This window comes from Salmo trutta, chromosome 10 (genome assembly GCF_901001165.1).
Source record: "Salmo trutta chromosome 10, fSalTru1.1, whole genome shotgun sequence".
NCBI lineage: Eukaryota > Metazoa > Chordata > Actinopteri > Salmoniformes > Salmonidae > Salmo > Salmo trutta.
Window position 1 is genome coordinate 17,364,979 of NC_042966.1, and position 144,179 is coordinate 17,509,157.

Sequence of the window (144,179 nt, forward strand, 5' to 3'; positions counted from 1 at the left end):
CTATAAATGTTTGATCTCAGATGGATAAAGTTCCACTGCAGAGATCTAAACAATGTTTATCTGTAGGTCAATCTAAATGGTTCTACCCTGCAGGGGTAGCGCAGTGCGGGGATGTATCAGGGTGATATAGCATACCTGGCCTCTCAGGTGATCCTCAGGCATGGCTGGGGGTCCAGAAGTGTTTCTGCTTGTCCTCAAGTGCTGGTGTCACCTACACACACACACACACATTGACCCACCAATAACGACAACAAACGCACACACACTGACCAACCACCACACACACACACACAACTTAACCCCAAACAAAGACAACATACACACAGTATTTGAATAATTTAAATGTCTTTGGCAGTCCGTTCAGATATACAGCTATTCATATGGGCAGCTGGTGAATGAGGGAGAGGAAATGTGAGAGCAGGTGTGTGGAGACACTGACAATAGGTGGTGACAGACAAGGGACAGAGAGATGGAGAGAAGGAAAGAGCAGTGCCTTCTTAGAGAGATTTCATCAGTGCTCTGGAATTAAAGGGCTATGCTCTCCTTCCATTTTTCCCTCTTCTCCATTTCACCTTAAATTCATCATATTTTCAGTTGAATAGCATTATATAACTTAAACAAAAACATATGCAAGCAATTTATTTATTATAATTATGGGCAAGGTATGTATCAATGTGAAGGCACTGTATTGGCTACAATGTGTACAATAAACTGAACAGAGCATTCTGGCATAGATCATCATAGTCCCTATTGGCTAAGGTGCTTTCTGGCACATTTGAACAGACAAATTAAATGCATTTCTCCCTTTTTCCACCAACATAGATTGTTTCGAGCTGCCTGGTGTTTGAGGGCGGTCCTATAGGAGAGGTAAAGTTCCAGCAAAGCGATGGTGACCGAGGCAATAAGTGAACAACGCACTGCTCCATAATGGTGATTAAGACTCTTGGCTATGCTTGTTTGACAACTGATCCCTAATTGATCCACTTGACCTGCCAGCACCAAACTCACAAGGCTCAGGATATAACCCAAGTGCATAGCCATCAGATGTACTTTATTTTGACTGTTGAGGTGGAGTGGGGAACAGTCAGAGCGAGGCTTGAAGCAGCAATCCTGTAGTTCAATCAAGCAGTGAATGAAAAACTTAAAAGAAAGACAGACACGTGAACTCTTGTGAAAAACATGTATTCATTTTCCAGCAGGACATTATGTAGTGTGAAAGTTATCAATCAAAAAAGTAGGGTTCTCAAACTCCATCATTCACTACAAAAATATATTCTAGAGACCACAGAAATGCTAAAATACCCAGCATTTCAAGAAACAGTACCAAAATATTTTGTTGTAAGATCCGACTATAGCAGCCAACCCCCATTAAAAACACACCTAACCGTTAACAGGCAGAGAATCATATAGTACATATATATTAAACATTTGACTACAATATCTTAAAATTACATTCCTAAATAACATTACTCATTGCTGTGTTCAAAAAAAGGGTTTACATTATAACATTTTAAAAACCAAGCCACCATAGAAAGTTGTAGCGTCATGTGCGACACAGGACAAATACCTACGTCAGGTTATAACTGGTTATTACACATTAATGCGCGGACGGTAGGAGAGGTAAGGAGGGAGGTCAGTTGGCAACAAAAGCTTGGGGAGACATTTTACGGCACAGTGGTCTTATACTGCTAGACTGGTAGTCAGATGTGTTTGAGTTGGCTAAAGCAGAAAAGCTGGCTAAAGCAACAATAGTTCTGGCTACCAGGCTGGTGTTCTACCACCTTGTGTGGTTCAAAATTAACAGTACTGATTCCACAGATACTCCATGTTGCACTCGCACTCCAAACAATGCCTTGTCAGCATAGGCAACAAACTATATCAAACAGATTAAAAAAAATTCTTGGCTCCCTTGTACAGTTTAGCCCATCCATCTAGATTTTACGTCTCCAATAATTACACGGAATCAAAATAAAAGGTTACAAAACCACAGGTAAAATTACATTACAAATAAAAGAATCATAGGAATAAAAAAAAAAACAAGTCCATCCCCCCTCCTCCCTATATCTTCCCCCTCCTCCATATGTGTCTCTCTCTAGGAGACTAAGGCAAGCGAGGATGTGCAGAGGCAGGGCTGTTACTGGACGAATCAGAGTTTCACAGGTCAGCTTGAGTTCAAGGGTGAAAGGCTGAATGCCGTGACCAGGGTCGGGATGAGGAGGGAACGTGAGGAGGGGGTGGGTGAGCGAGTAGGGTGTGTTTAATGCAAATATGGCTTGTGTGTGTGTGTGTGTGTGTGTGTGTGTGTGTGTGAACTGTAAGTGGCTTTGGATAAGCGCGTCAGCGGAATGACCATACGATCATTACTAATGTGTGGCAGGTGTAGAGGTTCAAAGAATAGCAGGGGTATTACAGTACAGTTGTTGGTCCCTAGGCACATGTGGTGGTCCCTCCATCTCTCTATAGCGGTGGCCCTCAAATGACACCCTGTTCCTCATACACTACACCAACCCCCCCTTTATGGGCTCTAGTTAAAAGCAGTGCACTACTTGGGGAATAGAGTGCCATGTGTGACAAAGCCAGTGAGTCAGTCTTCGGGGTTAGGGGCCAGGGTTCAGCCTCTCATGCTAGGGGTCAGGGGTTAGAGGTCAGGGGTGAGTCTCCGGGGGCTAGGGGCCCAAGTGTTCAGTAGTGGTAGTAATAGTGTTGGTGTAGATTGCGAAGCAGGAGTCGCTAGGCAGGAGTCAGGAGTCTCTAGGCAGACTCCACGATGTCTCAGGCACAGGGATGACTGGCTCAGTCTGAAGAACAGGGAAAGAAAGACAAAACAAGAGATGAGCAAACCAACAATGAGCAACCTGAATTCCATCACCATAATGATTAATGCTAATGATACTGATCATAAACTCACCTCAATTGCTCAGCACCTTCCCTCCAGCGAGAGCACTTGTCCCATTCTCCAGGAACGTCCTGTAGCAAACACACAAATGAGTCCCTACATAACACACTGAAAAACAGAGCTTGTAGTTGCATTTCAGAGGTGAATACTCACGTCTGATCTACTTCTAGAGATTTCTGGATCTCCTGAAGCACAGCTGTAAGAAAACACACGTCAGACCACAGATACACAATGATGATTGACATGAGTTGCAATGAGTTGGGATGGTCATCATGAAACGTGCAATGGGATGGTTGTGGTTCGCTATGTAGCAGGCTATGTAACCGACTGCAGGTCGGGTTTACACGTCCGGATGCCAACAGGACAGTCAAAGCAGACATATCGATGTGGCTCAGTAGGTAAGAGCACGGCGCTAGCAACGTCAAGGTTGTGGGTTCAATCCCCGCAGGGATCACTCACACAAATGTTGGGAGTTGGTTAAGGTTAAGTTCTGTTAAGGTTGTCTGGTGGTTCCTGTGGTACTCACTCTCGTCATTCAGCAAAGCATGCTCCATCACACGTCTAGCAGAGCTCTCTGCAAACGAACAGCATCGCAGCACGCAGTCAGCACATCAGGGCACAGAAGCACACGCATGACAACACAGTGAGTGTAGATCGTGTGTTCGCAGACCGATCAGCACAAGCAAAAAAAGGTTGACAGCCTAACAGAGCATTTCATACTGCGCGCTTGCTGAAGAACTCTGTTAGGCATAGACGCATGCATGTTTTAGTATTATTTGCATAGCTATAGGTAGAACTATATTAGCTCTTTAAAGCGGTACAAACAGCATGTGATCTTACCCACGCCATCCCTCGTGGAATTTCTGGAATGACAGACACAGCTGTTCAGTAAAACATGAAAAGGTAATTGTGCCAAAAAGCAGTACTTCCAAAGCCGATGGTGAATACAGCTATACACTGTGTGTGTACCTGCGCTCCACAGAGGCCCCGTCCGGCGGCGCCCGTGGCAGAGTGGTGCTGGGTGTCTGGGAGGACACCTCCACTAGAGACCGGGGCTCCACCACACAGCGAGCAGACAGAGAGAAACGCTCAAACTCTGACGGAGAGATCAGGTAGAAACCTGAGGGAGAAAGAGCGCAAGTAAGAAAAACGGATGGCATGAGAGGAATAAAGAACTGAATACATGAAATGCCAAATGCTTGTGAGATGTAAACTGTGTGTGTGTGTGTGTGTGTGTGTGTGTGTCTCTCGTCCTACCCTGTCCATGCTTGGTGAAGACGCAGGATGCGATGCCGCTGACGTCCTCCCTACGTATACAGGGGTACTGGACCTGCAATTTCACCCCCGGCAACGACACCACGTGGAGGTCTCCCTGATTGGTCAGGACGGTGAGGCCGCTCTCGCCGTAGTCGTCCGTGCGGGTGCTGCCGAACCAGGCCACGCCCACCCGGCGCACGCGTGAGCCGTCAATGGCCGTCAGCTTCAACTTCATTTTGGCGCTCACCTTCGGCAGGGTGAACACCTGGAGAAAGAGAAATGATAGTCTTGGAGGATAAACACATTGTGTTTCTTTATCAACACTTGGGGGGGGGGGGGAGAGGAATGTCCCCTCATCAGATGAGTGTGGGTAAGATGCGTGTGCTGTAGTGTGTGTCTTCTCACCTTGAACTGTTCCTCTGATATGACCAGCAGGCTGTGTGAACCCTGCATGTCAGGTGAGCGGGCCAGGTCGTGTGCCACCTCCAGGGGCTCAGGCAGAGGGGAACCATGGCCATCCAACACCAAGATGCCCACTACTGGAGCACGGTGCATCAACTGGATCTCCTTAGCTGGAGAGAGTGGGAGAATGGATTTGTGATTTATTGTCTGTTGTTAAAACAGAGTTTTGGAAGTGTGGACAAAGGAGGCAAGAGAGCGATGTGTAAGAACATGCGTGTTCTCACCAGGGTGTGCTGTGACAGGGTCCTCTCCTCTGCGTTCCACAGGCGGTAGGCGGAGCTGGTAGGCGAATACTGATCCCCCATTGGTCCCTGCCCACAGAGAGGGTGTGTTGTGGGAGCCTGTATGAGGAGGGGAATGAGCAGTATGAAAGGTCATAAAATGTTTCATTGCCCATTGTCTGTGTGTGTGTTGTGACAGCTCCGAATTTAAGTCTGAACCGCCTCAGTGAGTCTCCTCCCAACGCTGCGCATCCCCTTTAACTGCCAATTAAATAGCCAGCATCAGCTGCGGAAAAACAGCGATGCGAGAGAGGAAGGTTTCAAACCCTCAGCTCTGAAGCTTATTCATTCAGTGCTTTCAGAAAGTATTCACACCCATTCACTTTTTCAACATGTGTTACAAAGTGGGATTAAAATGGATGTAATTATAATTTTGTCAACACTCCACAAAAAACATTGTCATAATGGAATAATGTTTTACTAATGTTGGCTTTTATGAAAAATAAAAGCTCTCTTAATTAGATAAGTATCCAACCCTGAGTCAATACATGTTAGTCACCTTCGGCAGCAATTACAGCGGTGAGTCTTTCTAGGTAAGTCTCTAAGAGCATTCCACACCTGGATTGTGCAACATTTGCCCATTATTCTTTTCAAAATTCTTCAAGCTCTGTCAAATTGGTTGTTGATCATTGCTAGACAATTTCCAGGTCTTGCCATAGATTTTCTAACAGTCAAAGCTAACTTGGCTACTCAGGAACATTCACTGTCTTCTTTGTAAGCAACTCCAGTGTAGATTTTGCCTTGTGTTTTAGGTTAATGTCCTGCAGAAAGGTGAATTCATCTCCCAGTGTCTAGTGGAAAGCAGACAACCAGGTATTACTCTAGGATTTTGCATGTGCTTAGCTCCATTCAGTTTATTTTTGATCATGAAAAACTCCTCAGTCCTAAACGATTACAAGAATACCCATAACATGAAGTAGCCACAACTATGCTTTAAAATATGGAGAGTGGTATGCAGCAATAGGGATGAATATTTGTATAAGTTTCAATACAGGAAATACAGTGGAAAGTGGTCACTCTGCCAGGGTTCTCCCAAAATAAGATTGGCGTTGCACCACAACGTTGGCTTGGCTGCGCCCCTTTGTAAAGATTTCACAGTAAATTAAACTGATACTTAGTAATGAATAACTTTGATGGCCTATGACATTCTTGTGAATTGCGAAACAGGCTGATCATAAATTGAGCGTTTGAGCATTGAGCATTTTTCATTTTAGTCATTTAGCAGACTCTCTTATACAGAGCGAATTTGCTGAAGGATTTTTCATCTAGCCAGCTTGGGGATTTGAGCCAGCGACCTTTCGGTTACTGGCCCAATGCTCTTAACCACTAGGCTACCTGCCGCCCCATCACGACACAGAGCGCACCCAGAGTAGGCTATAGCGTTCATACAAACTTTGTAACGGCAGTCTAACAAAAGTAAAAATGACCAAAGTTGCCTAGCTTGTTAGATAACCTCCAAGGAATGACTATCTCCTACTTGGCTAAATCAAGTTGATGATTATACATATATCAGATCAACTCATGAATAATGGGGAGAAGAGAGAAAATTGCTTGAATATCAAAGTAACAGTTTACTAAAAAGAAATATCCATATCTACTCGTATACCGTTTGTTGATCACACATTCTCTACAGAAGCTCTCACATGGGCAGCAATACGAGACAGCGCAGAGAAGCGGGGGAAAGTTCTAGCATTATTTTGACATGCATAGGTGAGATGTGCTTTGATAATGCAACCTATGAAATACAGAATAAAGTTAGGTATTTTCATGCGAAACAGGAGTCAGGATTTTAGGTTTCAGTGGGATTGGGACTTTAGGAAAATAGCCTATGCTCGTGAGTCGATAACTAACAATTGATTTAGGCTACAGTATCGAATGCTAAATGTTTCTGATCCGTGATAGATGAGAAAATGAATTACCTACCACTACTACTTGTCTGCCGGAGATCAATTACCGTTAATTCCGGACTATAAGCCGCAACTTTTTTCCCAGGCTTTGAACCTCGCGGCTTAAACAATGACGCGGCTAATATGGATTTTTCCCGCTTTCAATTTTTTTCTCTCCAAAAAAACACATTCTGTGACGTGCTCCGTTTTTTGGCGGCATGAAGCTTTCATTAGACCAATGAAATTGCCGAACGGGTTAAGGTCAAACAACTTTTTTGTTTACCGTTTAGATTAAAAATGCATATGATGCAGCTTTCAAGTTGAAGGCGATTGATCTGGCTGTTGGAAAAGGAAAGAGCTGCTGCACGGGAGCTTGGTCTTAATGAGTCGATGATAAGACGTTGGAAACAGCAGCGTGAGGAATTGACTCAGTGCAAAAAGACAACTAAAGCTTACTGCTAATTTTTTATTTTTTGTTACAAGCCGTGTTTCGTTAAAGCCTATTTATTTTTGTTACAAGCCGTGTTTCATTAAAGCCTGTGTAAAGTTAATTTGTTCAATATACCGGTAGGCACCTGCGGCTTATAGACATGTGCGGCTTATTTATGTTAAAAAAAAAAAATCATTTAAATTCAGTGGGTGCGGCTTATATTCAGGTTCGCTTAATAGTCCGGAAATTACGGTAACTAAATACACTAAATGACCAAAAGTATGTGGACACCAGCTCCAATATTTTCACCACTCAGTTTATTATAACTAAGGTGAGTTTTCCTCCCTTTCTCCTCACTCCGCTGCCACCCGCCTACACCACGTTGTTCTCAACACCAGTTTCAGTCAATAAAATCTGCCCCCCCCAGAGTCCGGAAGTGTCTAGGCTTTCAATTTATGGCAACTTTGTGTTTAGTTAATACACTAGGCTAAAGGCTTCCATGGGACAACCTGTTTGGATAATGTACAATTCGATTTTTTGCCTCGGCTGCGCATGTTGTGTATTTTATGGAATTGCATTAGTCTGACGTTGGGGGAAGATGATCATTTCCTGGGTTACCAGTGTTAAGCCTTACTCAGTAATTTTTTGTATTGGTTTCGCCCCAAACATAACACTTTGTATTAAGGACAAACATGTAAATGCTTTGCCACATTTTTTACAGTATTACTTCAGTGCCTTGTTGCAAACAGGATGAATGAGGTTAGTATTGTAGAGTAACTACAATGTTGTTGAGCCATCCTCTGTTTTCTTCTATCACAGCCATTCAACTCTGTTTTAAAGTCACCTTTGGCCTCATGGTAAAATTCCTGAGCGGTTTCCTTCCTCTATCGTAACTGAGTTAGGAAGGACGCCTGTATCTTTGTAGTGACTGGGTGTTTTGATACAACATCCAAAGGGTAATTAAAAACTACAACATCCAAAGGGATATTCAATGTCTGCTTTTGATTATTTTTACTCATATACCAAATAGGTGCCCTTCTTTGCAAGGCATTGGAAACCCTCCCTGGTCTATGTGGTTGAATCTGTGTTTGAAATTCACTGCTCGAATGAGGGACCTTACAGATAGATAGTACAGAGATGAGATAGTGATTCAAAAATCATGTTAACCACTGAGTGCATGCAAGGGGTTGAATACTTGACTCAAGACATTCCAGCTTTTAATTTTTTATTAATTTGTAAACATTTCTAAAAACATAATTCCACTGACATTACGGGGTAGTGTGTGTAAATTCACACTAAGACAATATGTAAAAATACAAGGGGTGTAAATACTTAAGGCACTGTACCTTTGTTTTGAACTCAAAAGTGCACTACAGCCGTGTCTGAACAAAAGCTAAAACGCCACCAACATTCCTAAACGGATTGGAATGACAGGAAAATCTCAGTTGATCTGTTGTTCTCCACTTGAGTTCTACTGTTGGATCGGATTGATTCAGACTCAACTGTCAACTTAACATACAGTATTTCACTTATTTTCATTGTGATCTACCACGTATTTGTTTGGTTACTAAGAGTTGTTGGGGAATAATATATTGTGAATCCTAATCATTTGTATTGTTGTGGGGACAAGTGTTTATGGGTTTTCTGAATGGGACAGGTTTTACACACCGCTTGTTGATGAACATTGAGAGACTGAGATCAAATAGGTTCACTTGAAATATTTTTAAGCCAGAGATACAGAACGTTTCCTGAGGAACCTAAGTTATAATTATTTTGTGACTGATAGTTTGTGATAATACAAAAACGCAAAATGACCTATTGTTTTGGAGTTATTTCTTTCAATGTAATGGGTTTATGAAAAGTTTATATTCCACGACTGACTTTTTCATGAGTCCTTTGTATTGGTCTATACTTGACAAGCGATGAGACCAAATCACAAACAGAAAGGAGAAATCAAAAATTTCTCTGCTGGCACGATCTACCTGGCACCCCCTAACTAAAACCAGTGCTGTAAATTAAGTAAAAATACTTTTGAGGTACTACTTAAGTAGTTTTGGGGGAGGGGGGGTCTGTGTACTTTACTAATTAAATGACAACTTTTACTCCACTACATTCCAAAAGAAAATACATTTTTACTCCATAGATTATCCCTGACACCCAAAAGTAATCATTACATTTTGAATGCTTAGCAGGACAAGAAAACAGTCCAATTCAAGCACTTACCAGGTGAACATCCCTGGCCATCTACTACCTCTGATCTGGCGTTTGTAAATGATGTCTGAGTGTTTGAATGTCCCTGGCTATCCGTAAAATAAAAACAAGAAAATGATGCCGTCTGGTTTGCTTAATAAGGTATTTAAACTTATTTTGATACTTAGGTATATTTTAGCAATTACATTTACTTTGGATACTTAAGTAGATTTAACACCAAAAAAAGTCTCAGACTTCTCAAGTAGCATTTTACTGGGTGACTTTCAGGTGAAAGTGGGTACCACTGACTAAAACTAACCTCAAGAGTCAAGTCAAAACCGTTAGTGTGACTTACTGTCTGAAAGGAAGGTGTCAGCGAAGTATAGCGTGCGCACGAGGCCGGTGAAGGAGTCGTCAGGGGATCGAGGCTCTATCTTTCTCTGGACGGGCGCCAACTCCATCTCAGCTAGCTCTGCCTCTAGACGAGCATTGGCCTGCTGCAACTAGAGACAGAAGCCTGTTTTAGATACACTGGGTTGGAGATGAATGCAGAAGCAAACCGCACAAAAAAATGTTTATCTTTAGGAACTTTCTATTAAGATTTATGCAGTCAATATTGGGACCCAAGAAGACATTTTTGTAGTCGTTTACCTTAGCTGCGTTGTTGACGTGGTGTTTGCGTAGCGACACTCGGCTGCGCCTGATCCTTCTGAAGGACTGGCGGAGAGACTTCTTAATGCTCTTCACTCTAGACAGAGGACCTTCCATAGCCAGCTGGTCACTGGGGTTCAGAGTACACCTACAGGAGAGTGACAGGAAAGGGTTAACACACACGTCTATATACCATCTCCATTACCTTCCGTTATTTTGAAGTCATACAGGCAGAAACATGCAAACACTCAACACGCGCCCCCCCCACGCACTTACCTGACGAGAACGTTGTTTTTCTGCTGGTAGTCGTAGAGTCCGAAGCCGTGGCTGGTCCCGAATGTTACTAGTTTCCACTCAGAGTGCAGGGTGAGGGCAGTGACCACGGCCGGAGGCTGACACTGGACCAGGGCAAAGGGCTGGAAACCTGGGGGGAACGTCACCGGCTCCTCCCTCACCTCCAGACGCGTGTGGCCCTGACATGGAGAGACGGTTACAGAAAAGTATTGATCACCCTTTTCTTTACACTAACCGAAATCCAATTAAATCAAAATTGCACTGCAGTTTTTAAACACACTCCTAATGTAATTTTCTTGTTTGTCATTTGTTGTCGTTTACCTTCCAGCGGAAGCCCTCCTGTCCCTGTAGCAGGTCTGCTACGGTGGCCTCCACAGTCTGTTCTGCTGCCTCATCATTCAGCTCTAACACCAGGATCTATGGAGGGGAGAGGTGAGAGACGGACAGACCGTAACATCACATGTATTGTTTTGGACCAACAGGCAGTGTTATCGAACACTTATATGAACCACTCAGACATTCACATCTCTTAGTGTGTGTGCCAGCCAACTAAATCAGACCACCCTCTAATAATTAATGACAGATGATAATATAAAGAGGGGAAAAAGAGTTCCCGGTGATGATCCGGGGCTCTATAAAGAATGAGATCACTTTAAAATGTCCACACATTCTGATTAAAGAGGTGGCTTATTTATCATACTACATTATATAATGACTAGAGAGCTATGCAGCCATGACTGGGTCTGGAAAATGTGTCGTTCACTGAATGCGTGACCGTCCGTGACCCAAATACCCTCAGGAAAAGAACGTGCCAAAGAACGTAAAATTAAGACAAAAACAGACTGGATTTATACCAGTAATGTCCAAAAATGTCTGACACGGCAGTTAGGCTAACTGGCCACCAGAGGGAGTAGTGGTTGGTTTTCCATTGGTAAACTCACCTGTCCAGCAGTGCCAGCTACAGTCAGGTAGCCGCTGTATTTACACAGGTGGATCTTCTGAATGCCGAGACGAGGGTCGTCACTGTACGGGTCAAAACAACCCACCTGGAGGGGAGAAGAGGATGGGGACACGTTTCATACACTGTCTCAGTGTGTGAATCGGCTTTCTATTCTGTCTCACTAGACACATTCTCCCTCACAAAACACACCTACACCTTGTCTACAGGGACTCCACTATACCTTTGTGCTCCCTGTATGTGATTATACACACAGCCGAATGGTGGAAACTCTTTACATGTTACTTATATACACACACACACACACACACACACACACACACACCTTTCTGAAAGGTGGCCACTCTCCCTCTGTGCCCTGGTTCAGGTTGTCATTGGGGTCTGAGTCAGTGAGGAACACCCCTGCCGTGCTCAGCTTGTACATGGGGTACAGACACACCCCCGACGCATCCCAGAAACGCACCGTACCGTCCTCGTGCCTGTGAGAGATTACATTTGTGAGGATCAACAAATCAGGGGAACAAAAACATGACTAACTCTTTGAAACCCTGTTCACAGTCTCCAAACAGCAACATTAAATGTATATCATAACATGCACTGAAATGAGGTCTCTGAAAAGAAATGAACGAGCTGTGAATGTCTACCGACCCTGTGAGCAGTAAGTCTCTCTGAGGGGGGTCTGGAGCCAGGTTCTGTCCTCCTGTCATAGGCCACGGCTGGATGGAGGGAGAGAGAATGGGGGGGTGCAACAATTTTTTTAAAATAGGATGAAAGCAAGAGAAAGAATTGAGGTCAATTCAATTTGTGCTCCATCAACTCTAGTTTCCAGATTGTATTTTCACATGCACAAGTACAATGGAATGCCTTTCTTGCAAGCACTTTCCCAACAATGCAGTAACCAATATCAGTAGTAATATAAAGTAGAAAATGTGTATATATATATATATATATATATAAAAAACAAAAATAGAAAGAACACGAAGTAAGCTAGCTATATACAGGGTCAGTGCCAATACCATATTTACAATGTGCAGGGATACAGTACCAGTCAAAAGTTTCCATAATAGTGAAGACATCAAAACTATGAAATAACACATGGAATCATGTAATAACCAGCTTCATGAGGTAATCACCTGGTATACATTTAAATTAACAGGTGTGCCTTGTTAAAAGTTAATTTGGGATTTTTTTTCCTTCTTAAAAACTCTACGGGATCGGTGTGTGTGTGTGTGTCTCCTTCCAATGGCACGGTTGAGCTAACGTAGGCTAATGCGATTAGCATGAAGTTGTATGCAACAAAAAAAACTCCCAGGACAGACATATCTGATATGGGCAGAAAGCTTAAATTCTTGTTAATCTAACTGCAGTGTCCAATTTACAGTAGCTATTACAGTGAAATAATACCATGCTATTGTTTGAGGAGAGTGCACAGTTTTGAACATGAAACGTTATTAATAAACAAATAGGGCACATTTGGGCAGTCTTGATACATTTTGAACAGATATGCAATGGTTCATTGAATGAGTCTAGAACTTCAAAAATACACTGCTGCCATTCTAGTGGCCAAAATCTAAAAATTGCGCCTGGCCTGGAATATAAACTCAGCAAAAAATGAAACGTCCTCACTGTTAACTGCGTTTCTCCCCAGCAAACTTAACATGTGTAAATATTTGTATGAACATAAGATTCAACAACTGACAAACTGAACAAGTTCCACAGACATGTGACAGAAATGGACTAATGTGTCCCTGAACAAAGGGGGGTCAAAATCAAAAGTAACAGTCAGAATGCAGCTGGTGGCCACACCAGATAAAGTACAGCAGCGCATATCCTCTTGACAGCACCAGATTTGCCAGTTCTTGCTGTGAGATGTTACCACTCTTCCACCAAGTAACCTGCAAGTTCCCGGACATTTCTGGGGGGGAATGGCCCTAGCCCTCACCCTCCGATTCCAACAGGTCCCAGACGTGCTCAATGGGATTGAGATCTGGGCTCGTCGCTGGCCATGGCAGAACACTGACATTACTGTCTTGCAGGAAATCATGCACAGAACGAGCAGTATGGCTGGTGGCATTGTCATGCTGGAGGGTCATGTCAGGATGAGCATGCAGGAAGGATACCACATGAGGGAGGAGGATGTCTTCCCTGTAATGCACAGCATTGACATTCCCTGCAATGACAACAAGCGCAGTCCGATGATGCTGTGACACACCGCCCCAGACCATGACGGACCCTCCACCTCCAAAATCGATCCCGCTCCAGAGTACAGGCCTCGGTGTAACGCGCATTCCTTCGACGATAAACGTGAATCCGACCATCACCCCTGGTGAGACAAAACCGCAACTTGTCAGAGAAGAGCACTTTTTGCCAGTCCTGCCTGGTCCAGCTACGGTGGGTTTGTGCCCATAGGCGACATTGTTGTCGGTGATGTCATGCCTTACAACAGGCCTACAAGCCCTCAGTCCAGCCTCTCTCAGCCTATTGCGGACAGTCTGAGCACTGATGGAGGGATTGTGCGTTCCTGGTGTAACTCAGGCAGTTGTTGCCATCCTGTACCTGTCCCGCAGGTGTGATGTTCGGATGTACTGATCCTGTGCAGGTGTTGTTACACGTGGTCTGCCACTGCGAGGACGATCAGCTGTCCGTCCTGTCTCCCTGTAGCGCCGTCTTAGGCGTCTCACAGTACAGACATTGCAATTTATTGCCCTGGCCACATCTGCAGTCCTCATGCCTCCTTGCAGCATGCCTAAGGCACGTTCACGCAGATGAGCAGGGACCCTGGGCATCTTTCTTTTTGTGTTTTTCAGGGTCAGTAGAAAGGCCTCTTCAGTGTCCTAAGTTTTCAGAACTGACCGTCTGTAAGCTGCTTGTGTCTTAACGACCGTTCCACAGGTGCATGTTCATTAATTGTTTATGGTTCATTGAACAAGCATGGGAAACAGTATTTAAACCCTTTACAATGAAGATATGTGAAGTTATTTGGATTTTTATGAATTCTTTCAAAGATAGGGTCCTGAAAAAGGGACGCTTCTTTTTTTGCTGAGTTTACATTATAGCCTCTTGTATTTCAAAGATATGGGTACCAATTTATAAAAAAAATTACATTTCTAAAATCAGGTTTTTCTTTGTATTATCTTTTACCAGATCTAATGTGTTATATTCTCCTACATTCATTTCACATTTCCAAACTTCCTAGTGTTTCCTTTCAAATGGTATCAAAAATACACATATCCTTGCTTCAGGTCCTGAGCATCAAGCAGTTAGATTTGGGTGTCATTTTAGGAGAAAATTGAAAAAAAAAAAAAAAAAAAAGCGTTCGATCCTTAAGAGGTAAATGCGTTTGAGCCAATTAGTTGTGTTGTGACAAGTAGGGGTGGTATACAGAAGATAGCCCTATTGAGTTGCCTAGTTAAATAAAGTAAAAAATATATAATACAATTTGGTAAAAGACGAAGTCCAGATTATGGCAACAGCTCAAATAAGATAAACAGTCCTTCATTACTTTAAGAGGAAGGTCAATCAATCCAGAAAATGTCAAGAACTTTCAAAGTTTCTTCAAGTGCAGTTGCAAAAACCCATCAAGCACTATAATGTAACTGGTAATCATGAGGAGTGCCACAGGAAAGGAAGACCCACAGTTACCTCTGCTGCAGAGGATAAGTTCATTAAAGTTACCAGCCTCAGAAACTCGAGCCCAAATAAGTGCTTCATGGTACAAGTAACAGACAAATCAACATCAATTTTTCAGAGGAGACTGCGTGAATCAGGCCATCGTGGTCAAACTGCTGCAAATAAACCACTACTAAAAGGATACCATTAAGAAGAAGAGACTTGCTTGGGACAAGAAACATGAGCAATGGACATCAGACCGGTGGAAATCTGTCTTTTGGTCTGATGAGTCCAAATGTGAGATTTTTGGTTCCAACCGCCATGTCTTTGTTCAGGTGCAGAGTAGGTGAATGGATGATCTTCACATGGGTGGTTCCCACCGTGAAGTGGCTGGTGTGATGATGCTTTGCTGGTTACACGGTCTGTGATTTATTTAGAATTCAAGGCCACAAACCAGCATTATGCAGCGATACATCATCCCATCTTGTTTGGGCTTTTTAAATTTTTTATTTTACCTTTATTTAACTAGGCAAGTCAGTTAAGAACAAATTCTTATTTTCAATGTCAGCCTAGGAAGAGTGGGTTAACTGCCTTGTTCAGGGGCAGAACGACAGATTGTACCTTGTCAGCTCAGGGATTCGAACATGCAACCTTTTGGTTACTAGCTCAACGCTCTAACCACTAGGCTACCCTGCCGCCCTTAGTGGGACTATCATTTGTTTTTAGGCTGTGTAAGGGCTATTTGACCAAGAAGGAGAGTGATGGAATGCTGCATCAGATGACCTGGCCTCCACAATCACCAGACCTCAACCCAATTGAGATGGTTTGGGATGAGTTGGACCGCAGAGTGAAGGAAAAGAAGCCAACAAGTGCTCAGCATATGTGGGAACTCCTTCAAGACCACTGGAAAAGCCTTCCAGGTGGAGCTGGTTGCGAGAATGCCAAGAGTGAGCAAAGTTGTCATCACAGCGAAGGGTGGCTTCTTTGAAGAATCCAAAATACTTTTTTGGTTCTACATGATTCGATATGTGTTATTTCATAGTGTTGATGTCTTCACTATTATTCTACAATGTAGAAAACAGTAGAACCACACAGCAAAAAAACACAGCAAAATGAGTAGGTGTGTCTAAACTTTTGAATGGTACTGTATGTATAGGGGTTAGGTGACTAGGCATCAGGATATACAATATAATTAACAGTAGTGGCAGCGTATGATGATTGTATGTAAGTGTGTGTGAGCAAATTAAGTGTGTGCGCGCGCGCATATATATATATATATATATATATATATATATATATATATATATATATATATATATATATATATATATATATATATATATATATATATATATATATATATATATATAGTCAGGGCAAAAACTCTTATAAAATAGAAGGGTCAATGCAGATCGTCAGTGCAGCCATTTTGTTAGTCATTTAGCCGTCTTATGGCTTGGGGCCTGTTTGTGACAGACTTGTTGCTCTGGTACTGCTTGCTGTGCAGAAACAGACAGAACAGTATGGATTGAGTGGCTGAAGTCTTGAACAATTTTCCGGTCCTTCCCTTCACGCCACTTGAGAGGTATTGGACGGCAGGGAACTTGGTCCCAGTGATGTACTGGTCTGTCCATACCACCCTGAGGGCAGTGTAGTTGTCATACCAAGCAGTGATGCAGCCAGTCAAGATGCTCTCAATGGTGCCCTGTACAACGTTTTGAGGGATGATGCACCTTCTTCACGACTGTGAGCAGACCATTTAAGTTCTTAGTGATTTGGACACCAGAGGAACTTGTTGTCCTGGCACTGGCATTATTATTTGTCCCCAAAAGTTTTTGGTGGGGGATTGTCATTGTAGGACTGTAAAAACACCAGAAAATCAGCTTCAAGTGACTTCAATTTAAGAAATCTGTTCCCAAATATTCCCATGCATAATAGAGAGACGTGATCGTATACAAATGTAAGAAAGGGTTAAAATGATTATGATTTGGGGAAACATCTCTGTTTGGGCTTCTTGTGGTCAATTTGCAGTCTACAAATAATTTGTGATCACGTTCTGGGCCCCACCCGAACAAACGCTCAAGAAGAAATTGGCCTGCGGCTGAATATAGTTTATGATCCCAGCTGTAGGCTGTCTCGTCGCCACCGGTGATCAGGCATACCACCGCTGTGTCGTCAGCAAACTTAATTGTATTGGCGTCTCGCGTGGCCACAGTCGTGGTGAACAGGGATTACAGAAGGGGAATAAGCGCACACACCCCTGATTGGCCCACGTGTTGAGGGTCAGCGTTGCAGAGGTGATGTTGCCTACCCTCACCACCTGGGGGCGGCCCATCAGGAAGTCCAGGATACAGTTGCAGAGGAAGGTGTTCAGTCCCAGGGTCCTAAGCTTGGTGACGAGCTTCGAGGGAACAATGGTGTTGAACGCTGAGCTGTAGTCAATGAACAGCATTCTACATAGGTATTCCTTGGTGAGGGCAGTGTGGAGTGAAATTTTGATTGTGTGTGGTACAGGAACTTGCTTGGGCAGTGTGTGTGTGTGTCACCTACCTTCTTAGAGTAGTGTGTGTTCTGCAACGCTCCGGCAGACAGGACCCTCTCCCACAGCTTCAGGGGTATAGCAGAGACATGGTGGGAGCAGGTGATGGCAGAGCAGTGGAGAGGGACCAGGTACGGAGTCTGGATGACTGGCCACCCTTCAGTCTGAAGATCTATCACTACCAACTCCTCCTCTACTAAGACCACCAATGCACTGGGGTCGCCTGGACAGAGAGAGAAGGGTTAGCCTGTGTGTATGTGTTTCTGAACCTGTGTGTGCGCGCGTGTATCCCCCTGCCTTTCTACCTGTATGGTCTGGTCCGTCTCTGATGACAAAGAAGTCGATGATTCTGGAGGTGAAGTCCAGAGCCACGTGTGTTTTACTGTGGATCACACTGATACAGTGTCTGTCTCCGTAGCTGGCCCGGGGCATGCCACCACTGAGGAACAGGAACGGAGGCCTGGATATAGACATACAGGAAAAGGAGAACCAGGTTAAAAAACATTTACAGATGGATTCATGTGTAAGAATGAAGGATGTGAAATATGAATTGACAGAGCAGGCAGAGTGAGGGAGAAGAAAAAGAGACTCACTCACCCCTGTTCTGTCGGCAGCTGGATGATTTTAGAGATGGCCTTACAGGGGAAGTGGCCTGCAGAGGAGAGAGACAAATCAATTTATCAAAACATCAATTAACCTAGTCACCATTCAATCAATAACATTATCCCCGTTGCTGTGTTTTATCAGCTTCCACAGAGAGGAACGTGGTGTTGACTTTTTGGGGGTCCTCACCGTACGGTACTTCGGACTTCTCCTGCTCGCTCTGTGGGTCATCCCCAGCCACCTTCCAGCGGCAGTAGCTGCCGTCGCTATGGGAACTGAGAACATGGCCACCGTCCTCCATCCACCACACGCTCTCCAGTTGCTACGAACGCACAACCAAACAGGGAGTCAAGATCAGAGCTCTCGACGTCCAGACACCAACACACAGACACACACATTGTATACCTGTGTAGCGGGGATGTGTTTGACGGCTGATTGGCTGTCCAGGTCCCAGATGACCATGAGGCCTCGTCCGTAGCCAATCAGAACCTGGAGTGGGTTGACGGGATTCTCCTGTAAGGACTCGACATGCTCCAGGCTCCTACGACCTCCGTACTCCTCTGGTACACTACGGAATGAGGGAGTTCCGTTTTAACACAATTATCGATCAAATACGTTTGTGTCGGTGTGTGTGGGAAGCATTTAAACATGAATCAATAGTTGTTTCCGTCTGTTTAGGATATCAATATTTCCAATTTAATGACTCAATGAAAAGGAAGTGTCTGTTAGTACCCGTTGGTGACTTTCTCCAGGCTGATGTTCCTCTCCTCTAGTTCTCTGAAGCCTGGTACCTTCACTACGAACACGTGTCCTCCCTCTGTTCCTAGCAACAGCAGGTCCCCAGAAGAGTGGGCTAGCACCGCTGTTACACGAGTTACACTGGGGGGAGCACTGATAGAGGGAACGAGAAAGAGGGAAAGAGAGAAAGATGGGATGAAGTTAAACAGGTTGAATGTGGCAGACAGAAAAATCCTATTTAAGGTGCATATGTGTTCGCCACTGAATGTGTGCATGTCACCATAGAAATAGAATCTCATTCTAGTTCTGTGCATGTCTTACAGTGGGTCCTCTTACCAGGGCAATCCAATGAGTGCAAGTGTGTGAGGAAAAGAAAAAAGGAAGTTTGAGAAGGGGTAGGAAAGAAGTTGTGGGGTGGTGGTGGTGTGTAGTGTGTCTCACCCCGGGGGTCCAGTGAGTGTGAAGCGTCCTATCTCCAGCAGCTCAGAGACACCATGGTGAGCTCTGAGGGTCCACATGTGGAGACTGTTGTCATCCAACAGAGTCACCAGCTCCACCTGTTCAATACAGAGCAACTAGAGACGTTAAAGGACATTAAGACATTATGACTGTCAGGACGTTTTGGGGCTGTTAGCCACAGCTTTACTACTAACATTTCCAGCAATAATTAGATCCACATATTGGATTCTAGGGCTAGGCGGTATACTGTATTTTGCGGTATTGATGCACGGACCAGTTTGGGTTTTTAATGTTACTTTCTATAACATTATTTGAATGTTCGGTTTGTTAAATGTGACACGCAGTGTGTAAGGTCCATTTTATAGTTTAAGTCGCTACTTGAGTCATCTCTCTCCACGTTGCTTTCCACACAGAACTAGGCCCGTCCCGTCACTCAAGGAGCACATTTGTGGTTTCTCGACTACGAGCCACTTGCGTTCAGTCTGCATGGTTAATACAGCACGAGCAACAATGTTGATGACAACAATGCTGTGTTCATTTTGCTTCTTAATATAAATCCACTAACATTCCAGAATTACACCATTAGCTTGTGTTTCTTACATCTGCAAAAGGCTAGTTTGTCTTAGCAAGGGGGCCTAAATCCTGTTAGCCGCTAATTCTAATAGTTAGTTAGCAAATAAATGTACTTTGTCGGAGTAAACGTAGCTAGTTATAGTGCTGTTTGTCTACATAATCTGGTTCAAGTATTCATGACATTACCCCAAGGAAGGCACAGTGATGCCGAAACGGTGGTAAATAACCAATAAATTACTGGGACTTTATATATGGAGTGTGCAACTTTATTTTGACAGTTTATTCGCCATTAGTCAGCACCTCCACACAAACTATTTTTCTGGGTGTGTGCCAGCTCATGTTTTTTAATTATACAAAATCATAAAATAGTAATTATTTGAAAATATGTAATATACTCTAACATTTTGGCCATATCGCCCAGCCCGATTGGATTTAAGAAGATCATTTCAGTAGCAGGTGTGAATGGAGCATGTGATAAGGTGCTGCCAACGTGTGTGTTGAGCAGCCACTCACCTGGTGTGGCAGGAAGTGCACCTGGGTGACGGCAGCGTTTTCATCGTGTAGACCCATGAACTCTACACCTGGGCCACCGTAACTGACCACAGGTTAAAGAACACACAGTGTACACACATGTGCAGCAAACACAGACACACACAAAGCATGATGTGTAGACACAGGCACCCCCCCCCCCAACGCATTCATAGACAGGTTCTTATTTTTCTACTGTACAGAAACGGTCCACATGCATCTATAGAAAGAAGACATTTTCTGTTGTCTTTCTTTGTGTCTTATCTGGCTGCCCTGCCCTTGGCTAATAATACTTTCATTCATAGAATTTATTGTGTTATCAAAAGAACAATTTCCCCTATTGTGTGAATTAATTATAATGACAGGGAGACAAGGGTTATCACAGTGACTGGGAGTGAATGGTGGGAGTGTACTGACTGGTTCCACACTGTCAATGAATACGATTGTGTAAGATGAATCAAACACACACTACGACAGGCACAGTTGCTGTGTGTCTGTCTGGTAGTCAGAGTTGAGCAACAACCTGGGAATATAAAAATGACTCCACATGTACCCACACACTAACCACAGACAGCTAAAGCAGAGGGGAAACTGAGACAAACTGGTTCAAACGTGTGAACACTTAAATCCTGCACTCCTACACAACCAGACAGACCTCTCCTGTGTCTATTGAAGAGGATACAGTTTGATGGCTCCGGAGCGTGTGCCGATGGCCAGGAGCTGTAGACTGGGGCTGAAGCCCAGAGCACTGGGCTGGTGAGGAAAACCATGCTCCACTGTCTGGGTGGGTGAGAGAGCGAGAGAATTATAGACACTGGCAAGACAAATTCCCTGATAATTGTCTGGAATTGGGATCATAGCCTTCCTGTCGAGACTAGAGATCAAAGCCTTGTCGGATCAGACTGACTGTCACTGGTCTTACCTTGTTGAACCCGTAGAGCTCCTGTTTGATCCGCTCTCTCTGGGACTCCTGGCCGTGTCTCCTAAACCTCTTCATCCTCTCAGGAGCACACAGGCCCAACTGCTACACCTCTACAGAGAGAGACAGTGGGAGAGAGGAGATTCATGAAGTAAGGGGGGGGAAGTGCAATAGCCTAATAGGACGACAAGCATTCATTCACAAGTCTCCACTCTCTTCCTCTCTGTCACTCGACTATCTGAAGAACGTGGGCGTGGAGATGGTGAAGAGATGGAGAAAACTTCCTGGAGCAAAACAAAAAGGAGGAAAAGAGAGTGAAGAGACTGACAGCTGGAGCAGGTAACTAAACCAGCGCTCCAGGAAAAACTCAGCTCAGATGGTGTGTGTTGGCAACTGACAGAGACAGGCAGATGAGAGAAAGGAATTCCATGGGAGGAGCATGGCATACTCTTTCTTGTCTGTGGTCAACACACACACACACTGCCTGAGGGGGCAGGGCTCGTCTCAGACAAGAGCTAGGGGTCGGAGGTCACTGGAGGCTCAACTAAAGAGACCATTGTTCTACTACTACACACTGATGGAAACACCTGTCACACCTGCCATTTCCAAATAGGCCCTTCAGAGAGAAAGAGGAAAAGTGAGAGAAAGAACTAGTGTCTGCTTTTCATTCTTTCCTTTATCAATAACGTTTGCGCGACGTTTAGGGCATAACAAACCATGACCCCATCACAACCTTTTAAAAACAACACTCCTCTCTTTTCCAGACAATTTAAAACCCCTGGACTCCGACTTTCATTTCACTAAGAGGAAGGAAAAGTACTGGACAGCTTTCTCTTAATCTCTACACATACCAACACATTCCCTAAGCCCATCCCGTGAAGGAGAGGTTAAAGCCACAGGTTGGTTAGACCATAAATGTCAGTGGTCTAACATGCTGACCAGACCACTCACGCGCGTTAGTTTTTGTCCACCCACACCAGACGCGATCAGGACACGCAGGTTGAAATATCAAAACTAACTCTGAAACAACTATATTAATTTGGGGATATGTCGAAAAGCTTTAAACATTTATGCCAATTTAGCTAGCTAGCTTCCTGTTGCTAGCTAATTTGTCCTGGGATATAAACATTGGGTTGTTCTTTTACCTTAAATGCAAAAGGTCCTCTACTACGACAATTATTCCACAGATAAAAGGGTAAACTGAGTTAGTTTCTAGCTCTCTTCCTCCAGGCTTCTTCTTCAGACTTGATATGGTGGATGGCAACCAACTTTAAGGTGCATTACCACCACCAACTGGAGTGTGGACCGCAGTTCATCTTTGGGTATATGCTCCTAAAAACCAATGAGATGGGAGGAGGGACTTGCAGTGTATCAAGCGTCACAAATAGAACAATGTTCTATTTTAGAGCCTGACTACACAACCACGCGCGAGCAGTGTGGGTACATAATTGAGTAACATGCATGTGTAAATTTATTTTGCGACGCAGGCGTTGAGGTCAGCATATAAGCCTCAGTCTACTCTGTCTGAACTCAACCTCAAAGCTGTGTCTCCCTAGGTGATGACAAATTAAATGTTCCCCTCAAAAGACCAACATAAAACCCTACACAAAAACAGGCCAGTGTTTCAGGCCTTGATTTTAAAGTAAACATACAAAAATGTAAACAATGATTTCATAAAAACTACAAATTATAATATTGCAAGACGGGGTAAGCTATGAGACCGTATTTTCTGTCTTGGCCGACTCAGTCTTCGAGACAAGGTAATAATAACAAAAGTATGTCTCACTCTGATATCAGCGGCAAGATGCCGTTAGTCATTAGGCGTGTGAGGGATTATGGGATAGTGGAGGACTGACTCACACCCTCACCAAGTAAACTTCCTTGTTTGGATCCTGCAGACTAAGGGAGTGGGATGAAGTTGCATGCTTAAAGATTTGGGGAGGGTAGGCTTACCCTAGATCTGTGCTAAATAAATGTATATTTATGTATATTTTTTTTAATAGAAGAGAGTTCCATGTTAAATGTGTGTCGTGCCCATTGGTCTAGTACCCATTCTGTTCCTCTGAGTCCGCCAATGTAGACCCAAGGGGCCAGCAGAGCAGAAAGAAGCAGCTCAGTGCTCTAAGCCTGCTAACAAAGGCTGGGTGGGAGGTCCTCTTTAGGGCTTCACACACATAATGGCTTCCTAGGCAAGGACAAGAATCTGCTCTGCTGATGAAAACTGAGGGTAGCTGTAGGAGGAACACACAACGCATATGCAGGCACACCGCAGTATGGAAAAGCATGACCTTGGCTTCATCATATGAGGACTACCAGGCGGTCTTATGGCAGTGCTCAATGTCAACACAGACCCAAGGAAGCCATAGCCGACATCATTACTGAAACAGACAACATGGTGATTAATTGTAGGATTTCAACCAGTGTGACAGTTAGGCAAGGCCTAACCAGTGATTATGCATCCCATACGCTCCCATTAGAACCTCACCATCAGAACAGAGTTGTGTTTAGAACTGTCAACTCAAACAGCAAGTTCCGCCTCTTCCTGTTGCGGCTCTCTTTTCTTCAGAGTACAAAAGGCTTGGAAAATGGAGCAAACTGAAAATGAGTGACTTATTCAAGTCTACAGTACAGTTACTGGTTTGGAGCCGGGAATCATGTGCAGTATGTCACATGACATATTCTAACAGACATAGCCTACATTTCCATTCATAACACCCTGTGGACAGTATTCTGGCAATAAGGCTTAGGGGAAGTCCCCAAAGGGAAGGGATTTGTTCATTACTTGGAAAAACAATGCTATGCTGAAGTCAGTGACACAGAAACTAAGTGGTAAACATCCACAGTGTCAGTGAGTGGACAGTATAGCCATTCTATTACACTAACTGAGCGAAATCCGACATGGATTTTCCCAGGAATTCCATTTGGACAGAGCAGGGCAATGACCTTGTGTTGAGAAATAGGTACACAGACAGACACCCACCTCACACAGCAATTATCCTAACCAGCAAGGGCCGTTAACAGTGTTTACACACTTGGTCAAGGATTTACAAGACAATGAAGTTTTGACATCGGTGTAAATGTATTACCTGGCCTCGCTCTTAAAACAACACTGATGTCATTCTTGATGACAAAGATCAAACTGAATGAGAGCAGCATTGTTTTAAGTGGGGCCTAGCCTATATGCGGGCTTCTACAAATTCATATTAAATTCTTTGGAAATGCTTGGCTACGGCAGAATCACACTCCCAGTTCGTTAACACTACTCACCTGTGACATCAAACTCCCAGCATTAAACCAACTCAAAGCATCAGAGATGAGAGGGATGTACAGAGGGAAGAAAACACACACAAACATGCCTGGACAGGGCATCAGATGTAAACTAGACTTAGTACTAGAGCTACTGTGCTTAAAGTAACCATCAGTGAAAATCTCACTTTTAAAAGTTCATATTCTGTTAGGCTAACTCGTCCTCAAATAAAGTTGTTGACTCATTCTATACTAATTTGTGGACAAACCATAAATTGTAGGGCTGGGAATTGCCAGAGAGCTCACAATACAATATTATCATGATACTTAGGCTAGCTGCCGATATGATTTGTATTGCGATTCTCACGATTCTATATGTATTGCGATTCGATACTGTGATTGTATTACGATTCGATGTTAAACATATTGCTCACCATATATCTGCTGCAGAGGGACAAGAGAGAGCCATGAGAAAACAAGTTTTGATCAATCATGGAAATAAAAGTGCTGAAAACAATGGCTCCATATTTAAAAAGAACAAGCTATGAAGAAAAAATATATATACTGGAGTTTTGGTGCAGGTACAGCCACCTAGCACAAAAATATTGCGATATTGTCGATATACCGTAAAAAAAAGAAATCAACCCCCCCCAAAAAAAATAATCAAATAAACTGGAGAGAAAACACTTCAAAAACCCAACCTCAAAACCGACCGTTAAAAAAAAAGAAAGAAATCCTCATCGAGGATGACCAATCAGCAGTCTACTCGCATTCATATTTTTATATGACCGGTATACATGTACACCATTCTGTTGTTGGGGTATGCTCACACAATTCCAACACAGAAAAGCTGCTTTAACAGATTTAATTTAAAAAAAATTTTGGAAGGAAAACATTTCACTCATATTGTAAATAATTATAGGTCATATTTCAGAGAAATCTGGAAACTCTGGACATTAAGCCCCGTCTTTAAACAACATAGCTGGCATTGTAATTCAAACCGAATGGCCAGGAAAAATGCCTGGCATCTGAAATATTCTACTTATGTTCTTATGCAATCACCAGCTATGTCAGAGCTTGTAGGGCAAAAAAAACGACTAATAAGTCACTCCCATGAAACCGGCCGATAAGCAAAAACAAGTAGTTAATTAACCGAGAAGAGGGAGTTCATGTTTGGTGTTAAAAGTGTGGCTATAAAACTAAAAAGCCTAATTCACTCACACAAACAATAAGAAAACCTGTCTGACGAGTGCAGGAGACAATACAGCCAAGGAGAATTAGCTGTGTTGGCAAACGTGGTGTGATCATGAAAACATTGAGACGAGACTACACCTCTCTCCCGTCCTCCTCCCACTCTCTTCCCTCACTCATGGCACACAGAGGCTCAGCTACCTCCTCTCCTGAACTCTATCACTATGGAAGAGTGGGACATTGAGTTTCACTGACCCAAAATAATTTAGTCACGCTTCTCAGTGAATTTGCAAACAGACTCTTAACCTTTGTCCTAAGACGCAAGAAGAGCATAGGACTGAAAGTTTAGAAGTCCTTCATACTGAGTCAGCCTGCATGACAATGCAGCACACAAATTAAATTTAGGCCTCAACGTCTAAAAAGGAGAATAAGAGAGAAAAGGGAAGGGCGGCTGTGTAGGCTGTCACGCTGGTACAGGCTGAGCCATACCCACTCATTGCAGGGTTAGGCCTATTCTTAGTGATGACTCCTCTCACTCAGCATCAACGGATGGGACCTGACTCCTCAAATACTTTTAGAAATGGATCTCATCACTGATCTGCCAGTAAGGTTGAATTTGTGAAACCAATAACATCATAACCTTCATTTCACGTCTACAATCAGTGATAAGGATAATTGATTACAGGGATTCAAGGAAGAATATATTCATGGGACTCAGAGCAGAGATGTTTTTCTTGTCACTGTCTGGACAGAAATAAAATATTGTCGGGGGTCTGGTGGACAGGATGTCATTCCCCTCCCTCCTGTAATCACACAGACAGGACAACAGTTTACACTGGCCTCACTGCTATTTAGTTACAACGCTACTGGTTGCATTATTGCTCATTGCCTACTGTGTGGAGTAGAGTGCACTTTCTGTTATTATCATCCCCTTGAGGATTTTTTTGTATTGTGGTATCATGTATCAAGCAGCTCCTAAGGCTGTGCAACCGTTAGGACAAAAGCTATACAATGTGCACCGACTTGAATAGAAAAATAAAGGTCTATGCAACAACACATTGTCACATTCTTTCCTAGTCGTTCACTATTGACTGTTCTTGGGATACATTTTGATGCATTACTAGGAAATGCCAGGGGCCTCAAGGTCCGATATTGTCACAACGCTTAGGTGACGATAAGATATGTATTGCGATTCAATACTGTAATTCTATTGCGATTTGATGTGCCAAACATACTGCTCACTATATCTCTGCTGCAGAGAGACAGAGAGCCTGAGAAAATAAGTTTGGATCAGTCCGGGAAATAAAAATGCTTAAAACATGCAGCCTCACCATTTAAAAAGAAGATAGAGAAGACGCTTTAGGATGCCAAATACTGGAGTTTTAGTGCAGGTACAGCTGACTACCGCTACCTAGAGTAGCAAAAATATATATTTTTCTACAATACCAGACAAAAGTTGACACGTTGTAGTATAATAGTGAAAACATCAAAACTATGAAATAACACATGGAATCATGTAGTAACCAAAAAAGTGTAACAAATCTAAATATATTTTATATTTGAGATTCTTCAAAATAGCCACCCTTTGCCTTGATGACAGCTTTGCACTCTTGGCATTCTCTCAACCAGCTTCATGAGGTAGTCACCTGCAATACAATTAACAGGTGTGCCTTCTTGAAAGTTAATTTGTGGAATTTCTTTCCTTCTTAATGCATTTGAGCCAATCAGTTGTGACAAGGTAGGGGTGGGATAGAGAATATAGCCCTATTTGGTAAAATACCAAGTTCATATTATGGCAAGAGCAGCTCAAATAAGCAAAGAGACAACAGTCCAATACTTTAAGACATGAAGGTCAGTCAATGTGGAAAATTTAAAGAACAATGAAAGTTTCTTCAAGCGCAGTTGGAAAAACCATCAAGCGCTATGATGAAACTGGCTCTCATGAGGAGCGCCACAGGAAAGGAAAACCCAGAGTTACCGCTGCTGCAGAGTATAAGTTCATTAGAGCCTCAGAAATCAGCCTCAGAAATTGCAGCCCAAATAAATGCTTCACAGAGTTCAAGTAACAGACATCTCAACATCAACTGTTCAGAGGAGACAGCATGAATCAGGCCTGCATGGTCGAATTGCTGCAAAGAAACCACAGCTAAAGGACACCAATAATAAGAAGACTTTCTTGGGACAAAAACACAAGCAATGGAAACCATCCTTTGGTCTGATGAGTCCAAATTTGAGATTGTTGGTTTCAACCGCTGTGTCTTTTTGAGACGCAGAGTAGGTGAAGGGATGATCTCCCATGTGGTTCCCACTATGAAGCACGGAGGTGGTGGTGTGATTGTGCTTCGCAGGTGACACTGATTTATTTAGAATTCAAGGCACACTTATTCAACAGGACAATGACCCAACACACCTCCAGACTGTGTAAGGGCTATGTGACCAAGGAGTGATGGAGTGCTGCATCAGATGACCTGGCCTCCACAATCACCCGACCTCAACCCAATTGAGATGGTTTGGGATGAGTTGGACCGCAGAGTGAAGGAAAAGCAGCCAACAAGTGCTCAGCATATGCAGGAACTCCTTCAAGACTGCTGAAAAAGCATTCCAGGTGAAGCTGGTTGACAGAATGCCAAGTGTGTGCAAAGCTGTCAAAGGCAAAGGGTGGCTACTTTGAAGAATCAAAAAAAATCATTTAGATTTGTTTATTACTTTTTTGGTTACTACATGATTCCATGTGTAATTTCATAGTTTGTCTTCACTATTATTCTACAATGTAGAAAACAGTAAAAATAAACACTTGAATGAGTAGGTGTGTCCAAACTTTTGACTAGTACTGTACGCATGTACACACAGGAGTCAAATCTTAATATATTATTGTCCAAAAAATAATGTCACGCAACTGTATTGACCCCCCTATTACTTAGCTACTTAAAACATGACCTAGAGGCCTTGGTAAAACAAGCGAGAGAAGTTAATGTTACTGTTGAAGATTAAGTTAAGCGTTAGTGTAACTGATGTGAAATGGCTAGCTAGTTAGCGGGGTGCGCGCTAATAGCGTTTCAATCGGTGACGTCACTCGCTCTGAGACCTTGAAGTAGTTGTTCCCCTTGCTCTGCAAGGGCCGTGGATTTTGTGGAGCGATGAGTAACGATGCTACGAGGGTGGCTGTCGTCGATGTGTGCAGAGGGTCCCTGGTTCGAGCCCAGGTAGGGGCAAGGAGAGGGACGGAAGCTAAACTGTTACATTAGCTACTCTACTTCCTCTCCTGTCTCATTAGCTAACCAGTCTATTTCTCCTGCGAGGTAAACTGTTCAACATTGGTAGAGTAAAACAGGAATTAGGCCTAGATAGGAGACTGTACAGTGTGTAGGTTAACGAGCCACTGGCATGACACGTTCAGTGAGGAATTGCATCTAGCCAACTCGAGGCATGGGTTGAAAGACTTACAAGCAAAACATGGCCCTCAAGAGGGCCTTTTGTTGCCCTTGGAGGTGAGACTAGACTTTAGGTTGTTTAGAGAATGAATCATGTGGTCACTGGTCAGTCAGTGTCTTGTAAAAATGCTGTATCCTTCCCTCCATAACGTTATACTCTTCCATCATTCTGCACTTGGCTAAGCAGTAAGCACCCTTAGCATGGCCTACTCTAATGAAAACAACTTAGCCAGAGCGATTTGATCTCAATACTTCTTTAGCTTTCCTTATCAAGACTGATCTACAGATAACTGCCAAAATAAAGGAAACACCAACAATGTCTTAAGGTGTTGGGTCACCACAAGCCTCCAGAACAGCTCCAATGCACCTAGGCATAGATTAATTATTGTGTCTGGAACTCTATTGGAGGGATGTGACACCATTGTTCACCAAATTATGGAATTTCTCATTGTTTTGTTGATGGTGGTGGAAAACACTGTCTCAGGCACCGCTCCGGAATCTTCCATAAGAGTTCAATCGGGTTGAGATCTGGCGACTGAGACACACACAGCCTAATCCCCCTATGCTCCTTTTAGTCATGGCAACCAAAATAATGGGAATTTTTATACATGACCCTAAGCATTATGGGACTTTATTTGTTTAACTCATGAATGACACCTGCTTGGCAGCACCTGCTTTTAATATACTTTGTATCACTTGTGGTTTTTATTTCGGCAGTTACCTGTACATTTTGGGACAGGTGCTTGTTTTGCTTAGAAACTGGGGAGTAGTTTCAGGTGGAATTTATCATGTCCCAATGGCAGAGGTCTGCTGGGAACAAAGGGGTGTTGTTTGGCTAGCACAGCTGCAGGTGGGAATGAAGAACTGGGCAGTGTCAGTGGAATGTCTGTCCTTCAGTAGTAGCCTGTCTGTCCCAGTCTTTTTTCCTGGATAGAAACCAACACTGTCCAAAGGTACAGTAAGCCTCACTCTTGACTGAGTAAATACTTGACACTTGTAAAGCCATATAAAAAGGTAGCAATGCGTGCAAATTCATTACTGCACATTTGCATAGAACTGCAAACAGATGACAAACAGCTGGCAGAAATGAATACAATCTTAAGTATCCTCCGTGTTGCAGAAGCCAAGAATGACGTGAACGTCATGTATAACCCAAAACAGTCTTGTTGACATTTGTAATGAAGACAATATTCTCTTATTTTGGTCGGGAATTTTCCTGAAACCAGTCAAACCGGTTTAACAGATTACTTCTTACCACAAACCCATACGCCCCCTCCCCAAACATAATTACTCATTGATGAAACCCTACCTCTACCGTTGACTCAAACTACCTGCGAGGCGAGGAAGACACCTTTCTCCCACCTACTCTTTCCCGTTGCCAAAGTTTTACCTTTCCATCATTATGCAACAGTTAGCTAGCTCAGCTGATTAAAAAACGTGGTGAATGATTCGTGATGTTGATGGCCCTGAACGGTGAATATTTTTAGCTAATAGACAGACATGGCGACTGCTAGCGAGTTTGTTACAGTAACGTTAGCGTTCTGAGTTAGCTAACGTTAGGTAGCTAGCTAACGTTCGCTATTTCATAAACTTGTGCAGCAAGCAAGTTAACAGGTACTTGTATGTCAGTCCGGTGTATCCAAAAGTTAATGATTATTTAAGCTATGTCTAAAGGGTATAGACCCTTTCATCCCTGGTCGAATGGAAATGTATTTGAATGGCTTGGCAGCGGTTCACCAACAACACTGGCAAGCTAACTAGCTAACGTTAGTCAAGTTAACACACAGTAACTAATCTCTCGAGGTTGACGTGCTAACTAGCGAGTGTTACCCAGTTAAATTAAACTTCAGCAGTAAGGTCAAGTAATAGCATTTTAGCTGGTTAACTAACGACATGCTACAACACCTGTAGACGCGACACTCCTCTCTCGCTCGGGCCCTTCGAAACTCACCTGACTCCCAACGGCCGTTGCCCAGCTGTGTCCAATATCAACACGCTTTCGCCCGCTAATTCACAGAGCTTGGTCGGCGTCCAGTTTGCCACGTTTCAACTTCCCAAACCAATTTCAAATCAGAATCCAACGCGCGTCGTCTGCTTGTATTGAAGTATGTAAATGCAGGTCCTGTGTTGGTTTGTTTGGAGGCTCGCTAGTCCACCTATCTTTCGTTTGCCCCGTCTCCGCAGCCTCGAGGTGATGATTCCCGATGCCCCAGACCCGCAAAGCGCAACTTGACTGGCTAGCCTCCGCTCAGACTCCTCCCTTCACATCCTCTTCCGCAATACGAATCAGCAAGGGAGTAAAGCATGACCATACAAATAGGTTTGGCTCCAAATGTAGAGTCAGATGTTTATTAATTTAAAGTAAACTTTGGAATTTCCCCTAGTACATTTTCAGGAAGTAACGTTACATTGTGAACAGATGTTGCATGAAGTATAAGGTATCAAACTCATTCTGTTTATTTTGCAGAGTTACTTATAGTGTAAACAATAATCTCATATTGATGGTACTTTTCGGAGTAATTGTATAATACAACATAACAGTCTTTGAGATGCAACCACAAGAGATTATACTTCATTTGATTTAGTGCTTGGCAATTATTAACTGTATTAGAATCATGATAGTTTAAGGCACTCTGAAGAAAAGTCATACAAAAGATTGCTTTACCTGCTCATTTCACCCCCATCTGCTTGATTAAACATTGCTACATCCGCAAACAAAAGACCCTGCAAATCAATAGGAATGTGCTTTTTTTGTGGTCAAGTTGTACATAATGGAAAAATGCACAGTGTTTGCTCTTCACTGTATCGCTCATGTAGAGATAAATATACAGCTAGTGAATTTTTGAGTTCATTCAAAACACTGAAAACAGTATTGGAAGGATAATAGTAAAGCCATGACCTTAATCCTTGCACATACTTATATGTTTCCTTTGGATCTGCAAGTTACAGATGCATTGCGAGCTGAGTAGATGGGGGTAGGAGGAAGGGGCTGGAGGTTGTTTTCCAACCGGGCATCTTTCCTCTCCATATACTTAGATAGACATCACATTATTGTATCTGACCCATTATGGCAATTGTTTGAGCATGGGCAGCACCGTTGAGGCCATCTCCATTTTGAAGTAGTCCATTTTCTTGTTCTTCTACTTCTATGAGTTGGCAAACAAACTGAAAGTGTGCATACTGCCACCTAGAGCATGTTGTTTGAACAGGTATAAAGCCAAGGTTGACAAATATAATTAATTGGCTGATCCCTCCTGATGACCCGTATGGAATCATGTGATCCTTCCTTAACACATAAGAAGTACCACCCAGTTGACTACTTAAACATTGTGAAAGTCCTCTATGGTGCTGCCCATGCTAAAACAGGTTTTTGGGCACTACAGTCCTCCATGTTGCTCTCCCATACTCATCTTTTCCTCTCACATATTTCTTCCTTCCTTCCTCCATTCAAAAATTACACATCTTATCCCGCTTCCGCCTACCAGACAGGAGCTTGCACCAGTCTGACTGATAGGGGTTCAGGGAGTAATACCTTGCATTAAGTAGTGTTTATTAAAGTGTACTTGATGTGTTGTAAACAACTCTACAGACTGGTCAGTTTGTTACACAGTTCTCTAACACGTTTTTGTAACAAAACAATACCAGCAGAAGTACTGATGCCCACTCTTTGGAATGTTCGGATCACCCCTCCTACATTCTCACAGATACCCCACCAAACACTCAGTCTAATCACAAACCCGGTCTACGTCTCTCTCTGCCTCTTTAAGAACTGCACTGATCATCAACAGGATTCCTTATTGTTGGGGACAGGGTCTATTCTGTAAAACCAGATGTAGGCCTAGCCTACATTTTAGAACAGACTACAACACGTCAAGAACGGTCTGTTCCACTGCAGGGCTACCCAGGTTAGAATTCGTTAGAGGGTTCAGATGGCAGGGTCAGTCTCAGCTTCACACCAAAGGGAGGATTGTAAACATCATAGAGCGACCTTTGAACTTTACAGTATTAGTAAAGTATGTTAATTATTGACCATCCATAAGCAGTCGTGCAGTAGGTTGTAAACATTATATTGTGACCTTTGTTATTTTAGTCTGATTAAATCCATAACTGGTGATTCAGTGGTGAGCTGGAATGAGCTACATCACTACCGTACAAGCTGCAGAGTATGGCAGTTCAAAACGTCCATGGAGTCAGGGGTCACCGAGTCAACCCTAAAACCCTCTGCCAAAGACACCGTCAGCAGCTCCTCCAAAAACCTGTGCATGTCTTTGACCTCACAGGGGCTGCGGCGTGGGATGATGGCATCACAGAGGTCACCTAAGTGGGTCTGTGTGGCCCAAGAGTCCGAGATGACGAGTCCTCTGTACCGCTGTTTCTCATACTGGTCCTGGGGAAGTTCGTCTGGCCGGGGAACCCACTCCAGTTTGAGACGGTTGTAGCGCTGGTCACTGGGGAGGGGGGAAGTAAGACCCTGGGTTGTGCGGTAAGAGAAACGCTCACAGAGGAGAACCAGAAAGGTACGCCAGGTACAGAAGATTTCGGCGGTGAGGATGCACACTGAGCATGTGCGGAGTTCGTAGTTCTCGGGAGCACGCCGTAGGTTGAAGTGTAGCACGCGCACCTGGAATGAGACAAACAAGCTGATGCTGCAGTGCTAATGATGCATGTGTGAAAGAACATCTGCATTCCACAACAAACCCACATACACACACACATGCTTACACTATAATACTAACAAACACACAAACAATACACACACACACCTGGCAGTCCACGTCCACCAGCAGCAAGGCTCTTCTGGGTGCATTTCTCAGGCTGAGCGCTCCAGCCTCAACGTGCCGCTGTATCTCATCCAGTAGGGGGCGTATCTGGAAGAAATCTGCCTCCCTCCTCAGCAGCCTCATCTCAGAGAACCCGTCCGGCAGGTCCAGGAAGCTGAAACGTAGGAAGTTCAGGATATAGCGGAAAACCTTCCCGTCGCGGTCGATGAAAACGTTTCCGCGTTTGTCCCTAAGCGTAGAGATCTGTCCGGTGAACATGGCGCCCAGCATGGAGTCTCGGTAGCGAGTCAGAGTGTCCAGGGTCGTAGTGTAGATCTCACCGCCAACGTTGAGAGACACAGGGTCCGACAAGGAGTTACTGTTGCTGTTAATGTTGCTGTCCGAGGAGTTTAGGTTCAGCATCCTCAGGCATGGAAACGACCTCTGCTCAGGCTAGAACACTAGATTAGAACACTCGAGATTGGAAATGGTAGAACTGTTGTCATATCACTTCTCTGTCTCTTTCTATGGACTTCAGCGGACTGTTCAAAGGAAGTTATACGTTTCAAGTGTCTTTTGCAGCCTGAAGAGACTTTCCTTTCAGAGGCGGCAGGGCAAAGTTGTAACCGGAATACTAGCAAGTCACAAAAAGACCCCAAAAGTATGAAATAACAAAAAGATCAGAAAAGATTGTCTCAGAGTTTCTGGAAGCTGGATCTGTAAAAAGCCGGTGCTCTGTGCAGGTGGATTTATCTATCTGTAGTTTTGTTTCTCCCCATCATGGTCCTATGCTGTGTAGGATTCCTGTTGGTGAGCTGAGGCCTGGTTAGTTGCATAAGACTGTTTGTGTCTGAGCAGCTGGCAGTGAGAGAGACGGGAGAGAAGGACAGCGAGGCGGGAGAGAAGGACTGGAATGCTAATAAAGGGGCGCTGCTAGCTTTTATTCTTCTGCCGTAACCCCTACTGTCTCACTCACTCACACACACACACGCACACGCACACACACGCACACACACACAGACAGGGGCGCGTGCACAAACACACACACATACTCTCTGGAGGCTGTTCAGGCAAGACACAGGGGACTAAGCAGTTTGTCTTAAAGTGACAGTAGATATTCTAAAAGCTCTTTTACCCACAGTGACCAGTTTGTGCAATCTTGTCCCCAAGTCCCATTCACACAGCGTGTGTGTGTGTGTGTGTGTGTGTGTGTATTCCTCCTCACCTGTATGTGCTGCATGGTCCTGTCTATGGCTCTAGGCTGCAGTAGTGTGACAGTACAACCTCCAAAACCTCCACCTGTCATCCTGCTGCCGAACACACCTTCCACATCCACGGCTGCAGACACCAGCTCATCCAGTTCCTTACAGCTCATCTCATACAGGTTCCTGACAGTAGGGAACACATTATGGATGGATACTTTACATTTCTATCATATTTTACATGTGGATGAATAAAACAAGAATCTGTCCTCAATGCATTGACTGCGTTGAGGATTTCTTTTGAGGGTGTTCTCTATTCACCTGAGTGAGTTGTGGCTTTCCACCATGAGTTTGCCAAATTCTTTGTAGGCCCCTTTCTTCAGGGGCTCTGCTGCCTGGGCCGTAAGCTCTATCTCCTCAATCACTTGACGAGCCCTCGACAGGTGTCATCGTCCAATCGGCTCTTAGCATCTGGAACAATTAAAAAAATAACACAATGCTTGAATGTATAAGAATAGATTAGAACAGAATATAATATCCTCTCGTTCTCACCCTCCTGGTCCTTCAGTGTGGCATCTCTCAAGCTGGCCTTTTCCAAGATGGCGACTGCCTCCTCACACTGTCTTCATCTGCCATGGTACTCGCTGCCCATTAGAGAATGTTTGACGTTCTAATTACGGATGAGGATGACCAGGCCTGAGTCAGACAGAGGGACAGGAGTTGCCTCCAGAGATGTGAGGAAACAACAAGAGTATATAATACAGTCATAACACAGTAATAAACAACACTTTCTGTTAAGCTTTAGCTTTACTTTAGCATTAGCCATGATTCTTTAGCGTATGCCTATAGCAGGGGTTCCCAACCTTTTCACTCAGGCCCCTCTTCCAGCATTGGTGAACATCCCGTGCCCTCCACAGTTTGGGAACCGCTGGCCTATAGGACGATTCCACACCTGCGTAGGCAGAAGATATTTTGTGTATCTCAGATTGTTCTGGCAATCCTCACATAATCTTAGCCACTTTTTAGACCTATACATGCCTCCTGTAAGACCCTATGATCCGTGAACCATACATGATACAGATGTCTTAGTGTCAGTATACTATACTTCTTGTAGTGTGTTCTCAAATATGGAGTATGTCTAGATGAAATGCAAATTTTCACATTCATTTATTCAACATAAAAAGATAATATCTCAAAAGTTAATTTTTTGATTTAGCTTTTTTTCAGACATGTTGTTTGGAATGTCAAAGTGTGCTTGCTCTCTGGTACTTCTAATGACATGACCCATTTTTATACATAAATGCATGTTATATTTCATTAACCAATCACAGCCCTCCTTTAGGATTGCACATTCAGCAAATCCCCAGCAGAGGGAGTTCCCTTTGAATCCATTTCCCATTCACTGTGGTGGTGCTCATAAAATGCCTCAGAACAGAATTAGCAGAACGCCTACTCTGGAATTTGTTTACATCCTTGTTAGTGAGCATATGTCCTTTGCCAAGATAATTCATCCACCTGACAGGTGTGGAATATCAAGAAGCTGTTTAAACAGCATGATCATTACACAGGTGCACCTTGTGCTGGGAACAATAAAAGGCCACTCTAAAATGTGCAGTTTTGTTATATAACACAATGCCACAGATGTCTCAAGTTTGGAGGGAGCATGCAATTGGCATACTGACTGCAGGAATGTTCACCAGAGCTGTTGCCAGATAATTGAATGTTCATTTCTCTACCATAAGCTGCTTCCAACATTGTTTTAGAGAATTTGTCAATACATAAAATCAGCCTGCCTCCCCAGTGGGTGGGCCTGGGTCCCCAGTGGGTGGGCCTATGTCCTCACAGGCCCACCCATGGCTGCGCCCCTGCCAGTCATGTGAATTCCATAAATTAGAGCCAAATGAATTTATTTCAATTGACTGATTTCCTTCTATGAACTGTAACTCAGTAAAATCGTTGAAACTGATGCATGTTGCGTTTATATTTTTGTTCAGTATAGATATGATTGTTATTTTTATCAATATTGTTGCACAAAGGCGTTTCCGACACAAAAAGATCCCACTATGTCGAACGAACAAATATGTGTCGGCATTTAATTTTTTTTTATCGAAATGTCCTGTTACCATCACAGTTTGTATGACTGTACTCGCATGAAAATTGGTTGGAAACGTGGTTATAAATAACTAAACGTACCACTTTTATAAGCATTTGCATCTGAGTCTAAGTACTTTAAACCTCCTCAATATTACTAGCCGGGGGATTAGCTCAAATGGTAGAGCGCTCGCTTAGCATGCGAGAGGTAGCGGGATCGATGCCCGCATCCTCCAATAATTTTCACATTTACTAAGGAGATTTCTGTGGTTTATTCGATGACAGCGTGTGTACATATCTAGTATTTGTGTTGTGGATATTTCTGTTCAATACAATAAGTACGGAATATTAAAAAGTTATTACTTCGAATATAATTGCATTGCCTTCAATGTCCTACCGCATGAATGTCCAACTGCTTTCATTGCTTTCTCTCTCTCGACTCTCTCTTCCAGTAGAGGGCGGTATGTTCTCATCCAACTACATTAAATCTAAAATAACGATAGAACCTGTGCAATTTCGATCAGTGTTTATCATTATTCAGGCCTATATCAAGTGCATTTTCATAAACAGTTAGTTCATGATTAAGCCTTAAAAAATGTATGATTGTGGGAAGAAGTGTTATTGTTCAACAACAAAAAATGAAAGTGGAAGGAGAAAGGGAGAGGGAAGGAAAGAGAAGAAGTGTTGCAAATAGGTCCCATTGCCATGGGTATGTCTCTCACCATTGCTATGCTGTCTGGAATGTTAAATAAACACACACACACACACACACACACACACACACACACACACACACACACACACACACACACACACACAATCTCACATAGAATCTACGTGGAAACTGCAACACCATTCATGTCATGTGGTGTTGTAAATACCTTGAACATGCAACATCAGATCCATGTCACATTTTCATCATATTTTAGATGTTGACATTTTTGCTTATTCTCACTGTTTAATCACGGTCTGTTTTCATCCTATATTCAATAGTGTACAAAACATTAGGAACACCTGCTCTTTCCATGACATAGACAACCAGGTGAATCCAGGTGAAAGCTATGATCCCTTATTGAGGTCACTTGTTAAATTCACTTCAATCAGTGTAGATGAAGGAGAGGTGACAGGTTAAAGATGGATTTTTAAGCCTTGAGACAATTGAGACATGGATTGTGTATGTGTGCCATTCAGAGGGTGAATTGGCAAGACAAAATATTTAAGTGCCTTTGAACGGGGTATGCTAGTAGGTGCAAGGCGCACCTGTTTGAGTGTGTCAAGAACTGCAACGCTGCTGCATTTCTAACGCTCAACAGTTTCCCATGCATATCAAGAATGGTCCACCACCCAAAGGACATCCAGCCAACAGCAGGCCAGTCGTCGAAAATAGGTAATTGATGAAAGAGGACAAAGGAGGCTGACACAAATTTTGCAGAGCAAAAGATGGGCTACAGTTTGTCAACTTACAGTCCAGTACAACATTGGTGCCCAAAGACCCATAAAATAATCCACAACTCGTCGTACCCTGACACGAATGGGGTATGGCAGCCGACGGCCTTACTGACTTCCACTTCTTTCAGCAAAATACTAGAAACTGCGGTTGCAGTGGGCTAAGGAGTGAAAACACTGGACACTGGAGAATGTGAAAAACATTGCTTGGTCTGATGAATCCCGATTCCTGGTGTTTCACACTGATGGGAGGGTATGGAGAAAACCACATGAGTTCACGCAGCCATCATGCCGAGTGTCAACATTTCAGACTGGTGGTGGTGGGATGGTGTGGGGTGTATTTTCATGGCATACATTGGGCCCCTTGATAAAAGTGGAGAAATGTTTGAATGCCACAGGATATCTGAACATCATCGCCAATTAGGTGCATGTAAGGCTCTGGGCGTAGTGGGTGCGAAGTCAGGCGCAGGAAGCAGAGAGTACAGGGTAGTGCTTTAATGTCACACACGGCGAACACAAGCCCCCCCACGGAGATACAGAGAGCACACAAAAACAAAATGCCCCAAACACTGGGGACTGAAACAGTCCGAGGAAACCCACGTACAAAGCACCTCAAACACGAGCGTGCACAGACGCAAATACACAAAACATTCCCGCACACAGAGCAGGCGGGCCTACTGGCTAAAATAACCCGACTAATCAGCCTAACACAAAACATGTGCAAACAATAAACAGAAAGGGGGAAAAAGGGAATCAGTGGCAGCTAGTAGGCCGGTGACGACGACCGCCGAGCACCACCCGAGCAGGAAGGGGAGCCACCTTCGGTAGGAGTCGTGACAGTGCATCCCTTCATAGCAGCAGTGTATCCATCTGCGAATGGATTTCTTCAGCAGGATAATGCCCCATGGCACAATGGCTAGGATAGTCCAGGAATGGTTCCACAAACATGACAGTGAATTCAGCTTAGTGCGGTGGCCTACCCAGTCACCAGATCTCAATCCAACTGAGCATCTGTGGGATGAGAAGGAACGAGCTAGAGATCCACTAACAGCCAACTTGACACAACAGTGGGAAGCATTGGCGTCAACATGGGCCAGCATCCCTGTGGAACGCTTTCGATACCTTGTAGAATCCATGCTCCAATGAATTTAAGCTGTTCAGAATTCAAAAGGGGGTGCAACTCAATTTTAAATCAAATCCAATTTTATTAGTCACATGCGCCGAATACAACAGGTGTAGACCTTACAGTGAAATGCTTACTTACGAGCCCCTAACCAACAATGCATTTAAAAAAAAATATGGATAAGAATAAGAAATTAAAGTAACAAGTAATTAAAGGCAGCAGTCGTGAAGAGGGCAGTCGTGAAGAGGGCACGACAAAACCTATTCCCCCTCAGGAGACTGAAAATATTTGGCATGGGTCCTCAGATCCTAAATAGGTTCTACAGCTGCACCATCGAGAGCATCCTGACTAGTTGCATCACTGCCTGGTATGACAACTGCTCGGCCTCCGACCGCAAGGCACTACAGAAGGTAGTGCGAACGGCCCAGTACATCACTGGGGCCAAGCTTCCTGCTACAATAGTCATTTACAACATTAACAATATCTACACTGTATTTCTGATCAATTTCATGTTACTTTAATGGGCGAAAAATGTGCTTTTCTTTCAAAAACAAGGATATTTTAAGTGACCCCAAACTTTTGAACGGTAGTGTAAATAAAGAGAAACCTACACTGAAGAAAAATATAAATGCAACAATTTCAAAGATTTTACTGAGGTGCAGTTCATTTAGGAAATCTGTCAATTGAAATAAATGATTTAGGCCCTAATCTATGGATTTCACATGACTGGGAATACAGATATGCATCTGTTGGTCACAGATACCTTAAAAAAAAGGTAGGGGCGTGGATCAGAAAACCAGTCAGTATCTGGTATGACCACCATTTGCCTCATGCAGAGATGATCAGACTGTTGATTGTGCCCTGTGGAATGTTGTCCAACTCCTCTTCAATGGCTGTGCGAAGTTGCTGGATATTGGCGGGAACTGGAACACGCTGTCGTACACGTCGATCCAGAGCATCCCAAACAGGCTCAATGGGGGACATGTCTGGTCAGTATGCAGGCCATGGAAGAACTGGGACATTTTCAGCTTCCATGAATTGTGTACAGATCCTTGTGACATGGGGCCGTGCTTTATCATGGTGAAACATGAGGTGATGGTTGCGGATGAATGACATGACAATGGGCCTCAGAATCTCGTCACTGTATGTCTGTGCATTCAAATTGGCATCAATAAAATGCAATTGTCTTCCTTGTCCATAGCTTATGCCTGCCCATACCATAACCACACCGCCACCATGGGGCACTCTGTTCACAACATTGACATCAGCAAACCACTCACACACAACGCCATACACGCTGTCTGCCTTCTACTCAGTACAGTTGAAGAGCACACGACCGTAAGGCGCTACAGAGGGTAGTGGGTACGGCCCAGTACATCACTGGGACCAAGCTTCCTGCCATCCAATACCTATATACTAGGCGGTGTCAGAGGAAGGCCCAAAAAATAGTAAAAGACTCCAGTCCCCCAAGTCAAAGACTGTTCACTCTGCTATCGCACAAGGAAGCGGTACCGGAGCACCAAGTCTAGGTCCAAAGGGCTACTTAAATCCCAGCCGGCCAAACCCTCCCCTGTCACGCCTGCTCCCGCTCCCGCTCCCTCTCCCTGGCGCTTGAAGGTGCCAGGCTCCCCAGCATTACACACACCTGCCTTCCCCCCGTCACGCGCTTCAGCGATTATTGGACTCATCTGGACTCAATCACCTCTGTCATTATCTCCCCTATATCTGTCTGGTTCCCCACTCTGTTCCCTGCCTCAGTATTGATTGTCATATGTCCTTGTATACCCGTGTGCTGACGCTGTTCATGTCTTGTTTCATGCCTGTTTCTGATTAAATGTTTGACTCCCCATACCTGCTTCTCATCTCCGGCGTCGGTCCTTACATCCCCTAACCCAGACAATGCTGTGACACAGCCTGGGATCGAACCCAAGGCTGCAGTCGCGTCTCAGCACTCATTGTTGAATTTGCGATTTACAACTTGTTGTGTAATGTTTATGTCCAATGGCTAATAAGCACCAATACATTTTATTTATAATTTCTCTTCATATGACAAGGATTGACAAAGGATTTGCCAGTAGATTGTCAACCTGATTCATGATAATGACTGTTGTCTAGCTTGCTAGCTAAGATTTTGAAAGTATGATGTTGACATGATCAGTAGATATAACGTTATTTGCCGTCATTTTATCTGTGGCCAATGACCTTGAGCCTTCTTGGATGAGCACTTCTAGTGTAAGTCTATGGCAGAACACTGAGCCAATCACGGCACAACTAGAGAACATTACCAACCCCTACGCTCTGTATTTTCTGCTGGCTGCCCCACCACCACAGAAAGCACTGAGCTAGGCTGAAACCCCTGCATTTTGGAGCTGTCTTACTCAAGAAAACAAAAAAGAGACCACGTTTGTATGCGGCATTATTAACTTTTTTTTACATAGTTTGCAAACTGATATGTGACACGTATTAATGCCAAAATAAGATGCGAAGCAGGCAAAAAATAAATAATAAAAATGTTAAGCTAAACAGGTAGGACTCTGCCACTGTAAACAGCCATCCTTGCCTGCCAGAGCTGGAGAGGTGACTCTGTAAACATTCTCCACTTTACCTCTTCCGGGTATTTCTGCAGCTCAAATGGGGCACTTAATGCCCTGCGAGGTTAACCCTTCTGGCTGGACAGTGACCTCAGACACAATCTTCGATGCGAGGACGCTATATTTCTGTAGGACTGTGGTCAAGATGCTTGCTGGATAAATCACGCTGGCATCTTCCTGGGGTCCTGCCACAAATGACTCTACTTCCCTCATCAGTGGCTCCATATCTGTTGAGCGAAGTGCCATAAACACACTTGGATCCATCAGACAACCTGCTGCAGGGGTTGGATGGAAGTTGGCTGCCAGAGGATACAGTATGCATGCAAAGCGCTCAGGAGGACCTGTGCCAAATGTTTTGGAACAGTAGTTGACCGCAAATGTGCCTCAAGGTTGAGACGGCATGGCAACACATCAGACAGTGACTGGCTGCTTGAAGCTCGTCATGCTGTCAGTTTAGGGCGGCAGGTAGCCTAGTGGTTAAGAGTGTTGGGTAACCGAAAGGTTGCTGGTTCAAATCCCCAAGCCAACTAGGTGAAAAATCTGTTGATGTACCCTTGAGCAAGGCACTTAACTCTAATTGCTCTTGTAAGTCACTCTGGCTAGAAGGGTCTGCTAAATGACAAAAATGTAAATTGGTATGGATTGTGAATGGCTTCAGCAACTTCACAAGCTGTTCTAGCATGGCCCAATCATGCTCTGTGCTCACCCATGGATTTCTTCCCTGGTAGCTGGTAATAGTGATTGTCACGCCCTGACTAGGTGAACTCGGGTATTTTGGTCAGGGTGTGTCATGTTGGGTATTTTTCCTTGGTTTGTTTTCTATGTTTGCGTTATAGCCTTGTGTTAGCTCTATGTGGTTTGTTTCTATGTTGGGTTCTGTCGATTCCCAATCAGAGACAGCTGTCGCTAGTTGTCTCTGATTGGGATCACATTTAAGTTCCTTTTTCCCCCACGCTGTTTGTGGGGTGTTGCCTCTTTGTGTTTTGAGCAGTTAACGTATCGGCAATTTTCTTGGTTTTGTGTACGTGTTTATTTCAGTGTGAAGAATAAACATGTGTTCGCTCCCAGCTGCGCTTTGGTCCGCTTCTTCATCACCCGACGACGATCGTTACAGTGATGCACAAGCTAGGCCTATTTGAAACATTGGCATCTACTGTCAGTATTAAACTGCCAGATTCAGAAGCTGAAAAATGCAATTAAAAATTTTTTTTTAGCACAAAGTGATTTTTATTTTATTTGAGGTAGTTTTGGAGTCAAAGATAATAGTTGTAGTTTTTTCAGTCATTCTAAATTATTTTTCCAAGTTTTTATTTTAGTTTCAGTTTTGGTTTACTATACTAACCTCGATCACCACTTTATGTCCCTCAGCGTAGCCATGTCAATTTAGATTCAGATGATGACAGGAGGAGGCATTATCTCGATTATGCCAAACAGCTGCTGATGCACTTTGTTGACATGAGCAAGAGTGTCTGGTGATACATTTGCAGTGTACAATGTACATGGTCTCACTCACTCGGCAGATGATGTTTCATTTCACAACTGCTCACTCAATGACCTTAGTTGCTTTGAGTTTGAAAGCCATTTTCAGTGGCTTAAATGTGCCATCAAAAGCCCGCTGAGGCGACTGTCTGAATCAAGCCAAGTGAAACACACTGACAAGAACATCCAACCACACATCAAGAATAACATGTGAGACGGTTGCTTCCTCCTCCAGGACAAATACTGTCGATTTGTCCAAAGAAATAAGAAACAATGGAAGCCTTGTTTGTGATGTCATTCACCATACTCAAACTGACAACTTCTTTCTTTCATGCGCCTCCAAAGCCTTCAAAATCGCAGGTATTCAAAATATCCACCGATGCAAAAGAGAAATGATTTCTCCCGAGAACCTCATCAGCAAGGCAATACATACGGATCCCCCTGTTGCACAGTTTTGCCAAGTAAGATCTGATCTATTGGAATAGTTTGGTTTGCAATTATGGCTTATATTATATTGTCTAATAATATCTATTTCTAAAGGTTCCAATCTCAGAAAATGTGGGCCAGAGGAGTGTGGATGGAAAATAAGAAGGAAGTCAAATGTGTTATTCCAAAGCACTGGAACAAATACAAAACTGTTTGAAGGCCCGCAAATAAATATTACAAAGCAATAAAGGATTGGTCCTCACCTCTGAAATTGAAGTCATTTCAGCTTCTGAGGATAAAACGGACATCAGGTAAATAGAAGATACATTATACCTGAAAATGCAATAAGAAACTGCTGGTTGTTAAAGACGACTGTTCAATTGTTCGAACCCTCACCCTACCATTCAGAATCAAAACAGTATTGTGAAGATGTCAATTACCGAAGCCAGTGAAGCGGAGGAGAACTCCAAGAGAAACCGAAGGAGAATTACATTCAAATCATGTATAACTGGTATGTTTAAACACACATTGACAGTTTGTGTACATTCAATTCACTTGGCATGGTTTTATTCTGTATATTGTTGTGTGTTTAGAATCGCTTGAGGAATGTAATCTCCCACCTCAAGCCACTACTGCTTCCAAGTCATTTCAACCCTAGCCACCGAACAACCACCTTGCCTTTTGATCAACTGGGAGGACCATTTACTGTATTACTTTAACTGATCCTTTCAAATTGACGAGTGTGGCTAGTGGGAAGGTAGCCTCAACCCAGACGGAATCACTCCATGTTTCACCATTGTTAGTGTAGTGAAACAAATGTGAAACTGAACTGAAATCAGTCTGGATTTCAAAGCTAGGGGGTAGGGGCTTGAAAGGTGAACTTTGGCATGTTTTAGAATTTGAGTTTAAAGTTTGGTAATGTGTTGAGGTAAAGTTCTTCTTCCACTTCAATAAAAAGTAAACAAATGACAAATGTGTGTAGAAAAAGGCTGAATAATATTTTACACTTTTATGTTTATTTTCAGGCAAAGGTCTACACAAACCCCCACCAAAATATGCCCAGAAGCACCAGAAAACCTGTGCCACTGCTACCAAGAAGCAAAAGGCTAAAATGCAGCATCCTTCACAATGTAACTCAACTCTTTTATTATTGATCGTTGTATTGAGACAGGTATTCTAATTGTAAAAACAGTTGGCATGATGTTGTCCAATCTTTTATGGCAGAGAATCATCTTGGTTTCTCAGATGGCTTAACCCTGGAGCACGAGGGTTCGAATTCTCCTTCTGCCTTCTTAACTGAGGGATTGCCCTCACCAAATCGCTGCAAAGGATCAGACACTTTCCTGTGAGACGCAAGTATGAAACTCTCCATTTAGAATTTTGGCTTTAACGTTAGTTCGAAATTAGATTGTGTTTAGATTGCCTTTTAGGTTGGCTTACAAATGTGTTTAGAGAAAAAAATGCTGGACGTTATTTTACACTTGTGCGTCTTATTTCTTTAGGCCTACCCAACTCCCACTAAATTCTGCTCCCAAGCGCCAGAACCTGTGCCAGTGCCACTAAGAAGCAAAAGGCTAAAAAAACCTGCAAGCCACCAAGTATTGGCAGTGAGGGGAAATTCAACTTCAACCTGAATGAGACGGAGGAAGACTCATTCAAGATGAAATAACAGCTAATGGGGAATGATTTTCATTGGTATGAGTTGAATGACATATTGCCATGTAGTACTGGATGGAAAAATCCTGTGCATGTGTAAAATGACAGATATCTCAGATCTCAAAGCTGAGGGGCAAGACATCCCATACTGGGTGAAGAGAGCAATGCACCCGTAAACTATTACCATATTTGTTTCACCTTTAAATGAGGTCATGGTGTGTTGCTTGTAAAGTACATATTTTGTGTTCTATACAGAACCCGGAGAAACGGCCTCATGTCAACGATGAATATGAATGGAAACCAAGAGAAGAGGGCTTTTGAGGACTCCAACCTTTGCAGCGTGATTATGTCTACAGTGGAGTCCAAATCATGACATTTTACATGACATTTGAATACCTTCTCTAGCTAATATCTTCTTTTTCCCCTTTACAGCAGGTGTGAGTCTTGGCGAATCAAAGGCTACAGGGGCAGAAATACTACAGGCGATGTCAACCCACCTTAAGAACTTAAAAACCTGTTCTGACCGTGCCTTTTCTTGGTTTATTGTATATCTAATTTGTGTTTCCCGAAGCCTGTGCCAGAAATGAATTTTTTGCCTTTATTTTTTTTTTAATCGGCTTGTACATTTTCATTTCAACCATTCTTGACTTTGTTTGCTTAACAGTTTTGACATGGACAAAAGTTTATACAATGCTGTTCCAAATTACTGCTCTAATTGTGTTACACAGAATGACAATAGCCAACAGTAGTATAGACCCTAAGCATGGAAGATACATTTTGCACCATGAGTAGAATTTTGCACCATGAGTAGAATTTTGCACCATGAGTAGAATTTTGCACCATGAGTAGAATTGTATTATACATATCAGGGTGCTTTTCAAGTGTGCAACAACAGAAAGTCCTGGTTGATCCAGTTTTCATATTCTTATCCTCATTTAATGTAAAGAAGCTTACATCACAAAATGGCAACTACTTCTAAACATCTAATCAACACACTTCATGATTGGTGATAATCCCTGTTGAATTCATGGTGTGTTTTGGTCAAATCAGGTCACGATGTGTTCTGAACTTCACTCCAATATTTAAACGTAGTTGATTATTAGTTGAGTATAGTTTCCAAACTCGATAGTATCAAAATAAAACCATAACTGTTGGCTGTCTTTTTGGGCGGGTGAATCAAAGGTTTAAATCTCATTGATCAACGTCTCAACCAAATATTACCAACATTTCCATGTTGAAAAGACGTGTGCACAGTGGGCTGTGCTCACTCAAGATAAGTATAGTTGGACAATTGGGAGGTTGAAGTCAATTGAACTTGTCTATTGTGTCTCTGCACTAACAGTGCATGTGCACATAAAAATAAAGATTCTTATACAGTTCTCTTGATTTAGAGAAAAAGTTGCAATTTAGAAGGTGCTCTAAACGGTAGCATTTGATATTGCTCTCAGCTATCTGTTAACTAAAATGAGCTACATTTGATCTCATTCTATCCTCCCACCAAAGCTGTGTTCGGGCGTGAGAAAGAGAGATCATGTTGCCATGGAAATGTCTCCTGTCCAGAAAGTTAATGATGAGTCTCGGCCACAGCTCGATCTGTTGGGTTGCCAGGCAACACCAATGGCGTCCCTCGTTGAAAAGCCTTTTTTTTTGCAGGGCTGCATGTGCGTCACAACGTTTCAGCAAAGCTTTGTAAAGGACTAGATGATTGGACTAGACTTTTTTGTGAGCGAAAGTGTCCTCTCTAAGAGTCTGCTGAAAAAATTACTGTGTTGTCAAATTTAACTTTTTAAGAATGCTCACAAAAACCTTTTAGAGAGGGCACTTTCGCTCACAAAAATAGTCCTTTGTCTTGGCTGACTTCTTCACCCAAACTCTTTAAAGTTCAAAAGATAAGCCAGGGCTACCATAGTTCACACAACACTGACAACCCAAATCCTTTGTGCTCTGATTTAGGACTGGGAGTAGGGAGCCCAGGGACTGGGGAGGCCCTTGTAGCAGTAACCTGCCTGAGTAGTTTTAACTGTCTTAGTCTCTATTGAGTGAGGAGGGGGTTTACAGCATGTAAATAGCTTCACTGGCCTCCTCTGTCCACTGCTCCTCTGCCTGTTGCTGAGAGACGAGCTAGAAGTCACCAGGCTCTCTGAGAGGATAACACAGGCCTTTAAAACAATATGTCCTCCCCCTCCTCTTTCTACTCCGCCAACCCCCCTAGAGATAGGGAAAAGGGCAAAGGGAATGAAACAATTGTGTTAAATGTGGGGAGAGCTCCTGTTTCTGAGAGAGAGAGAGAGAGAGCGAGAGAGAGAGTGAGTGAGATACAAAGTGAGAGACAAAGTGAGAGAATGAGGGACAAACCCCACTACACAACATTAAACTAGTGGAAAGGAGGGCAGAAGTGGATTATGACAAAAGGGTCAGAGAGAAAACAAGTGACATGATGAGAGGAGGAGGGCCATGTAGCCTATAGTAGAGGGAGCTACAGAGGTAGAGGAACATATAGAGAGACATACTATATGTGGGGGCCAGGCCGTGAAATGGAACCCTTTGGAGCTGTGATCAGCTCCAGCGTTCTGCTAGCCTAGCCTCCATTCCTCTCCATTCACCTGGGAGTATGACTCACTACAGAAGATGACAGAGATGACAGCTATTGAAAAACTAGCGCTGATCTGGAGCCTGTGGACGGCAGTGACCTTCGCAGCTGGAGTTGGTGAGGATCTTAATTTGATACACCCTCCATTACAGGGGGGTGAGCCATAGACATCTTTATGTATTTCTATGGGGTAAGCTTCACTTGCTTTTTGACTTCTCTTCTAAACAGATGTTTGATGCTGAACATTATTCTGGTTTGATATGGATTAGAATGTATCTGTTTTCCCCCCCAATACTAAACATAAAGGGATATAGGCTATCATATGAAACAATAATCTTCTCGTGAGATAACATGTGTGCTTGACTAACAAATACCTCTTCCAAATTGTACAGAATTTACAAATTAGCAACGGTATGATTAATCATGTTCATATTAATTTAATTGGTAATCAAGTGGCAATGGTCAATGTTGTTCCTCCAGATGAGCACCTTTGCCCCAAAGGAGCCCAGGTCCATCTGGCCAGTCTGCAATGCTATTGGCTGTCAGAGTCAGCGACATCATGGCTGGAAGCGAAGGGTATCTGCCGTCAGGTGAAGGGTGGGGATCTAGCCACAGTCCGAAGCACTGAAACTCAGACATTCATCCACAACTCCTTCCCATCGTGAGTAAACAGTTTATGATCTTTCTAACAGATTTATACATTATATTCTGTCACCTAACTACACCAATTCACTTAATTCCCCACCACCCTCTTTTACATTTTTGGGTATACGGTACCAGTCAAACGTTTGAACAGACCTACTCATTCAAGGGTTTTTCTTTATTTTTACTATTGTCTACATTGTAGAATAATAGTGAAGACATCAAAACTATGAAATAATACATTGAATCATTTAGTAACCAAAAAAGTGTTAAACAAATCAACACAGTTTTTATATATTATATTCTTCAAAGTAGCCACCCTTTGCCTTGATGACAGCTTTGCACACTCTTGGTATTCTCTCAACCAGCTTCATGAGGAATGCTTTTCCAACAGCCTTGAAGGAGTTCCCACATATGCTGAGCACTTGTTGGCTGCTTTTCCTTCACTCTGCGGTCCAACGCATCCCAAACCATCTCAATTGGGTTGAGGTCTGGTGATTGTGGAGGCCAGGTCATCTGATGCAGCACTCCATCACTCTCCTTGGTCACATAGCCCTTACACAGCCTGGAGGTGAAAAATAAATGATAGTCCCACTAAGCGCAAACCACGTGGGATGCCGTATCACTGCAGAATGCAGTGGTAGCCATGCTGGTTAAGTGTGCCTTGAATTCTAAATACATCACAGACAGTGTCACCACCAAGCACCCCCATACCATCACACCTCCTCCTCCATTCTTCACGGTGGGAAACACACATGCGGAGATCATCCTTTCACCTACTCTGCGTCTCACAAAGACACAACGGTTGTAACCAAAAATCTCAAATTTACTCATCAGACCAAAGGACAGATTTCCACTGGTCTAATGTCCATTGCTCATGTTTCTTGGCCCAGGCAAGTCTCTTCTTATTATTAGTATCCTTCAGTAGTGGTTTATTTGCAGCAATTCGACTATGAAGGCCTGATTCACATAGTCTCCTCTGAACAGTTGATGCTGAGATGTGTCTGTTACATGAACTCTGTGAAGCATATATTTGGGCTGCAATCTGAGGTGCAGTTAATTCTAATGAACTTATCCTCTGCAGCAGAGGTAACTCTGTGTCTTCCTTTCCTGTGGCGGTCCTCACGAGAGCCAGTTTCATCATGGCGCTTGATGGTTTTTGCGACTGCACTTGAAGAAACTTTCAAAGTTCTTGAATTTTCCGGATTGACTGACCTTCATGTCTTAAAGTAACGATGGACTGTTGTCTCTTTGCTTATTTGAGCTGTTCTTGCCCTAATATGGACTTGGTCTTTTACCAAATAAGGCTATCTTCTGTATCCCACCCCTACCTTGTCACAACACAACTGATTGGCTCAAAGGCATTACGAAGGAAAGAAATTCCACAAATGAACTTTTAACAAGGCACACCTGTTAATTGAAATTCATTCCAGGTGACTACCTCATGAAGATGGTTGAGAGAATGCCAAGAGTGTGCAAAGCTGTCATCAAGGCAAAGTGTGGCTACTTTGAAGTATATTTGATTTGTATATTTTGATTTTTGGTTAATACATGAATCCATGTCTGTCATTTCATAGTTTTGATGTCTTCACTATTATTCTACAATGTAGAAAATAGTAAAATTAAGAAAGACCTTTGAATGAGTAGGTGTGTCCAAACTTTTGACTGGTACTGTATGTATCTTTCTGTATAGAAAATCCACTGAGTGGATCTGGCTGAGGGATGGCAGGGGAGAAGGGCCGGATAGAGGCGAGGGTTTGGAAACAGACAGCCACCCTGGGTGGGACAGGGACAGGGACAGGGGCAGGGAGAGCCTGGGGGGCTGTACCCAGATGGCCCTGGGTTCACCAGGACAGAGGAGGAACACAGTATGTGATGGACAGTACCTCTTCCTCTGTGATAAGGTGGTTACAGGTGAGACTGCATGGAGAGTTTACTGCATTAATAGGACATTGAAACTATAATTCAGAATGAAATGTGTTTGTTGTCTTCATAGGGAGACCTAAGGGGTGTAACATTGTCACAAATAAACACATTATATTGCAGTGTGCTAATGGATGTGTGTATGTTTCCGCTCCTGTAGTTTCCCTGCCTTCGTTAGACAGCTACCTCACAGGTATTCCTCTCATGTCGGGTGTGTACGCCAGGTCACAGCTACAAGTCCTCCCTACAGTCCCAGACCCTGACCAAAAGAGAGTGGAGGTAAGTGACATAATATTTCACACTGAGGGAACCGATTATGATACTATTTTTGTTGTTGATTGACCTACTGGACTGCATTCATATTAGGATGTCGTCAGATTTCAGGCAAAACTCTTGATAAGGATGTCTTACTCATGGCATCACCTTGTGTGGGCTTTGACCACAGCCATCAGCCATGCTAAAATCCAATTTAAACCCCCCCCTTGTGTCTGATGACTTTATTATCATCCCCTCAGATGCTGCTGTTTCCTGGGCTGTGGTTCAGCCATGCTGGCCAGATGGTGTCAGTGGAGCTGGTCAGCCAGCCCAGAGAAGTGTCCACCTTGGTCAGAGTTCAGATCCTCCGGCCCTACTGCAGCCCCCACCATCACCTGGTGCCCCCAGGTATGAAAAAAAATAACACCACCTTACAGAGGAGGAAGTTTTTGAGGTAATTAAATATTTTCAGTCTGGACAAACACCAGAGCTTGATGGTATTGTAACGGCTGTCGTCGGGAATAGAGGACCAAAACACAGCAGGAATGTGGATGCTCATCTTGTTATTTATTTAAAATAAAGAGAACACCAAAATAACAAAACGAAGAACACACAAACAACAAAACAGTCTTGTCACGCTCACACAGGCAAAACAAGAAACAATCTCCCACAACACCAAACCAAACAATTACCCATATATAGGACTCTCAATCAGAGGCAACGAGAAAGCACCTGCCTCCAATTGAGAGTCCAACCCCCCATCAACCTAAACATAGAAATACAACAAACCAGAAAGAACATAGAAATACAAAACATAGAACATAGATTTATTATTTCCGGGTTTTGGTCTAACACCCTACTACATAAACCATCACCCCAAAACACATAAACAAAATACCCTCTGCCACGTCCTGACCAAACTACAATAGCAAATAATCCCTAAACTGGTCAGGACGTGACAGGTATACCAGTAGAGGTATATCAGACCTTTGTTGATGTACTCATAGATACATTATTTGCATGTTTTAATTACTCCTATAAAAATGGTAGACTTTCAGGTACTCAATAAGATGATTTGATTTCATTACTACTGAAACAGGATCCAGGTGGTAAGTATAAATATCCGGTGAATTTAAAAACTGGAGGCCTCTTACACTTCAATGGTGTGATGGGAAAATCCTGGTGAAATGCATAGCACACAGAACAAACAAGGTTTTACCAGATATTGTTCATCCTGATCATACAAGTTTTTTACATGGGCGATATATTGGAGATAGTATACAACAATTACTTGAAATGATTGAACATTATGAAACATCAAAGATACCAGGCCTGGTCTTCATAGCAGATTTTGAAAAGGTGTTTGATAAAGTACAACTAGAATTTATATATACAGTGACTTTGGAAATTATTTAGAGCCCTTTACTTTTTCAAAATTTTGTTACGTTACAGCCTTAACCTAAAATGGATTAAAAAAAAGAAATCCTCAGCAATCTACACACAATATCCCATATTGACAATATTTACATAACTATTCAGACCCTTTGCTATGAGACTCACAGTTGAGCTCAGGTGCATTCTGTTTCAAATGAACATCCTTGAGATGTTTCTACAACTTGATTGGGGTCCACCTGTGGTAAATTCAGTTGATTGGACATGATTTGGAAAGGCACACACCTGTCTATATAAGGTCCCACAGTTGATAGTGCATGTCAGAGCAAAAACCAAGCCAGGAGATCAAAGGAATTGTCTGTAGAGCGCCGAGACAGGATTTTGTCGAGGCACAGATCTGGGGAAGGGTACCAAAAAATATCTGCAGCGTTGAAGGTCCCCAAGAACACAGTGGCCTCCATCATTCTTAAATGGAAGAAGTTTGGAACCACCAAGACTCTTCCTAGAGCTGGCCGCCCAGCCAAACTGAGCAATCGGGGGAGAAGGGCCTTGGTCGGGGAGGTGACCAAGAACCCCATGGTCACTCTGACAGAGCTCTAGAGTTCCTCCGTGGAGATGGGAGAACCTTCCAGAAGGACATCCATCTCTGCAGCACTCCACCAATCAGGCCTTTATGTTAGAGTGGCCAGACGGAAGCCACTCCTCATTAAAATGCACATGACAGCCCGTTTGGAGTTTGCCAAAAGGCACCTAAAGACTCTCAGACCATGAGAAACAAGATTATCTGGTCTGATGAAACCAAGATTGAACTCTTTGGCCTGAATGCCAAGCGTCACGTCTGGAGGAAACCTGGCACCATCCGAACGGTGAAGCATGGTGGTGGCAGCATCATGCTGTGGCAATGTTTTTCAGCGGCAGGGACTGAGAGACTAGTCAGGATCAAGGCAAAGATGATGAGAGCAAAGTACAGAGAGATCCTTGAGGAAAATCTGCTCCAGAGCGCTCAGGTCCTCAGACTGTGGTGAAGGTTCACCTTCCAACAGGACAACGACCCCTAAGCACACAGCCAAGACAACGCAGGAGTGGCTTCGGGACAAGTCCCTGAATGTCCTTGAGTGGCCCAGCCAGAGCCCGGACTTGAACCCGATTGAACATCTCTGGAGAGACCAGAGCCCAGAGCAGTGACGCTCCCCATCCTACCTGACAGAGCTTGAGAGGATGTGCAGAGAAGAATGGGAGCAACTCCCCAAATACAGGTGTGCCAAACTTGTAGTGTCATACCCAAGAAGACTCAAGGCTGTAATCGCTGCCAAAGGTGATTCAACAAAGTACTGAGCAAAGGGTCTGAAAACTTATGTAAATGTGACAGTTCCGATTTCTATTTTCTATTTTTATAAATTAACAAACATTTCGTGACGCCAAATTGTTGTGCAAAAAATCAAAAAATCTTAAATGAATCATTGTTTATTGTCAACGCGCTGGAGAGGTTCCAACCAACTCAATGCACCATAGTACACATGTCAATCAGAAGCTCTGCCTGGGCAGACCCAGCAGTTGTCTTATATACGGCTGTACACAGACAAGTTATATTTGCATGATTTAGCATAATTAACTAATCATTACTGTTTTGTTTCATTCATGTGACCGACCAATACTGTTTCATAACATGTGACAGAGCAACACCTCACGAGGCTTTTTCTCTCTAAGCTGAGACCTTGAAACAGATCTTTCATTTCTTTCTCAAAACAAGGTCTGGGCGTACTGCCAAATTGCAGCTCCTGATAAGTGAGGATTTGTACAGTCAGCCACTTGCATGAACACAGAAATAAAAACAGGGGATTCAAACTAGTGTCAATGTTGGCCAATGACTGAAGTTTTTTCTTAAGACCACAATCTGGATCCTTACACTGTCTCATTGAAGATCTTGATCACTTTTCTAGCCTCTCTGGACTAAAATGTAATTATGACAAGTGTACCATATTACTTATTGGATCGTTAAAAAAACAGTGTTTACACAACCTTGTAGTTTACCAATAAAACGGGCGGATGGTGAAGTAGACATACTTGGTATTCACATCTCAAAAAATATAAATGAACTGACCACAATCAATTTCAGTTGAAAGTTTGCAAAAACAGATAAGATTCTTTAACCATGGAGAGGTAAATACTTGTTGTTTAGGGAAAAATCACATTGATTAACTCTTTGGTGTTATCACAGTTTACTTACTTACTAATGGCGATGCCTACTCCAGATGACTCGTTTTTTAAATCATACGAGCAAAAAAGATTTCATTTTATTTGGAATGCTAAGCCAGACAAAATTAAATGTGCCTATTTATATATGAGTTTAAAGCTTTAAGTATTACCGCTTTAAACCTATCACTATACATAAGTGATACCCCAAAATGGTTCTGTAGATTATTAAGAAAGGCTCATCCCTTGTTCAACATTTTTATTTTTGCCTTTATGCAGATTACAACTTCTCACTTCCAACTAATTGAAAATTACATTTTGTTTACAGTACCTTTCTTAAACAAGCCATACAAAGCCGGTTACAATTTCAGTTTTATCCTCCAGAAAAGATAGAACACATACTACAACAAATATTATGTTTAAACTCAAATTTACTGATAAATAAAAAAACATTCTTTATGGATTTTTTTTATTTAAAAAAAATTATATTTATTAATGATATTATGAATAGAAACGGTGGAGTTATGTCACATATGCAGCTATCGAAACTATATGGGAATGTCTGCTCAATCCAAACTTATAACCCACTGATTGCAGCATTACCACAAAAATGGAGGAGGCAAGAGGAAGAGGGAGAAGGTAGGGAACTTGTTTGTCTGCAATATATTAAAGATACAAATTGGCTGAAAAGAATTGTCATAAATAGACATTTAAAGTTTAATTTGAGAACAAAAATGTTGACAGCTGTGCCATACAGGTTGCAAAATAAATGGGAAGAGATTTTCGATGTACTGATTCAATGGCACATGGTCTATGAACTGATACAAAAAACAACACTTTAAGCAGCACTTCAAGTTTTTCAATTTAAATTATTATACAAAATTCTTGCCACTAACTGAAGGCTATATATATGGGGCATACCATACAACAATCTCAGCTCTGTACATTTTTCTGCGAAGAGACAGACTCACTACATCATTTATTCTGGTATATGTAAAATGTACATGTAAAATGTATGTATGTATGTATTGCAGAAAAGCTGTAAAAATAAAATAAAAGGATTTGTGTCCTCCGAAGAGGGGATGGGTTAATAAGAAAAAGGGGGAAAAAAACACCACCTCAGGTTATTAATAAAGATGTTGTTGTATTGGAAGACTTGCCCTGTGTGAGTTTGTGCTGATTCACTCGTTTGTTTTTGTGTTTCCCTGATGCATGATGATCGATCTTTCAGTATACATAACTGGTACTTACTCTCATTTCATTTCTCTCTCGCTCTTGTTCTCTCTCTCTCTCTCTCTCTCTCTCTCTCTCTCTCTTGTTCTCTTTCTTTCTTTTTTTCTCTCTCTCTCTCTCTTGTTCTCTCTCTCTCTCTTCCATCTCTCTCCCTTATCCATCTCTAACTCTCTACAGGTTGCAGTTCTCTCCTGAACCCGTTCAGTTGTTGCTCTATCACCCCTCTGTGTAACACTACGGGAGGCTGTGCCCTGGGACAGTACTGGTGCCACCTGTTGGAGGCCTGTGTCCCTGTCACCAGCCCCTGCAGTCCCTACAACCAGTCCCCCTCTACAGGGGAGCGCAGCTACCCCCTGCCCCCAAGATACCCTGACATACCCCCCTTCTACCACCTGGTGGCAGACCTGCCGATGAGAGTGGCTCCTTGCTCAGAGCCTGTTCATATTAGTGTATGTGTGAGATGTTCTTATTTACTTATAAGTTGAATCAATGAAATTCAAATAACTTTGCTTCATTCTCTCTCTGTCAGATCCTGCCAGAGAGGGAGATCAGTATTTACCCCGATGACATCCTGTCCATCCAACACACCGGGAGACCTGGAACCTTCCTGAGTTGCCGTGACAACGCCTCCTCATCCTCCTCCCCCTGGCAACAAAGCTACCTCTCCCTGCAAGGGGCGGAGTGGGGGGGCTGGTGGGAGGGGGGCCTCTCGTCCCCGCCGGATGGAGGGCAGTGGGTGGACGGGGTGGTGTGCGACCTACGGGTGCTGTACGTCGACACACTGCACGGGCATGGCTATATTTCAAGTACGGGCCAGAGTGAACTTAGTGGCTTCACTCACATTGGGAACATCAGTATGCCCATAAGTATGACCCCTGAAACCTCAGCTCCTACCCCAGCAAACATTTCTGGGCTTTGTATGATCCATCCTCTGCCTGATGGAGACAACCAGATCCATATATTGGTTGACACTCCTATACTCATTGTGGTTAAAATATTATCTGGAAAAGGGGCCACCAGCTCCTGGTTGGCTCCGGTGCTCCAGACAGGGGTCCCCTTCCTCCCGTCCTGCCCAGGAGAGTTACCTGACTCCTGGCCTGGTTGTGAGAGAGACTCCCCTGACAGCTGGTTCTCCCACATGTCCCTGGTGCTACCCTCAGTGGGCGTCCACACTCTAAACGTCAGTGCTGTGAATGGAGTGAGTGAACAGAGTACCTGTGTACAGGCGTGTGTCTATGAGCCGGTGGCTGGGCTCAGTGTAGAGCCACATGGACATCTGAGGATGCTGGTGGACTTGTCACAGGTGAGTTAGCCTGACTTCATCGATAATATAAAGTTGTATTGTATTTTATAGTATTTATTTGAAAATCTGTGTTTTCTTTGTGCATCTTTGAAAATAATCAGATTTTCTTTTATTTATTTGATCTGCTGATCACATCCCTGCTACTGTATTGAAATGATACATTGTCACCGTTTCCTGTTTTTTTCTAAGGCATTTACAGCCACGGCTGAGACTGGTTCCTCAGTAAAGTACACCTGGGTGATTGACGAGCTGGATAAGTTCTCTTATGAGGGAGACACCTATAGTGTGATGTTCAAGAAGCCAGCTGAGTACAAACTGAAGGTACTAAGCTCATCCGTTTCATATAATTTATATTAAGATAAAACAACCTTGTTTTTAATATAATACTCATATAACAGAGTAAAGTGGCCCATAGAGCCTCACTAATAACGTGTCTCTGTTCCTCCAGGTGACTGCAGCCAACCCTGTGAGCTCCCAGACCCTAGAGGTCACTCTGACTGCTGACACCATGACCCCTCTGGCCGACCCAGAATTCCTCTCTGTCAAGGAGGTCATCGCTGTGGCCACACTGCGTCTCTACACTTTCAGGGTCAAAGTTGATGTCTCCCTAGGCGTAACTTTCAGGTTAGGGTCATTTTCTGTTTTCCCAGAAGTATTCACTTAGAGTGATATTACATCAATGAGGGTAGCATATCTGTTTACTCCATATTTTCTCATTAACTACTGCTGGAAGTGGTGTTGGAGTTCCAGTATGGGGCAGTCTTCCCTCTGGTCTAAGGAGATCCCATTGCCCCAGGGCAGTGAAGGGGACATTGCCCTACATAGGGTGCCATCTTTCAGATGAGACTTTAAATAACCCTAAGTTATTGATATTATTTCCTGTAGGTGGTCTTTTGGGGATGGCAGTGCCCAGGAAAACTACACCTTTCCTGCCCTGTCTGAGTCCCAGGACAGGCCAGTGGAGCGAGGAGTGAGACAGGTGTATGTGCAAGACTCTGTGAGCCACATCTACCTACAGCCAGGTAAACATACCTCTACCAATGTGTAAATTATTGTAATTCATTCTAATAGTATAGATGCTTGCATATCACTCCTCTTTCCATTCAATACAATAGGGCATGTCTCCACTAATCTACAGTGCCTTCTGAAATATTCAGAGCCCTTGACTTTTTCCACCTTTTGTTAGGTTACAGCCTTATTCTAAAATTGATAAAATAGATTTTTCCCCTCATCAATCTACACACAATACCCCATAATGACAAAGCAAAAACTGTTTTTTAGCCATTTTTTATAATTTTTATTAAAAAAAATACAGAAATATCACATTTACATAAGTAGTAAGACCGTTTACTCAGTACTTTGTTGAAGCACCTTTGGCAGCGATTACAGCCTTGAGTCTTCTTGGGTATGACGCTACAAGCTTGACACACCTCTATTTTGGGAGTTTCTCCCATTCTTCTCTGCAGATCCTCTCAAGCTCTGTCAGGTTGTATGGGGAGCGTTGCTGCACTGCTATTTTCAGGTCTCTCCAGAGATGTTAGATTGGGTTCAAGTCAAGGCTCTGGCTGGGCCACTCAAGGACATTCAGAGACTTGTCCTGAAGCCACTCCTGTGTTATCTTGGCTGTGTGCTTAGGTCATTGTCCTGTTGGAAGGTAAACCTTCACCCCAGTCTGAGGTCCTGAGCACTCTGGAGCAGGTTTTCATCAAGGATCTCTCTGTACTTTGCTCCGTTCATCTTTGCCTCGATCCTGACTAGTCTCCCAGTCCCTGCCACTGAAAAGCATCCCCAAAGCATGATGCTGCCACCACCATGCTTCACCGTACGGATGGTGCCAGATTTCCTCCAGAAGTGACGCTTTGCACTCATGCCAAAGAGTTCAATCTTGGTTTCATCAGACCAGAGAATCTTGTTTCTCATGGTCTGAGAGTCTTTAGGTGCCTTTTGGTAAACTCCAAGCGGGCTGTCATGTGCTTTTTACTGAGGAGCTGTTTTGGTCTGGCCACTTTACCATAAAGTTGTACTTGGTGCTTCTGGAAGGTTCTCCCATCTCCACAAAGGAACTCTTGAGCTCTGTCAGAGTGACCATGGGGTTCTTGGTCACCTTCCTGACCAAGGTCCTTTACCCCCGATTGCTCAGTTTGGCTGGGCGGCCAGCTCTAGGAAGAGTCTTGGTGGTTCCAAACTTCTTCCATTTAAGAATGATGGAGGCCACTGTGTTCTTGAGGACCTTCAATGCTGCAGAAATGTTTTGGTACCCTTCCCCAGATCTGTGCCTCAACAAAACCCTGTCTCGGAGCTCTACGAACAATTCCTTCAAACCCATGGCTTGGTTTTTGCTCTGACATGCACTGTCAACTGTGGGACCTTATATAGACAGGTGTGTGCCTTTCCAAATCATGTCCAATCAATTGAATTTACCACAGGTGGACTCCAATCAAGTTGTAGAAACATCTCAATGATTATCATTGGAAACAGGATGCACCTGAGCTCAATTTCGAGTCTCACAGCAAAGGGTCTGAATACTTATGTAAGTCCTTTTTTTTTAAATGTAACATTTGCAAAAATTTCTACAAACCTGTTTTTGCTTTTTCATTATGGGGTATTGTGTGTAAATCGCTGAGGAAATTGTTTAAGTTAACCAATTTTCGAATAAGGCTGTGACGTAACAAAATGTGAAAAAAAGATAGCGGTGTAAATACTGTATATCACTCTGTCTCTCCCTCATACAGATGACTACACACTGACTGTACAGGTCTACAACCAATACGACAACATCAAGCGGGCCATATCACTGAAGGTACGGCCTCCATTAACTCGTATACTCATCTCTCCGTCTCCTCCGGTTCCCCTGGTCAACCAGACCTTTCTTCTAGAAGCCTCTTCACACCCATCTCACTACGGAATCCTTTACACTTGGAACTTTGGGGACGGTTCAAAAGAAATCCAAGGATTCCACAGCAAAGTTAGCCATGTTGCTCGGACAACTGGGGTTTATAACATGACTGTGTGCGCTAACAACACCTTGACTGCACTGACAGCCTGGGTGTCCGTGGCAGTGGTGGAGAAGGTATCTGGACTCCAGTTGAGCTGTAGTGGACCCAGTGAACTGAAGTCTGTAACTGAAATCAAGGGCAAAGTGGCTTCAGGTTCCAGTCTTCACTGGGACTGGAACTTTGGTGATGGGTCTGGACATAAAAACATCACAGACAACTCTGTATCCCATGTCTACGAGTCCCCAGGGAGTTACACAGTCAAAGTGACTGTGTCTAACGCAGTCAGCCAGGCTAGCCAGTCCATCCGTCTGGAAATCTACAGGTTGACCATCAGTGGAATTCTGCCATTGGAGTGTTCCGAGACAGAGAAAGAGATACAGCTCCAAGCACTGGTGAACGGGAATGTTTCCATGCTGACTTTCCATTGGAATTTCGGGGATGGATCACCTTTGTCAGTACAGAAGGGAAAGTCTGTTGTTACTCACACTTATTCAAACTCTGGGGATTTTAACATTAACGTAACTGTTCTCAGTATAGTAGGATACGTCTTTTATGATGCCAACGTTTGCATTGAGGCCCCCATTACTGGGATAACCATCCACCCATCACAGGATGCTGTGGCAGTAGGAAAAGAGGTGTGTTTTAATGCAGTTGCTGCCCCCAAAAGACAGCTCACTGGATATCAGTTTCTGTGGTTCAATCATTCATCCAACAGCTCTCCTATAAGAGGGCTGGCTCATCATTGCTTTGTGTATAAGGAGGAAGGGATCCATGATGTTTCAGTGATGGCAAGTAACAAAGTCAGCCAGAGAATAGCCAAAGCCGCTGTTGCTGTGCAGAAGCCTGTGGGTAAACCATCCATAGCACATAGCAGTCAAAGCAACACACTGACTGTCAATGAGAAGATGACACTTTGGGTCAAGAGTTGCCCTGGGACCAATGTTTCTGTGCAGTGGGACTTTGGTGATGGCTCGCCACTGGCAAAGAGTCAAAATGTTTCCCATGTCTTCACTTCCGCTGGCAGGTTTACAGTCAAGGCCACAGCTTCTAATGCAATTAGCCTGGATTCTGTTAACCTGGAAGTGACCGTACTGCTTCCTGTGTCAGACCTGAAGCTGAAAATCAGCCAGCCATTTGCAGTAGTAGGGGAAAAGACTGTCATAACAGCAGTTGGCAATGTTTCAGGTAACGTCAATTTCTATTGGTCAGTGGATGGCCCTGATACCACTGAGCTTGGGATGTCTTACTTTCAGTATGTGTTTCCTAAAGCAGGTGTGTATCAGGTCAAAGTCACAGCCCAGAACCTGGTGAGCCAACAGGAGGCAGCCATTTTGATTATAGCTTTAGAAAGAATACAAGGGCTTCAATTCTCAAGTCTGAGCCTAACATCCATGAGCTACATACCAACCAGAGAGAGTGTCTTGCTCACTGCATCAGTAACCCACGGCTCCAATGTCACTTACCATTGGCTAGCCAACCAGAGAGGTGTGACCCAAACTGGCAGTGTTGGTGAGCACTTTGTGTGGTTCACTGAAACTCCAGGTAATATATCTGTTGAGTTGACAGCTTCCAACGGACTTGGTAAGACGACCAGCCGTGTTTCTCTAAAGGCAGTAGAGCAAGTTTCAGGGGCTAGAATGTCAACAGCTAGAGACACCATACCATTAGGGAAGTATATCAACATCTCTGTAACTGTGGAGACTGGATCTGACCTCCAGTATCTCTGGAATGTGAACTCAGACCTTTCACCCTTACAGACCGATGTTCCTTTTCTTCTTTACATGTTTGAGACTCTGGGTTCTTGTTCTATCAGTGTGTTGGTCCAGAATGTTCTCAGTTCAAGCAACGCCACCAAACATTTCACAGTTCAGGAGGAGATTAGAGAGGCAGACTTTCAGGTAGGTGGCAAGACACATCCATTCTTTATAACGTCAAATACTCAAGTTGCACTCTATGGATATGTCAATAAAGGGAATGATCGGCACTGGGAGTGGAAAGTTGTTGGGTGTACTGGAGGTGCTGTGGTTTTGGACAACAATCAGTCAGTTTTCTACACCTTTACAGATGTAGGGGTCTATAAAGTCTCTCTGAACGTCTCTAATGGTATTAGCTGGCAGGCAGTCTCACACAGAGTCACCATCCAGGATGCTATTGAGGGCTTGACTCTAAACCTTAGCAGGTCTACGGTCTGCACTGAAGATCATATTGCTTTTACACCATTCGTTTCCAAAGGAACCAATGTCAGCTTCTCTTTAGCCTTTGATGAAGTTGAACCATCATATGACCTTGTTGAGGTAAGCTTCACCACCTCCATCCTCCCAGTTGGGTCTCACTCTGTCACAGCCCGAGCCTGGAACCAGGTGAGCAACTCCCAGGCGTCATTGACCGTCCAGGTGGTTGAAAGGATCGGGGGCCTACGATTGGCCAACTGCTGTTCCACTGCTCTGGAAGCTCTAAAGGAGGTTCGTTTCCAAGCAAATGTCATGAGTGGTTCTCCAACTGATTACACCTGGACGATCCAATTAGAAGGGCTCCAGCCCTTAAAGGTCATTGGACAGGAAGTGATGTATACCTCACCCGGAAGTGGTTTGTTGTCTGTGGGTGTGATGGCCAGCAATGGCTTCTGCTCTGAAACCCTGAATGAGACAGCCATTGTTCAGTTGCCCGTGAGGGAGGTCACGATTGTTTGTGATTCTACAGAAACCTTTAGAAGCTATAGTGTCAGATTCTCAGTCACAGTAGATGGTGGCAGCAATTTGAGGTTTCAATGGGGCTTTGGAGACTCAAGTGAAGGAGTTGTCATCACAAAATCCAAAACAGTGGACCACACATATCTCACTGCTGGAAAATATATTGTTCAAGTCACAGCTTTCAATAATGTCAGCCAGGTCTCCACACAACTGCTCACTGAGGTGAGAGAACTCCAGTGCTCACTCCCTCAGGTCACGTTAGTCCAGGGCCAATCCACAATCCTCAAGTCTAGATCGAGCTACTTTGAAGCAAGCGTAGACATCAAAGGCTGCACCGCATACAAGACCATGTACCTATGGGAAGTGTTTAGGGGGAGTGGCTGTGGAGCTGACCAGACTGACAGCAATCTGGTAACCCAAAGCAGTGGGCACCCAGTAATCCAGAACAGCAGTGGACATCGAGTAACCCTGATTAACCTGGTGGGTGTGACTACACCACTGTTGTACCTCCCTAAGCAGACCCTGGAGGTGGGCCAGTACTGCCTGGGGTTCACTGTCTCTCTCCAGGGAACCCCTCTACGTCTGCACAGGACGTCCAGGCTCTCTGTGGTTCACAGCTCCCTGGTACCCATCATCAGGGGGGGATCGCATAGACTGGTGTCAGGCCACAGTGACCTGATCCTGGATGGGTCAGAGTCCCATGATCCTGATGTGGATCTGGGAGAGGAAGGGGAGCTGAACTACCACTGGGAATTCATCACTGAGGTAATTTAAATCAGAATTAGGAACCCATTATTGCCTTTCTACTATTTAGCTAGAAATTGTTCACTTACACTTATGTTAACTTATATTGCTGTCTTACCTTGATGTTTTCTCATAATTGTACCAATGGTATCCGTTTCTGCCTGTAGAACTCTACTGAGTGGTCGTCCCAGGACCAGGGTCAGCCTATCGGGTATAACGGCAGCAGGTTGACTGTCCCCAGCAGGAAGCTACAGCCAGACAAGTTCTACCTCTTCACCCTCACTGTCCAAAAGGAAGGGAGGAGACCTATCTCTACTACACAGTCTGTGAGTCTCACATTATCTCTACACACCACAATATCTTTATGCAACGAAGGTGGTTCAGTGAACCATGCACTGTAAATGGGTTGCTGTGAATTTGACAGTAACTTACAGGCAGCTAGTGGTAAGTAAGTTACTGTATTTCATATTGCAGTACAACTACTGTAATCTATATACAGTATCAAAGCAAGTACTGTGTGATGACACACAGTAAAATACTGTATAATTGACGTACTATACTGCAAAAAGTAAATGCTACTGTCATCGTAATGAATGAATGAACGGATGGATGAATTAATTAAATTCATTGAAGGGAGATGGTGTTTGTATTTTACAGGATTTTACTATAATTAAATGAGATTGGTGAAAGCAGGTTGGCTACAAGGTAATGTTTTACACATTACAGCATATCAATTAATATTTGGTGTTTTATATCACTTGCACTTGTAGAAGCCTTCATGGTTTTTCATCTCAATATCAAATCATTTCTGGATAACAATTAAGTACCCTACTGTGGTTGTTTTCAATAAAAATGGTGAAAAGACACAAAAACAGAAAAAAAACTTCTTAGCAAAGAGCAATTTCTCAAGCAAGAATTTAGCTGGGACTGTCTGGGTGTGGTCTGTGTGGGGAGGGGAAAACTAGCCTTTATTGGCAGAGAGGTTTGGAACGCTCGTTCTTATTGGTCTATTAACTATTTTACCAACTGGTGATGTCATCCCACAAAAACAGGCTGAAATTTCAGCCGGTCCTTTCAAACAGCTCTTACACTACAAGGGCTTTTTCACAGCATTATTCCAACCTCATAGTGTGGAAATATATATAAAACAGAAGAAAAACATTTTTTCTGACTGCACTGGGCCTTTAACAAAGGTTTCCAAACCCGAAGTCACTGCAGGGCAAAACAGACAAATGGTCAACAATTAAAAGTTTACGACTAGCTGCCTCTCCAATCTGTCCCCTATACATTTTTATTTGATGGGGCACTACTACCACATACCAGTTAAACTGGTACAGCATTCTCACTAACGGGTGCAACAAATATAGCCTCTTACAAGGCACTCCTCAAAATATGTTAATGAGACAGAAATAGCAATACCATGCACCTGCTAGTGGTCAAAATTACCATATAAAGTTTTCAGTTTCAGTGTGGTTGTGTTATGTTTATTTGACAGTATATTCATGTCAAATACTCCTCCATGCCTCTAGGTGGCGGTATCTAAAGTTGCACTGCTTCCTGTAAGTGTGGAGTGTGTTTCCTGCAGTAGTCTCTTTTCTTTTCGTGTCAGCCAGAGTCGCCCCATTGTGCTCTCTGGTCGTTGTGATAAGTGTGGCAGCCATGTTCAGGTAAGTTCCCCTCTACGTAGCTAATTGGCTGACCTAAACAACATTTACCGTTTGTGACAAATTAAATAAAGTCAGGCACCATCAGCTGTCATGGCTGCTTTATGTAGGACTTATGACGGAAAGTTGATGTATGGTCTTTCTCTTTTCACAGTACAAATGGAGCGAAAAGGATCAGAACGGCGTGACCCTTGACCTGAACGAGGTGACCACTACGGGCAGTCTCTCTCCTGAACTGGTGGTCCGACCGGGGGTGCTGCAGGAGGGGTGTAACTATACCTTCACCCTAAATGTTACCCACCCTGCTGGGGGAAGATGGGGGTTTGCTAGCCTGACCCTCCTGCCCAACCCTCCACCCCATGGAGGGGTGTGTACTCTTACTCCAGGTCCTGGGGAGAACATACGCCTGCTGGAGACTGTGGTCACATATAACTGTTCAGGTAATAGAAACAAAGACTCAAAGATACAATCAAATCTTCTTTTGGTGTCTTTGCCATGTTTTACCATGGTGTATCAGATGTTCTGTATCTACTCTATAGGTTGGCTGGATGAGGATAGTGAGTCCCCCCAGATTATCTATATTCTCCAGGTGGCATCATCATGCCCAGGCTGGGGCCAAGCCTGTCCCCTTCTCACCCTCTACAGGGGTACCCAGCGTACATTTGGCAGCCTGGTTCCTCTGGGGGAGGCGGGGCCAGAGAAGGACCAGTCAATCATCTCTGTGATCCTGCAGGTAGAGGACCACCTGGGGTCAAAGGTCACAGCACTTAACAGGTGAACTGAAGATGAGTTTAAAACTGAGAATGCAGGGAAGAGGTTCTGGCCTCAAGAGACCTATTGAGGTAAATTGTAAAAAGACAATTTATGGATGCTTTTGTTTTTTCAGAACTATAACAGTGCTGAGACCTGTGGATGGAGATGGGATCACAGAGTGGCTGAGGAACAAGAGCCAAACCGAACTATCGGGTTTACTTCAACAGGGTAACCCACAGCAGCTCATTCCTTATTCCATCGCCCTCACCAGCCAGCTCAATCAGGTATGAACGTTACCTTTGTCTTTACCTGGCTGTGTCTCTCCTCTCCTTAACGTTATCTTTCCTTTACCTGTCTATCTCTCTCCTCTCGGTCACAGGTCGATCAGACTTTGAGTGAGCAGGATCTCAGGGACAGGAGGGAGATCAGGGGGAATGTGACGCAGGCGCTGGCCTCTCTGTCTGTGTACTCTCTACAGGATGCAGCCCAGATCAGCTTAGCCCTGGCCCAGTCCACTGTAGGTAACCTGACCATCTACACAGACGGAGTTTGTGCCATAAAAGCCTGGCAAAAAGACCCACAAACGATACAGATTTCTCCTCGATGCCTGAATGCCCCTGTGTGTTGTCTCCTGCAGGCAGTCCCAAGTGAGGTGGTGTGTGAGGGCTGTCAGGAGAATGTTCTAGAATCTGTTGGGAGAATGATCAGGGTTATGGAAGAGCAGACGGGACTAGAAGACGACGCAGCCATAGACACGGGCAGAAACATCCTCCATGTAATAGGTACTGTACCAACTTCTGAGTGGGATCGACGGTTGGAAATGCAAGGATAAAAGGTGGAGGATGCATGCTCATAGAGCATGGACAGGAATTAGTCCAAGATTTTTGACCAAAAACTGTTGTTTCTCTCTCTGTCTCCAGGCAATTCGTTGGCTGCTGTGTCCGAGTCCAAGCTCGTCTCCTCTGGTCCTCACACTCACTCTAATGTATCTGAAACTGCAGTGTCAGCCCTGGACCATGCCAGGGCTCTCATGCGTGTTCTGTTGCGCTCGCGGCCACGCGACGAGGAACCCCTCTCTCTCTCTGCTCCACAGATCAGTGCCGTTGGTTACCATGGAAACCCATCGGAACTCCTCTGCACCACTGATCCCTCGGTCAACACCCGCCAATCAAACCAGTCCAACAAATCGCAATTAAACCCTGACAAGCCAGAGTCATACCCAGCACATCCGCCCTGCCAGTTCCTCATTCCCTCCTCTCTCAGTGCCCAGCTCCAGCGTCAGGTCCAGGGATCTGAGGTGGTACAGATTCTCCTGGGTTTGGAAGGGGGGTCTGAGTTCTTCTCAGCAGCCAACCCACCCATTTCTACTTCTTTGGCTGCCATGGAGTTCACCACGCCCCAGGGACAACCCATACCCATTGCTAACCTGGACACTGACAGATCTATCAGGGTTACTTTGCCCAAAATATATACTGTAGGAAGGATCGGCGCTGGGCATCGGGCTAGTGGTGGGAGTGGAAGTGGGTCTGGGTCTAGATCTGGTGGTATTGACAGAGACGAGGGAAGAGCCCCAATGGTTAACTTTACACTCCGAGCCAAAGGGTGGCTGGATTTTACAGTGAGGGCAGTGAAGAATATGGATCCCAATGCTGGACTGTACATCTCCTTAAACTTCAGCCTGCTTCCAGGAGCTTCTCTGGTGGGCTCAGGACATGTGACAATCACAGTGGCCACCCAGCCAGGTCATCCTGCCTCCCGTGATTCCCTAGTCAGAGAGCTGACTCTCTCCCTCTCCAGCCAGTCATCCATAGAGGACACCATCTTCCTCTCTCCTCTGTAAGTGTTCTGTATCTAGACAGTTACGTTTTCCAAAACCCTTTACAAGTTGTTTACACAACAGAATGTTGTGAGGCCTGATTTTCTTCTATATGATGACATCACAGTCATTTACTAATGCAGCTTGTTTGTCTATTATTTCTCTTCATCTCTAGACTTAACAGCACAGTACAATCTCTTTTTGTGAACCTGACATCCAGTCTGAGTGGAGCTCCAGTCCAGGCCTCAGTGTGTGTGTTCAGCTCTCTGTGTCTGTACTACAGCCTGAGGGAGAGGCGCTGGAGCACTGAGGGCCTCCGGCCACTGGAGGGCAGCACCCTCCACTCAGCACACTGCCTCACTCAGCACCTCACCATGTTCGGGGCCAGTCTGTTTGTCCACCCAGACGCTGTGGTGCTACTGCCACCGGTATGTTTGGGATACTCCTCCGGTTAACACAAGAAATGGTATAGCTCATTTGCACATACAGAGAAAATAAATGTCAGCTGCCTTAGATAGATGCACATACATGCTGAAACGTTAGAGGGACACAGGATTCTGAGACATGATCATACATTCAATATGGCCACCTGTTCACCCACCTTGGAACACAGCTTTGAATTGGAACCTCTACTGATTCTACTTATCTGTATTATATGTCCCCCTCCATCTCATCACCCCAGTCCAGTGGTCCAATGCGTAATGTAGTAGTGGGGATTGTGTGTGCTGTCCTGGTTCTGATCCACTTCCTCCTGGGTCTGATCGCCCACAAACTGGACCACCAGGAGAGCCTGAGACTATGCCATGTACCACTGTGTGGGCGACCTGGACGCTACAGCTACAGAGTCCTGGTCAAAACAGGCTGGCGACGAGGAGCAGGTAAGGGACTCGCAGATCTTAGACGACTGGGTAGGTGTAAGCAATAGATCCACTTATTTTCTGTCATATAGCTGACAGTTTCACCTATCCAGTCCAGTCCTAACATGTGGGAGTCAACGAGGGTAGAAGAGAGAGAACATCTGGCTGAGAAAGCATCTTGTTAAAGTGAAATGCAAACCGGGTTCACGTTTATTTGTAATTCCCATCAGGCACGACGGCCCACGTGGGCATCATTCTGTACGGGGTGACTAAAAGCGGTTCACGCCACCTGCAGCGGGAGGGGGCGTTCCAACGAAGTGGTCTGGACCTGTTCCACCTGGAGACGGACAGCAACCTGGGAGAGGTGTGGAAGATACGCCTCTGGCATGACAACACAGGTAACAATGACAACACAGGTAACTACTGTAGTCTCGCATTGCAAGCTTTTGTAGTCTTGTATTCACTCACCTACTGGAACACAAGGAAAGCAGGAGATCGAGGCTCCAGGTAGTAAGATTCCAAACAGGTAACACAACAATACCTGTGTGTGTGTATGTCTACCAGGTCTGGACCCATCGTGGTACGTGCAGCATGTGGTGGTGTGGGACCATCAGACAGACCACCTGTTCTACTTCCTGGTAGAAGACTGGCTGTCTGTGGAGAATGACAGGAACGAGGGAGGAGGGACAGTGGAGAAGGAGATGTTGGCCTCCTGTAAGTGCTACAACTCTCTGTATCTGTCTTGACACTCAGGGAGAGCATGACCGCCTCCAAAACAGATTTTTCTCTCTCTCCATCTATCTCTCAGGTCCCGAGGAGCTGTCTCAGTTCCAACGTGTTCTCTCCTCCCAGCTGGCGTTTGGAATGCTGGAGCGCCACCTGTGGCTCTCTCTTTGGGAACGCCCCGCCCACAGCCGCTTCATGCGGGGGCAGAGGGTGACGGTGTGTGCCCTCCTGCTACACCTCTACCTCGCACTAGGGGCATTGTGGTACGGGGCTGTGGGCACAGAGGGGCATAGGTAAGATGGCAGTCTAACCAGAACATTCCAGGTGACAATAGTGTACACAATAGAAGGTTCTTGTGAAAGTGCTCAGGTGGGATTCAATCAGTCTCGCAATGTGGACAACTCACTGCGCTGAACAACAACATTGATGTTTTGCCTGAGACTCTCTACAACTCTTTGTTACCTGTCCCACATACTCTGCATTAACTATGTTAAGTGAAAGAATCAGCCATTTTAAGGGTGTTGTGTTTTAGTGTACCGGTTTCGGCCCGGTTGCTTGTAACCTGGGAAACGGTTGCAGTGGGGATGACTATTGCCATCCTGGTGTTTCCTCTCCAGTGTCTCCTCTGCTTCCTGTTGCGAAAGACTCACAGCCAGGTGAGTCTCCTACATCTCTCTCTCCTTCTCCATCCATTTTTCCTGTTGCCCCGTCAACAAAAATAGTCCTATGACTGCCTATTGAAACACATTGTTATCATTTCTATCAATAAAAAGCTTAGTCAATCAGAGGTCAATGTGATTGCGTATTGTATATTTACTCTGTTGATTTGGAAAGTGCTTCCAAATCAACAGAGTAATGTGAAAAGTCCTTGATAGAGATGATGCTTGGTTCAGCTACAAATGTTGGGTTGGGTTTAACTTTCCCTGTGTGTGTTTCAGGTAGCGGTGGATATGTCAGTGCCTCCATCCCCTGTGTGTCAGTCAGTGGAGATGGGCGTCTATCTCGGCCAATCAGATCTTTCCTGCTCCTCCTTCCTGTCTTTGCCTGGAGGACCTGATCCATCAGACCTGGATGGAGACACACCCTCTTCTGTGAGAGTGTGTCAAGACTCTCACTTGTCAATGCATGCACATACACAGATACACAGCTCTTTCTGATTCTCTTGTGAAAGTTGTAAACTGAAAAGGCTGAAAGCTATCTTTATCTTCTCTGTTAGCTGATGGGAAGCAAGGCATTCAACGCTGAGTTCTGGAATGCCACTAACCTGGGAGTGGAGAAGGAGGGAGATGGCATGACCCGGTGGCCCTCCTGTGACAGCCTCACTGTCCTCCCAGGGCCCTCCTGGGAAATAACCTCTGACCCCTTGGGATCATCCCTGGGTCATGCCCGTCTGCTGAAGAGGAAGAAAGCCTTGATGAAGCTATGCCTAGCCTCACCCCGATTTCTCATCTCCAACCCCCCACCCTCCTCTACTGCACCTGTGGGTCCATCCCAATCCCTGTCTGGCCTGCATCCAGACCACAGCCATAGACACAACCTGCAACCCAATGTCCTTACCCTGTCTGGTGTGTGTGTGTGTGTGTGGGTCCCATATGTGTTACTATGACTCCTGTGTGAATACATCTAAAATGATTGTTGTCTCTCATGGTGTTTCAGAGGAGGACCTGTTGAGGTCTATAGCAGCAGACACAGGAGTGTCCAACAGTCCCTCAACATCAGACAGTGGCCGCTACTCCCCCTGGACCACCTCTCTGTCCCACAGGTAAGACCTGCCTGACCAGTACACTCCAGACTTAAACTCCAGATAATACCGTATCTGGGCCTGTCTACAGTATATGCTCTGAATATAGAGTCCTCCTCTCCTCTTTCACTGGAGATCAGAGTTGATCTGACTGGACTAGATAGCAGGGAACAACCAGTCCTAGTAATTTGTATAGCACTGTTGCCTGTTGGCAAAGAATACTTCTGAGTCTTACTCATCTCTCTGTGGGTTTTAGCCAGAGCCGGGGCAGCTCCTGCAGTGGCTGGTCTGAGCTGAGTGTGGACAAACCACTCTATGGGACAGAGATCCACAACCCCCCCTGCTCTCCCATCTCTCTGTTTAGGCCTTCCTCATCTCTCTCTGTCTGCTCCATCGCCAGTACCTTCCTCCCCAGCCCCTCCCCTGACTCCATAGACTCTACCACACGCATAGGTGAGTCACTAACACTGACTTATCCTAACTCTGTAACGATTCCCTCCCCTTTATGCCAAATGTATTACTATGTGGATGTGAGAGTTCGCCATCTGAAACTTTCTATGAATGATGTCTATTTTGCATGAAAATCCTCTGAACTATCTGAATATTCATATCAAACAACTTGATCATATTTGCAGACGTCATAGAGCATAGTTTCTTCCATGTTTTTCACCCCCCCCCCAGGTGTGGCCCGTGGCAAGCCCAGCTGGCTGCTACCTCCCTGGGCACTGCAAGTAATTTACCCCCTGGTTGTGTTGTTGCTGGGGGCCTGCCTGGCTGTAGTAGGCCTCTATGGGAGACACTTCTCTAGCTCAGTGGTCCTGATGTGGCTCATCTCAGCCCTGTCTGCCTTCCTCGCCTCCGCTCTGCTGCTGGAGCCTCTCAAGGTAGGCAGATAGAGACATACACACGGGAGGCTCAATAGTCAATGCAACAAATTGTCAGCAATGAATGTTTTCACCATACCAGAGAGAGAGAGAGAGAGAGAGAGAGATACGCAACCATATGGCTTCTATATTTCCTGTAGACCCATGGGATTATAAAACGTAAGTTGCTGGCTTTTATTCTATTGATATCTTTTCAGTCTAAGAGGGACTAGACAGGTATGCACCTTATAACCTTTACTAATGGTATTGGTAATTTAACCCTTGTATGTCCTCTCCTCAGGTGTGCGTGCAGGCCTTGTTCTATGCTGTGGTGTTAAGGCCTGTAGACCCCGAGGTGAATGATCGGCTGGGACAGGAGACCGTTATCAAGAGGGAGGGGGGAAAGCAGGGGGGCAAGGTGCACCCCCCTTGTGGGTTCGGCCTACTGCAAGCCAAGGAGGAGGCCAGGAAAGTGAGAGCGCTACGATCCCTCATGAAGGTAAAACAGGAAACAAAAAAACAGCTCTCATACTTCCTTATAGTAACCTCTGGAAGGAACATATGTGGTGAACTGTTTATATTCCTAACCACCTAGTAACATTTGGTATTGTACTGGAATTAAAATAACATGCATCTTAATTCTTTATCTTCCCTTTTCCTCCCTTGTTCATCCCCTCTGTATACTCACTCTCTCACTTTCTCTCCTCTCCTCTCTCCCCCCTTCCCAGCACTGTGTGGGCCACATGTTGTTCCTGTTGGTGGTGTTGATGGTGAACTACCAGGACAGTGTTCAGGAGACCCAGGGAAGACTGCTACACTCTGCCGTCAAACACTCACTGACCACCAACCTCAACACCATCACTGGGTAAGGGCTGCGTGTGTGGTGTGTGTGTGCATGTACCCTGTACTGATTTGTGTATTGGTGTGTGTGTGTGGGCTGTGTCCACATGTATCTCTCTGTGTTGGTTTCAGGTGGGAGGGGGCGTGGCAGTGGATGGACAACATCCTGGTGCCACACCTCCATCAGAACCCCTCCCTCCACCTGGTGGGGTTACCACGGATACGCTGTATACACACTCCAGACCATAATAATGGAGTCTTTCTGGGGAACAGCAGTTTTACCACACGCCAGCTTCTCTCTGGCCTACACAGCACACACTGGACCACAGCACAGTGAGTCACACATACGCACACAGACACACACCAGTTCCACGCAAATGATCCTGCATGATTATTTGTACTCTTTTCTTCTCTCAGGTTAAAGGCTGTGTCCATTGACTTCACCCAGTACCACAGAGAGACTAGTCTGTTTGTGTGTGTGTCTGTTCTACTAGAGAAGACCCAGATACACACACTCATCTCCTCCCTCTCCATCCATCCTCTACTCATTCCCCCATCCTCCTCAGGACCAGACCTGCAGATTGCACTCATGGTAACATTTGATAAACAATTTGTTTATATAAAACAACACTGTTATTCCCATTCATTAGGGATTGCAAAAATGTAAGATTGTCAATAGGTTCCGTTCTGAGACACTCAGTTGGCCACTCGGTTTTCAAACCTTCCCCCCCCCCCCCCAGGTGCTCCTGCTCCTCTCTGCCCTCCTCTTTCTGGGGGTGGAGCTATGGGCCATGGCTACTGACCGTGCCCAGTACGTGCGTCAGGGCTGGCGCTGGCTACAGTTCCTCCTCGCCTCTTTGTCCCTGGCGACGGCCACGCTGCGATTCTGCTTCCTGTCCCAGGCTGCTTCCTGTCTGTCTCAGCACCGCTCCAGACCAGACTCCTTCACCGAGTTCCACAGCGCCGCCCTGCTGGCCAGGAGGTCCACACAGATATCATCCATACTGCTCACTCTGCTGGTACTCAAGGTACTAGACAACTTAAAGATAGTTCCTAAAGAATGACATTATTTGAATAGTTCCTAAAGAATGACATTATTTGAATAGTTCCTAACTCCATGGGTTAGGAATCCACATTTTGTGCCACTACCATCAAAATGCAAAAATGTGTGTTTCAGATGGTGGGTACTCTGAGGTACGTGCGAAGGTGGGTGGTGTTTGGTCGAGTGCTTCAGCGGGCATGGAGAGAGATGGCTGCTGTGGCTCTACTACTGATCTTACTGCTGCTGCTCTTCTCTCACACTGGACACATGGTAGGAAAAGGAATGTTATGTAATGTAACCAAGGTTCTCTGCAGGAATATGTGAGACACAGCTCACTATGGAAATATGTATTTCCTATTCATGCATATATGTTTGTGTCTCAGCTCTTCTCTAGGTCTGTGGATGGGTTCCTGTCTGTGTACCAGGCTGGTGTGTCTGTGCTGTCTGTGCTGCGTGGTCGCCTGGTCCTGCAGAGGCTCAACAGGGCTCACCCTGTCCTCGGACCCCTCTACGCCCTCTTTCTACTGGGGCTGGGAGGTTGGCTGCTGGCCCGTCTCTCTGGAGCTGTTCTGATCTGCACATACAGGGTTGTGCAGGCTGAGATGTACAGGCCAGCCATGGAGCCCCAGGACTACGAGATGGTGGAGTTCTTCATCAAAAGACTGAAGCTCTGGATGGGACTCATTAAGGCCAAGGAGGTATGGAGGAAACTCATTAATTAATTTGATTAAACACAAATGGAAACTTCTGAAATCTGCCTCCCTCCCTTCTCTCCACAGTTCAGACACAGGGTGAAGTTTGAGGGCATGGTGGTGCCTCCCTCCAGATCATCCCAAGAATCCTGTCTCTCCACCCTCTCATCCTCCCTCTCCTCCCCCCATCCCCTGTCCTCCGCCCTCTCCCTGGGTTCCGAGGACTCGGGTATGTCCGATGCGCCGGGCTTAGACGTTCAGCTCAACCTGGACCGCCTGCTGTCTTGCGTCAACGGTCTGCTTTCACGTTTCGACCGCGTCAACCAGCTGACTGCAGACGTTCACGGTCTGGAGACCCAGCTAGAGGAGGTGCAGAGCAGGAGGAGGAAGAGGAGGCCGCAGGGACTTGGAAGAGGAGAAGAGACAAGAGAAGGAAGAGGAGTAGGCGGAGGGGCGACGGGCAGGAGGACAGCTCTGCTACCCCCTCATTCTCGCATCTCCCTCCCTTCCTTTCCTCCTTCTTTCAACCCCATTACCCTTCTCTCCTGCCCTCCCTCCACCAATCCCACCCACCCTCGTGTTCACAGCTCCTACTCTGAGTCTGTCGTTCTCCAGCTTCACCCACACCCACCCAGGGACACTCACCTCTCTGAGGCAACCAAGCCCACACAAAGGAGGCCTGGCCTGGGCTTGGGCACCGGGCCTTCCGGGTGTCCTGGAGCCAGGCAGTTTCCTAGACGTCGAGCCTGGCACTCAGGGAGTTCTCACTCAGCTGATGCAGCTCAAAGGCCCCCCCAGGCCCCTGGTGGAGGTGGTAGTGGGGTCAACACGAAGGCCAGGCCCTGTAGCGAGGAGGGGGACAGGAGACGCGCCAGTGAGGGAGTGCCTGTGAAGAGACGGGCCTGGATCTCAGAGGGGCCTGAGACAGACATAGACTGAAACTGAGAGAGGGACTGAGACAGAGATGGAAGTGCCTATTACTGTGGGTATACAGTATCTAGTGTATGAACCTCTAAGGTTCCAGCTATGAATTGCGCAGTACTACTTCAAGAGACAAGTTTTCCCACTGTTGTCTACCTCTTTACTAGTGCTTCTGCATTAGGTATTCTACATACGTATGCTGAGGTTGTATACCTTGTACTTCTTGTGTATCTACTGTATAATAAACATTTAAATAGAGGATTATTTTGTAATCTCCAAGAACTGTGGAATATATTTTTCCTGCTGATTAATACCAGAAGTAACATTGGGTTTGGTGTTTAATATCTTCTATCTGTAACAAGTAGTGACACACAGCATTAAATAATCACCAAGTTATTTGTTTACATTTTGAATTTCCTCAAATGTCAAATCAAATCACATTTCATTTGTCACATGCTTTGTAAACAACAGGTGTAGACTAACAGCGAAATGCTTACTTACGGAACCTTTTTCAACAAAAACATATAGTGACACGAGGAGTAAATACACAGTAAATAACGAATTACAATGACGAGTAAAAATAACATGGGGTACGAAGTAATTGAGCTAGCTACAGTATGTACATATAGGTAGGGTTAAAGTAACTAGGAAACAGGATAGATAAGACAGTAGCAGCAGCGGGTAGCCATTTGATTAGCTATTGAGCAGTCTTGTTAAGCAGTCTTATGGCTTGGGAGTATAAGCTTTTCATGGTCCTGTTGGTACCAGACTTGGTGCACTGGATGTGGCATATCAAGAAGCTGATTAAAACAGCATGATCATTACACAGGGGCCCCTTGTGTTGGGGACAATAAAAGGCCGCTCTATAATGTGCCGTTTTGTCATGCAACACAATGCCAAAGATGTCTCAAGTTGAGGGAAGGTGCACATGGCATGCTGACTGCAGGAATGTCCACCAGAGCTGTTGCCAGATAATTTAATGTTAATTTCTCTACGATAAGCCGCCTCCAACATCATATTAGAGTTTTTGGCAGTATGTCCTTCCGGCCTCACAACTGCAGACCACGTGTAACCACGCCAACCCGGGACCTCCACATCCGGCTTCTTCCCCTGTGGGATCGTCAGAGGGGGGATGGGGGTGCCGAGGAGTATTTCTGTCTGTAATAAAGCCCTTGTGTGGGGAAAAACTCATTCCGATTGGCTGGACCTGGCTCCCTAGTGGGTGGGCCCAGCTCCCAAATGGGTGGGCCTATGCTCTCCCAGGCTCACCCATGGCTGCGCCCCTGCCCAGTCATGTGAAATCCATAGATTAGGGCTTAATGAATTTATTTCAATTGACTAATTTCCTTATATGAACTGTAACTCACCAAAACCTTTGAAATAGTTGCACGTATATTACTTTCTAGCACGTCAAGTTAGCTTACAGAGTAATAAGTACAGTCATATTGATGTGGATGGGGGCGTGCTTGTCCCGCCATCTCCTGTAAATCACAATCAGCTCATTTGTCTTGCTGACGTTGAGGGAGAGGTTTTTGTCCTAGCACCACACTGCCAGGTCTCTGACCTCCCTATAGGCTGCTTCATGGTTGTTGGTGATCAGTCCTACAACCATCGTGTCGTCAGCAAACTTGATGAGGGTGTTGGAGTAGTGCGAGGCCATGCAGTCATTGGTGAACAGGGAGTACAGGAGGGGACTAAGCACACACCCTTGAGGGGCCCCAGTGTTGATGGTCAGCATGGCGATGTGCTGTTGCCTACCTTCACTGCCTGGGGGTGGCCTGTCAGGAAGTCAAGGATCCAGTTGTAGAGGGAGGTGTTCAGTCCCAGGGTCCTGATCTTGATGATGAGCTTGGAGGGGACTATAGTGTTGCATGCTGAGCTGTAGTCAATTAACAGCATTCTTCATCCCTTTTGTCCAGGTGGGTGAGGGCAGTGTGGAGTGCAATAGAGATTGTCGATTTGTTGGGGTGGTATGCGAATTTGAGTGGGTTCAGGGTGTCTGAGATGTTGGTGTTGATATGAGCCATGGCCAGCCTTTCAAAGCATTTCATGGCTATAGATGTGAGTGCTACAGGGCAATAGTCATTTAGGCAGGTTACCTAGGTGTTCTTGGGCACGGGGACTATGGTGGTCTGCTTGAAACAAGTTTATATTACAGACCGGTTAAAAATGTCAGTGAAGACACCTGCCAGCTGGTCAGCACATGCTGTGAGTACACATCCTGGTATTTAATCTGACTTAGACCTGTGACACCATTTGAGTGCAATTAATAATCAGGTAGAACAGAAAAACAGCAGGCTGCGGACTTTGTAGGGTAAGAGTTGATTACCCCTTGTATAGACTATGCTCCCATGTACCAGAAGGTCTTGGAACCTTTACCAGAAACTTTCTGGAACTGACCTGCTTGCCTAACCAGACGTTGTCCTCTCCACAGGGTGCACCCTGTGGGGAGGACAACGAGAAGTCTTACCTACTAATTTGAGTTAGCGGCTGCGCTGACGATGAACTAAGGCTGTGGAGCTGAGGACAGGGAGCTGTGCGAATCTGGATATCACTGGACAGATGTTTATTATTTTATTTTTGTGGGGATATGGTTCTGGTCGGGCCCTAGAAATCGAGAACCTATGCCCACCCTCTCTATATATTGTCTTGTCTGTCTTTTCCCCTCCCCATTTTGTCCCATAGTGGTAGAATCCTTTAGAGGAGTTGGCAGAGTAGAGCAAGGCCAAGTGTGGGTCCCATATTGTTTGCAGCACCAGAGTGAGATTGTAGTGCCTTTCACCATATTGTTTGTAGTGCCTTCCCTTAGAATAACTAAGGCAAGACATATCAGAATATTTCAGTGTGCAGTGGAGTGAGATTGGTAGTGACTTTAACCATATTGTTGCAGTGCTATACCAGGATAATGGAGAGAGTGTCAGTAGTTGCTAGGAGTGGTGGTAGGAGTCAGGCGCAGAGAGCAGAGGTAAGGAACTGTGTGTTTATTAAATAAAACACAACACGATCGACGCCAACACAACCGGTGTGAAAAATGCAAAGTGCCCAGAACAATAGGTACACAGCATGCATAAAAATATAACAATAGTAGATCGCCAGCACATCCAAATACAAAACACAACCTGACGCTAAATAATCCCGCACAAACCTGGGCGGGCTAAACAGGCTTAAATAACCAAAAATCAAAAGAACCAAATGAGGAACAGGTGCAAACAATAAGACATACCAAACGAAAAGGAAAAAGGGATCAGCGGCGGCTAGTAGGCCGGTGACGACGACCGCCGAGCGCCGCCCGAGCAGGCAGGGGAGCCACCTTCGGTGGGATTCGTGACAGTACCCCCCTCCTGACGCGTGGCTCCCGCAGCGCGCCGCCACCGACCTCAAGGGCAACCCGGAGGACGAGGCGCAGGGCGATCCCCATGAAGGCGGTGGAACTCCCTCAGTAGTGGGGGGTCCAAAATGTCCTTCCTGGGTACCCAGCACCTCTCCTCCGTGCCGTACCCCTCCCAGTCGACGAGGTACTGTAGGCCCCCCCCCCGAAGTCTGGAGTCCAGAATGGTGCGTATCTTATACGCCGGGGACCCCCCAATGTCCAGCGGGGGTGGAGGAACCTCCGGCACCTCACCTTCCTGCATGGGACCAGCCACCACCGGCCTGAGGAGAGACACATGAAACGAGGGGTTAATACGGTAGTAAGATGGAAGTTGTAACCGGTAACACACCTCGTTTATCCTCCTCAGGACTTTAAACGGCCCTACACACTGCGGGCCCAGCTTCCGGCAGGGCAAGCGGAGGGGCAGGTTTCTAGCCGAGAGCCAGACTCGATCCCCTGGTGCAAACACAGGGGTCTCACTGCGGTGCTGGTCAGCGCTCTTCTTCTGCCGTCCACTCGCCTTTGTGAGTGCGTCTTGGACGGCTCTCCAAGTGTCCTTCGAGCGCTGTACCCAATCCTCCACCGCAGGAGCCTCGGTCTGGCTCTGGTGCCATGGAGCCAGGACCGGCTGGTAGCCCAACATGCACTGGAACGGTGACATGTTGGTTGATGAGTGACGTAGAGAATTTTGGGCTATTTCTGCCCATGGAACGTATCTCGCCCATTCCCTGGGCCGGTCCTGGCAATACATCCTTAGAAACCTACCCACCTCTTGGTTCACTCTCTCCACCTGCCCATTACTCTCGGGGTGGAAACCCGAGGTCAGGCTGACCGATACCCCCAAACGTTCCATGAACGCCCTCCAAACTCTGGACGTGAACTGGGGACCCCGATCAGAAACGATGTCCTTGGGCACCCCGTAGTGCCGGAAGACATGGGTAAACAGGGCCTCCGCAGTCTGCAGAGCCGTAGGGAGACCGGGCAACGGGATGAGACGACAGGACTTCGAGAACCGATCCACAACGACCAGGATAGTGGTGTTCCCCAGAGATACGGGAAGATCAGTGAGGAAGTCCACTGACAAGTGTGACCACGGCCGCTGTGGAACGGGGAGGGGGTGTAATTTCCCTCTAGGCAGGTGTCGAGGAGCCTTGCTCTGAGCGCACACCGAGCAGGAGGAAACATAAAACCGCACGTCCTTACCCAAGATGGGCCACCAGTACTTCCCCCTCAGGTTCCGCACTGTCCTCTCGATCCCAGGGTGACCCGAAGAGGGGAGATTATGGGCCCATCGAATCAATCGATCACGGAGACCAAGCGGCACGTACTGAACACCTGCCGGACACTGCGATGCTGCAGGTTCCAACCGTAACGCCCGCTCGATCTCCGCGTCCAACTCCCATACCACCGGAGCTACCAAGCACGACGCTGGAAGAATTGGAGCCGGATCGATGGCCCTCTCCTCGGTGCCATATAGGCGGGACAGTGCGTCGGCCTTCGTGTTCTGTGAACCTGGCCGATAAGAGATCGTGAACCGGAAACGGGTAAAGGACATGGCCCACCTGGCCTGACGCGGAATCAGTCTCCTAGCTGCCCGGATGTACTCGAGATTACGTTGGTCAGTCCAGATGAGGAAAGGGTGCTTAGCCCCCTCAAGCCAATGTCTCCACACCTTCAGAGCCTTAACCACAGCTAACAACTCCCTGTCCCCCACGTCATAGTTCTGCTCCGCCGGCCCGAGCTTCCTAGAAAAGAAAGCGCACGGGCGGAGTTTGAGTGGCGTGCCCGAGCGCTGTGATAGCACGGCCCCCACCCCAGTCTCAGACGCGTCCACCTCCACTATGAATGCCAAAGAGGGATCCGGATGAGCCAGCACTGGAGCGACGGTAAACAGCTCCTTCAGGTGACTGAACGCTCTGTTCGCCTCTGCTGACCAGCGCAAGCGCGCCGGACCCCCCTTCAGCAGTGAGGTAATGGGAGCAGCAACTTGATCAAAGCCCCGGATAAACCTCCGGTAGTAATTGGCAAACCCTAAAAACCGCTGCACCTCCTTTACCGTGGTCGGAGTCGGCCAATTACGCACGGCTTTAACGCAGTCATCCTCCATCACCACCCCCGAGGTGGAAATGTGTTACCCCAGGAAGGAAACGGCTCGTTTGAAAAACTCACATTTCTCAGCCTTAACATACAGGTCATTCTCCAGCAGTCGCCCAAGCACCTTGCGCACCAGGGAGACATGCGCGGCACGGGTGGCGGAATAAATCAGGATGTCGTCAATATACACCACCACCCCCTGCCCGTGCAGGTCCCTGAGAATCTCGTCAACAAAGGATTGAAAGACGGCTGGAGCATTCTTTAACCCATACGGCATGACGAGGTACTCATAGTGGCCCGATGTGGTACTGAATGCGGTTTTCCACTCGTCTCCTCCCCGGATACGCACCAGGTTGTAAGCGCTCCTGAGGTCCAGTTTCGTGAAAAAACGCGCGCCGTGAAATGATTCCACCGCCGTAGCGATGAGAGGTAGCGGGTAACTGAACCCTACTGTGATGGAATTTAGACCTCGATAATCAATGCACGGACGCAACCCTCCATCCTTTTTCTTCACGAAAAAGAAACTCGAGGAGACGGGTGACATGGAGGGCTTAATGTACCCCTGTCTCAGAGATTCCGTGACATATGTCTCCATAGCCAACCTTTCCTCCTGTGACAATGGGTACACGTGACTCCTGGGAAGTGCAGCGTTTACCTGGAGATTTATCACGCAATCCCCTCGTCGATGAAGTGGTAATCGGGTCGCCCTCTTTTTACAGAAGGCGATAGCCAAATCGGCATATTCTGAGGGAATGCGCACAGTGGAAACCTGGTCTGGACTCTCCACCGTCGTCGCACCGATGGAAACTCCCTTACACCTGCCTGAGCACTCCTCTGACAACCCTCTGAGAGCCCCCTGTCTCCACGAAATATTGGGATTGTGATTGGCCAGCCAGGGAATCCCCAGCACCACCGGAAACGCAGGAGAATCAATGTGGAAGAGACTAATCCGTTCCCCATGATCCCCCTGCGTTACCATGTCCAGTGGCACCGTGGCCTCCCTGACCAGTCCTGACCCTAATGGTCTGCTATCTAAGGAGTGCACGGGGAAAGGTTGGTCCAACGACACCAGGGGAATCCCTAGCCTTAACCCGAGCCCACGATCCATAAAGTTTCCAGCTGCGCCTGAATCGACTAGCGCCTTATGCTGGAAAGAGGGAGAAAACAAGGGGAAAGTTACTAAAACGAACATATGACCAACAGGGAGCTCTGGGTGAGGTTGGTGCTTACTCACCTGAGGTGAACGAGGAGTGCTCCGCCTGCCATCCCGATTCCCAGAGGAGCTCCCCCAGCACCGGTCGGTAGTGTGTCCTCTCCGACCACACTGGGTACAAGAGGAGCCTCCTCCTCCGGTTCCCCTGGACGCGGCCCCCCCTAGCTCCATAGGGATGGGAACTGGAGGACCTGGAGGTGGAACCAACAGGGCCCTGTCTGGACGCCCGCGCGCAGCCAGCAGGTTGTCGAGACGAATGGACATGTCGATTAGTTCATCTAGTGAGAGGGTAGTGTCCCGACATTCTAGCTCACGGCGGACGTCCTCCCGGAGGCTACACCGATAGTGGTCCATCAGGGCCCTGTCGTTCCACCCCGCTCCAGCAGCCAAGGTCCAGAACTCCAGAGCAAAGTCTTGTGCGCTCCTCGTCTCCTGCCGCAGGTGGAACAGCCGTTCACCCGCTGCCCGGCCCTCTGCTGGGTGGTCGAACACGGCCCGGAAACGGCGGGTGAACTCGGGGTAGTGATCCCTTGTCGAGTCTGGGCCATACCACACTGCGTTGGCCCACTCCAGGGCACGTCCCGTTAAGCAGGAGACGAGGACGCTTACGCTCTACTCTCCCGAGGGAGTCGGACGAACGGTAGCCAGGTACAACTCCAACTGTAGCAGGAACCCCTGGCACCCAGCCGCCGCTCCATCGTACTCCCTGGGGAGAGCCAGGCGTATGGCTCCGGGTCCGGACGTCGGTGGAGGGGTAGATGGTGGAGGGGGAATTGGTGCTGGGGATGCGGTAGGGAGGCCAATCCTCTCCCATCGGTCCATCCTCTCCATCATCTGGTCCATCGCTGAGCCGATTCGGTGGAGGATGGTGGTATGATGGAGGACCCGTTCCTCCATCGATGGGAGAGGAGGGGAGGCTGCTCCTGCTGACTCCATAGCAGGTGCGGGATTCTGTCAGTAGTTGCTAGGAGTGGTGGTAGGAGTCAGGCGCAGAGAGCAGAGGTAAGGAACTGTGTGTTTATTAAATAAAACACAACACGATCGACGCCAACACAACCGGCGTGAAAAATGCAAAGTGCCCAGAACAATAGGTACACAGCATGCAGAAAAATATAACAATAGTAGATCGCCAGCACATCCAAATACAAAACACAACCTGACGCTAAAGAATCCTGCACAAACCTGGGCGGGCTAAACAGGCTTAAATAACCAAAAATCAAAAGAACCAAATGAGGAACAGGTGCAAACAATAAGACATACCAAACGAAAAGGAAAAAGGGATCAGCGGCGGCTAGTAGGCCGGTGACGACGACCGCCGAGCGCCGCCCGAGCAGGCAGGGGAGCCACCTTCGGTGGGATTCGTGACAGAGTGTTGCAGTGTGTCACTTCGATGCCCGATATTTACTTGAGGGAGTAAGTGGGAGGGTAACCTACCTGAGGGGAGGCTGTAATGTGTCGACACAATCCGGGAAATCATACAGTCTGCTGTGGGAGGTCGGGAAACGGGGTCCAATCCATGTTAACCCGTGAATTGAAAATAAAACTTAACTTGAGCATACTTACCTGTCCTGGTCTTCTGTGTTGGGGTTGTGTGCAGGAGAACATTCAGTTCTGTGTTTGGGAGGACTTAACTTCTTACATCTACACGTTCCGCTAGCGGAACGTCTGCTCCAATATCCAATGATGGGCGGGGCGCGAAATTCAAACTCCTCTAAATCCGAAAACTTACACTTTTCAAACATATGACTATGTTACAGCTATTTAAAGACAAGACTCTCCTTTATCTAACCAAACTGTCCGATTTCAAAAAGGCTTTACAGCGAAAGCAAAACATTAGATTATGTCAGCAGAGTACCCAGCCAGGAATAATCACACAGCCATTTTTCAAGCTAGCATATCATGTCACATAAACCCAAACCATATCTAAATGCAGCACTAACCTTTGATGATCTTCATCAGATGACACACCTAGGACATTGTGTTATACAATACATGCATGTCTGTTCAATCAAGTTCATATTTATATCAAAAACCAGCTTTTTACATTAGCATGTGACGTTCAGAACTAGCATTCCCACCGAACACTTCCGGTGATTTTACTAAATTACTCACGATAAACGTTCACAAAAAGCATAACAATTATTTTAAGAATTATAGATACAGAACTCCTCTATGCACTCGATATGTCCGATTTTAAAATAGCTTTTCGGATGAAGCACATTTTGCAATAATGTAAGTACATAGCCCGGCGTTACAGGGCTAGCTATTTAGACACCCACCCAGTGTAGCCTTCACCAAAATCACATTTCCTATAAGAAAAATGTTCTTACCTTGCTTGTTCTTCATCAGAATACACTGCCAGGACTTCTACTTCAATAACAAATGTAGGTTTGGTCCCAAATAATCCATCGTTATATCCAAACAGCGACGTTTTGTTCGTGCGTTCTAGACACTATCCCAACGCTAAATCTCGGCCACGAGCATGACGCAAAATATGACAAAAAATTTCGAAATATTCCATTACCGTACTTCGAAGCATGTCAACCGCTGTTTAAAACCAATATTTATGCAATTTATCTCGTAGAGAAGCGATAATATTCCGACCGGGAATCTGCCTGTCTGTAAACTGAGGAAAAAACCAAAAGCCGGGGGCGGGGCGTGTCACGCGCCTAAGGCTTAGTCCATTGACTGACCACTCAGCATTTGCTCTCGTGTGCTTCAGCCAGGGCTTTGAATGACATCATTCCTGTTTTTCCCGGGCTGTGAGACTCCATTGTTGACGTGACAAGTGTCACGTAAGAGCAGAGATCCTTTGTAAACGATAGAGAGAATCAAGAAGGGCAAGAAATGTTCAGACAGGGTACTTCCTGAACAGAAGCATCTCAGGTTTTTGCCTGCCATAGGAGTTCTGTTATACTCACAGACACCATTCAAACAGTTTCAGAAACTTTGGAGTGTTTTCTCTCCAAAGCTAATAATTATATGCATATTCCAGTTTCTGGGCAGGACTAATAATCAGATTAAATCGGGTACGTTTTTTATCCAGCCGTGAAAATACTGCCCCCTAGATGTAACAGGTTAATAGGGGTTCACACTTAACTGTGACAGAGATGTAAGTCATATAACATTGTTGGTGATTTACATTAACATTTACGTCATTTAGCAGACGCTCTTATCCAGAGCAACTTACAAATTGGTGCATTCACCTTATGATATCCAGTGGAACAACCACTTTACAATAGTACATCTATATATTTTTTGGGGGGGAGGGTAGAAGGATTACTTAATCCTATCCCAGGTATTCCTTAAAGAGGTGGGGTTTCAGGTGTCTCCGGAAGGTGGTGATTGACTCCGCTGTCCTGGCGTCGTGAGGGAGCTTGTTCCACCATTGGGGTGCCAGAGCAGCGAACAGTTTTGACTGGGCTGAGCGGGAACTGTGCTTCCGCAGAGGTAGGGAGGCGAGCAGGCCAGAGGTGGATGAATGCAGTGCCCTTCTTTGGGTGTAGGGACTGATCAGAGCCTGAAGGTACGGAGGTGCCGTTCCCCTCACAGCTCCGTAGGCAAGCACCATGGTCTTGTAGCAGATGCGAGCTTCAACTGGAAGCCAGTGGAGTGTGCGGAGGAGTGTGGTGACGTGAGAGAACTTGGGAAGGTTGAACACCAGACGGGCTGCGGCGTTCTGGATGAGTTGTAGGGGTTTAATGGCACAGGCAGGGAGCCCCGCCAACAGTGAGTTGCAGTAATCCAGACGGGAGATGACAAGTGCCTGGATTAGGACCTGCGCCGCTTCCTGTGTGAGGCAATGTCGTACTTTGCGAATGTTGTAGAGCATGAACCTACAGGATCGGGTCACCGCCTTGATGTTAGCGGAGAACGACAGGGTGTTGTCCAGGGTCACGCCAAGGCTCTTAGCACTCTGGGAGGAGGACACAATGGAGTTGTCAACCGTGATGGCGAGATCATGGAACGGGCAGTCCTTCCCCGGAAGGAAGAGCAGCTCCGTCTTGCCGAGGTTCAGCTTGAGGTGGTGTATCACAAAGAACCTTCCATAGTCTTATGTAAATGACTTGTTCCACTACTACTCTACTAGTAACATGACTGACTAAGAACTAGAATACAACTCACATAGTATTTAGATCATGTGTGTGAAATGCTTGATAGTGTACGTGATGGAAATTGAGAGGTCTACTTTCTTGGGGACCTGAATATTGACTGTCTTTCATCAAGCTGTCCGCTCAAGAGGAAGCATCTCACTGTAACCAGTGCCTGTAATATGGTTCAGGTTATTAATCGGCCTACCAGGGTGTTTACAAACACTACAGGAACTAGATCATCCACATGTTTTGATCAAATTTTTACTAATACTGTAGAACTTTGTTCTAAAAATGTATCCGTACCCAATGGATGCAGTGATCATAATATAGTGATTATATCCAGGAAACCCAAGGTTCCAAAAGCGGGGCCTAAAATAGTGGATAAGAGATCATACAAAATATTTTTATGTGACTTATGTGAATGACATTAAAAATGTGTTTGTCCGGTGTGATTAATAAGGAGCATCTAGACACTGCACTTGATGCATTTATTTATGAAATTATTTATTTCAATTCTTGATAAACATGCAGCTGTTAAGAAACTGACTGTTAGAACTGTTAAGGCTCCATGGATTGATGAGGAATTGAAAAACTGTGTAGTTGAAAGAGATGTAGCAAAAGGAGTGGCTAATAAGTCTGGCTGCACGTCTGACTGACTGACACTGCAAATGGAGAAATTGTGTGACTAAACTTAACAAAAATAAGAAACTGGATTATGAAGCCATGGTCAACGGTATAAAGAACAATGGAAGAAAATTGTAGTACTGTAAATTAAATTATGAGCAGAAAGACAAATTCAACTCCATCTTTCAGGAAATGCCATTGTATTCATGCATCAAAAAAATGACTAACGAAAGAAAAGCATTGTAAGTTTGAGTTTTGGAAAGTCAGTGTGGAGAGCTGGATTTTTGTTTTGTTATTGATCAATAATGACAAACCTGGCATTGACAATTTAGATGGAAAGCTGCTGAGGATGGTAGCGGACTCTATAGCCACTCCTATCTGTGTCACGCCCTGACCAGGTGAACTCTTCTATTTTGGTCAGGGTGTGGCATTTCTATAGTTTATTTTCTATGTTTTGGTATAGCCTTGCTTTGGGGCGTATTTCTATGTTGGGTTCTGTCGATTCCCAATCAGAGACAGCTGTCGCTAGTTGCCTCTGATTGGGGAATCATGTTTAAGTTCCTTTTCCCCCCACGATGTTTGTGGGTTGTTGCCTCTTTTGTTTGAGCAAGTTAACGTTTCGTCTATTCTTTGTCTGTTTTGGAAACGTGTTTATTTGTGTCTAAATAAACATGTCTTCGCTCCAAGCTGCGCTTTGGTCCGCTTCCTTATCACCAGACGACGAGCATTACAGAACAACCCACCAAACCAGGACCAAGCAGCGGGAGGAAAAGGAGCGCGAGAGATGGGCTCGCGAGGGGAAGGAGTTCTGGACCTGGGAGGAGATCATGTCGGGGAAAGGACCCTGGCGGACGGATTCCCAGGTCGAGGAGGAAAAGCCAGCCGGTAGACCGAGTCGCAGGCGGCGGTCGAGGAGGCCCGGAAAACAGCCCCAAGAAAATTTTGGGGGGGGGGCTAATGGGGTGGTCCGGAAGGGCAGAGGAAGAGCCCAGACCACTGCTCTCGTGGGGGATGACGGCGGAGGAAGAGAAGGAGATGAGGCGTTTGATTGAGGACCTGCAGAGGGAAGATCTGGAGGAGGAGCCATGGTATGCGGAGTTGGGCGCTGTGTCGCCAGTGCGCCCGCTCAGCGCGGTGCGTCCGGTGGACATGCCCAGCACATGCCGTGCTAGGATGGGCATCCAGCCAGGACGAGTGGCTAAACCGGCTCCACGCTTCAGGTCACCAGTGCGTGTTCACAGTCCTGTCTGGCCCGTTCCTGTTCCCCGCACCAAGCCCACGGTGCGTGTCCCCAGTCCTGTCCGGCCCGTCCCTGCTCCCGGCACCAAGCCATGGGAAGCGGAGTTGCGCGCTGTGTCGCCAGTGCGCCCGCACAGCCCGGTGCGTCCGGTGGACATGCCCAGCACATGCCGTGCTAGGATGGGCATCCAGCCAGGACGAGTGGCTAAACCAGCTCCACGCTTCAGGTCACCAGTACGTGTTCACAGTCCTGTCTGGCCCGTCCCTGCTCCCCGCACCAGGTTAGTGGTGCGTGTCCCCAGTCCTGTCCGGCCCGTCCCTGCTCCCCGCACCAGGTTAGTGGTGCGTGTCCCCAGTCCTGTCCGGCCCGTCCCTGCTCCCCGCACCAGGTTAGTGGTGCGTGTCCCCAGTCCTGTCCGGCCCGTCCTTGCTCCCCGCACCAGGTTAGTGGTGCGTGTCCCCAGTCCGGCCCGGCCCGTCCCTGCTCCCCGCACCAGGTTAGTGGTGCGTGTCCCCAGTCCTGTCCGGCCCGTCCCTGCTCCCCGCACCAGGTTAGTGGTGCATGTCCCCAGTCCGGCCCGGCCCGTCCCTGCTCCCCGCACCAGGTTAGTGGTGCGTGTCCCCAGTCCAGTCCGGCCCGTCCCTGCTCCCCGCACCAGGCCAGTGGTGCGTGTCCCCAGTCCAGTCCGGCCCGTCCCGGCTCCCCGCACCAGGTTAGTGGTGCGTGTCCCCAGTCCTGTCCGGCCCATTCCTGCTCCCCGCACCAAGCCAGTGGTGCGTGTCCCCAGTCCAGTCCGGCCCGTCCCTGCTCCCCGCACCAAGCCAGTGGTGCGTGTCCCCAGTCCTGTCCGGCCCGTCCCTGCTCCCCGCACCAAGTTAGTGGTGCGTGTCCACAGTCCTGTCCGGCCCATCCCTGCTCCCCGCACCAAGCCAGTGGTGCGTGTCCCCAGTCCTGTCCGGCCCATCCCTGCTCCCCGCACCAGGTTAGTGGTGCGTGTCCCCAGTCCTGTCCGGCCCATTCCTGCTCCCCGCACCAAGCCAGTGGTGCGTGTCCCCAGTCCAGTCCGGCCCGTCCCTGCTCCCCGCACCAAGCCAGTGGTGCGTGTGTCCAGTCCAGTCCGGCCCGTCCCTGCTCCCCGCACCAAGCCAGTGGTGCGTGTCAACAGTCCAGTCCGGCCCGTCCCTGCTCCCCGCACCAGGTTGGTTGTGCGTGTCCCCAGGCCAGTCCGGCCCGTCCCTGCTCCCCGCACCAGGTTGGTGGTGCGTGTCCCCGGTCCTGTCCGGCCCGTCCCTGTTCCCCGCACCAGGCCCACGGCGCGTGTCCACAGTCCGGCACGGCCTGTGTCCGGTCCACCGGTGACCAGTCCTGTTCCGGTCGGCGGCTCCGCTCCGGAGCCTGAGCATGCCGCTCCACCGTGGTCCAGTCCGGGCCAGAGGGGTAGGGCTAGGGTGGAGGCAGGGGGAGAAACACGCCCGGGGCCAGAGCCTCCACCGAGGGTGAGGCGCCCACCCGGGTCCCCCCCCTAATAGACTTTAGGTTGGTGCGCCGGGAGTACGCACCGTTGGAGGGGGGGTACTGTCACGCCCTGACCAGGTGAACTCTTCTATTTTGGTCAGGGTGTGGCATTTCTATAGTTTATTTTCTATGTTTTGGTATAGCCTTGCTTTGGGGCGTATTTCTATGTTGGGTTCTGTCGATTCCCAATCAGAGACAGCTGTCGCTAGTTGCCTCTGATTGGGGAATCATATTTAAGTTCCTTTTCCCCCCACGATGTTTGTGGGTTGTTGCCTCTTTTGTTTGAGCAAGTTAACGTTTCGTCTATTCTTTGTCTGTTTTGGTAACGTGTTTATTTGTGTCTAAATAAACATGTCTTCGCTCCCAGCTGCGCTTTGGTCCGCTTCCTTATCACCCGACGACGAGCGTTACAATCTGTCATATCTTTAATCTGAGCCTAGAGGAAAGTCTTTGTCCTCAGGCCTGGAGGGAAGCCAAAGTCCTTCCGCTACCTAAGAATTTTAAAGTGGCCTTTACTGGTTCTAAATGCTGACCTATCAGCTTGCTGCCAGCTCTTAGCAAACTGTTGAACAAAACTGTCTGACCAAATACAATGCTATTTCTCTCTCAAAAAATGTACAACAGACTTTCAGCATGCTTATAGAGAAGGGCGCTAAACATGTACTGCACTGACACAAATGACTGATGATTCGTTGAAAGAAATTGATGAGAAGATTGTGGGAGCTGTACTGTTAGATTTCAGTGCAGTCTATGATATTATTGACCATTCAACCTCTGCCGTATCGTGGATTCAGAGCTACAGTATCTGACACAACACAGAAGGTTTTCTTCAATGGAAGCTTCTCTAATGTTAAACATGTAAAGTGTGGTGTACCGGAGGGCAGTTCACTTGGCCGTCTACTCTTTTCTTATTTTACAAATTACCTGCCACTGGCATTAAACAAAGCCTGTGTGTCCATGTATGCTGATGATTTAACCCTATACGTGTCAGCAACCCTAAACTAAGAGTTGCAGTCTGTTTTGGAATGGGTGGCCAGCAATAAACTGGTCCTGAACATCTCTACATCTAAGAGCATTGTATTTGGTACAAATCATTCACTAATTTATAGACCTCAGCTGAATCTGGTAATGAATGGTGTGGTTGTTGAGCAAAATACAGTATATTGATTCAATGGTTGTAAAGACGGGGAAAGGTCTGTCTGTGATAAAGAGGTGCTCTGCTTTTTTGGACACCACACTCCACAAAGCAAGTCCTGCATGCTCTAGTTTTATCTTATCTTGATTATTGTCCAGTCATATGGTCAAGTGATGCAAAGAATGACCTACTTAAGCTGCAGCTGGCCCAGAACAGAGCAGCATGATTTGCTCTTCATTGTAATCAGAGGTCTAATATCAATACTATGCATGCCAGTCTCTCTTGGCTAAGAGTTGAGGAAAGACTGACTGCATCACTTATTTTTTATAAGAAACATGAATGTGTTGGAAATTCCAAATTGGTTGCATTAGTCAACAGCACTGACACGCACTGACCCCATCAGAACTGCTACCAGGGATTTTTTCACAGTACCCAGGTCCAGAACAAATTCAAGGAAATGTAAAGTATTATATAGAGTCATGATTGAATGGAACTCCCATCTCACGTAGTGCAAGTGAACAGCAAACCTGGCCTCAGAAAACAAATAAAGCAACACCTCACCGCGCAATGCCTCTCAATCAAATGTTATTCATAAAGCCCTTTTTACATCAGCCGATGTAAAAAGGGCTTGTGACCTACTTTTGTGTGTATGTACTGACATGCATGTGATAGATGCATGTACATACATATAATGTATTTAAATTGTAAAGTATTTTGTCTGTAATGTCTTTTTTGTTATGACAGACCCCAGTAAGACTAGTTGTTACCACTGGTGACGGCTAATGGGGATCCTAATAAAATCAAATAAACAGCTTTTGCTGTGTGAGGTTTTTTTAAGTCATGGTCTCTTCACACTTAATTCCTCTCTCTCCTCCCTCTATTTCTCTCTCTATCTTTTCAGAGGTGAACTGTAACATTAACAAGCCAGTAATGGTCTTCCACATCCACGGACCTACATCCTGTAGGTGTGCGTGTGTAGAGCTGAAATAGCCCTGAAGTGACCATAATATTGTTTTGACTAGTTCTCTCTCTCTGCCACCCATACAGTCCCCCTACTATGGCTGACGCACTGGTCTCCATCTGGTAACTCCAACCTGTGAATCCTGGGTAGTATCAGACAGTACTATTCCATCTTCAACAGAGCCCAGAACATGGTGAGCCTTGGCTAGATAAATTGAAGATTGATCAGCGATGGATATCCCGTAAATCCATATGAACAACATTGTGTCTCTCAAGTGCAATATCTATTCTAAAGCAAGTTTGTGATTGGAAGTGAGGCATAGGGCTTTATGTGTATAATTGATTATTAGTTCACCAAAAATGATAAACTAAGGCGTAGCATTATGAGTAGTTTGATGGTCTTCTGTTTGGTTCATACATTGATTATGAATAAAGCATGCACTGCATGATCAAACCAAAAAGAATGTGCACCCATTCCCTTTCCTATAGTGCCACCATGTGGCCAATCATGTAACTACTCAAAGGCCCTAAAGTCAGTGTTGTCAATTTAGCGACTTTATCTCTATATTTAGCCAGTTTCTCTGACCCCTCCAGCTACTTTTATCGGTAAAAAAAAAGAGGCTAGCAACAAATTCAGCTACTTTCAGGCTGCCTTTGGGGTGTTTTGCCACCGAGAGTTTCTACATTTACATTTTAGCCATTTAGCAGACGCTCTTATCCAGAGCGACATACAGTTAGTTATTCATCTTAAGATAGCTAGGTGGGACAACCACATATCACAGGTATAGTAAGTACACTTTTCCTCAATAAAGTAGCTATCCCCGGGAGGAAGAGCAGCTCCGTCTTGTCAAGGTTGTGCTTGAGGTGGTGGGCAGAGACGCGTGTCGCCATCTGGGTGTCAGAAGGGGAAAAAGGAGAAAAGTAGTTGAGTGTCATCCGCATAGCAATGGTAGGAGAGACCATGTGAGGATATAATGGAGACGAGTGACTTGCTGTATAGAGAGAAGATGAGGGCCTAGGACCAAGCCCTGGGGGACACCAGTAGTGAGAGTATGTAGTGCAGACACAGATCCTCTCCACATCACCTGGTTGGAGCAGCCTGCCAGGTCAGATGCAATCCAAGAGTGTGCAGAGCCTGACACTCTCATCCCTGAGGGTGGAGAGGAGGATCTGATGGTTCACGGTGTCAAAGGCAGCGGATAGATCTAGGAGGATGAGACCAGAGGAGAGAGCGTCAGCTTTGGCAGGGCGGAAAGCCTCCATGACAGAGAGAAGAGCAGTCTCGGTTGAGTGACCCGTCTTGAAGCCTGATTTGTTAGAGTCAAGAAGATTGTTCTGAGAGCAATAATGAGAAAAGTTGATCAGAGACATGCTCAAGTGTTTTGGAAAGAAAGGAAAGGCATACAGGTCTATAGTTTGTGATGTCAGATGAGTCGGGTGTTGCTTGAGGGGGGCGACAGGCCATTTTGAAGTCAGAGGGGATGGAGCCAGTGGTCAGAGATGAGTTGATGAATGGGAAAAGGTCTCCAGAGATGGGCTGGAGAAAAGAGGAGGGGATGGGGTCGAGCGAGCAGGTTGTTGGGCGGCCATACATCACTAGTCACAGGATTTCATATATATATATATATATATATATAGATATATATATAATATATATAATAAGAGAGAGTAGAGGAGAAGAGGAGAGAGAGAGAGAGAGAGAGAGAGAGAGAGAGAAAGAGAGAAGAGAGAGAGAGGAGAGAGAGAGAGAGAGAGAGAGAGAGAGAGAGAGAGAGAGAGAGATAGAGAAGGAGAGAGAGAGAGAGAGAAGGAGAAGTTAGAAAAGAGAGTTTCCTATTGTTAGAGGTAGAAGCTTGAAATTTAGATTGATAGAAAGTGGCTTTTGCAGCAGATACAGACAAAGAGAAGGTAGAGAGGAGGGAGGGAAAGAATGATAGGTCCTCTGGAAATGTCGTTTTCCTCCATTTTCACCCAGCTGCCCGCAGCCCTGTTCTGTAAGCTCGCAGAGTCACTCAGCCATGGAGCAGGAGAGGAGGGCCGAGCCGGCCGGGAGGAAAGGGGACAGTGCGAGTCATAGGATGCGGAAAGGGAGGAGAGTAGGGTCGAAGAGGCAGAATCAGGAGACAGAAGGGAGAAGGATTTAACAGGAGGGAGAAGGATTTAGCAGAAGGAAGAGATGATAGGATATAAGAGAGAAGTGGGAGAGAGAGCGCGAAGATTGCGACGGCGCATTACCATCTGGGTAGGGGCTGAGTGACTAGGTTTGGAGGAAAGGGAGACAAAAGGAAACAAAAGTGATCAGAGACCTGGAGGGGGTTGCAGTGAGTGTATTAGTGGGGGTATTGCCTGTCTTGTGAGTTGGAGGGGATTGGGAAAGGGTGAGGTCAAAAGAGGCAAAGAGGGGAAAGAGAGAGTTGGAAAGAAATTAATCGAAGGCAGACGACAGAAGGTTGAAGTCGCCAAGTATGAAGGGTGGTGAGCCATCATCAGGAAATTAGCTTATTAAGGTGTCAAGCTCATTGAGGAACTCAATGGTGAGCGATAGATGACAACAATGTTAAGCTTGAGTAGACAAGTGAAAGTGATGGACAGGTGAGGGGGAGAAAATATAAAATCTCCAGTTAGAAGAAATGAGTAGCCCTGTGCCATCCCCGCGACAACCATTTGCTCTTGGACTATGAGAGAAAACATAGTCAGATGAAGAGAGATCAGCTGGAGTAGTAGTGTTCTCTGGAGTGATCAGTGTTGCCGTCAGGGCCAAAAAGTAAAGAGACTGAAGGGCAGCATAGGCTGAACTCTGCGTTCTTGACCACAGATCGGCAGTTCCAAACGTTGCAAGAGATCCAGAATTCCACATAGGTTATGCGCACAGCTACACTAAATTAGAAGGGCTGCAGCCCAGGGTGGGGAGCATCTATAAAGCTTACAGGGAGAGGAGCGAACATGTATAGAAAACACCAGTTGCCAAAGCTACAAAAGAGCAGAAAATAACTAAGTAAGAAACTCAAGTGAAAGTGGTGTGGAGCCTTCCTCGAACAACTACGCAGAACAACTCAGCAGAACCGTCTTTGATTGGCGACGGTCTTAGTTGTATCTCTGTGCATTCAAATTGCCATCGATAAAATGCAATTGTGTTTGTTGTCCCTAGTGTATGTCTGCCTGCCCATACCATAACCCCACCGCCACCATGGGGCACTCTGTTCACAATGTTGACATCAGCAAACTGCTCGCCCACACAACGCCATACAGGCTGTCTGCCATCTGCCCGGTACAGTTGAAACTGGGATTTGTGAGGAACACACTTCCTTTGATGCCAGTGGCCATCAGAGGTGAGCGTTTGCCCACTGAAGTTGGTTACCGAACTGCAGTCAGGTCAAGACTCTCGTGAGGACACTGATCCTACAGATGAACCTCCCTGAGATGGTTTCTGACAGTTGTGCAAATCTTCAAATTGTGCAAATTCTTCAGTTGTGCAAATCCAGTTTCATCAGCTGTCCATGTAGCTGGTCTCAAATGATCCCTCAGGTGAATAAACAGGATGTGGAGGTCCTAGGCTGGCATGGTTACACGTGGTCTGTGGCTGTGAGGCCGGCTGGACGTACTGCCAAATTCTCTAAAATAATGTTGGAGGCGGCTTATGGTAGAGAAATGGACATTAAATTATCTGGCAACAGCTCTGGTGTACATTCCTGCAGTCAGCATGCCAATTGTATGCTCCCTAAACTTGAGACATCTGTGGCACTGTGTTGTGTGACAAAAGTGCACTTTTTAGAGTGGGTTTTAATTGCCCCCAGCTCAAGGTGCACCTGTGTAATGATCATGCTGTTTAATCAGCTTCTTGATATGCCGCACCTGTCAGGTGGATGGATTATCTTGGCAAAGGATAAATGTTTTCTAACAGGAATGTAAACAAATTTCTGTACACAATTGGTGTGAAATAAGCTTTTTGCACAAATGGAACATTTATGGGATCTTTTATTTCAGCTCATGAAACCAACACTTTACATGTTGCATTTATATTTTTGTTCAGTATACATTCAGAAACCCTGGTTGATCATTCTGCACGTTATGAGCAGTCAGCAGTTCACACACCAAGTTGGCTACTGGGAAGACAGGCAGCACTTGAAGATGACGCCCTAGCTTGTAAAAATATAGTACTAGACAACAGCAAATAAAGACAAATTATACTTAACACTCCAGGAGTGATATCAGGAGTCCTCTATCTATAGAACGAAGCACACAGAGATGGAGCCTGAGAAATTGGCGATGTACACTCAGAAAAGAGGTGAAACCACTCCCCCTCCAATACAGCCACTGATTATCAAAACAAGGTCACAAATTGCCTTGCTCCTTAATCCTGGTTGATGTGTCAACAATCAACTGCAAGTTATGAGCAGTCAGCAGTTCACACGCCAAGTAGGCTACTGGGAAGACAGGCAGCACTTAAAGTACATGGCACTATCTCGAAAACAATCAGTACTAGACAGTGGAGGCTGGTGTCTGGACCTGTAGGAGGACAGGCTCATTGTAATGGCTGGAATGGAATTAATGGAACTGAGTCAAACATGTGGTTTCCATATGTTCGATAAATACCATTTATTCAATTTCAGCCATTACAATGAGCCCGTCCTCCTACAGCTCCTCCCACCAGCCTCCTACGACAAATAAAGACTACAAGTATACTTAGCACTCCTGGAGATATCAGGAGTCCTCTAGCTAAAGAACGAAGCTATAGAATGATGCCTTTGGTAACTTTTCCCACCAAATTCAGACGCAAACGAGAGCGGGAGCAAGGACGCACAGGCAAGGACGCACAAGTGGAGGAGATGTGCGGCGGGACAGGGTGCGAAAACGCTACGTCGGGGACCGCATCTGTACTGCACCAAGGCAAACTGGTGCTGTGACGTCGTCGCGGCAACGGCCAAACATAGTCTAGCGACTTCTAGCGTCTAAACAAGGAGCCAATAGCGATTCTCACAAACAAAACAATAGTTGGCAACACTTCCCAAAGTTAGTGACAAAACTGTCATAGTTGGTTGGTCGGAGAGTTGCACTTGCTGTGTTAAGCAAAGTAGGCAAACCTCCACTGAGCCAGCCCGCCCTTTGACAAGGCACATTGGATTAAGATGTTAAGACTCGCATGGGCACGGTCGTCGTCAAAAAATAGCCGCGTTGACCCAGCTCGCCTGCTAAGTATCGTTCTCCTGGGAGGTGACAACAAGCCGCACAGCCCAGAACAGAGTCGGGACATCAGCGGGCTGACACCACCCCCTGCCAGCGACAAGTCCCCCTCGCTGCTGAGTCCCAGGACGTCCCAATACTGCTTCAGGTAAAGTAGCTAATGAAAAGAGACATAACATGACAATCGTCTAGGACGTGACATCTTGCGACTGACTTGTCAAATTAATTGATTAATCGCTAACTAGCTAACGTTAGCTAGCTACAATAATGCAACGATTGATTAGCTGTGGATTACATCATTGTCTCGCGCCTGCCTGGGGAGCTAGCGGGTCACCAAGTGGTCTTGTACGAGCTGTTGTCAGCTAGCTAGCAGGCTAGATGCCATTCGTCCTTGGTCTAGCCAGCTAGCTATTTACCCAATTGTAAATACACCTAATTATACTCTTTGCAGTGTTGACACGATTGCCAGTGAACACTGGACATAACACGGTGATGCTTTACTGTGTGTTCTGCAGTTTGGAGAACTAAAAACCATGCTAGCTAAAAGGCTAGTGTTTTTAGCATACTTGACAGCCAGCACTGTCTGGTTTTGACAGCTGTCACTTGATAGGGCTCGTGCATGAAGGAAGTAGCTACTGTAGCTAGCTAACTAGCTACAGTAGCTAACGATTATAGTAAGCTGCTACTGTCTAGCCAACATTGATATCATGCAGCACTCATACAATACATGCCAAGTATGCACGCAGTTCACCCAGCAATAACCTTCCTATAAACATAACAACATGTGACTTAGCTAACATGAACAGGTTTGATGGCACACTCCACATAATGTTATTTTCAGTCAGTCATTTTGTTGTAGTTTACAAACAGTTTACCAATGATGATCAAAGTGCTACCTCTGTGTTTCACTTGAACCACCAGTATGACAAGCAGAGCCAGTCTGAGTATGGCGTCTGGGAGTGAGGGGCAAGGCAGCCCCCCGTCCACCCCCCAGAGACCCCCCAACCGCCTGGGACAGGAGAGGTCCCCTTACCTGCTGCAACACGCACACAACCCGGTGGACTGGTGGGTTAGACACACACACACACAATCTGTGGACTGGTGGGTTAGACACACACACACACACACACACACACACAACCCGGTGGACTGGTGGGTTAGACACACACACACACACACACACACACAACCCGGTGGACTGGTGGGTTAGACACACACACACAATCTGTGGACTGGTGGGTTAGACACACACACACACACACACACACACACACACACACACACAACCCGGTGGACTGGTGGGTTAGACACACACACACACACACAACCCGGTGGACTGGTGGGTTAGACACACACGCACACACACACACACACACACACACACACACACACACACACACACACACACACACACACACACACACACACACACACACACACACACACACACACACAACCCGGTGGACTGGTGGGTTAGACACACACACACAACCCGGTGGACTGGTGGGTTAGACACACACACACACACACACACACACACAACCCGGTGGACTGGTGGGTTAGACACACACACACACACACACAACCCGGTGGACTGGAGGGTTAGTCCACTTATGATTCTCTTTCACCTAATGAACTAAACTGAACAGAAATATTAACCCAACATGTAAAGCGTTCGTCCCATGTTTCATGAGCTGAATTATTATTCTCCCATATTATTATTCTCCCATATGCACAAAAAGCTTATTTCTCCCAAAATTTGTCCACACTTTTTTATATCCCTGCTAGTGAGCAGTTCTCCTTTTCCAAGGTAATTCATCCACTTGACAGGTGTGCATATCAAGAAGCTGATTAAACAGCATGATCATTACACAGGTGCCCCTTGTGCTGGGGACAATAAAAGGCCACTTTAAAATGTGCACTTTTGTCACACAACACAATGCCACAGATGTCTCAAGTTTTGAGGGAGCGTACAATTGGCAGGCTGACTGCAGGAATGTCTACCAGAGCTGTTGCCAGAGAATTTTAATGTTCATTTCTCAACCATCAACGTCGTTTTAGAGAATTTGGCAGTACGTCCAACTGACCTCACAACCGCAGACCACGTGTAACCATGCCAGCCTCGGACCTCCACATCCGGCTTCTTCACCTGTGGGGGGTTGGGGGTGGTGCTGAGGAGTATTTGTGTCTGTAATAAAGCCATTTTGTGGGGGGGAAACACATTCTGATTGGCTGGACCTGGCTCCCCAGTGGGTGGCCCTGTGCCCTTCCAGGCTCACCAATGGCTGCACCCCTGCCCAGTCATGTGAAATCCATAGATTAGGGCCTGATGCTTTTATTTCAATTGACTGATTTCCTTATGAACTGTAATTCACCAAAGCCTTTGAAATTGTTGCATGTTGCGTTTTTATATTTTTGTTCAGTATATGTAAACTAATATAAGAGTGCCAGTTAAATACATTAATCTATCCCACCTCCCAGGTATCCATGGGGACAAGAGGCGTTTGACAAAGCCAGGAGTGAAGACAAGCCTATCTTCCTGTCAGTGGGCTACTCTACGTGTCACTGGTGCCATGTGATGGAGAGAGAGTCCTTCGAGGACGAGGAGATCGGAAAGACCCTCAGTGACAACTTTGTCTGTATTAAAGTTGACCGCGAAGAGAGACCTGATGTGGACAAGGTCTACATGACCTTCGTGCAGGTGTGTGTGTGTGGCTGTGTGTATGTTTGTGTGCCTGTGTGTGTAAACATGTAGTAATCAAGTCCCCATATCTGCTGTGTTTGTTAATCTGTGTTGCTGTCCCTGGTCTCTAGGCAACCAGCGGAGGTGGTGGTTGGCCGATGAGTGTGTGGCTGACCCCTGACCTACGACCTTTCATTGGGGGCACCTACTTCCCCCCAAAGGACAGTGGCCGGAGACCTGGACTCAAAACTGTCTTGACCAGAATTATGGAACAGGTAATAACAATGTCCAAGCTGTATTTGAACTCTACAAATACAGCACTTCACAAAGTTCATATGTTTGTATTCAGTAGCCTACATGGATATGCCAAGTGGCTTATGGGGTGTGTGAGTGGCAAAGATATTAGTGCTGTAGCAACCGTGTGTGTGTGTTCCGCTCTCTCTCAGTGGCAGGATAACCGTGAAGCATTGGAGTCAAGTGGTGAGAGAGTTATAGAAGCTCTGAAGAAGGGAACCTCTATCGCAGCTAACCCCGGGGAAACCCCACCCCCAGCCCATGATGTGGCCAATCGCTGCTTCGTACAGCTCGCACACTCCTATGAGGAGGAATATGGCGGATTCAGGGATGCACCCAAGTTCCCCTCACCAGGTACATACGCACACACGAGTTCTCCAGTTCTTTCTTTTTGTCTTTGCGTCTCTGTCTGTCTGACCGTTGCTCTCTCTCCTCTTTCTCTCTCTTTCCCCCTTTCTTTCTGCCTCTCTCTCTTTCTCTTTCTGTAGTGAATCTGATGTTCCTTATGTCGTTCTGGTCTGTGAACCGTTCGTCTACTGAGGGGTCCGAGGCGCTCCAGATGACCCTACACACACTCCGCATGATGGCCCTGGGGGGTATCCACGACCATGTGGCACAGGTACACACTCTCATTCACACTAACGGCACTTTTGCATCATTCCTAGGACATGCTACTCCACTACACACAGCACACCACAACACAGTTGGCATGAGCAGGAGTAGAACGTTTATGTTGTATTTCTCATTCGTTTATTTCTTTCTCTATCTTCCTCTCTCTATCTTCCTCTCTCGCAGGGGTTCCATCGTTACTCTACAGACTCATCCTGGCATGTTCCCCACTTTGAGAAGATGCTTTATGACCAGGCCCAGCTGGCTGTGGCCTACATCAGCGCCTACCAGGTGTGTGCATGCGTGTGTTTGTGTGGCAGCCACATCGTTTAACCCGTCTCTACCATAATCGTTTTCCTGCCAAAAAAGTCTTAGTCAGCAGAATTTGCCTAGATTAATAAACTCTGTTAGGGGATGTCACATCATGTGAGGGGTATGTATAGCAATGAGAACCACTGCCGCAAAGCGTGCAATATTTTACAGCGAAACCTGCAGCAGAAGCGAACCTCTTCGTCCGCGGGAGGCTACAATAACTTAGTTTCCCGGGGAAGCTGTGAAGTGAGCTGTAGCATATTGTGTGATTGTTTGTGAGTCTGTATGCATAGTAATTATAAGGATACATATTTCGGTAAATTTTGCTGCCGACTAACTTACGCTCATTAACTGGTCAACAAACGGTAAAACAAATGTCAAACAGTAAAATGATGGGACCAACAGAAAATACTATGCATGCATACAAGAAATTGACATTTTTCAATAAGAGCTTAATGAAAACCTACAACAATAGCAAGCCTATCGTCTTAGTCAAAAAGGCTCTAGCCAATTATTGAACATGCATCTTCTGTAATGAAGCTAATAAAAGCAAGATGGCGCTGACAGAGAGGGTGACCTTGCTTCTAGTCCTTAGGAAACTATGCAGTATTTTTTTTAAAATGTATTATCTCTTACATTGTTAGCCCCGAAAATCTTAAGTGTTATTACATACAGCCGGGAAGAACTATTGGATATCAGAGCGACATCAACTTACCAACATGATGACCAGGAATACGACTTTCCCGAAGCGCATCCTTTGTTCGCACCACCACCCAGGGCATTGGATCTCATTCCAGAGGCCGACCTAAAACAACGTCACCGCAGAAGAGGTAGACTGAGCGGCCTCCTCGTCAGACTTCGGAGGCGTGCACACCACCCACCTCTTCCGAGTATATTACTCTCCAATGTCCAGTCTCTAGATAACAAGGTAGACAAAATTAGGGCAAGGGTTGCTTTCCAGAGACATACTCTGTTTCAAGGAAACATGGCTCTCTCGGGATATGTTGTCAGAGTCGGTACAGCCACCGGGTTTTTTATGCGTTGTGCCAACAGAAATTAACATCTCTCTGGGAAGAAGGGCGGGTGTGTATGCCTCATGATTAATGACTCATGGTGTAATCGTAACAACATACAGGAACTCAAGTCCTTTTCTTCACCTGACCTGACAATCAAATGCTGACCATATTATCTCCCAAGAGAATTCTCGTTGGTTATTGTCACAGCCGTGTATATCCCCCCCTCAAGCCGATACCACGACGGCCCTCAAGGAACTTCACTGGACTCTATGCAAACTGGAAACCATATATCCTGAGGCTGCATTTATTGTAGCTGCGGATTTTAACCTGTCTGGGCTAGGGGGCAGTATTTTCACGGCCGGATGAAAAACGTACCCAATTTAAACAGGTTACTACTCTGGCCCAGAAACTAGAATATGCATATTATTAGTAGATTTGGATAGAAAACACTCTGAAGTTTCTAAAACTGTTTGAATGGTGTCTGTGAGTATAACATAACTCATATGGCAGGCAAAAACCTGAGTAAAATCCAACCAGGAAGTGGAGGATCTGAGAATTGTAGTTCTTCTTTCTAGTCCCTTTTGAAACTACAGTATCCGTTGGGTTACGTTGCACTTCCTAAGGCTTCCATTGGCTGTCTAAAGCCTTCAGAAAGTGGTTTGAGCATTCTCCTGTCACTGGGCAGATAATAGGAGCTCAGTTTCTGAGTGGACTGCCTGGCAACAAAGGGATTGGATATGCGCGGTCACACGAGCACGCTGTTCCTTCTTTTTCTCCTTGAATGAATACGCTATTGTCCGGTTGGAATATTATCGCAATTTTACGTTAAAAATACCATAAAGATTGATTTTAAACAGCGTTTGACATGCTTCTAAGTACGGTAATGGAACATTTTGAGGGCGGGGGAGGGCCTTGTATGCATCGTGGAAGTTAGAGTAGGAGTGATCCAGTGTATTGCCCTCAAGTGCTACAATCAATATGCTGATAGAATTTAGGTAGCCTTGTTCTCAAATTTGCTTGTTAACTTCTATGGGCTAACCTGCGGGACACAGCCTGTGAAATATCAGGGCGGCAAATTCAAAAAACAACAAAATGTCATAATTCAACTTTCTCAAACATACAACTATTTTACACCATTTTAAAGATACACTTATCCTTGATGTAACCACATTGTCCGATTTCAAAAAGGCTTTACAGCGAAAGCAAAACATTAGATTATGTTAGGAGAGTACATAGACAAAAATAATCACACAGCCATTTTCCAGGCAAGGACATGTGTCAATAAAACCCAAAACACAGCTAAATGAAGCACTAACCTTTGACGATCTTCATCAGATGACACTCCTAGGACATTATGTTACACAATACATGTATGTTTTGTTCGATAAAGTTCATATTTATATCCAAAAACAGCATTTTACATTGGCGTGTGATGTTCAGAAAATGTATTCCCACCAAAACTCCCGGTGAATGTGCACATCAATTTACAAAAATACTCATCATAAACGTTGACAAAATATATAACAATTATTTAAAGAATTATAGACTACTCCTGGATGCAACCGCTTTGTCAGATTTTAAAATAGCTTTACGGAGAAAGCACATTTTTCAATATTCTGAGTACATAGCTCAGCCATCACAGAGAGCTATACAGACACCTGCCAAGTTCGAGGCAACCTAAACTCAGAATTAGTATTAGAAATATTCTCTTACCTTTGCTGATCTTTGTCAGAATGCACTCCCAGGACTGCTACTTCCACAATAAATGTTGTTTTTGTTCGAAATAATACATATTTTTGTCCAAATACCTCCGTTTTGTTCGTGCGTTCAGAGCACTATCCAAAGGCATAACGCGCAAGCACGGTACCAGAGACGAAAAGTGAGAATGTTCCGCTACCGTACTTAGAAGCAGGTCAAACGCTGTTTAAAATCAATCTTTATGGTATTTCTTACGTAAAATTGCAATAATATTCCAACCGGACAATAGCGTATTCATTCAAGGAGAAAAAGAAGGAACGGCACGCTCGTGTGACCGCGCATATCCAATCCCTTTGTCCACAGGTAGTCCACTCAGAAACTGAGCTCCTGTTATCTACCCAGTGACAAGAGAAGGCTGAAACAACTTTCTGAAGGCTTTTGACAGCCAATGGAAGCCTAAGGAAGTGCAACGTAACCCCACAGATACTGTAGTTTCGAAAGGGACTAGAAAGAACTACAATTCTCAGATCCTCCACTTCCTGGTTGACTTTTTCTCAGGTTTTTGCCTGCCATATGAGTTCTGTTGTACTCACAGACACCATTGAAACAGTTTTACAAACTTCAGAGTGTTTTCTATCCAAATCTACTAATAATATGCATATTCTAGTTTCTGGGCCAGAGTAGTAACCTGTTTAAATTGGGTACGTTTTTCATCCGGCCGTGAAAATACTGCCCCCTAGCCCAGACAGGTTAAACAGCCATCACTAACACATTGGCCACTTTAATAAATGAATCACTAGTCACTTTAATAATGCCACTTTAATAATGTTTACATATCTTGCATTACTCATCTCATGTGTATATACTATATTTTATACCATCTATTGCATCTTGCCTATTCCGCTCGGTCATCGCTCATCCATATATTTATATGTATATATTCTTATTCCATCCCTTTACTTAGATTTGTGTGTATTCGGTAGTTGTTGTGGAATTGTTAGATTACTTGTGTTAGCAGTTGATGTTACTCTTCAATAACACAGACTCCAAAGCAAATCAGGGGGAGGAAAATAGGTGTATTCAAAGAGAACAAATCATGCAGGGAGGTAGATGTTTATGCTCCCCTGTCCTCAGTTATTCTCCTCTGGGATTCTATCCACAGAACAAAGGGACAGGATGTAATTTTATAACCCAGCCATAGCCTGTGGTTGACCAATTAGAATTCCTTGCAATAAAACTCAGCCAATGGCCAAATAAGGAGTATCCTATTTTAGGTTCAATGTATAAACAATTTGGACCATTGAGAACTTGCTATGAGTCCCTGACTGAAATTCGTCCCATGTCTCTGACCCATTGATATTACAGAAAAAAAACACTATTTCCATTTATCGTTAGTACTCTATTGACCTCTTGTCCTCTGCATTGTGTATTTATCTTGAAATAGTCTTATACTCCCCCGTAGACCATTTTAAAAATAAATATATTTCAAATGTATTTTTAGAAAACAATAGAAAACATAAAAAAAATAGACAGTATAAAAAAACATTAGCAGTAAGCATAAAATAATTTACATTAAACACCTTGCATTTCTATAAAACACAAAGGGCATATTTTACTTGCTGTTACATTAAGAAATAGATTTCAAACAAAGTTATAGAAAGCAAGTATTAACAGGTGTAATGATAATGTCCCTTACGATTCCTACCACATCCTGTATTAGGAGGAAACTCACACAAAATAATAATTAATATTCAATCATCCTATTGGCAAGGTAATCATTCACCAAGTCCTTTAAAAGTGACCAGCTCTTTCACACTGGTATCAGTCCCACATAGATAACTATTAGATAATATGTTCTGGCAGTCTGCCGGTAGTGAGGAATTCTTTTTCCGTTCCACTGGTTGATAAGGACTTCTCTAATGAACACTTCACCGGTGATCTTGTATCATTTCAGGTACAGTCCTTGGGTCAAGGGATATTGCTGCAGCTTCAGACGGTAGATTCTCATAATCTGTAACAAAGGAAACAAAAAAGTGAAAGTAACATGTCCTGGTTTCAAGAGAGATTGATATTTCACATATATTTCCCTAAGTAAGCATGTCCCGATTTCCAGGAAAACGTTGGACATTTCACCTAGATATCCCTAATATGATGACTGCGGTATACAACATAGAAGCTTATCAGGTTCTGGTCATCTTACTATGCTTCTTCACCCGAGATTGATTAGCAATTAGGGGACAATCAGTTCTTTATTCTCCAGGCTCCGCTTTGCCATCAAAATGGACAACCTTGCAATGAGTGACATGTATCCATTGTGAATTTCCCTGGACTTTCACTGCTGACCTCGTTATGAGCAAAACTTGATAAGGACCTTCCCATTTTGGCCCTAATGTGTCTGTTACATATTTTTTTACCATCACCCACTGTCCTGGTTCTACATCATGTCCCCCCTCGGGAGTTATTCCCTACGCCTCTTTTACTTGTCTGTCTGCTTCCCCTACTGCATTAGAGAGTTGTATGCAATAGTTAAGCATTGTACCACTCAAAGTGAACGTCTGCTTTTCTCAAATCTAATGTGCCTGGTAGTGACATGGGTCGACCTAGGTCGACCTCAAACGGACTCAACCCTGTGGTTTTGTTATGCGTTTCCCGTAAACTACATAATACCGTAGGCAATGCAACCGGCCATGCCATTCCTTGATGCATCTTTGAAAGTCTCTCTTTCAAAACTCAATTTATGCATTCTACCTGTCCACTCGATTGAGGATGATAAGGGCAGTGCAGTTGCCAGTCTATGTTCAGAAGACGAGCTACCTCCTGACACACTTTTCCTGTGAAATGAGTACCTTGGTCTAATTGTTCCGGAAATGCCCATCTGGGAATGATTTCTCAAATCAGAATTTTAGCTGTGTGTTGTGCAGTTCCTTTCTTAGTAGGGTAGGCTTCAACCTTCAAGGCTTTTACTGTGAGAAACGATCAACGACCAGCACAACTTCGTGTCCTTTACATTTGGGCAGAGTGATGTAATCAAGCTGTAGATGTCTGAAGGGTCCGGTTGGGGCAGGCGCTCGTCGTGTCTGTACTTTCACTCGTCCTTTGGTGTTGTTTTCCATACAAATGTTGCAATTCGCCATAACAGCCTCAGCCTCTTTCCGCACACCAGGTCTCCACCATTTGCCCACACAACGATAAACTATCTTGTCCACAACAATGTGTCCCAGAGAGTGGATCTGTGTCATCAAGTAGGGTAGGAGTGCATTTGGCACTACACATCTCAGGTTGCATTTCCACACATCTTCTTGATTGAGTTTGCGTCCTGCAGCCATCCATTCCCACACTTCATCTTTTGGTGCACTGCTTTGCATATCTTTAATGTCTTGCAATGTGTCCAAGGTGTAGCTCCTAATCAGTTTAGGTGACAGAGATGTTCTCTTGGCAGCTGCCTTGGCAGTTTTGTCAGCCAAATCATTACCTTTACTCTCGTCTGTAAAGATTTTTCCATGTGCATTCATTTTCAAAATTGCAACTTGTCCAGGTAACCGGAGAACATTCAGTAGAGCCATCACCTCTGGTCCATTCTTCACAGGAGCTCCCAGTGATGTCATGAATCCTGTTTTTCCATATTTTTCCAAAATCATGGGTAACGCCAGAAGCATATCTTGAGTCTGTGTAGATATGTTTTTCCTTCAGCCTGTTTACATGCTTCTGTCAAAGCCACCAATTCTGCCACCTGTGCTGATGTTTCTGCAGGTAACGTGCCTGTCACTATCACATTGTCCATTGTAGGAACTGCCCAGCCTGCCTTCCTCACACCCCCCTCCACAATGCTTGAACCGTCTGTGTATGAGATAAACTCAGGGTTTTCCAACAGATGCCACTTAGTAAACCCATCAGAGAGCTGATCCAAAACCAACTCACAACAGTTGTGTTCAAGTAATGTAGTGTCTGTAGGATACATCAGAGTAGCTGGATTACATGGTGTGCCACGTTGTATGAGGATGTTCAGAGCTTCCAAAACAGTTGGAGGATCCATTTCTTCCAACGAGCAGCTGTGACCTGTGCAGCTCGATTCATTGTCAAGAGTATGAACAGCATTTTGGCAGAATGTGTCTTTTCAACTATACCCATGTCCCATAGATCTTTAATCAGTACTTTAGTAGCATCCATAGCTTCCTTGCTAATGGGATATTGTTTTGTGCAAGGTGGGGCAACAGCTGACAAGCACACTGGTTCCATATCCAAAGTTCCACACTCATTTTTATTCGTAGTCCAAATAGGATGGTTCTGAACTGTAGATCCCTGCAGTTGTCTAATTTCCACGTTTCCTTCCCTTCAGAGATGTTCAGTGTAGAGTCAAGTTGCATAATAACATCACGACCTAAAATAGGTTGTTCAAATGAGCCTATCCACACCCTTTATTTTCAAAATATTCTTACTTGTTAAATATTACTGTACTGCCGAAACTAGAAGCACAAGCATTTCGCTACACTCGCAATAACATCTGCTAACCATGTATACGTGACCGCTAAAATTTGATAACATTATTTTCAAAAATTTGCCAAAATGCAATTAGTGGAAAACTCCCTTCTAAACAGCACACCTAATGCGAACGGTTCAATGGGACAAAAATGTTAATCTCGGTTAGAAACTAATGGCAACAACTAGGATGGGTTGCTAATATGACTAGGATTGTGCCTTTTCGCTTCTGGACAACGAAAGAAAGTTGATATGCAAACCAATAGAACAGGAGAGAAACGCTGGTTAATGGCTGGAGGAAGTTTTTATAAAATAATTCACATTTATGGTTGGATTTTAGCCAGGCTACTCTGAAGCAAAGGTAAGACATGCCTCATTATTTGAAGTAAAGTAAACCGTTGACGTTTCAAACAATTATACTGCCTCAAGCTCACATTGCAAAGTGGTGGGTGATGCGCTGATAACCTGCCAACCATTGACTATAGCCTACAGTATGCACAAGAATAGTGATTAGGATTCACACTTTTTATGAGTTGAGATATGGTAGCTCTTTTTAATCGTGGCCATCAAAATGTTTTTTAACCTATAGACCAATAAGCACGACCGGTCAAATGTATTTTCAGCGGCTAACCGTTATACCTAATAGCAATGTATAGGACCATAGACGTGTCCCTTACCTTGTTGGTGGTACAGTAGAATAAATCAACACTGTAGAATACACCAACAAGACTGTCCTCTTCACTGATGTGTTTTTCCAGCCTCGATGCGTAATATAGGGATATATAGGTCCTGTATTTGGGAGATGTGCGACCAAGAGGTTGTTTTTTATAGAAGGTGTTCTACAGTGATTGGCTCAGAATACAGTTGATAGGTGATACAGGTGAGTTATCGTTGCTATATCTTGTTGTGGGTGCAGGTCTCAGGAGACTGGTGCAATATTGTTAATTACAGTAGTGTGTGGTTGGTTGGGTTCCGGTTGTGTAACAGTTGCAGTGTGAAATGTTGTCTTCTCTGGGTGCAGGCCTGGTTGTGGTCTGCTTGTGTCATGGTTGCAGTGTGGTTTTGTGATATGTTGTCTTGTGTGGGTGCAGGTGTCGGGGGAGCAAGTCTTTGCTGATGTGGCCCAGGACATTCTCCTCTATGTCTCCAGAGACCTCAGTGACAAGGTGAGCCATCTCCCTCCTACCTCATTAACACCTGTGTGTGTGTGTGCGCGTGCATGCATGCGCGTGCATGTGCTTGTGCATGTGGGGGCATGTGTGTGAGGGCCAGGTATCGCACTCTTTTAAAAAATGCCCCTGGATTACTATCAAGGTCAACCTGTTTCTTCCTCCCCCTGTTCCCTGCCCAGGCAAGGCGGCGGCCATCTTAGTTTGATTAATGTCTCGTCAGCCCACACAATTAAAACCACACTCAGAGAGATCATTCTATTCACCAAGATTTATTATGTAATTATACGGTAAGGAATTACGCAAGGAAGGTAATTTACCACGGACACTGTTTCTTTTATACAGCTGCCTCGGTACAGGGCTTTCCCTCGAAAGCTCAGAGTCATAGTCGCAGAGAGAATACAGAGAATGTGCAGGCAATGGACAATAGAGTTGGCCTGAATTTCTTGTTTCTGGTTAATTTACCTACTGTTACACGGAGTAGTTGCATGTTATCTACCTTTAATCTCATGCGCTGTGGGCACAAACAGCAGTTGATGAGTGAAACTTTTTTTTGTTCTTCACACAATTATTAGGTAATAAGTTAAGTAGTTTAGACAGCACTACAGCTAGCTAGCACTTCCACGCTCCAATTCCCTAGGGGGCAGCAGCTACCTTGTCCAGATGCTGAGCCTGGTTGATAAGCACATCAGGTGCTGCCAATTAGGGTGGTCGTCGGTCAGAGTCCCAGCTTGCAAGCCGTGAGACTGCTGGTTTTGTTATGTGGCCATGAGGCCTTTCCTTTGTTTTTGAGTCTTTTAGTTTCGGCATGCCTTTTAGTTTTTTTATTTATGTTTCGCCACAACAAATAATAATCCGCTTGGACAGGCCGATCAAGAGAGACAGAGCTGGCCCTGGACCATTTGCTGTCTCCTGGGTACATGCATTCAACACCTGGTCGCAAACGATTGCTTTTCACATTTAATGCACACATTTATTCAGGTTACAAACAATGTAACTAGGCCAAGGACCCCTTGACAAAGCGAGTGCAACAATATCCTTAGGCAATTTTCTTGGTTTCGTAATCCATTTACATCTACAACAAAAAAATAAACATTCAATCCAAGGATCATGACCGGAACATTGGTTTAAGATTCATTACATTTATCTTACAGAAAATGATATTAACACTTTGTTCTCTAAACACCCCTTCTCTTTCTCTTGGGGGTTTAGTCTGGGGGCTTCTACAGTGCTGAGGACGCAGACTCTCTCCCTGCTGCGGGGGGAAGTGAAAAGAGGGAGGGGGCGTTCTGTGTGTGGATGGGGTCAGAGGTCAGAGAACTACTTCCTGTCGTGGTGGAGGGAGCAACAGGGGGCGCTACAGAGGCTGACATCTTCATGCACCACTACGGGGTCAAAGAACAAGGCAACGTGGACATGGAACAGGTGTGTGTGTGCGCAAGCTCGTTCGTCCCCAAGATAGACCTTGTCCTAATTATCTTTTAAAGGATCATTAACATTTATCTTCTGTGTGTCTTCTGTAATTATCTTCTGGGTGTGTCAGGACCCTCATGGGGAGCTGCAGGGCCAGAACGTGTTGATTGTGCGTTACTCTGTGGAGCTGACAGCTGCACGCTTTGGCCTCAGTGTAGCAAAGGTATCTGAGCTACTGGCCTCCGCTAGAGCCAAGATGGCCGAAGTCAGGAAGAGCCGTCCGGCCCCTCACCTCGACACCAAGATGTTGGCCTCCTGGAACGGTAAGAGCACACACACACACTGCACCCAGGTCTCCATCTGATGCGGGAGTGTATCAGTATCTGTGAGGTAACGAAGCTAGGCGATTTCAGGAACCCTTCCATTAAACCTCTCTCCTCCAGTTAGTCCTTAATTAGTCAATCACTTCATTAATCAGCTGTCCCACAGTGCAGACAGCACTCTACTGGGCTTTGATGACTGGGCTGCTCCCTACCAACGCTTTGATACTGACATGAAAGATGGAGGGAGGGATAGAGGGAAGGAGAGAAAAGGAACCTAGCGACCAGGGGAACTTCAAAGCCTGGTAATCACCAAGTTGCTGCTGAACTGCTACCTCACGGAGTCACTGAGCTGCTCCAGAGAGAGATAATGATACAGCGTTCCAGTATGGGACGTTACCACAGAATTCCATTGAAACCATGTTGCTGGCAGTTGCTTGACAATATTTTGGGTTTGGCAATATGACAATGGGCTTCATAACCCTTTTCTCCCTCCCTCCCCCCTTTCTCTTGATCTCTTTCCTCCCGTATCTCTCTTTCTTGCTCTCTCTCCAGGTCTGATGTTATCAGGCTTTGCGCGTGTCGGTGCTGTGCTGGATGACAAGGCTCTGCTGGAGAGAGCGGTGCAGGCCGCTGGCTTCCTAAAGGAGCACCTGTGGGACGCGGAACGACAGATCATGCTTCGCTCCTGTTACCGTGGAGACGAGATGGAGGTGGAGCAGAGGTGAGATGAGGGGATAATGATGAGGATGTTTAGGTGACAAATCATAACTTCAGTACTTGACAACAATGTGTGATTTGCGCAAAAGTTTCAATTATCTGCACATATCGCAAGTGGGCAATGGACTGAATTAAAGGTTAAATTGAAAAAAATCATAATACAATGAATTGGGCGGGTAGGTGACAACACATGAGGACCTTTCACCAACATTAATTTGACCCCATGTTATATAAGTTTCACAAACTAACACACAAATAAAATAAAATTGTATTTGTCACATGCTTCGTAAACAACCGGTGTAGACTAACAGAGAAATGCTTACTTACGGGCCTTTCCCAACAGAAATAGTAGAAAAATAATAACACAAGGAATAAATAACTGTAACATGGCTATGTACCAGTACCGAGTTGATGTGCAGGGGTACGAGTTAATTGAAGTAGATATAGTGTATGTACATATAGGTAGGGAGAAAGTGACTAAGCAACAGGATTAGTGATGCGCCGATACCGATAACCAATATTTTCCTTGGCCCAAAAAAAAAAAAAAAAAAACATACCGATAACCGATATTTAAAATGTTAGCGGCCCTTTAAGCATTTTAGTACAGTTAAATAGTTAACACACACACGGACGCAGCGTTCTAAGGCACGGCATCTCAGTGCAAGAGTCGTCACTACAGTCCCTGGTTCGAATCCAGGCTGTATCACATCCGGCTGTGATTGAGACCCATAGGGCGGCTTACAATTGGCCCAGCGTCGTCTGGGTTTGGCCGGGGTAGGCAGTCATTGTAAATAAGAATTTGTTCTTTTTATTTTTTAATTTTACCTTTATTTAACTAGGCAAGTCGGTTAAGAACAAATTCTTATTTTCAATGACGGCCTAGAAACAGTGGGTTAACTGCCTTGTTCAGGGGCAGAACGACAGATTTTTACCTTGTCAGCTCGGGTATTCGAATTTGTTCTTAACTGACTTGCCTAGTTAAATAAAGGTTACACACACACCACACTGACCAAAAAGTTATTTTGTTGGCATTTACGTATGTCCCATTACCAGTAAAACATAATCAAAACCTATTTCTTTCACTTACTTGCTGTGCTGTTTCGTTGTTCAGTCATTTCATTCTCAACCAGGAACGCCGTTTGGGTCTTTGCGTGTCAAAAAAGGAAACAATGACCAGTAGATAACACTATTTGATGTGTCCAATAAGCTTGTTGACCAATCAGGACCTGAAAATGACTTCGTCACATAATTTAACGTGTTTATACATTTTTTACTTAGTGTAATAAATATGTAGTAACAATCACATGTATTTCATGTCACAATGATTCATCGATACGTATGCTATGATGCTGGTAAAGTTGTCTCGCGCACCTACAGTGCTGGTTATAAAAAAAGTAAAGCTAGCTAGCTCATGGATGCAAACAATGTTGTTCCCCAAAACATAGCAAAACGACATCTGTTTCAGTAGCTATAGCTAGCTAACTATATAACTAGGTGTCATCTAAAATAACCCCAATTTATAAAGACAGTTTTGTTTGATTAATGGTGGTCGGACCCATCTATGTGAAGCTAGCCACAGTAAGGATTAGCCACAATAGTGGACTTTGCGGTTAGCTTTCAAAATAAAAGTATAGCATAATTCTACTATTTGTATTCATGTGCATCACTGTCAATGACATACTTTTCTTTTGAAGGCAAACCGCAAATTACACTATGGTGCCTAATCCTTATTGTGGCTAGCTTCACAACACATACCCAAGTCCGGTCGAGCCTCACTAGCCAGATGAAGCTAGCTGGCTGCTTATAATGTTAGCTTTGGGCAACAGGGTTAAGTAGCTGGCTAACTATTCATTTTCATGAACTGAAGTTCAATTTCAATAGGCGAACAACAAGTGGCAACCTAGCTAATACTTACAAGGATTCCTAAATCATTGCTAAGAATAATGAAAATGACTGCAGTTTCTACTGGTCATTGTTTTCAGGCTGGTTGTATTGGTGCTAGCTAGGTACCAAGATAAAGCTAGCTATCCCAGAAGTTGCGTCGAACAAATGATGCTTTATTACCAACGCGGTATTGTAAAAACATTGTTCGTGGCCGTTGTTTGCAGACTTTTTTGTACAGCTTTGACAGTGCTTCTGTATCATTTTTGACACGCAAAGACCCAAACGGCATTCCATAGTATGTATGTCTTGAAGCTAATAGCTGTGATGCTATTACTGTGTAACTCCGGTAGGAATTCCATTATCTTGGCTTTAATGGATTTCACCTTTTGAGTTGTCTCGCTGAAATGTTCTTACTCTTTCAAATGACTGTTCGACTTGTTGACTGCTCGATCCACACAGTAGACATTGTGGGCTAGGTTATGAATGCTGTGTTGTACGTGTAGTGCAAAATTTTACGTGGCATCTTTACGGCATGTACCTACGTTATAGGTCTGCACATCAGCTTTGACATCGGTTTTGCACATCGGCGTTAAACTAGACATCGGCCGATACCGATGTTGGCATTTTTAGCTAATATCGGCCGATTCCAATATGTTCACAGATATATTGTGCATTTCTAAACAGGATAGATAATAAACAGTAGCAACAGCTAATGTGATAAGTCAAACGAGTTAATGCAAAAAGGTTCAATACAGATAGTTAAATAGTTAACAAATAACTACCTGGACTAACTATTTAGCAGTCTTACGGCTTGTGGGTAGAAGATGTTCAGGGTCCTGCTGGTTCCAGACTTGGTGCATTGGTACAGCATGCCATGCGGTAGCAGAGAGAACAGTATATGACGTGGGTGGCTGGAGTCTTTGACAATTTTTAGAACCTTCCTCTGACACTGCCTGGTATAGAGGTCCTGGGTGTCAGGGAGCACTACCCTCTGTACCGCCTTGCGGTTTGATGGAAAGCAGTTTCCTGTAGTCCACAATGTGCTCCTTTGTCTTGCTGACGTTGATGCACTTATTAATGAAGCCTGATGTGGTAAACTCCTCAATACCATCGGATCAATCCCGGAACATATTCCAGTCTGTGCTAGCGAAACAGTCCTGTAGCTTGTCATGGAAGTGGATATTGTATTATGTCCTTGATAATGTCCTTGAAGGCTCTGGATCCGCCATACACTGGCTGTTAGGTGGGGGACCAACACATGGTTTATCCAGGTGTTGTGGTGGTTCCTGCCCCAGATGCCATGAGTGAGCGAATGTGTTCACAAACTGTGTAGGGCCCTATGAAATCTGTTTTTATTTGTATATATGTTTTTTTGCCTAATTCTGTTTTCTCAGTTGTTTTTTTTCATGTTTTCGATCTCGAAAACACACTTTTTAAATAGAAAAACAAGTAAATTGGATGTTCAAGTCCACAACAATGCTTGAACCACATCAGGAGACTCCTTTAAGGTCTGGGAAAAATCTAAGAAATGTTGGTTTTGGAGTGTAATTACCCTTTACTTCAAGTGTGCACTAGAGCCCTGCACGGACATTAATTTAAAGCCTGAGCCCCACCCATGCCCGCGATGTTCAGGCCTTACACTACCCAAGCCCGATTGCTTCTGCCAAATTTAAGGCCCGGCTCAACCCGACATCAGAAATAACTTCTTTAGTAAAAACATTAGCTGCTCCTCTCTGTGTGTCACACGCTCCTGGCTCGCAGCTCGCTCATGGTGCTCTAAGTCTGTAAGTATCCATAGCAATGGCTCCGCTTGGGCTGCTCTGCTAAATGAAGAGACACGAGAGCTGTTAGCTACTTTTCGTCACTCAGACATAACTCAAGGAACATTATTTTCTGTGAAATAATCTCTCCTGCCTTATATTTGACGAGGTTGAAGCACTTGTGTCTCAGTCAGATACGACTGTACTGCGCAGCAGAGAATGCGCAGCAGAGAATGGCTCGGCTTCAAAATGTTAGTGATCAATTTAGTGATACCCGAGCCCTGCCCATATCCTAGTTATTGATGGAATAACAGGCCCTACCCAGCCCTAACCCAATTTTCTGTTGACTTTTCAGAAAGTTGCAGGGAATCCGAATCACTAATGCATTTAGTTAATGTCTTATGATGAACTCTTTGCAAATTAATAACTTAATTAAGTTCAATAAATGTAGTTAATTTCCTACTAATTTCAATACATTTTCTAATATTGTTGAATTCCCTTTTAATGTCTGGATTCCGTGTTTCCTTCTGTGTTCTCCCCAACGCAAATTTTATACGGCCCTAAATGTGGAAATGCCACTGAATCTGCAGAAAACCACGGCAGGAACCCCCACACGTGCGTGAACACATGCATACACACTCACTGGCCTGGTTCCAGTGGGCCCGTCTCATTCGTACTAGTCGTTAGGGATGTAACGATTCACCGATACGCATCGGTCCCCGGCTCAAATGTTTAAGATATTAGTGTATATGTCCACGGGACCCCAAACCTATCCAAATGTAGCATACGTCGGTCAGGAAATCGATTTCAAACGTTACGAATCGCCGGGTTCGCCATTTCTTTGTTGCTGCTTAAATTACTATCTTTCTACTTTCCGGAAATATCTCCTATTTTGTGACTTCACATTTTGCATGCCGAACAACCCCAGGCAATATCAGTAGCCTAGTCAAACTGCGGGCTGTGTGCAGCTTTGTGCGCTGACCAACGAGAGGTAGGCCTAGTCCTGATCTGGTACATCTGCGTGTCACCTTCAGCATTTAAATGTTTGTGAAATTGCTTGCGCAATATTAGGCTTTATTAGTGGAGTGACAACCAATGTAATTTGCTAGGTTATTTTGATCAAATACCTAACATCCCGCTGGAGACACAACTCTCATCTGGCTGTAAATGCTGATCGGGACTTAGCCTACATTCGATTTTTATACATTTTTTGGGGTTGTTTAGCTTGAAACAATCAGTGTGTGTATATACACAGCTCAAAAAAATAAAGGGAACACTAAAATAACACATCCTAGATCTGAATGAATGAAATAATCTTATTATATACTTTTATCTTTACATAGTTGAATGTGCTGACAACAAAATCACACAAAAGTAATCAATGGAAATCCAATTTATCAACCCATGGAGGTCTGGATTTGGAGTCACACTCAAAATTAAAGTGGAAAACCACACTACAGGCTGATCCAACTTTGATGTAATGTCCTTAAAACAAGTCAAAATGAGGCTCAGTAGTGTGTGTGGCCTCCACGTGCCTGTATGACCTCCCTACAATGCCTGGGCATGCTCCTGATGTGGCGGATGGTCTCCTGAGGGATCTCCTCCCAGACCTGGACTAAAGCATCCGCCAACTCCTAGACAGTCTGTGGTGCAACGTGGCGTTGGTGGATGGAGCGAGACATGATGTCCCAGATGTGCTCAATTGGTTTCAGGTCTGGGGACGGGCGGGCCAGTCCATAGCATCAATGCCTTCCTCTTGCAGGAACTGCTGACACACTCCAGCCACATGAGGTCTAGCATTGTCTTGCATTAGGAGGAACCCAGGGCCAACCGCACCAGCATATGGTCTCACAAGAGGTCTGAGGATCTCATCTCGGTACCTAATGGCAGTCAGGCTACCTCTGGCGAGAACATGGAGGGCTGTGCGGCCCCCCCAAAGAAATGCCACCCCACACCATGACTGACCCACCGCCAAACCGGTCATGCTGGAGGATGTTGCAGGCAGCAGAACGTTCTCCACGGCGTCTCCAGACTGTCACGTCTGTCACGTGCTCAGTGTGAACCTGCTTTCATCTGTGAAGAGCACAGGGCGCCAGTGGCGAATTTGCCAATCTTGGTGTTCTCTGGCAAATGCCAAACGTCCTGCACGGTGTTGGGCTGTAAGCACAACCCCCACCTGTGGATGTCGGGCCCTCATACCACCCTCATGGAGTCTGTTTCTGATCGTTTGAGCAGACACATGCACATTTGTGGCCTGCTGGAGGTCATTTTGCAGGCGTCTGGCAGTGCTCTTCCTTGCACAAAGGCGGAGGTAGCGGTCCTGCTGTTGTGTTGTTGCCCTCCTACGGCCTCCTCCACGTCTCCTGATAGTGCCTCCATGCTCTGGACACTACGCTGACAGACACAGCAAACCTTCTTGCCACAGCTCGCATTGATGTGCCATCCTGGATGAGCTGCACTACCTGAGCCACTTGTGTGGGTTGTAGACTCCGTCTCATGCTACCACTAGAGTGAAAGCAACGCCAGCATTCAAAAGTGACCAAAACATCAGCCAGGAAGCATAGGAACTGAGAAGTGGTCTGTGGTTAACACCTGCAGAACCACTCCTTTATTGGGGGTGTCTTGCTAATTGCCTATAATTTCCACCTGTTGTCTATTCCATTTGCACAACAGCATGTGAAATGTATTGTCAATCAGTGTTGCTTCAGATCAAAAGTCTGGGGGGGGGCAATGTTAGCTGCTCCCCCCCCCCCCCCCCCCCCCCCCCCCCCACACACACACACACACACACACACACACACACACACACACACACACACACACACTTTTGATCTGAAATGGTCATACCAGTGCGCTGGTAGATGCCCAGTTTCCCTTATGGCTCAGACATATACATCATTTTACACACACAAACAGACACACTCACACACAGAGAAAAGTCAGCTCAGACAGATCCATCTCAGAGATGCCCAACTCATGAGCTCCTTCACGAGCAGAATTTAGTTTAGAATGGAAAATGAATGTGTTTATTCAACAAATGTTACTGCATCGAATCGTATCACATCGAACCCGAATCACATCGATTCATTCCTCTAATCCAGGCCTGGGCATTTACTTTCCATGGAGGGCCACGTTAGACTATATTTTTGCCATCGTGGGCCAGAATCATATTACAGGATTGTACATCATGTGTATGGCTGTGTTGACAGATAAATCTACTGTAAATCACATCCAGCTTTGCTACTTATTTTACTTTTTTAACATGCACAGAAATAAACCACATGTATTTTCATTATTAAACATGCAATGAATGACACGGAGGGAAAGTACATTGTGCATTCAGCACAACAGACAGAACTCTTGTTAACCTCTCTAGTACATGTGGGACGAACTCGTCCCACCTACGTAACAGCCACTGAAATCCAGTGGCGCGATTTTTGAATCGTTAGAAATGCTATAACTTCAATTTCTCAAACATATGACTATTTCACAGCTATTTAAAGACAAGAATCTCGTTAATCTAACCCCACTGTCCGATTTCAAAAAGGCTTTACAACAAAAGCAAAACATTAGATTATGTTAGCAGAGTACCCAGCCAGAAATAATCACACAGCCATTTTTCAAGCTAGCATATCATGTCACATAAACCCAAACCACAGCTAAATGCAGCACTAACCTTTTATAATCTTCATCAGATGACACACCTAGGACATTGTGTTATACAATACATGCATGTCTGTTCAATCAAGTTCATATTTATATCAAAAACCAGCTTTTTACATTAGCATGTGACGTTCAGAAAAAGCATAACCACCGCAAACTTCCGGTGAATTTACTAACAGTTTGCTAAATTACTCACGATAAACGTTCACAAAAAGCATAACAATTATTTTAAGAATTATAGATACATTACCCCTCTATGCACTCGATATGTCCGATTTTAAAATAGCTTTTCGGATGAAGCACATTTTGCAATAATCTAAGTACATAGCCCGGCATTACAGGGCTAGCTATTTAGATACCCACCCAGGTCAGCATCCACCAAAATCACATTTCCTATAAGAAAGATGTTCTTACCTTGCTTGTTCTTCATCAGAATACACTGCCAGGACTTCTACTTCAATAACAAATGTTGGTTTGGTCCCAAATAATCCATCGTTATGTTCCAACAGCGACGTTTTGTTCGTGAGTTCTAGAATGCCTTTTCGCGGTGTCGCGCATGGCGCATTGGCGTGTCAAAAATGTCTAAATATTCCATTACCGTACTTCGAAGCATGTCAACCGCTGTTTAAAACCAATTTTTATGCCATTTATGTCATAGAGAAGTGTTAATATTCCGACCGGGAGTATGCATTGAGCCTAAACAGCCGAATAAAATTTCTCCTCAGAAGCGACTCATGCACGCGCATCATTGAAAGGTCCTCCGAGCATCCACTTACAAAAGGCGATAATATATTTCAACCTGAGGTTCCCTCGTAAACCTTCAGTTATTTCGCGGGCTCTGAGAGCCTATTGGAGCCCTGGGAATTGTCACGTTACAGCTAAGATCCTTACTTTTCAATAAAAAGAGGTAAGACGCACGACTCCTTGTCAGACAGGGTACTTCCTGCTTGAAGCCTTGTCAGGTTTTTGCCTGCCATAGGAGTTCTGTTATACTCACAGACACCATTCAAACAGTTTTAGAAAATTCAGAGTGTTTTCTATCCAAACCTGAACAATAATATGCATATTCTAGCTTCTGAGTTGGTGTAGGAGGCCGTTAAAAATGGGAACATATTTTTTCCAAAATTCTCAATACTGCCCCCTATACCAAACAGGTTAACGGGTATGCACAAAAACACAAGAAGGAGAGAGAGCTCAACATTACATTTAAACTACTCAATCAGTGTGAGGAGTGTTAGTGGAATGTGATTCACATTTAACAAAAAAAAAAAAATATTTGCTTCATATTTTCAAACAGTCCATTTATATTTTCCAACAGGGCTATACATTTGGGTAAGTTTTTTTCTTTTCTTGCCTGAGTAGGCAAAATGTAATTAAACCATCTAGCGTACAGCGAAATAACAACAATGTCAAATACAGGTAGCCTAGTCAAATAATTCATATCCAATCACATTAACCATTACTCTCTCGCGGGAATTCCACTAACGGTCCGTATGTAGCCAAACGTAGCTGCTGCTCATGTTGATATCTGTACGGATGGCACAAAAGCCAGGGAGACATAGTGGAGTGGTAACGTGCATGCAAGCAGTTGCTCCTGACACCACTTGGGTACACTGCAGCATCCACCGAGAGGCTCTTGCTGCCAGGGGAATGCCTGACAGCTTGAAAGACATTTTGGACACTACAGTGAAAATGGTTAACTAAGTTCAGGGGCCTTGCTTTAACTCTCGTGTACTTTCTGCACTATGCAATGATATGGGCAGCGACCATGTAACGCTTTTACAACATACAGAAAGAAGTGCGCTGGTTGTCAAGGGGCAAAGTATTGACACTTTTTTTTTTAATTGAGAGACGAGCTTAAAGTTCTTACTGACCATCATTTTCACTTGTCTGACCGCTTGCATGATGACGGGTTTCTCACACGACTGGCCTACAGTGCCTTGCAAAAGTAGTCCAAATTGGTGAAGTGAAATGAAAAAAATAGTTTTACTTAAAAAACGGAAAAGTGGTGCGTTCAACCCCTTTGCTATGAAGCCCCTAAATAAGATCTGGTGAAACCAATTACCTTCAGAAGTCACATAATTAGTTAGATTGCACACAGGTGGAATTTATTTAAGTGTCATATGATCTCAGTATATACACACCTGTTCCGAAAGGCCCCAGAGTCTGCAACACCACTAAGCAAGGGGCACCACCAAGGAAGAGCCACCATAAAGATCAAGGAGCTCTTCAAACAGGTCAGGGACAAAGTTGTGGAGAAGTACAGATCAGGGTTGGGTTATAAAAAAATATCTGAAACTTTGAACATCCCACGGAGCACCATTAAATCCATTATTAAAAATTTTTAAGAATATGGCACCACAGCAAACCTGCCAAGAGAGGGCTGCCCACCAAACTCACGGACCATGCAAGGAGGGCATTAATCAGAGAGGCAACAAAGAGACTGAAGATAACCCTGAAGGAGCTGCAACGCTCCACAGAGGGGATTGGAGTATCTGTCAATAGGACCACTTTAAGCCGTACACTCCACAGAGCTGGGCTTTACGGAGGAGTGGACAGAAAAAAGCCATTGCTTAAAGAAAAAAATGAGCAAACACGTTTGGTGTTCGCCAAAAGTCATGTGGGAGACTTGCCAAACATATGGATGAAGGTACTCTGGTCAGATGAGACTAAAATTGAGCTTTTTGGCCATCAAGGAAAACGCTATGTCTGGCGCAAACCCAACACCTCTCATCACCCCGAGAACACCATCCCCACAGTGAAGCATGGTGGTGGCAGCATCATGCTGTGGGGATGTTTTCATCGGCAGAGACTGGAAAACTGGTCAGAATTTAAAGAATGATGGATGGCACTAAATACAGGGAAATTCTTGAGGGAAACCTGTTTCAGTCTTCCAGAGATTTGAGACGGATGGAGATTCACCTTCCAGCAGAACAATAACCCTAAGCATACTGCTAAAGCAACACTCGAGTGGTTTAACCTCTCTGGGCCAGTGGGACGCGCTCAACAGCCAGTGTAATCCCGTGGCGCGATATTCAAATACCTTAGAAATGCTATTACTTCAATTTCTCAAACATATTACTATTTTACACCATTTTAAAGACAAGACTCTTGTTAATCTAACCACACTGTCCGATTTCAAAAAGGCTTTACAACGAAAGCAAAACATTAGATTGTCAGCAGAGTACCCAGCCAGAAATAATCAGACACCCATTTTTCAAGCTAGCATATAATGTCACATAAACCCAAACCACAGCTAAATGCAGCACTAACCTTTGATGATCTTCATCAGATGACAATCCTAGGACATTATGTTATACAATACATGCATGTTTTGTTCAATCAAGTTCATATTTATATCAAAAACCAGCTTTTTACATTCGCATGTGACTAGCATGTGACTAGCATTCCCACCGAACACTTCCGGTGAATTTACTAAATTACTCACGATAAACGTTCACAAAAAACATAACAATTATTTTAAGAATTATAGATACAGAACTCCTTTATGCACTCGCTATGTCCGATTTTTTAAAATAGCTTTTCGGTGAAAGCACATTTTGCAATATTCTGAGTAGATAGCCCGGCCATTACAGGCTAGCTATTTTGACACCCACCAAGTGTGGTACTCACCAAACTCCGATTTACTATTAGAAAAGTTTGATTACCTTTGCTGTTCTTCGTCAGAATGCACTCCCAGGACTTCTACTTCAATAACAAATGTTGGTTTGGTTCCAAATAATCCATAGTTATATCCAAATAGCGGCGTTTTGTTCGTGCGTTCAAGACACTATCCGAAGGGTAAAGAAGGGTGACGCGCCCGACGCGTTTCGTGACAAAAAATTTAAAAATATTCCATTACCGTACTTCGAAGCATGTCAAACGCTGTTTAAAATCAATTTTTATGCTAAAAAAGCGATTTAAAAAAAGCGATAATATTCCGACCGGGAGTCGTTGTTTTCGTTCAAAGAGAGAGAAAGTAAACATGGTGTCGGCTCGTGCACGCGCCTCCAGTCTCATTGTCCTCAGATCGACCACTTACCAAATGCGCTAATGTTTTTCAGCCATGGCCTGCAAAGCCACCATTCATCGTTCTGGCGCCTTCTGAGAGCCTATGGGAGCGTTAGAAAATGTCACGTTATGCCAGAGATCCCCTGTTTTGGTTAGAGATGATCAAGAAGGCCAATAAATAGTCAGAGAGAGCGCTTCCTGTTTGGAATCTTCTCAGGTTTTGGCCTGCCAAATGAGTTCTGTTATACTCACAGACACCATTCAAACAGTTTTAGAAACTTTAGGGTGTTTTCTATCCAAATCAAACAATTATATGCATATTCTAGTTACTGGGCAGGAGTAGTAACCAGATTAAATCGGGTACGTTTTTTATCCGGCCGTGCAAATACTGCCCCCTATCCCCAACAGGTTAAGGGAAAACATTTAAATGTCTTGTAATGGCCTAGTAAAAGCCCAGACCTCAATCCAATTGAGAATCTGTGGTATGACTTAAAGATTGCTGTACACCAGCGGAACCCACCCAACTTGAAGGAGCTGGAGCAGTTTTGCAAAAATACCAGTGGCTAGATGTGCCAAGCTTATAGAGACATACCCCAAGAGACTTGCAGCTGTAATTGCTGAAAAAGGTGGCTCTACAAAGTATTGACTTTGGGGGGGTGAATAGTTAGGCACGCTCAAGTTCAGTTTTTTTGTGTTATTTCTTGTTTGTTTCACAATAAAAAATATTTTGCATCCTGAAAGTGGTAGGCATGTTGTGTCAATCAAATGATTCAAACCCCCTAAAAATCTGTTTTAATTTCAGGTTGTAAGGCAACAAAATAGGAAAAATGCCAAGGGGGTGAATACTTTCGCAAGCCACTGTGTCTGGGTGATGTTTTGTCTCGACTGCATGATCTGAATCTATGATTACAGAGACTCTCCGCACCTTTATTCAATGTGCGGGACAAAATTGAGGCTATGATTAGTAAGTTGGAGCTCTTCTCTGTCTGCATTTACAAGGACAACACACAGGTCTTTCCATCATTGTATGATTTTTTTGTGTGCAAATGAACTCAAGCTTACAGACAATGTCAAATGTGATATAGCAAAGCACCTGAGTGAGTTGGGTGCGCAATTACGCAGGTATTTTCCAGAATTGGATGACACAAACAGCTGGATTCGTTATCCCTTATGCAATGATATCGTCAGCGACCATGTAACGCTTTTACAATACACAGAAGTGAGCTGGTTATCAAGAGGCAAAGTATTGACACTTTAAAAAAAAAAAAAAAAATTATTGAGAGACGAGCTTAGTTTTTTTTACTGACCATAATTTTCACTTGTCTGACCGCTTGCATGATGACGAGTTTCTCACACGACTGGCCTATCTGAGTGATGTTTTCTCACCTGAATGATCTGAATCTAGGATTACAGGGACTCCGCAACTATATTCAATGTGTGGGACAAAATTGAGGCTATGATTAAGAAGTTGGCGCTCTTCTGCATTAACAAGGACAACACGCATGTCTTTCCATCATTGTATGATTTTTTGTGTGCAAATGGACTCAAGCTTACAGACAATGTCAAATGTGATATAGCGAAGCACCGGAGTGAGTTGGGTGTGCAATTACGCAGGTACTTACCTGAAATTGACGACACAAACAACTGGATTCGTTATTCCTTTCATGTCCTGCCTCCAGTCCACTTATCAATATCTGAACAAGAGAACCTCATCGAAATTGCAACAAGCGGTTCTGTGAAAATGTAATTTAATCAGAAGCCACTGGCAGATTTCTGGTACTTGCTGATCGCGCTGTTAAGACACTGATGCCTTTTGCAACCACATACCTATGTGAGAGTGGATTCTCGGCCCTCACTAGCATGAACTTGACAGGCACAGACTGTGTGTGGGAAATGATTTAAGACTGAGACTCTCTCCAGTACAGCCCAACATTGCAGAGTTATGTGCATCCTTTCAAGCACACCCTTCTCATTAAACTATAGTGAGTTATTCACAATATTCGATGAACAAATAAGGTTTTATATGTAAGATGGTTAAAGAAAATTAAAATGATTGATTATTATCATTTGTGCCCTGGTCCTATAAGAGCTCTTTGTCACTTCCCACGAGCCAGGTTGTGACATGCTCACACTCTTATGTTTAATAAATGTATCATATAGTGTGTGTATGGAACTCTTGTTAACGGGTATGCACAAAAACACAAGAAAAAGAGAGCTCAACATTACATTTAAACTATTCAATCAGTGTGAGGAGTGAAGTCTCTGATGGGCATTGACTAGAGCAGTGAAGTCAGGTATAGTTTCTGATGTCGCTATGCGCAGGATTGCTGAGAGGTGAGTCAGTAAGAGATGATCTGAGCCTTGACTTGTTATATTTCATCACTGAAAATGTCTGTTCACATACAAAGGTTGACCCAAACAGTACAAACATCTTCTGTGCATGACTCCTAATCTTTGGAAAGTTTTGTTCATCGAGAGATGCATAGAACCTCGTCAGCGACATTGTTTTGAATAGTTCTCCAATCACTGCATCAGACTGAAGATCAATAAGCTCAAGTTGCAGGTCAGTGGGAGCGCTATCCACATTGAAGGTGAAAGGAGAGGAAACCAACAGCATGTCATTTTCCAACACTTTGAAATCCTCAAAACGATGAGAAAACGCAGCAGGGATGTATACTTCTCCCACTGGTCATCTGATAGGGAACAGACCAGTAGTGTGGGAAGGTGGGTGAGATTGTTGGCTTCTACTTGGAGGGTCAGGAGGAGTAATTTTCCCTTGAAGGCTTTGACAAGGCTGTACATCTGATGTGCAAAAAGGCCCTTCCCTTGTAGTTTGGAATTCAGTTAATTCATGAGGGCCCTGATGTCAACAGTGAAGGTAAAATCAGCCAACCATTCTTTATCTTGCAGTTGAGGGAAATCCACATATTTTCCTTTAATTTGCAAAAATTCAGCAATCTCCGACTTCAGGTCCCATACTCTTTTAAGTACCTTCCCCAAACTCAGCCATCTCACGTTTGTGTGGTAGGGAAGATCTGCGTGACCCGACTCTGTCTCTTCCAACAGTGAGACAAACTGCCTGTGGTTTAAAGATTTTGCTCTTATGAAGTTTACCGCTTTAATGACTGTATCCACAGCATGGCTAATTTTCAGAACACATTTACAGAGCACCTCCTGATGAATAATGCAATGCAGGAAAATCATTTTCTGATCTGGATTTAGCTCAGCTATTTGATCTTGTATTCTTTTCAAAAGGCCAACGTTTTTCCCTGTCAAGTTTGGGGACCCATCAGCGGTCACACTGGATAACTTTTCAAAACGCAGTCACAGCTTTGCCCCACACTTATTAACCTCCTCCAATAAATCTTACCCTGTGATTGTGCTCTTCATTGACGGCACTGAAGAAAGCTCCTCTGTAGTTTCAAAGTCTGGGGTTATGCCTCATAAGAATATCAACAACTGCGCCGTGTCATGTGCATCACTGCTCTCATCCAGGGCCAAGGAGAAACAGGTGAAATCCTTTACCTTGTCTTTCAACTGTTGTTCCATATTCTCTGCGATGTCCTCAACACGCCGTGTCACTGTTTGTCTTGACAGGGAAACATTTTAAAACAGGTCTTTCTTGTCGGGGAAAAGTATTGCTGCGGAGTCAATACATTTTTTTTTTAATGAATTCACCCTCGGCTTCTCTGCATACTTTGTCTGGAAGTGTCGGGACAAGTTGTAGTCTTTCAAGACAGTGACACTCTCTTTGCACACTAAGCACACAGCTTTCCCTGATGCCTCAATAAAGGAATATGTTGATGTCCACTCTTGCTGGAACACCCTACATTCATTGTCTATTTTCATTTCCTTTGAAGTCTTTGAAAAACACATTTTTGCGCAATTTCTCGCTAGCTACTATTTGTAACTGTGACGTGTATGTCAGCCTGTCAGTCACTGTTTGTCCTCGTGCAGTTGTTATTTATACGTGCCTTCAAAATAAATGTCCCACAAGCGGTGGGAGTTAAATCATTACACAAAGGCGAGTGTTCATTGGGCTTTTAATTTGAATAACATATACGTTTTTCAAAACTTTACTATCCAAATTCTTTATGTGATCTGAACATGATTCCGTGGGCCGTATTGAATCAGGCCGCATACGGCCCCCGGGCCGGCCTTTGAACATAATCAAACCAAATCGTTTCAAACTTAAACGTATCGTTCCAGTATCGTATCAGAGCCCATGTATCGAATCGTCTTGAAAGGGAAAGATGCACGTCCCTACTAGTCATATTCCCATGCCATCTGCAGGTAGCAAGTTGTAGAATGTTTACCCAGGAGAATGCTTATCTGGGCCTTTTCTCTCTCCGAGACTAGGTTGGGCCTAGCTATATCTCTTGACATGCCAGGTACACACAGGACAAACTAAATTGGCTGAAGGGTTGGCTAGGACGGTATAGAATTGGGTAATAGACCTAGAGGTGTTGTGGTGCTGTACTGCCTCACAGTATGATGCAGTTGTCAGTTACTAGGGAGAGAACTAGCCGGGAGGAATACTGTTGTTTAGAACAAGTTTTGACAGAGGAATTTGTGCAACACTGGTTAAACTTTGGTCCTCCTATCATGTACCCCTAACATTGTACATTTTTGGTCTAGCCCTGCAAAAACACAAGCTGATTCAACTAATCAAGGGCTCTTTTCCTCTCTCCCGCTCTCTTTCTCCCACCATTCTCTCCTTTTCAGTTATTATTGAACCCAAATCCTCAACAAATACTGGAATGCCATCAAAGTTAACATCCCACCCCAAACTCTATTTAATGAGTCAGATGGGAAATACATAATCAGAGAGCTTTTCTCCCTTGTGACTTTGCTCTGCGTTTGAATTGTCTGGTACTAGGACGGCACAATGACTGTCTGTGACCTAGAGAAGGGTCTCTTTTGAGACCAGTAAACGCATTAAAGTAAATTCTCAGTTTGAAATCATAAAAAGAGTGTGTGGGGGCCTCCCAAGTGGCGCAGCGGTCTAAGGCACTGCATCGCAGAGCTTGAGGCGTCATTACAGACCCGGGTTCGATCCCAGGCTGTGTGACAGCCAGCCGTGACAGGGAGAACCATGAGGCGACGCACAATTGGCCCAGCGTTGTTCGTGTTAGGGGACGGTTTGGCCGGCTGGGATTTCCTTGTCCCATCTCGCTCTAGCGATTCCTTGTGGCGGGGCGGACGCCTGCAACTGACTTCGGTCGCCAACTGGACGGTGTTTCCTCCGACACATTGATGTGGCTGGCTTCCGGGTTAAGCGAGCAGTGTGTCAAGAAAGGTCGTGTTTTGGAGGACTCATGGCTCTCGACCTTCGCCTCTCCCGAGTCTATAAGGGAGTTGCAGCGATGGGACAAGACTGTAACTACCAATTGGGAGAAAAAGGGGTAAAACGTTTTTAAATAAATCGGTGTGTGTGTGTGTGTGTGTGTGTGTGTGTGCTCAAGTGAACCAAATACATACTCAGGGTCGTGTGTACGTGCGCCTGTGCATTTATGTGTGTGTGTATGTGTGTGTGCGCATATTTGCTTGTTTGTAGTGTGTGTGTGTGAAGGCCTCTTCAGAGTCTGAAAGGTTTTCCATCTGATTGACTGGAGCTAGATCACGTGGGTTTCCAAACAGTTTTTCTGGCTGACAGGGGTGAGAGCAGAGACCCCCCCCCCCCCCCTCCACCTTTCTCCACATCACTCGTCTCCTTTTTCATTAATCCCTCTTGCTCTCTCTCATCCCATTAATTTCACCATCTCTCCATCGCCTTTTCCTCCATCTTCCTTACCTTCACACTTGGAGTAGATGACAGTCTGTTACCGGTGCATCCCAAATGGCTCTGGTCAAAAGTAGGTCACGACATAGAAAATGGTATGTAGCTGTGAGTCTCCTAACAGTTCCTCTCACCCCTCTCCTCAGCCTGGGAAGTCCTGTTAGGGGAAGTGTTGGCTGACCCATGGAAAGATGGATATGCCTTCTCCATCGCCCACCCCGCCACCGTCCCCAGACACAGGGCTATCTGCCCTCATGTCACCGTTTGTCCCCCACACTCACCTTCTCGGGGTGTCACCCTACGAGACAGGCTGGGAACCTAGGGGACACAGGGGCTGTGGGAGGAAGGTACTGGGGAGGTACTGGGGGTACGTGGTGGAGGGCTGGTGGGGTTGTTGGTGAAGGACTAACAGGAGCCTAGGAAATATAGTTCTGGAAGGGGGGTATAGTTTATATGAAGAGATACTGAGGGTACTGGGGTTGAAAAACAAGATGGTAACAGCCAGTGTCAAAATGTCTTGTATTTGACTGACATAGACATTTGTTATACAGTTTATAATCAGTATTTCCATACAACTAGTAATTGATTTATATATGATTTCTTGATTCTTACAGTGTATTCAGACCCCTTCACTTTTTTCATATTTTGTTACGTTGCAACCTTGTTATACAATTGATTTTAAATTATTTTTCCTCAACAATCTACACACAATACCCCATAATCACAAAGCAAAAACAGGTTTTTAGAAATGTTTGCACGTTTATAAATTAAAAACCCCCCGGAAATATCACATTTACATAAGTATTCAGACCCTTTACTCAGTACTTTGTTGAAGCACCTTTGGCAGCGATTACAGCCTCGAGTCTTCTTGGGTATGACGCTATAAGCTTGGCACACCTGTATTTGGGGAGTTTCTCCAATTCTTCTCTGCAGATCCTCTCAAGCTCTGTCAGGTTGGATGGGGAGCGTTGCTGCACAGCTATTTTCAGGTCTCTCCAGAGATCACGATCTAGTCTGGGCTCTGGCTGGGCCACTCAAGGACATTCAGGGCCTTGTCCCGAAGCCACTCCTGCATTGTCTTTGCTGTGTGCTTAGGGTCATTGTCCTGTTGGAAGGTGAACCTTCGCCCCAGTCTGAGGTCCCGAGCGCTCTGGAGCAGGTTTTCATCAATGATCTCTCTGTACTTTGTTCAGTTCATCTCCCTCGATCCTGACTAGTCTCCCAGTCCCTGCTGTTGAAATGCATCCCCACAGCATGATGCTGCCGCCACCATGCTTCACCGTAGGGAGGGTGCCTGGTTTCCTCCAGACGTGATGCTTGGTATTCAGGTCAAAGAGTTCAATCTTGTTTTCATCAGACCTGAGAATCTTGTTTCTCATGGTCTGAGAGTCCTTTAGGTGCATGTTGGCAAACTCCAAACGGCTGTCATGTGCCTTTTACTGAGGAGTGGCTTCCATCTGGCCACTCTACCATAAAGGCCTGATTGGTGAAGTGCAGAGATGGTTGTCCTTCTGGAAGGTTCTCCCATCCCTACAGGGGAACTCTTGAGCTCTGTCTGAGTGACCATCGTCACCTCCCTGACCAAGGCCCTTCTCCTCTGATTGCTCAGTTTGGCCAGGTGGCCAGCTCTAGGAAGAGTCTTGGTGGCTCCAAACTCCTTCCATTTAAGAATGTTGGAAGCCAACTCATATAAACAGGTATGTGCCTTTCCAAATCATGTCCAGTCATTTGAATTGACCACAGGTGGACTCCAATCAAGTTGTAGAAACAGGATGCACCTGAACTCAATTTCGAGTCTCATAGCAAAGGGTCTGAATATTTATATAAATAATGCATTTCAGTAAAAAAAATAGATGTATACATTTGCTAAAAATTCTGTTATTGTGAGTAGATTGATGAGGAAAATATGAATTTAATTCATTTTAGAATAAGGCTGCAACGTAACAACATTTGGAAAAAGTCAAGGAGTCTGAATACTTTCCGAATGCACTGTATCTCTCCTTTTGTCTCTCAGCGTGTCACCCATTGCTGGTTTCCTGGATGACTATGCGTATGTCATCTGTGGTCTGCTGGACCTGTACGAGGCCACGCTGCAACCAGAGTGGCTCCGCTGGGGGGAGGAGCTACAGGACCGACAGGACCTCCTCTTCTGGGACGCAGAGGGAGGGGGCTACTACTGCAGCGACCCCACAGATCCCACCGTACTGCTACGACTCAAACAGGGTCAGTTTCTTTCTCAATAATGTTGTGTAGAAAAGTAATAAAGAATGGCTCTTCAATATCACTTTAACTGTGATTTATCAATACCCACTCAATATGTCATGTTTGCCACGAGACTGGTGTTTTTCTGTCCTGGAGAAGAAAAAAAAAATGTTTGTGTAAGAGGGCCAGGTTTTATATTCTAAATGGCACAGCTCCAATCTCCAGTAATTGTACACACACAACTTTATTTTCGTAACATTTATGGACTTTTTGTTTTTTAAATTTGTATTTATTTATTTTTAGAATTTCTTTGGGGGGGTTACTTTTTCCCCTTTTTTCCCCCTCCCCAATTTTGTGATATCCAATTGGTAGTTACAGTCTTGTCCCATCGCTGCAACTCCTGTACGGACTCAGGAGAGACGAAGGTCGAGAGCCATGCGTCCACCGAAACACAACCCTGCCAAACCGCACTGCTTCTTGACACACTTCTCTCTTAACCCGGAAGCCGGCCTCACCAATGTGTCGGGGGCAACACCGTACAACTGGCGACGGAAGTCAACGTGCATGCGCCCGGCCCGCCGCAAGGAGTCGCTAGAGCGTGATAGGACAAGGACATCCCAGTTGGCCAAACCCTCCCCTAACCCGGATGACGCTGGGCCAATTGTGCGCCACTTTAAGCTTAAAATAGCATTTGAACTAATTCAGGATATGAAAAAGTCCTGACTTTTCAAAGAAATTCTGGTTTCCCTACCTTGTCAGGATATTCAGGTGAATTGTTAGGACATTGAGGTATGGTAGGAAAACAAGTGCACATGCACACAAGCAGACAGACAGACAGGCAGACAATAGCACAAACAATAGCACAAACAAACACACCACCTTGCCTCTTGGCTGATGTCACTGTGCAAATGGCTCTGACAAGACATACCAAGGTAGAGAAAAAAAGTGAAATAGAAAGATAAAAAAGATGATAATTATTTTTGTTTTAGCCTGTTGACAGATTAAAACTGACTTGTGTTTGGTGTGCCTGTGTGTGTGCGACTTCACATTTGTATGCATGTGTGTCATGTGCATGTGTGTGGTGCCTGTGTGTGTGATTAGACCAGACGTGCGAGGCCTTTTCTCATCTCTGAGGATTGACGGGACCATTATGTTGCTCGCAATGTGTTGAATTCAGCACCATTAGTAATGCTGTGTGTGTGTGTGTGTGTGTGTGTGTGTGTGTGTGTGTGTGTGTGTGTGTGTGTGTGTGTGTGTGTGTGTGTGTTTCTGTCACAGGAAGATGGATTGCTCTACAGTCCAGTGCCACTGTGTATTTTACATTCTGACCCAAAGCTGTTTGTGTCTCACCCCGTTCCACCACTCTTTGCTGTGTGTGTGTGTTTCATCTCAATCCACTGTTCCGTGTGTGTATGATTTCTGCCATGGGGCTCAGGGTGAGGAGAGATATGAAAAACGATTTAGTGAACCCTATGTGGTTATGCATGACTGTGTGTGCATAGGCCTCCTGCCTTGGGGATCACAGTATGAAATTAAATGTATAAAATGATTTAGTGGACTATAGCCTCTCGCATGTGCACGTGTGTGTGTGTGTGTGTGTGTGTGTGTTTGTCAGAAGCCATCTCCTATCTGTCTGTCTGAATCAAAAGCGGATGGCTTGTGTGAGTCATCACCCATCATCCCCCCCACACACACAGACAGACATTCACACACACTCATGTGTTGGTAGACTGCTGAGAGGTAGCTGTGTAGCGTGAGGTCAGAGGTCATGAGAAGTAAGGCTGGGAATTGCAAGGGACCTCATGATACGATATTATCATGAAACTTAGGTGCCGATCCGATATGTATTGCGATTCTATTCTGTGATTTTATTGCGATTCGATGTTTCAAAACGAGCCACGAGAAAACTAGTTTTGATCAGTCATGGAAATAAAAGTGCTGAAAACATTGGCTCCATATTTAAAAAGAAGTTGGAAAACAAGCTGGTGCTGGTACAGCAAACTACCGCAAAAATAATATTGCAATATTGTTGATACGATGTATCATAAAAAAATAATAAAGAGCAGCGCTGTGATCTCATTGGCCACCAAAAGGAGATAAACACCAATCACTTAACAGGACTGAGTCATGAGGTCACCTGTCAGCCATTTCAGGTCAACACACACGTCACATCTGACTCACATTGATGCACATACATACGCACACACACATACAGGCACACTCGGGCATAATCAGAACAAATGTTTTACCCAGCAAACGTATGCAGATGAGCTTTTTCTCTTACTGCAGGAGTCACTTGTCAAAGATATTTCATTTGAAAAAGTTGAAGTTTGCTCTGAGTCTGAATACAAAACAGTACACACTTTTTGATCTTTCACTAAACATATGAAATGAGTGTCTTTTTGTCTCTCTGTTTCTCTCAGACCAGGATGGTGCAGAGCCCAGTGCTAACTCTGTGTCTGCCTTGAACCTACTGCGTCTGTCCCACTACACTGGTCGTAAGGACTGGTCACAGCGGTCACAACAGCTACTGGCTGCCTTTTCTGACCGGCTGACCAGAGTCCCCATAGCCCTGCCAGAGATGGTCAGGGGCCTGATGGCTAACCACTACACACTCAAACAGGTAACACAAATTGTACGGTCCACACAAACTCAAAGTTGTATAGTTTGGAGTGGAACAAACTAAACTTTTATCATACGACTGGATATTTGTGCTAAAAAAGGAGATGAAAAAACATGTAGAGAGAGAAAGAAAAAAGGCAAGAACATTGGAAGTGTTCTGTCCATCATATTTCACCTGCGGAGGAGAAGTCACCGAGGGGGCGGAGATAACAAGCTCTCTGTGTGTGTGTGTGTATGTGTGTGTATAAGTCAGATAGGGGGCGGATGATAACAAGCTAGGGATCAGACAAGGTTAGCTGAGCCCAGAACACACCTTCTCCTCTCTCGTTACTGCTACAACCACCACTCTGACCTCTAGCTCTACCTCTCTCTGGATCCTTCTCTCTCTCTCTTTTTCTCTCTTTTTCTCTTTCTCTCTCTTCTAATCCTCTCTGTCCTATACCTCTTTATTGCTCGGTCGCTCAGTCTTTCTCTGTCTTAGCATATTTTCTTCATCATTCATTAATTCCTTCTCCCTTTAATGTTCCCTCCCTCCCTCCCTCTCTAGATAGTAATCTGTGGCCAGAGGGATGCACCGGACACCTCCAGTCTGCTAGCAACAGTCAACTCTCTGTTCCTTCCACACAAGGTAAGAATTAAGGGCTCAATCCATTATTAGGCAGTTTTTAGTAGAAGTCCACCAGTACAGTACATCCTGACCAACCTCTCATAATTAGCTCTTACTAGTTAGTTGTTACTTACTTACGCTCCACATTGTGCATAGGAAAAGCCCTTAGCTGTGGTATATTTTCCATATACCACACCCCCTTGGGCTTTATTGCTTATTTAAATTATTTCTAAGTTATTTTGGAGTGACACATCCTCTTGTCCTCAAGTTTGTCTCATAATGAGTGTTACAGCAATCATACCAAAAGGTCAGGTTGTCAAATTCATCTCTCTCACACTCACACACACACACACACACACACACACACACACACACACACACACACACACACACACACACACACACACACACACACACACACACACACACACACAGCAGGGCTGGTTGTGACAGTGCCTGGGGTGTTGGCTAACCTCGTGTTGTTTAAATGTCAGGCACAGTGGCCTCGCTGTATCGCGAGCGATTATTAAGGCCTAAATGAATCCTAATGAAACTACTGATTTAGAGAACGACCGATATTGGTTTTTCACGTCCAATACCAATTTTTGGAGGTCAAAGAGATCGATATGTTATGCCAATAATAAATATAATTCAATTTGAACATTTTGAGACATTTTCCCAGCGACAACCATGTATGCAGTAACAAATACATTATACAACCATACAATCAATTTGACTTTGTTTTTAACAATGTAACTACATAACAACATAATGTTAATCATTTATTTGAATGGTCAATCTCTTCATAAAGTGGGTAAATCAAGGTGGTATAGGCCTACTCACAATACAGGTGAATTCACATTCAATAGGAGTGTATTCATCCATTGAGGTATTGAGATCGTTTTGTCTGATTCCAGTGGTCTTTGGGGCTGCAGATGACAATCTGTTTCCCTTTCATTTGGGACCATGTTAGGCCTACTGATCAACATTTTCATATAAGTAGTCTATTGTTTTCTTTTAGAAAAAATATGCACTGTCTCCTGTCTCCACTCGCGCAGCCAGACAGTTGGGCTTGGGCGTTTCGTCTCGGCAAGGGAAAAACAATCAGCTTTGAAATTAGCATATTTTGCGTTATGGTTTGCTATCGCAAATAATGTTCTAGAGTAACGTTAGTGAACTGATGTTAGCTTCAAAGCTACATGTACATTCTGTATCACCTCTTTAAAAAAAAAAAGATGAGACTAGTTGATTTGCAGCCAGCAGTGCTTTATTTTACTATTTTATATTTTTGACTACTTTTACTTCACTACATTCCTTAAGAAAATATTGTACTTTTTACTCCATACATTTTCCTTGACACCCAAAAGTACTCGTTACATTTTGAATGCTTCGCAGGACAGGAAAATGGTCTAATTCATGCACTTATCAACAGAACATCCCTGGTCATCCCTACTGCCTCTGATCTGGCGGACTCACTAAACACAAATGCTTCGTTTGTAAAGGATGTCTGAATGTTGGAGTGGGCCCGGGGCTTTCCGTAAACTAAAAAAACAAGAAAATGGTGCCATCTGGCTTGCTTAATAAAATGAATTTGAAATGATTTATACTTTTACTTTTGATACAAGTTATCTTTACTTTGCCTCAAGTATGACAGTTGGGTACTTTTTCCACCACTGGCAGCCAGCCACCATTAGGCTACTGTGTAGCTGTAGGCCTATTTCTAAAATAGGCCTAGTTGTTTCCACCACTGGCAGCCAGCCACCATTAGGCTACTGTGTAGCTGTAGGCCTATTTCTAAAATAGGCCTAGTTGTTTCCACCACTGGCAGCCAGCCACCATTAGGCTACTGTGTAGCTGTAGGCCTATTTCTAAAATAGGCCTAGTTGTTTCATTGTGTGAATAGTTTTTTCAGCAACCCTCCTTTTGTAAAATGGATACTTCTGGATTTTGGCAGTGAAGCCCTTTATCTACTTCCCAATAATCAAATTAACTTGTGGATACAATTTTACTTGTGGATACCATACGTCTCTGCGTGCAGTTTGAAAGAAGTTCCTAACTAGCGCATTTGCTAACTAGCATTAGTGCAGTGCCTGGAAGTCCCTCCAGTCATTGCGCTAAGGGTAGTTAGCATTGTCTCGTGAAACTACCTTTAACTTCCTTAATACTGGACCCAGATACAAAAAAATGGTAATCACCAGTTCACTTGACTCTGGGGAAGAAAATAAAGGGCCTCATTGCCAAAGTCCAGAAGTATCCCTTTAATGTATCAATTGCCCGTTACATAGCCTTATCATTTTATATCCAGTGCTTGACTTGAGCAGGAGGTCACCAGAGCTGAGTAGCCTACCAGCACCTCAAATGTTCTACTGAGCTCATGTTCCTCATATAGAATATTAGCTCAAAAGTATTGTGGAGCTCTTGCACATATAAACAGTAGCCTACCAGTCCCAAAAATGAATAGGCTTCCAGCACCTATTTCAGTCCTAGCTCCTAACTTTATTCATTTCATGTCATTATGAGTTTTATCAATTTCTTTGTTGTCTTTTCTTTTGTTCGCATGTTTGCATGTCGGGTTTCTCTGTCCTGTCAATGCTGAGGTGATCACGTAACCTCAGCACGGATATAGAATAACACTAATTTGGGGATGTTTGATAGCTGAGTATTTCTTGTCTTAACCCACCACCACCAATGAGCCAATCCTTTAGCCTACCTCTTAGAACCATAGTCCTGCTCAGCGGCGGCAACCAGGAACTTTTCACTGGGGGTAGCTGTGAGGTAACTCGGCCATTGCATAGGGGTAGAGGGATGCAATACCGCAGGACCCGTGGGCTCCGACAGAGATCATTGCGGCACGGTCTGCGTTTTTCATTTTTCATGGCTACAAACCCAGGCACTTAATTAATGAAAATATTTGTGTGAAGTAATCGTATATAGTCCTATATAAAACTTTGCAAAACATTGATTTATTGTATATGTGTATGTAGCCTACCTTACTATGTGAGAGAGATGCATGGAACAATTCCAATGCCTATAATGGCAAATAGAGAAACGTTTCATCTCCTTTCTTTGCCCGGCAAAAATTTGGCCTTAGGTCTGTATAAACACATTACATGTAATTTCTAGCCTATTACATTTTATATGACTGGAAACATCAGCAGAATCTTTTTAATACTACAGAAAATACAGGGTATAGCCTACCACTGACAGTCCACGCACTGCCACTGACAGGTCTGTGGGTTCGTTGTGTGAATGAATAAATGAATGAATTTCTCTCTGCCTGTTTTTTTGCAATGCAGCAATGTATCCATTTAGCCAGTGTGATCACATCACACCATAGCTACACATCGCTCTCACCATTCAAACTTCCACGACAGTTCATTGCCAACACTGTGGCCTATTTTATATCTGTTCGGCAAGCAAGTGGATCGATGCTTCGCTCCTCGAATAGTTCTAGGTTTCAAACTACAGTACCAGTCAAAGGTTTTGACGTAACTATTCATTCAACGGTTTTTCTTTTCTTTTTTTACTATTTTCTGCATTGTAGAAATAGTGAAGACAAACTATGAAATAACACACATGGAATCATGAAGTAACCAAGAAAGTGTTAAACAAATCAAAATATATTTTATATTCTTCAAAGTAGTCAGCCTTTGCCTTGATGACAGCTTTGCACACTCTTGGCATTCTCTCAACCAGCTTCATGAGGTAGTCACCTGGAATGCCTTTCAATTAACAGGTGTGCCATGTTAAAAGTTAATTTGTGGAATTTCTTTCCTCCTTAATGTGTTTGAGCCAATCCATTGTGTTGTGACAAGGTAGGGGTGTTATACAGAAGATAGCCCTATTTGATAAAATACCAAGTCCATATTATGGCAAGAACAGCTCAAATAAGCCAAGAAAAATGACAGTCCATCATTACTTTTAAGACATAAAAGTCAGTCAATCTGTAAAATTTCAAGAACTTTGAAAGTTTCTTAAAGTGCACAAAAACCATCAAGCGCTATGATGAAACTGGCTCTCATGAGGACTGCCACAGGAAAGGAAGATCCAGAGTTACCTCTTTTGCAGAGGATAAGTTCATTAGAGTTACCAGCCTCAGATTGCAGCCCAAATAAATGCTTCACAGAGTTCAATTAACAGACACATCTCAACATCAACTGTTCAGAGGAGACTGCGTGAATCAGGCCTTCATGGTCGAATTGTTGCATAGAAACCACTACTTAAGGATACCAATGAGAAGAAGAGACTTGCTTAGGCCAAGAAACACGAGCAATGGACATTAAATCGCTGGAAATCAGTCCTTTGGTCTGATGAGTCCAAATTTGAGATTTTTGGTTCCAACCGCCGTGTCTTTGTGAGACGCAGAGTAGGTGAACGGATGATCTCTGCATGTGTGGTTCCCACTGTGAAGAATGGAGGAGGAGGTGTGATGTTGTGGGGGTGCATTTCTGGTGACACTGTCTGTGATTTATTTAGAATTCAAGGCACACTTAACCAGCATGGCTACCACAGCACTCTGCAGCGATACGCCATCCCATCGGGTTTGCGCTTAGTGGGACTATCATTTGTTTTTCAACAGGACAATGACCCAACACACCTCCAGGCTGTGTAAGGGTTATTTGACCTAGAAGGAGAGTGCTGCATCCGATGACCTGGCCTCCACAATCACCTGACCTCAACCCTATTGAGATGGTTTGGGATGAGTTGGACCGCAGAGTGAAGGAAAAGCAGCCAACAAGTGCTCAGCACATGTGGGAACTCCTTTAAGACTGTTGGAAAAGCATTCCAGGTGAAGCTGGTTGAGAGAATGCCAAGAGTGTGCAAAGCTGTCATCAAGGCAAAGGGTGACTACTTTGAAGAATCTCAAGTATAAAATATATTTTGACTTGTTTAACACTTTTTTTCTTGTATGTGTTATTTCATAGTTTTGATGTCTTCACTATTGCTCTACAATGTAGAAAATAGTAAAAATAAAGAAAAACCCTTGAATGAGTAGGTGTGTCCAAGTTTTGGACTGGTACTGTATATTGCTGTTCATTGTCTATATATAGCATAGGCTACCTGGTGAAGAGAGCTGTGAGTTGCCAGAGGATATGCATCAATTACAAGAAGGGAGCAGTGAAATATTCGCCAGAGTGTAGGCTACCCTTATCAATAAGTGATTTCACAGATTAAAATGTAGGCCTGGTGCCAACGTTACCACCCATTGGTTCACACAAATGTGTCAACAGCAGATAGAATATGGACAGGCTGCGTGCATGTGTTTCTATTCTCTAATGGTTGTCAATTTCATCTTCATATACAGTAGCCTAGGCCTATATCACAGCTGTCTCCATATCTCCCTTAACTTTCCTTGTCAATTTATATGATGGGCTACATTGATTTGGCGTCATCCTATAGTGTAGACCAGTTGTTGATATCCTATTGAAAGGATTTGAAGCTAAGACAAGGTTTTTAATACGTTTTTTTTTTTGAGAAAGGATAAATGTGATTTGAGTACGATGCGCTGCAGGCGGCTTTGATTAATGGGTCCTTTTAGGTGGGTGGGGGTGCATGTATGAGTTTGCTAATTATCTCTGTCCATTCAGAAAGTTTCCTAAAATAAGTCGAGCCTGTCTGGACTTCATCTCTTTAATCAGGTAGAAAGAAAACTGTAGGCAGCAAGCGTCATGATGGTCGGCATGTGCAATTGAGGAATGATGACAGGTGCCAGTTTTGTATTTCCTCTCGTATTTAATGCGGAGCAAAACATGAAGCAGAATTCATCCTGTAGGATGATTATCCTAATATTTTCAGTAGCGTATTATTATATTATTATTACGGCGTCCTCTCTAGACACTTTTTAACAACATACCCGATTGCCACTGAGAAAGACCGCGGCAGCCTATACTTTGCGAGTGGCTGACCACTGACACTTATGCACACCAACACACACACACACACTCAATACAATTCTATTATCTTAATTGTGGGGTAGTCTGCTGCTGTTTAGCAGTCATTTGTTAGGAAAGAAAATGCTATAATGCTCATTTATTTAACATTTAAACATGTAACTTGGTGGTATCTCAGTTCAATGGGGTAATGGGAACATGTAGGAGATCACAGCATAGAGATATACAATAAGGATTACCACCAAGACCAGTAATAACCGGTACAAATGAACATGTAGAGAGAATCTCTGCAGCGCTGGATAAGCCGTGAGTAGAATAATGCCGCACAAGAGAAGAGGGAGAATATAAAAGGAGACCGCTGGGATCCATATTCAAATGCACTAGAAGTTCTGGGAGAGGGCCATTTCAACTCTAGCTAAGAGGGTTAGGGATAGCGTGGGACCTCGTGATGTTTCTGGGGCTTAAAATGGAGAGCGAAGAAAGAGGGATAGAAACACTTGTTTGGGCCGATATCATCTTGAATGGAAGGAGAGATGTTCTCATTTTAACAAGCCTGTATTGAGAGAAAGAAGGAAAGAAAGAAAGAGGGTACCACAGACATGCATCTCCAGGTGCAGACAAAACAGAAAGCCAATAGCAGTACCCTTGGACACACACACACACACACACACACACCTCAGGAGAGAGCCTTGGGCGGGCAGAGAGCTTATAATCTAACAGTGGTTCCCAACCGTTTTCTGAATTTTGCTCTGGCCCAGAGTTCCCCTGAAGTACCTCCTCATGTGCATTTTACCAGTAGGCCTATGGTCTCATGAGTCTTCTCAAGTACCCCCTATGGATAGGCCAAGTACCCCAGGGGTCCTAGTACCCCTGGTTGCGAACCACTGATTTAATACACTAAAGTCCCCCTGAGAACAATATCGCCCCCTAGAGGGAGAACTACTGTTCCCATAACATCTGATAGGAGAGAGGGAGGAGAGGAAGGGAGGGAGAGAGAGAAGGGGGGAGAGGGGAAAAGCGGTTGAAAAAGAGTGAGGATAAGGTGGAGGTGAAAGGGAGAAGAGAGAGTGAAGGACAGATGGGAGAACGAGAAGAGAGCGAAGGAAAGATGAGGCAATAAAATAACAAGGGAAGTGTTCTCTACGACACATTAGGCAGAGGGAGAGAAGATGTAGTTTAATTCAATCCTAATCATGAAGTAATCTGCCGGTCAGGGCTGAGGCAAGGCAGGGTTAATTGAGGGGAATGAGCTGTGTACGGTTTGATGCATTTTAACACAAGCGCACATACTTTGTTTATTCCATTTATATTCATTGCTATAGTCTAGAGCCCTCAAACTCAACTCTGGATCTCGAAGCTTGTTCCACAGTGTTTTTTCATTGTTTTAAACCTGGGACACCAGGTGGGTGCAATGAATTATCAGGTAGAATAGAAAACCAGCAGGCTCCAAACCTCGTAGCGTAAGAGTTGAATATCCCTGCCCTAGAGTTTAGATGCTCCCCTAACCCCCCCCCCCCCATATCAATTAATGCTTCTGACAATGATGTGTAAAATCGGCCTTGATTGTAATTGCTGTGTGCTAAATGTTGGTAGATGTTCTATTAAAGGCCAATATGGGTTTATTATCAGGGTTGCTGGTTGTGCCTAACCTTTTTCTCACATGGGTTTTACGATGGTTACAAGTAAACACACATCACCTTTTAACAAGTCCCCGATCTCTGTTACACACGCCCTTTCGCACTGGATCTCTTTCCTTTTCTCGCTCTTTCTTCTTCTTCTAAAAACCACCTTCCTTTTCACGCCCTCTCTCTCATTCACTTGCTCTTTCTATCATAAGGGAATAGGGATTAGCAGTATTTTCCACTAGTACTTTCTCCACTTAAATTTACTAGGCTAGTCAGAAAAAAGGTCTGCTGAGCCCGCTCCTGCTAGAATGCTGGAATATGCATATCGTTCAATCTATTGGTAGGACAGGCGCCTGTCAGTCACAAAGTGAGCGATGACAGGGAAACACTGATGGTTTGACCGTCTGCTGTCAGTCCCGCCTCCCGGTACCTGGGTGTGTGTGAGCGCTGTGGTTGCAGTCGAATTCCTACACTGAGGAAGAGCGCATGAATTTGCACGTCCCATATAATGTGTTACTGATGAGTTGAAATCCACATAGCCTATTGTTTTCTGGCACATTCATTTATTTTATTTCACGCGCAGGGCCTGACATTAACGATGGCTCGCTGGCCCGGGGCCACTAAAAACATGTAGGGCCAGTGGATCTCGTCAGTCACTGGCCCAAGAGGGCTAGTAACTTTTCAGCGCCTTTTTGCATTCCAGTTCAATATTTACCTGCTCTATCGCAGTCTACCATTGACGACTACACGCGTAAATGTCATGCTATTTGTATTTGAGAAATCTGATTGGCTGTTCATTCAAGCACCACCACGCAACTTCTCGAGCAGTACTGATGTCTCACTGATCTTATTTATTTTGAGGAAAGTGATTTGCAAAAGTTAACCTCCAATAGTGAACATACTAGCAATATGCTAGCTACTGTTGATAGTCTGCAAAAAGAAAGCTTAAAAAATACCCTGGGCATTCCTCTTGGCTAGCCTACTGTAACCATGTCATTTCTCTTTTGGTATATTTTTCATGGTTTGGGCTAGGCCCTTTAGTTCCAATGAAGGCAAATCTTAACAGCACACTACAGCATATGACATTCTAGACGATTCTGTGCTTCTAACTTTGTGGCAACAGTTTGGAGAAGGCCCTTTCCTGTTTCAGCATGACAATGACCCTGTGCACAAAACGAGGTCCATACAGAAATGGTTTGTTGAGATTGGTATGGTAGAACTTTACTGTCCTGCACAGAGTCCTGACCTCAACACCATCAAACACCTTGAAGATGTATTGGAACGGCGACTGCGAGCCAGGCCTAAGCGCCCAACATAAGTGCCGAACCTCACTAATGTTCTTGTGGATGAATGGAAGCATTTACACGCAGTAATGCTCCAACATCTAGTGGAAAGCCTTCCCAGAAGAGTGGAGGCTGTTATTGCAGCAAAGGGGACCAACTCCATGTTAATGCCCATTATTTTGTAATGAGATGTTAAACGAGCAGGTGTCCACATTCTTTTAGTCATGTAGTGTACATACTTTAGAAACAAAAATGAATACAATGCAATTATAAAGAGTAATGACATGCATTGCTAAATTATATTCCACAGATTTTGAATACATAACATAATAACCAAATGTAGCCTTTTTAATAGACCCTGATGACCCCAGGTTAGCATGCTTTCTCTCTGCATTTAAAAACTACACCATGTCCGGGCAAGTAGAAATTATGTTCAGGCCAATACATTTTTGGCCAACTGGCCCGACCGAGCCAGTGAGAAACAAAGTTAACGTTGGACCTTGGCGTGTTTCATACGCAGCCCCGGAGCGGTGGCACATAGGCTATTTAATGTGCTTTGATTGACGAACAGCAAGCTTGACTAGTGTCAAACTGACTGAATAAAGTAAATCTCATATATCCTTGACATTCATAAATCATACAACGTAGTTGTTCATATAAGTAAATCAGTCAATTGAAATACAGTGCCTTTGGAAAGTATTCAGACCCCTTGACTTTTTCCACATTTTGTTACGTTACAGCCTTATTCTAAAATGGATAAAATAAGAAATTGTCCTCACCAATCTACACAAAATACCCCCATAATGATAAAAGGAAAAGGTGTTTAATTTTTTTTTTTAATTAAAAATACAAAAACAGATACCTTATTTATGTAAGTATTCAGACCTTTTGCTGAGACTCGAAATTGACCTCCGGTGCATCCTGT

General features: G+C 44.7%; 4 protein-coding genes and 1 non-coding gene across 7 annotated transcripts in view; 3 read left to right on the top strand and 2 right to left on the bottom strand.

Moving 5' to 3' along the window:
• Positions 1-1,166: 1,166 nt before the first annotated feature.
• On the bottom strand, positions 1,167-31,411 carry LOC115201233 (lethal(2) giant larvae protein homolog 2). 2 transcript variants are annotated; one of them, XM_029764686.1, is made up of 27 exons: positions 31,093-31,411; positions 21,277-21,386; positions 21,037-21,134; positions 20,340-20,421; positions 19,236-19,351; positions 18,789-18,947; positions 18,462-18,624; positions 18,246-18,378; positions 18,051-18,105; positions 17,759-17,913; positions 17,465-17,676; positions 11,954-12,021; positions 11,631-11,784; positions 11,289-11,393; positions 10,669-10,764; positions 10,330-10,526; positions 10,054-10,201; positions 9,758-9,905; positions 4,840-4,956; positions 4,559-4,725; positions 4,154-4,418; positions 3,866-4,016; positions 3,737-3,759; positions 3,423-3,470; positions 3,050-3,092; positions 2,909-2,967; positions 1,167-2,798 (listed from the first exon to the last, which is right to left on the bottom strand). In XM_029764686.1, exons 2-26 carry the CDS (start codon positions 21,349-21,351, stop codon positions 2,910-2,912), a joined length of 3,036 nt encoding a protein of 1,011 aa, XP_029620546.1. In that variant the 5' UTR covers positions 21,352-21,386; positions 31,093-31,411; the 3' UTR covers positions 1,167-2,798; position 2,909. The 2 variants fall into 2 exon arrangements, with proteins under 2 accessions (XP_029620546.1, XP_029620547.1); XM_029764687.1 differs by lacking the exon at positions 3,423-3,470.
• A 982-nt stretch (positions 31,412-32,393) lies between these two features.
• Positions 32,394-35,307, bottom strand: LOC115201235 (BTB/POZ domain-containing protein KCTD21-like). Of its 2 annotated transcripts, XM_029764689.1 has the most exons (3): positions 35,127-35,307; positions 33,905-34,535; positions 32,394-33,762 (listed from the first exon to the last, which is right to left on the bottom strand). In XM_029764689.1, exons 2-3 carry the CDS (start codon positions 34,322-34,324, stop codon positions 33,286-33,288), a joined length of 897 nt encoding a protein of 298 aa, XP_029620549.1. In that variant the 5' UTR covers positions 34,325-34,535; positions 35,127-35,307; the 3' UTR covers positions 32,394-33,285. The 2 variants fall into 2 exon arrangements, with proteins under 2 accessions (XP_029620549.1, XP_029620548.1); XM_029764688.1 differs by lacking the exon at positions 35,127-35,307 and having other exon boundaries at positions 33,905-34,833.
• A 2,050-nt stretch (positions 35,308-37,357) lies between these two features.
• trnaa-agc (transfer RNA alanine (anticodon AGC)) lies at positions 37,358-37,430 on the top strand. The gene has a single exon. It is a non-coding gene; the product is annotated as a tRNA-Ala (tRNA).
• Positions 37,431-50,979: 13,549 nt separating this feature from the next.
• Positions 50,980-76,070, top strand: pkd1b (polycystic kidney disease 1b). Its single transcript, XM_029763933.1, has 36 exons — positions 50,980-51,061; positions 51,231-51,349; positions 51,586-51,733; positions 56,321-56,559; positions 56,640-57,446; positions 57,636-57,767; positions 57,895-58,070; positions 58,332-58,468; positions 60,179-63,897; positions 64,044-64,202; positions 65,406-65,543; positions 65,695-65,980; positions 66,080-66,314; positions 66,427-66,577; positions 66,673-66,810; positions 66,931-67,075; positions 67,214-68,129; positions 68,285-68,537; positions 68,792-68,987; positions 69,197-69,364; positions 69,531-69,680; positions 69,775-69,985; positions 70,225-70,348; positions 70,631-70,789; positions 70,909-71,257; positions 71,349-71,454; positions 71,690-71,886; positions 72,115-72,317; positions 72,598-72,795; positions 73,025-73,161; positions 73,269-73,469; positions 73,554-73,728; positions 73,877-74,164; positions 74,314-74,448; positions 74,562-74,876; positions 74,958-76,070. The coding sequence occupies exons 1-36, from the start codon at positions 50,980-50,982 to the stop codon at positions 75,807-75,809; spliced, it is 12,144 nt and encodes a 4,047-aa protein (XP_029619793.1). The 3' UTR covers positions 75,810-76,070.
• A 20,601-nt stretch (positions 76,071-96,671) lies between these two features.
• Positions 96,672-144,179, top strand: part of spata20 (spermatogenesis associated 20) — a 70,315-nt gene continuing 22,807 nt past the window's right edge. Inside the window, exons 1-14 of the mRNA XM_029764690.1 lie at positions 96,672-97,365; positions 98,139-98,282; positions 99,699-99,918; positions 100,032-100,175; positions 100,347-100,548; positions 100,683-100,813; positions 100,990-101,094; positions 109,397-109,471; positions 110,687-110,899; positions 111,018-111,210; positions 111,763-111,931; positions 131,039-131,247; positions 133,650-133,849; positions 134,396-134,476. Of these exons, the coding sequence (XP_029620550.1) occupies positions 97,163-97,365; positions 98,139-98,282; positions 99,699-99,918; positions 100,032-100,175; positions 100,347-100,548; positions 100,683-100,813; positions 100,990-101,094; positions 109,397-109,471; positions 110,687-110,899; positions 111,018-111,210; positions 111,763-111,931; positions 131,039-131,247; positions 133,650-133,849; positions 134,396-134,476 (2,289 nt within the window). The 5' untranslated portion in view covers positions 96,672-97,162. The remainder of the gene's footprint in view (positions 97,366-98,138; positions 98,283-99,698; positions 99,919-100,031; positions 100,176-100,346; positions 100,549-100,682; positions 100,814-100,989; positions 101,095-109,396; positions 109,472-110,686; positions 110,900-111,017; positions 111,211-111,762; positions 111,932-131,038; positions 131,248-133,649; positions 133,850-134,395; positions 134,477-144,179) is intronic.

Excerpts from the sequence above, each read along its gene's own strand:
- LOC115201233 (XM_029764686.1), bottom strand. The coding sequence starts at position 21,351 with ATGAAGAGGTTTAGGAGACACGGCCAGGAGTCCCAGAGAGAGCGGATC. Across the intron at positions 18,106-18,245 it reads GAAGTCCGAAGTACCGTACG|GCCACTTCCCCTGTAAGGCC; the intron begins GTGAGGACCCCC and ends TCTCCTCTGCAG. Across the intron at positions 11,785-11,953 it reads AGAGACTTACTGCTCACAGG|GCACGAGGACGGTACGGTGC; the intron begins GTCGGTAGACAT and ends AATCTCTCACAG.
- pkd1b (XM_029763933.1), top strand. The coding sequence starts at position 50,980 with ATGGCCCTGGGTTCACCAGGACAGAGGAGGAACACAGTATGTGATGGA. Across the intron at positions 68,988-69,196 it reads AGGCTGGCGACGAGGAGCAG|GCACGACGGCCCACGTGGGC; the intron begins GTAAGGGACTCG and ends AATTCCCATCAG. Across the intron at positions 72,318-72,597 it reads TGCTGCTGGAGCCTCTCAAG|GTGTGCGTGCAGGCCTTGTT; the intron begins GTAGGCAGATAG and ends TCCTCTCCTCAG.
- LOC115201235 (XM_029764689.1), bottom strand. The coding sequence starts at position 34,324 with ATGCTGAACCTAAACTCCTCGGACAGCAACATTAACAGCAACAGTAAC. Across the intron at positions 33,763-33,904 it reads TGGTGGACGTGGACTGCCAG|GTGCGCGTGCTACACTTCAA; the intron begins GTGTGTGTGTGT and ends GTCTCATTCCAG.